Source organism: Pseudophryne corroboree, chromosome 4 (genome assembly GCF_028390025.1).
Source record: "Pseudophryne corroboree isolate aPseCor3 chromosome 4, aPseCor3.hap2, whole genome shotgun sequence".
NCBI lineage: Eukaryota > Metazoa > Chordata > Amphibia > Anura > Myobatrachidae > Pseudophryne > Pseudophryne corroboree.
Genome location: NC_086447.1, coordinates 11,342,414 through 11,486,592, shown reverse-complemented (window position 1 = coordinate 11,486,592; position 144,179 = coordinate 11,342,414). Strand labels below are relative to the sequence as shown.

Sequence of the window (144,179 nt, the reverse complement as noted above, 5' to 3'; positions counted from 1 at the left end):
TAAAGCACCTGGGATGTCTCCTGGGTGTAACACATCTCCAGCACTCAGACATGTCTGCAGTAACCGGCTCCTTCCTGCTGCTCGTCCTGTGCTGTGTCGGCACCTCAGCAAATGAGGATGCCCCAGTTACAGAACCAGCTAAGACTACGTTACGTCCTGGTAAGTAACACAACTGCCTGAGTTACACAATACCGACATGAAATCTATACACTGACGCAACAATAGGTGACTGAAACCTGTAGTCATAATATCCCTGGTGATTAAGCACCCCAGGTTGCAGGGCAGAAGGCAACTGTGGTGGTCTGTTGCTGGGGAAAGTGAGCCAGTGGGGACCCAGGACAGAGTAGGTCCAGAGGGACAGAGATGGATATAAGCAGGTCCCCAGCATGAGAAGGAGAGCCCAGGGAATGGGAAAGTGTCCGGAGGAGCCACAGTAATGTAGCAACCAGAGCAAAAACGCACTTACCCAAGCCAGCTGGAGTAAGTGAGGAAGCGTCGCTGGGAGGCTAGGAGACCAGAGTGATCAGCGCCGGGCGGACTGCGGCTGGAGGAGCCTGGAAAGACCCCAAAGGACCGGAGCAACTGTGGGTGTTCGCCTACTGCCCAAGTTCCAGAGAGTCCCAACGCTGTTGACGGAGTGAGCCCATGGACGTTACCACAAGTGGAGCTGTCCGAGCTGGTGCCTGCGTGCTGAATTTACTGGAACTCCGTGTGCAGGAGTACTGGCGGCGGCTGTTCGATAAGAGAGTGAAAGCCGATGACTGCAGAGCGCCATCATCAGTGGAGAATAGGACTAATTTGGGTGGCAAGTGCGCAGGCATCATAGAGATCAACCCTGGCTGTGAAGACCTCTCTTAAGGACCCCCACCTGGCGGCTGCTGAGAGGGACTGTGTGGATCGCCGCCATGGCGGGAGGGCGGCGCAGAGAAGAGTACCACTGTGACCAGTGGCACGGACCGGAGCCTGCGGCAAGGAGTGAAGACCCCGGACAGCGACTGGCTGGAGGGAGCATCAAGGAGCCCAGAGTAGCAGTGCTGACCTGATGGAATGGACTCCCGGACATCTTGCCATCTGAACAGAGGCGCAGGCCAGTGCGGTGCTCAGCATCCCGGGCAGCACGGAAGATCGGAGGTGGCAGAAGCGCCGCAGTGTGTAGGCGAGAGCCAGCTACAACCCTTCCGCTGCCAAATTCTCCATTGGGGGCCATTGTATAAAGGGGGTAGGCTCCCCTTATTACCCAGTACACACATAGAAATGTAAAAGGGAGTAGGCTCCCCTCATTACTGCTGTGCACTGCAAGTTTAGATAATTTAGGGGGTAGGCTTCCCAAAGTTACTGGTGCCCCTGCATACTGATAGCAGGATAAGTTTAAAAAGGGGTAGGTCACCCTTAAGTTACTGGTGCCCCAGAATTTTTTATTTTTTTTTAGTAAAGAGGGGGTAGGCTGTGTTTTATTATTAAGAAGGCTGCACTGGGTCAATTCCCGTTTTGGGGAAAGAAAGAGGAAAGTTAGTTTTAGGTCCCTGTCCCCAGGGATAGATGCTGAAAGGGGTGCTCTCTCTGCCTGCTGTATCTGAAAGGTGTCCTCTCTGTCTGTGGTATCTGAAAGGGGTGCTCTCTCTGTCTGCTGTATCTGAAAGGGGTGATCTCTCTGTGGTATCTGAAAGGGGTGCTCTCTCTGTCTGCTGTATTTGAAAGGGGTGCTCTCTATGTCTGCTGTATCTGAAGGTGCTCTCTATGTCTGCTGTATCTGAAAGGGTGCTCTCTCTGTCTGCTGTATTTAAAAAGGGGTGCTCTCTGTCTGCTGTATCTGAAAGGGGTGCTCTCTCTGTCTGCTCTATGTGAAAGGGGTGCTCTATCTGTCTGCTGTATCTGAAAGGGGCGCTCTCTCTGTCTGCTGTATCTGAAAGGGGTGCTCTCTCTGTCTGCTGAATCTGAAAGGGGTGATCTCTCTGTCTGCTGTATCTGAAAGGGGTGCTTTCTCTGCTGTATTTGAAAGGGGTGCTCTCTCTTTCTGCTGTATCTGAAAGGAGAGCTATCTCTGTCTGCTGTATATGAAAGGGGTGTTCTCTCTGTCTGCTGTATCTGAAAGGAGAGCTCTCTCTGTCTGCTGTATCTGAAAGGGGTGTTCTCTCTGTCTGCTGATCTCAAAGAGGAACTCTCTCTGTCTTCTGTATCTGAAAAAGGGGTGCTCTCTTTGTCTTCTGTATCTGAAAAAGAGGTGTTCTCCCTGCCTGCTGTGTCTGAAAGGGGTGATCTGTCCATCCATCCAGGGATTCTGCCCCATTGTGGAATTAAAAAATTAAAAGCTTAAAAAAAAAAAGCTACAAATTAAAAATTATAAAAAATATATATTTGTGTGTGTTGGTGCTGTACCCCAGTGTACTATACAAATTTTTATTTTAGTACTGTTACACTGCTGGTCAAACTGCAGTATATTTTTTCCTACTCATAAATGCATTGTGTGACGCTGCCGGTGATGTGAACCGCAGTGTGTAATTACTATATATATTCCTGACTCATTTGTGAGATGCTGTTGGTGCAGTCAACCACAGTGTAATTATTATATATATTTCTGACTAATTTGTGCAACACTGTTGGTGCAGTCAACCACAGTGTGTAATTAATATATATATATATATATATATAAAATATATTTCTGACTCCTTTGTGTGACTCATTTCGGTGAAGAATACCGCAGTTTGTAATTATTATATATTTCTGACTTATTTGTGCAATGCTGTCGGTGAAGTCAACCACAGTGTATAATTATATATATATATATATATATATATCTGACTCATTTGTGCGACACTGTTGGTGCAGTTAACCACAGTGTGTAATTAATATATATATATATATATATATATATATATATATTTCTGACTCGTTTGTGTGACTCTTTTCGGTTAAGTATACAGCAGTGTGTAATTATTATATATATTTCTGACTCATATGTGCGACACTGTAACCGCTGGTGTGGGATATAAAAAATACTTCTTCATATTTCTGACTCATTTGTGCAACACTGTTGGTGAGTCAACTGCAGTGTGTAATATATATATTTCTGACTCATTTGTGCAACGCTGTCGGTGAAGTCAACTGCAGTGTATAATTATATATATTTCTGACTCATTTGTACGACACTGTAACTGCCAGTGTGTGATATAAAAAATGCTTCTTCATTTTTCTGACTCATTTGTTCAACACTGTCGGTGAGTCAACAACAGTGTGTAATTATTATTTATATGTCTGACTCATTTGTGCAACTCTGTCGGTGAAGTCAACCATTGTGTATACTTATTATATATATTTATGACTTATGTGTGCGACACTGTAATTGCCGATGTGTTATATAAAAAATACTTCTACATATTTCTGACTCATTTGTACAATTCTGTTGGTGAAGTCAACCGTAGTGTGTAATTATTATATATATATTTCTGACTCATTTGTGCAATGCTATCAGTGCAGTCAATGGCAGTGTGTAATTATTATAATTATTTCTGACTCATTTGTGTGATACTGTTACCGTACCCCACTTTGTGTTGATAGAAATAGAGGACAAACAATTGAAAGATTAGGAACCACTTCCTACTACTAGTGCTAAAGCTGCTGCCACTAGTCATGACATTGACAATGCAAGTCCGTCAACGACATCTGCTAAGGTCAATGCCCAATGGCGTAGAGGGCATGTAAATCAAAGAAGCAATATTTTACGGTGATAAATAAAATATATAAAGTAAAGTTAGCTGACAAGAAATGTAAAATTGGTAATATATCATTCACTACACTAAGTGGCAAGGAAAGGCTAAGGCCTTGGCCTGTGTTTATGACTGGTGGTTCTGCGTCTAATAGTTATCATGTAAGTCCTCCTCCATGTAAAAGAGTTAAAAAAATTTTTACTTGTTAAGGCACAGGAACCAACTGTGTGTTCCAAAATATCACCAATCCCCTGTCAGGAATCGACTTACCAGGCTGACATCCGTCCGCCGCTGCGGACTCCGTCCTGGCTCCCTGCGGTCACCTGTCACCTATGCCCCTGCCATGGGGCATCATCTGGATCCTGGGGGTACTGCTGGTACAGCAGGCGTGTAGCGTGCCGCGTCCCCGCTGGGCCGCGGCGTGGGCGCCGCCATGACAGTCTGCAATAACCTGTATGCTGCGGCCAATCCGGTGCGTGGCCGCACCCACCTTTCCTGCTCTCATCCAATCCCTGCGTACCATGGGGTATATAGGAGGCTATAGTTACAGCTCACAGGCATCCTGGACTTTGTGTCTATCTGCGACCTACACGAAAGGATCGGTTCCTGTCTCTCCTGAGTTCCTGGTTCTCTGCTAAAGAACGTTATACTCCTGGTCACTCTGCTATCTTCCGTGGAACTTCAAGGCTCAGCAATACCTGCAACCTGCATAGGGCTTCACACTAATCACTACCTTGTGTGCTTCAGCCTGCAGTTGAAGACTAACTCCAGGTGCGTTCATTCCTCCACCTGTGACACAGCTTGCTGCTGCCAGTGCCCATCACCTGCACTGTGAGTAAGTCTCCTGCTTATGCTCAGGTTTGCCATTTCATCACTGCCTTAGTTTCCTGTTTTAACCCTGCACTGGTTTCCAAGCCAGAACCATTCCATATGACATTTGTTCTTCTGATTTATATTCCTGGATATTATTTCTCAATTTCACTTACCATTCATTTGCCATAGACTTTCAGTTCCATTACTGAGTGATTGACTTTTTTCCACCTGTTATTATTATTTCTGCTGCAATAACTGTTATAACATCTGCCTAATAAAAATACCATTGCGCTCATGCGCAGGAACGTTATTCAACCTCCTCGTTTCCTTCCTTCCACCTCCACTGACCCACTAGCGCCCCCTCCGGGGACACAGACCAAACACAATCTGACAGTAAGTCCAGGATCGATGGACTCGGATGGTGGACGGAGTGTGGGGTCAGAGGCCTTGCAAGATCTGGTCTCCCGTCTGGATGGTCAAGAGGTTGCGCAGCAGCAGATGCTTCACTTTCTACAAGGGATGTCCTCCCGATTGGATACACTGCAGCAATCCCTGCCCAGTGTACTTTCACCTACTGTTCCAGTTACTCCAGCACCTGCCAGTGCTATGAATTCTTCTACGTCGGCTGCATCATCTCCAGTGTCACGCCTGCACCTGCCCGTGCCGAGCAAATATGATGGCAGTCCTAAACTATGCCGTGGCTTTCTCAATCAGTGTGAAATACAATTTGAGTTATTGCCACATAACTTTCCTACACCAAGGTCCAAGGTTGCCTACATTATTTCCTTGCTCTCTGGTTCCGCTCTGAGTTGGGTGTCTCCTCTGTGGGAACGTGCCGACCCTCTGATCAACAACTACTCAGACTTCGTGTCAACCTTTAGACGAATCTTTGACGAACCTGGTCGTGCTACATCAGCTTCAGCAGACCTGATCCAACTACGTCAAGGTAACCGAAGCATGGGACAATATGTCATCCAGTTCCAGACGTTGGCTGCAGAGGTCCAGTGGAACAACCAAGCTCTGGTAGCAGCCTTCTGGCACGGACTCTCGGAGCGGATCAAGGACGAACTGACAACCCGTGACATTCCTGTTCAACTGCCTGATTTGATCTCCCTATGTATTAAGCTGGACTCTCGCATCCGCGAACGCAATAATGAACGCGCTCGGAGTGAGTCTCGCAGACCAGGATTCATACTTCCTGTACAGCTCCAGTCTCCCTCTTCTGACGAGCCTATGCAGACTAATAGGTCCCGCCTATCTCCTGAAGAGCGGGCAAGAAGAATACGGGAGAGGCTCTGCCTGTACTGTGCTGCTGCGGGCCATCAAATTAACTCCTGCACGATGCGTTCGGGAAACGCCAGATCCTGACTTGTAAGGGAGGAGTCAAGTTAGGATCTCTCAGTCAAGCTCCTTCTCAACAAGACCTCATTCTTCCAGTGACGCTAGAAACTTCCGTTGGGCTCCAGTCTGCATCAGCATTAGTGGACTGTGGTGCTGCAGGAAATTTTATTACCCAGGCTGCTGTAAATAAATTTCGTCTGTCTACCTGTGAACTTTCCTGTCCTGTATACATTACTGCTGTGGATGGTAGTAGAATCTCTAAGGGGAACATTTCACATCAAACTACCCCAGTGGTTCTGGGAGTTGGATTTCTTCACTCAGAACTGATCAAGTTCCTGGTCATCCCTCAGGCTACCCAGGAGATTGTCTTGGGCATGCCTTGGCTCCAGCTACATAACCCACAGTTCAACTGGACAACGTTGCAGCTTACCTCTTGGGGTTCACAGTGTCACCAAACCTGCCTAGCCCAAGTGTGTCCCTTTAAATCAACCGAAGTAAAGTCACAGCTAGATCTTCCAGCAGTTTATCAAGACTTCGCAGACGTCTTCTGTGAAAAGGCTGCTGATATTCTGCCGCCCCATAGGGAATGGGATTGTCCCATCGATCTCCTTCCTGGCAAGAAGCCACCTAGGGGGCGCACCTACCCTTTGTCTGTTCCTGAAACAGAGGCGATGAGTAACTATATCAGAGAGAATCTCCAGAAAGGATTCATCCGTCCATCATCATCACCCGCTGGCGCAGGTTTCTTCTTTGTCAAAAAGAAGGATGGAGGACTGCGTCCATGCATTGACTATCGGGGTCTCAATGACATTACCATCAAGAATAGTTATCCTTTGCCACTCATTACCGAACTTTTTGATAGAGTTAAGGGGGCCCGCATCTTCACCAAGTTAGATCTCCGCGGTGCCTATAATCTCATCAGAATCCGGAGTGGTGACGAGTGGAAAACAGCTTTCAACACTCGAGATGGCCATTATGAATACCTGGTAATGCCATTTGGGTTGAGTAATGCTCCAGCGGTATTCCAACACTTTGTGAATGAAATTTTTCGAGATATGCTGTATAAATACCTCGTTGTCTACTTAGATGATATTCTTATCTTTTCTCAAGACCTTCCATCTCATCGCCTACAAGTCTGTGAAGTTCTCCGACGTCTTCGTGAGAACCGTCTCTATGGGAAACTATCTAAATGCACCTTTGAAGTTCCCTCTATACCCTTCCTGGGTTATATAATCTCCGGATCGGATCTTCAGATGGACCCGACGAAATTGGAAGCCATTGCCAACTGGTCCATTCCAACTTCCCTCAAAGCTATCCAGCGGTTCCTGGGTTTCGCTAACTACTATAGAAAATTTATTCGAGGATTCTCCACTCTCATCGCTCCAATTACCAACCTGACTCGGAAAGGGGCAGATCATTCCAACTGGTCAGAAGAAGCCTTGGCAGCCTTCCGGAAAATCAAGCTAGCCTTTATGTCTGCTCCAGTGCTGTCTCAGCCAGATGTCGACAGACCATTCGAGTTGGAGGTAGACGCCTCTACAGTTGGGGTTGGTGCTGTTCTCTCCCAGAAGGGATCTGATGGGAAAGTCCACCCGTGTGGATTCTATTCTCGCAAGTTTCTTCCTGCAGAAGCTAACTACTCCGTGGGAGATCAAGAGTTACTGGCAATCAAGCTGGCTCTCGAGGAATGGAGATATCTCCTAGAAGGGGCCAAACATCCGTTTAACATCTTCACGGATCATAAGAACTTGCTTTACTTAAAAGCAGCCCAGTGCCTTAACCCTCGCCAGTCCAGGTGGGCTATGTTTTTCTCACGTTTTAATTTCAAGCTTCATTTCCGCCCAGGTTCACAGAATGTGAAAGCCGATGCATTATCCCGATCCATGGAATCTGAAGAAGGAACATCTGACTCTGTGCCACATTCCATCCTGAGTCCCGTGGTTTTCGCTGCCTCTCAAGTCTCCCCAGCTCCTCCTCCTGGTAAGACTTTTGTTTCCTCAGAGCTCCGTCCCAAGTTGCTATCTTGGGCCCATCAGTCCAAATTCACTGGTCATCCTGGTGTCCTGAAGACATTCAAGTTCCTTTCCGCATCATATTGGTGGCCAAAGATGAAAATGGACATCCAAGATTTCGTGGCATCCTGTCCTAAGTGTGTGCAGCACAAGACTCCTCGTCAGTCGCCAGCAGGTCAGTTACAACCCTTGTCTGTCCCTAGTCGTCCTTGGTCTCATCTGTCCATGGATTTTATCACTGACCTTCCATCTTCTCAGGGACATAATACCATTTGGGTTGTAGTGGACAGATTCACCAAGATGGCTCATTTCGTTCCTCTCCAGGGTCTCCCTTCTGCCCCAAAACTTGCCCAAATCTTCATACAGGAGATTTTCCGCTTACATGGTTTACCCTCTGAAATAATATCTGATCGGGGGGTACAGTTTGTAGCGAGGTTTTGGAGGGCCCTCTGTTCTGCCATGCAGGTAAAATTAAAGTTCTCGTCATCATACCATCCTCAGACGAATGGGCAGACAGAGAGAGTCAATCAAGAACTTGAGACTTTCCTAAGGTTATATGTGTCATCTTCCCAGGATGATTGGTTTAATCTGCTCCCGTGGGCCGAGTTTGCCCATAACTTCCGATATCATACTGCCACTGACACGACACCATTCTTTGCAGTTTATGGGCAACATCCCCGTGTACCTGAATTCCAAGAGCTCCCTCACATGGATGTTCCGGCTGCCACTTCTGCCCTAACTCAGTTTTCAGTCATTTGGAAGAAGATTCACGTTTCCCTCAAAAAAGCCTCCAGTCGATATAAGATCTTTGCCGACCGCAAGAGACGTGCGGTTCCCCATTTGAAACCTGGGGATCGAGTTTGGTTATCCACCCGCAACCTTCGTCTCAGGGTTCCTTCCATGAAGTTTGCACCACGCTTCATTGGTCCTTACCCTATTGAGAGTGTCATCAACCCAGTGGCTTACAAGTTAAAATTACCATCTTCACTTCGTATACCTAACGCCTTTCACATTTCTCTCCTCAGACCTCTAGTTCTAAACCGCTTTCAGAATACTCTTCCAGCAGGTCCCAAGATCCGAACTCAGCGGGGCGTGGAATTTGAGATCAACAAGATTCTGGACTCCCGTTGCCGGTATGGACGTCTCCAGTACCTGGTCGATTGGTGCGGTTATGGCCCAGAGGAGAGAAGCTGGGTGAATTCATCTGATGTCCATGCTCCTAGGTTGGTCCGTGTTTTCCACAGCACTCATCCCTCCAAACCACGTGGGTGTTCGGTGTCCACCCCTAAAGGAGGGGGTACTGTCAGGAATCGACTTACCAGGCTGACATCCGTCCGCCGCTGCGGACTCCGTCCTGGCTCCCTGCGGTCACCTGTCACCTATGCCCCTGCCATGGGGCATCATCTGGATCCTGGGGGTACTGCTGGTACAGCAGGCGTGTAGCGTGCCGCGTCCCCGCTGGGCCGCGGCGTGGGCGCCGCCATGACAGTCTGCAATAACCTGTATGCTGCGGCCAATCCGGTGCGTGGCCGCACCCACCTTTCCTGCTCTCATCCAATCCCTGCGTACCATGGGGTATATAGGAGGCTATAGTTACAGCTCACAGGCATCCTGGACTTTGTGTCTATCTGCGACCTACACGAAAGGATCGGTTCCTGTCTCTCCTGAGTTCCTGGTTCTCTGCTAAAGAACGTTATACTCCTGGTCACTCTGCTATCTTCCGTGGAACTTCAAGGCTCAGCAATACCTGCAACCTGCATAGGGCTTCACACTAATCACTACCTTGTGTGCTTCAGCCTGCAGTTGAAGACTAACTCCAGGTGCGTTCATTCCTCCACCTGTGACACAGCTTGCTGCTGCCAGTGCCCATCACCTGCACTGTGAGTAAGTCTCCTGCTTATGCTCAGGTTTGCCATTTCATCACTGCCTTAGTTTCCTGTTTTAACCCTGCACTGGTTTCCAAGCCAGAACCATTCCATATGACATTTGTTCTTCTGATTTATATTCCTGGATATTATTTCTCAATTTCACTTACCATTCATTTGCCATAGACTTTCAGTTCCATTACTGAGTGATTGACTTTTTTCCACCTGTTATTATTATTTCTGCTGCAATAACTGTTATAACATCTGCCTAATAAAAATACCATTGCGCTCATGCGCAGGAACGTTATTCAACCTCCTCGTTTCCTTCCTTCCACCTCCACTGACCCACTAGCGCCCCCTCCGGGGACACAGACCAAACACAATCTGACATCCCCAAGGATAGTCCAAGTGTGTACGCGGTTGCGATTGTTGCAATGTTTAAGCCTGACCTTTCCAATACTGTATGGGAAGAGGAGGCTCCTTCCATTATTTGCATGCCCCCTGAAATTGTTGGGAGGAGCAGCACCAGTCAACGTGCTGACATTGAGATTGAGGATGTCACTGTAGAAGTACACCAGGATAAGGAGGATATTGGTGTAGCTGGCGCTGAGGAGGAAGTTGACAATGAGGATTCTGATGGTGATGTGGTTTGTTTAAGCAAGGCTACAGTGGAGACAGTAGTTGCCCATGATATTTTTTCATACCATTGTAACATGCCCATTGTCATGCCTGGTCAAACGACAAAAAAATCCACCTTATCTTTGTGGATTTATTTCTCCCCACTCCTGTATCATAACTGTGTAGCCCTCTGTAGCCTTTGTAAAGCAGTTATAAGTAGAGGTAGGGACCGTAACCACCTAGGAACCTCCTTCCTGTTATGCCACTTGCAGCGTATACATCACAAGTTGTTGAAACATTCAGAAACTTTGGATAAGAACGTAAACAGTCCAGCGACACCTAGCTCCCTTTTCTCTGTATGATCCAAGCACCTGCAATCTCCACCACCAACACCCTCATTGTCAATTTCCTCCTCATATCAGGATCGGAAGTAGTCCCGTATTCAATTCCTCCAGACGATCCTTGAGTGATATGCCTACTACTGCTGCTGCTGCTGTTGGGAGTCGATCGTCATCCCAGAAGGGGACCAAGGAGAATAGTTGTAGTTTAGCAAATCAAGTGACTGTTCGACAATCCTTTGCAACAAAGATGAACTATGACAGCAGTCACCCAGTTGCAAAGTGGATTACTGAGGCCATAATAACTGTACTGGTGTTAGACGTGCATCCAGAATCTGCCACTAGTGCAGTGGGATTTATACAGTTGAATGATGTACTGGGTCCCCGGTACCAAATCCCATCTAGATTCCCCTTCACTAGACAAGCAATTCCCAACCTGTAGAAGGAAAATAAAAAATAGTATTATTAGTGTCCTCAGAAATGTCGTTGTACCCACTTAACAACGGATATGTGGACAAGTGGAACAGGGCAAAGTAAAGATTCTATAACTGTGACAGCCCACTGAGTAGACGTATTGCCTTCCGCAGCACCAACAACAGTGGCAGCACCAGAAGCTTCTCACAAATGCCAACTCATTCAGAGGCATCACCGGTGTAAGTAAGAGGCACACCACTGAGAACCTCTTAGAAAAACTCAGGGAATTCATTGCACTATAGCTTACTTCACTTGTGGACTCTCCTGGGGATTTGTTATATCTGAAAATGCCACCAATATTGTGTTGCATTACATCTGGGCCAATTCCATCACATCCCATGTTTTTCTCACACAATTAATTTGGTGGTGTAGATTTTTTTTTTAAACTGACAGGGGCATGCAGCAGATGCTGTCGGTGGCCCAAAAAAATTGTGGACATTTTCGACATTCAGCAAATGCATCTGAAGCAAGAGGTAGTTATGAGGTGGATTTCTACCCTTTATATGCTTCAGAGGATGGAGGAGCAGCAAAAGGCCATTCAAGCCTATACATCCACCTGTGACATAGGGAAAGGAGGGGGAATGCACCTGAGTCAAGAGCAGCGGAGAATAATTTCTATGTTGTGCAGGGTTCTTAAATCCTTCAACTTTTCCATATGTGAAGTTAGTTCGGACACTGCTAGCTTGAGTCAGGTCATTCCCCTTCAGGCTTTTACAAAATGGGCTGTAGAAAGTGAAGGAGGAGCTGAAACAAAGCGATTCCGATAAATGTGTCGGACTTGTAGATAAAGCCCTTCATTTGCTTTACAAGGATTTAAGGGTCGTCAATATTTTGAAATCCGATCACTATATTTTTTGGTCAACGTACTTGAGCCTAGGTTTACGTCATATGTTGTGTCATTCTTTCCAATGGGCACAAATCTGCAGAGATGTAAAATGTCAGCTCATGCGGAACGTGACACGGCAACTTCTTCTACTTCATTTTCTCTGGCAACTGCAAGGAAAAAACTTGAAAATTTTCAAAAGAGACCCGCTGGCGGTGATGCAGATCAGTCAGGAACAAGTTTTGACATCTGGTCAAGACTGAAGGAGCTGCCTACAATTACTGACATGTCTACTGTGACTGCATATGATGCTGTCACCATTGAAAGAATGGTTGAGGATTATTTCAGTGATAGCATCCAAATAGGCACGTCAGACAGTCCATTTCAATACTGGCAGCAAGAAGAGGTGATTTGGAGGCTTTTGCACAAACGGGCTTTGTTTTACTTAAGTTGCCCCCACTCCAGTGTATACTCATAAAGAGTGTTTAGTGCAGTCAGTAACCTTGTCAGCGATCGGCGTAGGAGGTTACTTCCCCAAAATGTGTTAAAGATGATGTTCATCAAAATGAATTATAAATTCCTCTAGGAAGACTTTTACCAGCAATTGCCTCCAAAATGTAGAGCGAGACCTGTGATCATGAATTCCAGCTGGGACGAATTAACAGTTTGTGAAGAGGAGGATGTACACACTGAAAGGGGTAAGGAATTGGATGCTGATGAAGACATCATTCCTATTTAAAGTACTAAAGCCAGTTTGTGCACTGCCCATTGCCAGCTTGTTTTGTGGGGGTCCAAACAAACCAATCATTTCAGCCACAAGTGACAGTCCCTGTCGCTGAAGTGATTGGTTTGTTAAACTTTGCATGTCCTTTTTTATATATACACAACATAAGGGTGGGTGGGAGAGCCCAAGGACAATTCCATCTTGCACCTTATTTCTTTGCATTATATGCTCTTTGGAGCATTTTTTGGGCATAGTTTGTAAAACTGACATCCTGTCTGCCACTGCAGTGCCACTCCTAGATGTGTTTCTGCCACCCACTTCTGTTGCTTAGCTTAGTCATCCAGCCACCTCAGTGCAACATTTTGGTCTAAACTGTCATGCTTGGCGAAGATTAGGGTTCTGACAAACGAGCTTTGGCTGGGAGGACAGCCCAAGCTCGGTTATCAGCCCAAGCTCGGCTGTGTAGGAAGTAGACGAGGTGGTTGAATCTAGTTCTTCCTCATGAGGTGGAGGCCTAGAAGGTGTAGAGTTGGCTGGTGAGCAGAAGAAAGAGTCAGGACTCTGCAGGAGGTCAACGGTATCTTTAATGAAGAAACAACTGTACACCGATACTTGAGGAATTGAAAGACTTGGGAAAAGAACTGGAGTCAATGATTAAACGATTTGAGGAATTGAGCTGAAGATCACCGGTATTTGAGGAACTGAAAAACTTTGGTTTATGATTGGTAGACGAGGCTGAAGGAGGCTGGGATTTGAAGAACTTAAAGACTGTGGCATGTGACTGGTAGACAAGGTTGAAGGAGACTGGTTTGGAAAAACTGAAAGACTGTGGCTTGAGCTTGGAGAGCAAGGATGAAGAACTCAGATTCTGAAGAAATGAAGACTGTGGTTTGGGTTAGCGAGACACCCGCAAGAACCACCGTTTAGCACTCTAAGCCCCTTAATAACCAGGAGCTCGTGAGGGCCTCTACGAGTGGTGAAGTGTTAAGTGACAGTACTACAGCAGTGATAGGTCACGGACTGATGATAGCAACCGAAACCGGGGAACCAAGAGCAGCCTGGGAGCACAGAGCTGGAGCACCTTTCACAGGAAAGTAACTTGAAGCACTGGCACTCTAACTTGAGCCAGCCCCCTTTTATAAGGGAAGACTGCACCAGATTGGCTGGAAGCAGAGAATGAATACAATTTGCAGATATCTGGTCTCCAACATGGCCGCCCCCAGCACTGGGGACATTCTCAGCTGCAGCACTTTAGCTAACCCAGCTCCATCCCGGACTTCCTGAAACAGGGTCACCACCAGAGGGCTCTGATGCAGCCTGGCTCACCAGAAACCGGGCCCCGACCTCTGCAAGCCGCACATGCACCCAAGGACACGCTGCAAGCAACTCCCCGCCATCGCAACTGCGCCAACCATTGGGATGGCAACCCCGGGAGACCGCATTGGAGGTAAGGCTCCAGAAACTGACAGTACCCCCCTTTTTTAGGGTGGACTCCGGACACCCTCTGGCTTTCTCAGGGTTTTTGGCGTGAAAGGCCCGGACCAATCTTGGGACATGAACGTCCTCTGACGAAACCCAGGATCTTTCCTCTGTTCCATATCCCTTCCAGTCAATAAGATTTTGGATGAGTCCATATCTTCTATGGCAGTCAGGATCTTGTGAACCACAAATTCTTCTCCTTGAGCAGCTAGAACCTTGGGAGGCATAGGAAGTGCAGCCCGAAAATGATTGAATATGAGAGGCTTCAGTAAGGATATGTGGAATGCATTAGGGATCTTCAAATAAGGAGGCAACGTGACCTTGTATGATACTGGATTCAATACTCTTTCTATAGGACATGGTCCAATGAATCTGGGGGGAAATCTCTCAGTCTGGCCATCCAATTGGGGATGGTATGCGGAAGAAAAATTCAACTTTAACCCAAGGGCCAAGCACAATGCTTTCCAAAATTTAGCCATGATCTGAAGCCCTCGATCGGAAACAATCTCTTGTGGAAGACCATGTAACCAGAAGATGTCTGATATGAACAGTTTCTACAGCTGTGACACAGATGATAACCCTGAGAGTGGAACAAAGTGAGCCATTTTGAATATCCGATCCACAATGACTCAAATGGTGTTTTGTCCTCTAGAGACTGGCAAATCTGTTATAAAGTCCATGGAGATGTGTCCCCAAGGTTTCTGCGGGACCAGTAGGGGATGAAGAAGACCAAGTAGCGATCCTTTAGGGCTCTTATGTTGAGCGCACTTTGGACAGGCAGCTATAAATTCCAAAACATCTGTCTTCAGATGAGGCCACCAGTAGGAGCATTGAATGAATTTAAGAGTCTTAAGGCTACCTGCATGTCCCATACAAGGTGAGGTATGAGCCCACGTGAGCAGTCTTTTTCAAAGTTCTGGTGCAACAAAGGTTCTTCCTGAAGGAGGAAGTGGAGCAGTATGGGTTGCAGTGAAAGAGGCAGGCTCCAGGATGAATTGTCTGTCTGGAAGATCTGTGGACTCATCCGAATTTAATGAACGAGAAAGTGCATCTGCCTTCTGATTCAGGGAACCCAGACGGTAACTGAGCTTGTAAAAAAAACGGGAGAAGAAGAGTGCCCTCCTGGCTTGCGTTGATTTAGACATCAGGCGGTCTGAAGATATAAAAGATTTTTGTGGTCTGTTGTTACAGAGATTGGGTGCATAGCTCTTTCCAGCAAATACCTCCACTCCTCAAAGGCAAGTTTTAATGCCTGCAATTCTTGATCCTCAATAGCATAGTATTGTTCTGCCGGAGAGAATCTTCGGGAAAAATAAGCACAGGGATAAGCTTTCTGGTCCTCGAAGCACTGGGATAAGACGGCTCCCACTCCTACTGAAGAAGCATCCACCTCCACCTGAAAGGGACAACTAAGATCAGGTTGTCGAAGGATAGGAGCAGACATGAAGGCCTCTTTAAGAAACTAAAAAGCTTTTAGTGCCTCAGGTGAACAAGCTGCAGGGTTAGCCCATTTTCTCGTTAGTGCAGTAATAGGAGCAATGATGGAAGAGTAATCTTTAATGAACTTCCTATAGATATTGGCAAAGCCCACAAAATGCTGGATTTCCTTCAGAGTGACAGTAAGGGTCCAATCCCTGATTGCCTGGACTTTGGCAGGATCCATCTGTAATTCCCTTCCGAAGATGATATAACCTAAAAAGGAGATGGAGGTAACCTCAAATGTGCACTTCTCCAGTTTACAAGAGTCGATTCTCTCTTAGACATCTCAAGACGTCTTTGACCTGTTCTTGATGGACATTCAGATCGTCGCAGCAGCAGCAACCACTGGGATGGCAACCCCTGGGAGACCGCACCAGAGGTAAGGCTCCAGATACTGACAAAACTGGATGAAGACAATATTGTGAGGTGTTCAGAATTGACTGGAAATGAGTAGAAATTAATGTTATTGAGGTTTGTATTACTGCAGGAACAAAAACACCCCTAAATTCTGTGATTTTAGCTCTCCCTAGTGTGGAATGAAGGAACACCTTGTGGAGTACCATGCCGGGGTGTGGCAATGCCTATGGCCGAGAGTGGAGAAAAACTGGGCTTAGTATCCACCGTCCTTCTAAGAGGTTGAAATAGGACCCCTTGCGTGGAGTGGAGAACGGCCTGGTGTAGTATCTTCTCTCATACTGGGGGTTGACCCTGGCATAGAGTGGGTACAAAGCTTGGTCTGGCTGGAGGTCGGGAGCAGCCTGAAGCCCAAGGTGTTCTATGCCCCTGGAACTGGAAGGGACCGGGGTGCCTGAAATAAACTGGGGATTCAGACCACCTTTGCACTAGGGTACTTTAGCACAGAGCACTTCTACCCTTCTGTCTGCACCTATTCCTTTGCCCTGGCCTTTTTACTTTTCACCCGGCCTTCTGGCTGGAGCCTTATTTATTTATTTATTTATTTTTAACGTGTGTATACTCTTACACATGCACTTACACTGCACCTTTTTGTGAGTCATGTTTTTGTTTCAGGGTTTAGGTGAGACCCTTATGGGCCACCCTCTCCACTAGTTGCTGAGGCCCTCTCCTTTTGGGGAGGGCTAAAGGCTGTTTTGACCCCCAGGGGAAGCTTTGGCAAACCCTGGAGATACTCGAGGGTCCCTCTGCGCTTCGGAAAGGAGGGAGCCACAGACCCTTTTTCTCCTCAGTAGGCCTTCTCGCTCTGAGGGGTTGGGGAATAACAGGGCCCTTCTCCTTTTGGAGAGGGTCCAAGGTCCTATGCCCCCAGCACGTTTTGCACAAGACACTGGGGGATGAATACACGCACCTCGGGCTTCAAGTAAAAAAAAAAGTTACTACTCGTGTATAGTATCTCCTATATAATAGCCCAGATCTGTGACTTTGTGATTCATTTGCTAACGCTGGGTATAGTATAGGGTATAATACTAGAATACCTCTCACATACAGTGTCAGGTATAATAATAAGTTACTACTGGCGTATAATATAGGGTATAATACTAGAATGCCTCTCACATACAGAGGTAGAATATATTACTAGAATACCTCTCACATACAGGTATGATAACGATTCACCTCTCACATTATAGTGTCAGGTGTCTGGCATATATATAAATATGCTATTTCAATAGACTCTTGTATAATTATGTTCCTAGCGAATGGAATTTTAACTCATTAGTATCTGTAATACAAACAGAAGAACAAGGAAATGTATTCCCCTCACAGCGCTTGCAGTCAATTGCTCAATTCCACTCCCAGGTGTACACCAACACCTGTGATCTGATACTAACAAAATGGTGGAAAAACACAAAGAAAAGGAAGCCAGTGTGGTTTGCAAAAGAAGTAGCAAATATTGTGAGAGCAAAAAAGATGGCTTTTAGGAAATATAAGCAGACACAAAATAATGAAGACAAAAAGATATATCTTGTTAGACAGAAGGAGACAAAGAAGGTAATCAGATGTGCAAAGGCACAAGCTGTGGAGAAAATGGCCCAGTCAGTGGGCAAAGGAGGCAAAACTTTTTTTAGGTATATAAGCGAAAAGAGAAAAACAAAAGGCGGAATTATAAAACTAAAGACGGACACTGGGAGTCTTGTTGAACGAGACAATTTAATAGCAGATCATTTTAATGATTATTTTTGCTCAGTATTTACTACTGAAAGATAGGGGAAGGGGCCACAGTTAAGTTGCAGGGATATTCAGGAAAATGAAACAAGTACATTTACAGAGGAGAAGGTCCTAACAGAACTCTCAAAGCTGAAAGTGGACAAATCTATGGGGCCAGATGGGATACATCCAAGGATACTAAAAGAACTTAAAGAGGTGCTGGTAGCACCATTGACAGAATTATTCAACCAGTCATTAGCTACAGGAGAAATTCCAGGGGACTGGAAAAGAGCAAACGTAGTCCCACTGCACAAAAGTGGAAGCAAGGAAGAGGCAAACAACTACAGACCAGTGAGTCTTACATCAGTAGTAGGGAAATTGATGGAAACACTCTTAAAAGAAAGAGTTGTAGATTATCTCAAATCCGGCAAATTACTGGATCCCAAACAGCATAGATTCACTGGGGGGAGATCATGTCAAACAAATCTTATTGACTTTTTTGATTGTGTGACTAAAGTGATGGATAATGGTGGAGCCATGGATATAGCTTATCTAGACTTTAGTAAGGCTTTTGACACAGTTCCACATCGCAGACTGCTAAATAAACTTGAAAGTTTGGGATTGGATATTAGGATTATTGAATGGATAAGATCTTGGTTGAAGGATAGAAAACAGAGAGTTGTGGTAAATGGAGTGCATTCACAGGAGGGAAATGTTACCAGTGGAGTACCCCAGGGATCTGTACTTGGACCAGTGCTTTTTAATATCTTTATTGGTGACATTGCAAATGGCATTAAAGGGAAAGTATGCCTTTTTGCAGATGACACAAAGGTATGCAACAGGGTAGACACACCAGGTGGGGTAAAACAAATGATTGAGGATCTAGGTAGACTAGAGGAATGGTCAAGAGTCTGGCAATTACAGTTTAATGCCAAAAAATGCAAAATCATACACTTGGGTCTCAAAAATCCTAAAGCTAAATACAGTATTAATGGCACTATACTGGAAACTACTGAGGAGGAAAGGGATCTAGGAGTCACTATTTCAGATGACTTAAAAGCAGGTAAGCAATGTAACAAGGCAATGAGGAAGGCTAGTCAGATGCTTGGCTGCATTGGGAGAGGAATCAGCAGCAGAAAGAAAGAAGTAGTAATGCCACTGTATAGGTCATTGGTACGGCCTCATCTAGAATACTGTATTCAGTTCTGGAGGCCATATCTTCAAAAGGATATTAATACATTAGAGACTGTACAAAGGAGGGCAACTAAAATGGTGCATGGCCTACATCACAAAACATACCCAGAAAGACTAAGAAATCTCAATATGTATAGTTTGGAGAGGAGAAGGGAAAGGGGGGACATGATAGAAACTTTCAAATATATGAAGGGTTTTAACAAAGTCCAGGAGGGAAAAATTCGCCAAATGAAGAGAAGCAATAGGACATGAGGACATGCACTGAGACTGGAGGGGGGGAGGTTCAGGGGAAATTTGTGGAAAAATTATTTCACAGAAAGGGTAGTGGACAAGTGGAATAGCCTCCCATCAGAGGTGGTAGAGGCTAAGACAGTAGAGCAATTTAAACATGCATGGGATAGACATAAGGATATCCTTACAAAGAAATAAGGATCAAATAAGGTTAGTGATAAAAAATAACATAAAAAATAAAATAAAAAATAAGGGGCAGACTAGATGGGCCAAGTGGTTCTTATCTGCCAACAAATTCTATGCGGATGGAGGGGAATGTACAGCACTGAAAGCCACTCAGTATAGAAATGATCTGCAGTGTATCACATACATTAATTAATCCTATATGTGTCCAATACAATAAATGTGACCAGCCATCAAACAATTCTAAATTAAAAAATATAGCAATGATTCAAGAGTACAATAAAAATGTGTTTTCCCTTTTATATTATCTGTAGATTATATATAGGAAAAAGTTCATATAAACTTCATGTCCAGTATGTTGTTAGTAGTTTCTAATCAACCAAGACCGTCCTTGCTGTGTCCCCTATTGTAATGACACTCACTTTAAGTAAACCGATACCGTTCACCAAAAGGTATCTTTGTGCTGTGCAGTCACGTCCGGCACCGTGTGGTCAGGGCCGGTTCAGAGTCATGTTGCGCCCTGGGCAGCAATAGGGGGCATGGCTTCATACAGGGGGCGTGGTCATTTATGCCCCCTGTGCAGTAGTAGCGCCGCTGTAATGATGTGCAGTGCGCGATGATGTCATCGCGCACCGCACAGCAAAGGTCCTCTCCGCGAAGGAAAACTAGACGCTACGCGTCTAGTTCCCTTCGTGGAGTGGACCTTTGCTGTGCGGTGCGCGATAATGTCAACGCGCACCGCACATCATTACAGTTAAGGTCCTCTCCAGGAAGGGAAACTAGACGTGTAGGGTCTAGTTTCCCTTCACAGCAGGCAGCCCACGAAGGGAAACTAGACGTGGAAACTGAACAGAAGTAGATAAAAAGCAATCCCATCAGGGAATTTATTCACAAGAAGTTAAAAAATGACACAGGACGCATATCCGCTCCCTAGTTGAGGCTGCGCTTCACTGCTGAGACACCCGGAATGTCTCAGTCCGCTGCAATGGCAAACAGCCTCAGACGTGCGGATGGGCGACGGCTCTCTCCTGGGTCAGCTCACGCGATACTACAGCATCAACGCGTTTCGGGGGTCCGCCCCCTTTTTCAAGATCTGCTGTAGTGGGCTCCAAACCTCCTTTATATACTCTCAGGAATGTTCTGATAGGGTGTTTCAGATTCAATCATTGTTGGCAGCTGATTCCAATGTCATTCACACATCCATTCTCAGTATATACAGATATGTAACACTTACATTCACCAACTGCAATTCCCAATAGGTCCCGCAGTGATAACAATTAATACATAGAAACACATAAGTTAAAATATACTGTATAATACACAATATACAGTATATAAAAATAGTGTTCCCTTTTATACATCAAAGGATAATATTCCCATTCACTTTATATAAAAATTGCATGCATTAACATTCCACTCTATTCACATTCATACTATTCCTCCAAAAATGGGACCCACGAACATAAAGAGAGAAAGAAAAAAAGATGATATTAAGAAACATTGTTATAAAAACCTCTTGGTCTCAAATTCTGTATTCAAGCCATCTGGTAACAGCGTTTTTGTGTCAAAAATAGTTTGCATTTCCAATTTGGCTAATCTGATGGATCTATCATTAGTCCTCCAATTGCATTTGACTGTTTTAATCCCTGCAAACAATTTGATAAGGCTTGGATCACAATTATGTGCGTTTTTAAAATGTAGAGATACATTGTGGTTTTCATAACCACGTCTGATGTTTCTAATGTGTTCCGTCAATCTATCATTTAATTGACGCGTAGTGCGTCCAATATATTGTTTATTGCACCGACATTCCAGTAAATAAACTACATATTTGCTATTGCATGTAATACAGCTATTCATTTTCTCCTTTCTATTGTTGCTATTAGATACTACTTCTAAAGGCTAGCTTTGGGAGTTTCTATGGCACTATTTACTAAAAGATCTTTCAAATTGTTGGCTCTTCTATATATGAAGCGGGGAAATTCAGAGATATGTCCTTTTAAACTGGGATCTGCCTGCAAAATCCCCCAATGTTTTTTTTATAATACCTTCCATATCTTTATGTTGGTTAGTGTACTTAGTGATGAACGGTTCCTCATCTTTCCTCTCATCGCCCCTTCTTCTTGTATTCCTTAGAATGGCATCTCTATCCATTCCTCTACATTTATCAATAATTATATTCAGTGGTGCCTCTTTATAACCTTTATTAATAAAATGTTTCATATCAACAGCCTGTTGATCAAATACATTGGCGTCTGTACAATGACGACGCAGCCTTTGAAATTGGCTGTTAGGGATGCTTGACAGCCAATTAGCGTGATGATTACTATTTATATCTATATAGGAATTACAGTCCGTCGGCTTACTGTAATTCCTAGTGCAGACGCGGTTTTCTTCTATATAGAGGGCAGTGGCGGTTCTTGCCACGGGCAAACGTTACTTTTGCCCGGGGCGCCGCCTTCCGGAGGGCGCCGGCGCCGTCCGGAGGGAGCCGCACCAGGGCAAGATCCGCCACTGTGCCCCCCGCAGTGCCCTGCTGGGCTCCCCCCGCTTCGAAGGGAACTAGACGCGTAGCGTCTAGTTTCCTTTCATTGAGAGGACCTTAGTTGTGCGGTGCGCGATGACGTCATCGCGCACCGCACAGTAAAGGTCCTCTCCATGAAGGGAAACTAGACACTACGGTCTAGTTTCCTTTCGTCTAGAGGACCTTTGCTGTGCGATGCACGATGATGTCATCGCGCACCGCACAGCATAGTGGCACAGACACTAGGGGTCATAATTGACCTCTAGTGTCTATGCTGTTCTATGGTAGAGACGTAATAACGTCTCTCCCATAGATCGAAGAGAAGAGAGGAGAGGAGAAGAGCGGCGCCGCGGGCGGAGGGGGTCTGGATCAGGAACGGGGATGGTAAGTATACTTTTTATTTATTTTTATTTTTTCTTTCAGCGTGTTGACCACGCCCCCAGTATGTTCCATTGTGCGGCTGCTATATAGAGCAGGTGTACAGGGCATCAATTTATTATGTATACACTGTAACAGATTAATAATGTGTCCGGCAGTGACTCCACCATCTTAGTAAACACACTAACGGTCTGTGCTAATAGAAGTTGGAATCTGCTGTGCTATCCATGTGTCAGACACTGCGTGTCAAGTAGTGTCTCCGCCGTGTATAATAATTATACAGACGGTCTCTGGGCTGATGAAGTTCTATAATGGAGACATATGTGACCTGTCTACGACTGGTGTAATGATGGCATTGTTGTCCCCTTATTCTGGGTCTAATTATGCAATTACCTCCACCTCTGCAGCCTAGTCCTCACCTCCACCCTGCAGCCTAGTCCTCACCTCCACCCTGCCGCCTAGTCCTCACCTCCACCCTGCAGCCTAGTCCTCACCTCCACCCTGCCGCCTAGCCCTGACCTCCCACCACCCTGCAGCCTAGTCCTCACCTCCACCCTGCCGCCTAGCCCTAACCTCCCACCACCCTGCAGCCTAGTCCTCACCTCCACCCTGCCGCCTAGCCCTAACATCCCACCACCCTGCAGCCTAGTCCTCACCTCCACCCTGCAGCCTAGTCCTCACCTCCACCCTGCCGCCTAGCCCTAACCTCCCACCAACCTGCTGCCTAGTCCTCACCTCCCACCACCCTGCAGCCTAGTCCTCACCTCCACCCTGCAGCCTAGTCCTCACCTCCACCCTGCAGCCTAGTCCTAACCTCCATCCTGCAGACTAGTCCTAACCACCACCCTGCAGCCTAGTCCTCACCTCCACCCTACAGCCTCGTCCTCACCTCCACCCTGCAGCCTAGTCCTAACCTCCACCCTGCAGACTAGTCCTAACCACCACCCTGCAGACTAGTCCTAACCTCCACCCTCACCTCCACCCTGCAGACCAGTCCTAACCACCACCCTGCAGCCTAGTCCTAACCTCCACCCAGCAGCCTAGCCCTCACCTCCACACTGCAGTCTAGTCCTCACCTCCACCCTGCCGCCTAGTCCTCACCTCCACCCTGCAGCCTAGTCCTCACCTCCACCCTGCAGACTAGTCCTAACCTCCACCCAGCAGCCTAGTCCTAACCTCCACCCTCCAGCCTAGTCCTAACCACCACCCTGCAGCCTAACCCTAACCTCCCTCCCCCTGCAGCCTAGTACTAACCTCTACCTCTGCAGCCTAGCCCTCACCTCCACCCTGCAGCCTAGCCCTAACCTCCCTCCCCCTGCAGTCTAGCCCTAACCTCCACCCTGCAGCCTAGCCCTAACCTCCACCCTCCAGCCTAGTCCTAACCACCACCCTACAGCCTAATCCTAACCTCCCTCCCCCTGCAGCCTAGTCCTCACCTCCACCCTGCAGCCTAGCCCTAACCTCCCTCCCCCTGCAGCCTAACCCTAACCTCCACCCTGCAGCCTAGCCCTAACCTCCACCTTCCAGCCTAGTCCTAACCACCACCCTGCAGCCTAACCCTAACCTCCCTCTCCCTGCAGCCTAGTACTAACCTCCACCCTGCAGCCTAGCCCTAACCTCCACCCTGCAGCCAAGCCCTAACCTCCACCTTGCAGCCTAGCCCTAACCTCCACCTTGCTGCCTAACCCAAACCTACACCCTGCATCCTAGCCCTAACTTTCCTCCTCCTGCAGCCTAGCCCTAACCTCCACCCTGCAGCCTAGCCCTAACCTCCACCCTGCAGCCTAACCGTAACCTCCCTGCCCTTGCAGCCTAGTACTAACCTCCACCCTGCAGCCTAGTCCTATCCTCTACCCTGCAGCCTAGCCATAACCCCCCCTGTAGACTAGCCCTAACCTCCACCCTGCAGTCTAGTTCTAATCTCCACCCTGCAGCCTAGCCCTAACCTCCCTCCCCCTGCAGCCTAGCCCTAACCTCCACCCTGCAGCCTAGCCCTAACCTCCACCTTCCAGCCTAGTCCTAACCACCACCCTGCAGCCTAACCCTAACCTCCCTCTCCCTGCAGCCTAGTACTAACCTCCACCCTGCAGCCTATCCTTAACCTCCACCCTGCAGCCAAGCCCTAACCTCCACCTTGCAGCCTAGCCCTAACATCCACCTTGCCGCCTAGCTCAAACCTACACCCTGCATCCTAGCCCTAACTTTCCTCCCCCTGCAGCCTAGCCCTAACCTCCACTCTGCAGCCTAGCCCTAAACTCCACCCTGCAGCCTAACCCTAACCTCCCACCACCCTGCAGCCTAGTCCTCACCTCCACCCTGCAGCCTAGTCCTCACCTCCACCCTGCAGCCTAGTCCTAACCTCCACCCTGCAGACTAGTCCTAACCACCACCCTGCAGCCTAGTCCTCACCTCCACCCTGCAGCCTAGTCCTCACCTCCACCCTGCAGCCTAGTCCTAACCTCCACCCTGCAGACTAGTCCTAACCACCACCCTGCAGCCTAGTCCTCACCTCCACCCTGCAGCCTAGTCCTCACCTCCACACTGCAGCCTAGTCCTAACCTCCACCCTGCAGACTAGTCCTAACCACCACCCTGCAGCCTAGTCCTAACCTCCACCCTGCAGCCTAACCCTAACCTCCCTCTCCCTGCAGCCTAGTACTAACGTCCACCCTGCAGCCTAGCCCTAACCTCCACCCTGCAGCCAAGCCCTAACCTCCACCTTGCAGCCTAGCCCTAACCTCCACCTTGCCGCCTAGCCCAAACCTACACCCTGCATCCTAGCCCTAACTTTCCTCCCCCTGCAGCCTAGCCCTAACCTCCACCCTGCAGCCTAGTCCTCACCTCCACCCTGCAGCCTCGTCCTCACCTCCACCCTGCAGCCTAGTCCTAACCTCCACCCTGCAGACTAGTCCTAACCACCACCCTGCAGACTAGTCCTAACCTCCACCCTGCAGCCTAGCCCTCACCTCCACCCTGCAGCCCAGTCCTAACCACCACCCTGCAGCCTAGTCCTAACCTCCACCCAGCAGCCTAGCCCTCACCTCCACCCTGCAGTCTAGTCCTCACCTCCACCCTGCCGCCTAGTCCTCACCTCCACCCTGCAGCCTAGTCCTCACCTCCACCCTGCAGACTAGTCCTAACCTCCACCCAGCAGCCTAGTCCTAACCTCCACCCTCCAGCCTAGTCCTAACCACCACCCTGCAGCCTAACCCTAACCTCCCTCCCCCTGCAGCCTAGTACTAACCTCTACCTCTGCAGCCTAGCCCTCACCTCCACCCTGCAGCCTAGCCCTAACCTCCCTCCCCCTGCAGTCTAGCCCTAACCTCCACCCTGCAGCCTAGCCCTAACCTCCACCCTCCAGCCTAGTCCTAACCACCACCCTACAGCCTAACCCTAACCTCCCTCCCCCTGCAGCCTAGTCCTCACCTCCACCCTGCAGCCTAGCCCTAACCTCCCTCCCCCTGCAGCCTAACCCTAACCTCCACCCTGTAGCCTAGCCCTAATCTCCACCTTCCAGCCTAGCCCTAACCACCACCCTGAAGCCTAACCCTAACCTCCCTCTCCCTGCAGCCTAGTACTAACCTCCACCCTGCAGCCTAGCCCTAACCTCCACCTTCCAGCCTAGTCCTAACCACCACCCTGCAGCCTAACCCTAACCTCCCTCTCCCTGCAGCCTAGTACTAACGTCCACCCTGCAGCCTAGCCCTAACCTCCACCCTGCAGCCAAGCCCTAACCTCCACCTTGCAGCCTAGCCCTAACCTCCACCTTGCCGCCTAGCCCAAACCTACACCTCCATTACCCCAATCTGGGTCTAGGATTAACCAGCAAGGAGCCACATGATAATGGCTCCTTACTACAATATGTCTAAGCTAAGAGCTACCTACCTTGGAGCAACCCCATAATGCTCCCTGTGGCATGTCAGGGCCTGCCCCTCCTCCTAATGCAGAAACCTCTCTGCCGCTCACAACAAACACATATATTGGTAGATGCTCAATTAGCTTAGTGATATCATTCAGGTGCTCGAAAAGGGAGGGGTATTTCTAAGCAAGAAAAAAAGCCATTTGTTTCCCCCAGAACCCTGAATCATAACCGTAACTAGATATAAATTCCACATGATAACAGAATTCAGAGATCTTCGTTATCTTCGAATTTATATCTAGTTGCGGTTATGATTCAGGGTGCTGGGGGAAACAAATGGCTTTTTTTCTTGCTTAGAAATACCCCTCCCTTTCGAGCACCTGAATGATATCACTAAGCTAATTGAGCATCTACCAATATATGTGTTTGTTGTGAGAGGCAGAGAGGTTTCTGCATTAGGAGGGAGGTGCAGGCCCTGACATGCCACAGGGAGCATTATGGGGTTGCTCCAAGGTAGGTAGCTCTTAGCTTAGACATATTGTAGTAAGGAGCCATTATCATGTGGCGCCTTGCTGGTTAATCCTAGACCCAGATTGGGGTAATGGAGGTGTGAGGTGTGGTGCCTCTGGACTGGCTGAGCTGGATGGCCTTAGTGTGGCATACCTTTACATTCTATTAACACTTTTCACTTATTAATTTCTTAACACTATTTCTCTATTTTAATTGCATTTCATTTTGTATCACTTTCTCTATAGCTTCGGCTTCCTAAATACTAATTTATTAACACTATAGTTTTTTCACTGGTATGCTACGCTGTGCTTTCTGGCTTATGCTGGTGTTTTGGGGTGCCACACCATGCACCTAAATATAGCGCTAGGGACCCCAAATATACAGAGACGCCTTGAAGCGGCTTTGGGGCTTATTCACACATTTGCGCAAATATGTGTAACGAAGATCTCTGAATTCTGTTATCATGTGGAATTTATATCTAGTTACGGTTATGATTCAGGGTGCTGGGGGAAACAAATGGCTTTTTTCTTTCTTAGAAATACCCCTCCCTTTCGAGCACCTGAATGATATCACTAAGCTAATTGAGCATCTACCAATATATGTGTTTGTTGTGAGAGGCAGAGAGGTTTTTGCATTAGGAGGAGGTGCAGGCCCTGACATGCCACAGGGAGCATTATGGGGTTGCTCCAAGGTAGGTAGCACTTAGCTTAGTCATATTGTAGTAAGGAGCCATTATCATGTGGCTCCTTGCTGGTTAATCCTAGACCCAGATTGGGGTAATGGAGGTGTGAGGTCTGGTGCCTCTGGACTGGCTGAGCTGGATGGCCTTAGTGTGGCATACCTTTACATTCTATTAACACTTTTCACTTATTAATTTCTTAACACTATTTCTCTATTTTAATTGCATTTCATTTTGTATCACTTTCTCTATAGCTTCGGCTTCCTAAATACTAATTTATTAACACTATAGTTTTTTCACTGGTATGCTACGCTGTGCTTTCTGGCTTATGCTGGTGTTTTGGGGTGCCACACCATGCACCTAGATATAGCGCTAGGGACCCCAAATATACAGAGACGCCTTGATGTGGCTTTGGGGCTTATTCACACATTTGCGCAAATATGTGTAACGAAGATCTCTGAATTCTGTTATCATGTGGAATTTATATCTAGTTACGGTTATGATTCAGGGTTCTGGGGGAAACAATTGCTTTTTTTCTTGCTCAGAAATACCCCTCCCTTTCGAGCACCTGAATGATATCACTAAGCTAATTGAGCATCTACCAATATATGTGTTTGTTGTGAGCGGCAGAGAGGTTTCTGCATTAGGAGGAGGTGCAGGCCCTGACATGCCACAGGGAGCATTATGGGGTTGCTCCAAGGTAGGTAGCTCTTAGCTTAGACATATTGTAGTAAGGAGCCATTATCATGTGGCTCCTTGCTGGTTAATCCTAGACCCAGATTGGGGTAATGGAGGTGTGAGGTCTGGTGCCTCTGGACTGGCTGAGCTGGATGGCCTTAGTGTGGCATACCTTTACATTCTATTAACACTTTTCACTTATTAATTTCTTAACACTATTTCTCTATTTTAATTGCATTTAATTTTGTATCACTTTCTCTATAGCTTCGGCTTCCTAAATACTAATTTATTAACACTATAGTTTTTTCACTGGTATGCTACGCTGTGCTTTCTGGCTTATGCTGGTGTTTTGGGGTGCCACACCATGCACCTAGATATAGCGCTAGGGACCCCAAACATACAGAGACGCCTTGATGCGGCTTTGGGGCTTATTCACACATTTGCGCAAATATGTGTAATGAAGATCTCTGAATTCTGTTATCATGTGGAATTTATATCTAGTTACGGTTATGATTCAGGGTGCTGGGGGAAACAAATGGCTTTTTAGTACTAACCTCCACCCTGCAGCCTAGTCCTAATCTCCACCCTGCAGCCTAGCCCTAACCTCCGCCTGTAGCCTAACCCTAACCTCCCTCCCCCAGCAGCCTAGTCCTAACCTCGTCTTTGCAGCCTAGCCCTAACCTCATCCTTGCAGCCTAGCCCAAACCTCCCTCCCCCTGCAACCTAACCCTAACCTCCACCCTGCAGCATAGTCCTAATCTCCACCTGCAGCCTATACTTAACCTCCACCCCGCATCCTAGCCCTAACCGCCCCCACAGCCAAATCCTAATCACCCTCCCCCAGCAGCGTAACTCTAACCACCATCCTCCAGCCTAGCCCTAATCTTCACCAAGTAGCCTAGCCCTAAACTCCACCCCACAGACTAGCCCTAACCTCCACCCCACAGCCTAGGCCTAACTGCCCCCACAGCCAAACCCTAACCACTCTCCCCCAGCAGCCTAACCCTAACCTCCCACCTCTGTAGCCAAATCTAACCTTCTTCCCCCTGCAGTGTATTGCTAACTTACAGCCTGCAGCCTTACCCTAACCTCCCTCCCCTGCAGCCAAACCCAACCTCCCTCCCCCTGCAGCTCAGTCCTAACCTCAACCCGCAGCCTAGCCCTAACCTCCCCCCTGCAGTCTAACCCTAATCTCCCTGCCCTGCAGCCTAGCACTAGCATCCCCCTGCAGCCTTGCCCTAACCTCCCCCTGCAGCCTAGCCCTAACCTCCCCCCACAGCCTAGCCCTAACCTCCTACCCTGCAGTCAAATCTACCTTCTCTACTGCAGCCTAGCCATAACCTCCACCCTGCAGCCTAGCCCTAACCTCCACCACGCAGCCTAGCCCTAGCCGCTGTCCACAGACAAACCCTAACCTCTCTCCCCCAGCAGCCTAACCCTATCTGACATCCCACAGCCTAGCCCTAAGCTCCACCTTGCAGCCTAGCTCTAACCTCCACCTTGCACACCACCTCTCCCCGGCAACCTAACCCTAACCTCAATCCCGAAGCCTAACCCTGACCTTTATTCCGCAGCCTAGCTCTAACCTCCATCAGCAACCTAAACCAGCACCTGAGGGCTCACCCTACTGTCAACGTTCTAGCATTGTCAACATTTCACATTTTGACATTATGAGAATGTTAACATGTTACCCATCAACAATTTAACACTGTTGATTTCATAACTGTTGACCTTTTGATTACAACGCATTTGAAAAAAAAAGTAACCGATTGACTAGTGAAACTATTACTGATAACCAGATAATGAGACGTCTTTACTTTTATCTATCCAGAAATAAAAACAGGAGAGTGTAAGGTGAACATATTCCTCATGTTACATATATGTACAAAGAACAATAAAAATTCTCCGAAGTGTGGAAGTGACTGGGACTGTGATGATAACCAGAAGTGCTGCTACCACGACTGCCGTAAGCAATGCCTGGATCCTGCTGGTAAGTGGAGCGCAGCGTCCAGGTAACACACAGATAGACAGGAGGAGGAGCGGGGGAATCACTGATAATGACACATTATAATAACACACGCGATGCACATTACAGCATGGAGCCTGTGTGTAAGTGGAGCGCAGCGTCCAGGTAACACACAGATAGACAGGAGGAGGAGCGGGGGAATCACTGATAATGACACATTATAATAACACACGCGATGCACATTACAGCATGGAGCCTGTGTGTAAGTGGACCGCAGCGTCCGGGTAACACACAGATAGACAGGAGGATGAGCGGGGGAATCACTGATAATGACACATAATAATAACACACACACACAATGCACATTACAGCATGGAGCCTGTGTGTAAGTGGAGCGCAGCGTCCGGGTAACACACAGATAGACAGGAGGATGAGCGGGGGAATCACTGATAATACCACATAATAATAACACACGCGATGCACATTACAGCATGGAGCCTGTGTGTAAGTGGACCGCAGCGTCCGGGTAACACACAGATAGACAGGAGGATGAGCGGGGGAATCACTGATAATGACACATAATAATAACACACACACACGATGCACATTACAGCATGGAGCCTGTGTGTAAGTGGAGCACAGCGTCCGGGTAACACACAGATAGACAGGAGGATGAGCGGAGGAATCACTGATAATGACACGTAATAATAACATACACACGATGCACATTACAGCATGGAGCCTGTGTGTAAGTGGAGCGCAGCATCCGGGTAACACACAGATAGACAGGAGGATGAGCGGGGAATCACTGATAATGTAACATAATAATAACACACACATGATGCACATTACAGCATGGAGCCTGTGTGTAAGTGGAGCGCAGCATCCGGGTCACACACAGATAGACAGGAGGATGAGTGGGGGTGCCACTGATAATACCACATAATAATAACACACACATGATGCACATTACAGCATGGAGTCTGTGTGAAAGTGGAGCGTAGCGTCCGGTTAACACACAGATAGACAGGAGGATGAGCGGGGGAATCACTGATAATGACACATAATAATAACACACACATGATGCACATTACAGCATGGAGCCTGTGTGTAAGTGGAGCGCAGCGTCCGGGAAACACAGAGATAGACAGGAGGATGAGCGGGGGAATCACTGATAATGACACATAATAATAACATACACACGATGCACATTACAGCATGGAGCCTGTGTGAAAGTGGAGCGTAGCGTCCGGTTAACACACAGATAGACAGGAGGATGAGCGGGGAATCACTGATAATGACACATAATAATAACACACACATGATGCACATTACAGCATGGAGCCTGTGTGTAAGTGTAGCGCAGCGTTCGGGTAACACACAGATAGACAGGAGGATGAGCGGGGGAATCACTGATAATACCACATAATAATAACACACACATGATGCACATTACAGCATGGAGTCTGTGTGAAAGTGGAGCGTAGCGTCCGGTTAACACACAGATAGACAGGAGGATGAGCGGGGGAATCACTGATAATGACACATAATAATAACACACACATGATGCACATTACAGCATGGAGCCTGTGTGTAAGTGGAGCGCAGCATCCGGGTCACACACAGATAGACAGGAGGATGAGTGGGGGTGCCACTGATAATACCACATAATAATAACACACACATGATGCACATTACAGCATGGAGTCTGTGTGAAAGTGGAGCGTAGCGTCCGGTTAACACACAGATAGACAGGAGGATGAGCGGGGGAATCACTGATAATGACACATAATAATAACACACACATGATGCACATTACAGCATGGAGCCTGTGTGTAAGTGGAGCGCAGCGTCCGGGTAACACAGAGATAGACAGGAGGATGAGCGGGGGAATCACTGATAATGACACATAATAATAACATACACACGATGCACATTACAGCATGGAGCCTGTGTGAAAGTGGAGCGTAGCGTCCGGTTAACACACAGATAGACAGGAGGATGAGCGGGGAATCACTGATAATGACACATAATAATAACACACACATGATGCACATTACAGCATGGAGCCTGTGTGTAAGTGTAGCGCAGCGTTCGGGTAACACACAGATAGACAGGAGGATGAGCGGGGGAATCACTGATAATACCACATAATAATAACACACACATGATGCACATTACAGCATGGAGTCTGTGTGAAAGTGGAGCGTAGCGTCCGGTTAACACACAGATAGACAGGAGGATGAGCGGGGGAATCACTGATAATGACACATAATAATAACACACACATGATGCACATTACAGCATGGAGCCTGTGTGTAAGTGGAGCGCAGCGTCCGGGTAACACAGAGATAGACAGGAGGATGAGCGGGGGAATCACTGATAATGACACATAATAATAACATACACACGATGCACATTACAGCATGGAGCCTGTGTGAAAGTGGAGCGTAGCGTCCGGTTAACACACAGATAGACAGGAGGATGAGCGGGTGTATCACTAATAATACCACACACACACAATGCACATTACAGCATGGAGCCTGTGTGTAAGTGGAGTACAGCGTCCGGGTAACACACAGATAGACAGGAGAATGAGCGGGGGAATCACTGATAATGACACATAATAATAACACACACACGATGCACATTACAGCATGGAGCCTGTGTATAAGTGGAGCGCAGCATCCGGGTAACACACAGATAGACAGGAGGATGAGCAGGGGAATCACTGATAATGACACATAATAATAACACACACACAATGCACATTACAGCATGGAGCCTGTGTGTAAGTGGAGCGCAGCGTCCGGGTAACACATAGATAGACAGGAGGATGAGCGGGGGAATCACTGAAAATGACACATAATAATAACACAAACACGATGCACATTACAGCATGGAGCCTGTGTGTATGTGGAGCGCAGCATCCGGGTAACACACAGATAGACAGGAGGATGAGCTGGGGAATCACTGATAATGACACATAATAATAACACACACATGATGCACATTACAGCATGGAGCCTGTGTGTAAGTGGAGCGCAGCGTCCGGGTAACACACAGATAGACAGGAGGATGAGCGGGGGAATCCCCAGTAATGACACATAATAACACACACACGATACACATTACAGCATGGAGGCTGTGTGTAAGTGGAGCGTAGCGTCCAGGTAACACACAGATAGACAGGAGGATGAGCGGGGAATCACTGATAATGACACATAATAATAACACACACATGATGCACATTACAGCATGGAGCCTGTGTGTAAGTGGAGCGCAGCATCCGGGTAACACACAGATAGACAGGAGGATGAGCGGGGGAATCACTGATAATACCACATAATAATACACATGATGCACATTACAGCATGGAGCCTGTGTGTAAGTGGAGCGCAGCGTTCGGGTAACACACAGATAGACAGGAGGATGAGCGGAGGAATCACTGATAATGACACATAAAAATAACACACATGATTCACATTACAGCATGGAGCCTGTGTGTAAGTGGAGCGCAGCGTCTGGGTAACACACAGATAGACAGGAGGATGAGCGGGGGGGAATCACTGATAATTACACATAATAATTACACACACATGATGCACATTACAGCATGGAGCCTGTGTGTAAGTGGAGCACAGCGTCCTGGTAACACACAGATAGACAGGAGGATGGGGCGGGGGAATCACTGAAAATGACACATAATAATAACACACACACAATGCACATTACAGCATGGAGCCTGTGTGTAAGTGGAGCACAGCGTACGGGTAACACACAGATAGACAGGAGGATGAGAGGGGGTAATCACTGATAATACCACATAATAATAACACACACACAATACACATTACAGCATGGAGCCTGTGTGTAAGTGGAGCGCAGCGTCCTGGTAACACACAGATAGACAGGAGGATGAGCGGGGAAATCACTGAAAATGCCACATAATAATAACACACACACAAGGCACATTACAGCATGGAGCCTGTGTGTAAGTGGAGCACAGCGTACGGGTAACACACAGATAGACAGGAGGATGAGAGGGGGTAATCACTGATAATACCACATAATAATAACACACACACAATGCACATTACATCATGGAGCCTGTGTGTATGTGGAGCGCAGCGTCCGGGTAATACACAGATGGACAGGAGGATGAGCGGGGGAATCACTGATAATGATACATAATAATAACACACACACAATGCAGATTACAGCATGGAGCCTGTGTGTAAGTGGAGCGCAGCATCCGGGTAACACACAGATAGACAGGAGGATGAGCGGGGGAATCACTGAAAATGCCACATAATAATGTGTAACAGGATGCACATTACAGCATGGAGCCTGTGTGTAAGTGGAGCGCAGTGTCCGGTTAACACACAGATAGACAGGAGGATGAGCGGGGAAATCATTGATAATGACACATAATAATAACACACACATGATGCACATTACATCATGGAGCCTGTGTGTAAGTGGAGCGCAGCGTCCCGGTAACACACAGATAGACAGGAGGATGAGTGGGGGAAATCACTGAAAATGCCACTTAATAATAACACACATATGATGCACATTACAGCATGGAGCCTGTGTGTAAGTGGAGCGCAGCGTCCGGGTAACACACAGATAGACAGGAGGATGAGCGGGTAAATCACTGATAATGACACATAATAATAACACACACACGATGCACATTACAGCATGGAGCCTATGTGTAAGTGGAGCGCAGCGTCCGGGTAACAAACTGATAGACAGGAGGATGAATTTGGGAATCACTGATAATGACACATAATAATAACACACACAAGATGCACATTACAGCATGGAGCCTGTGTGTAAGTGGAGCGCAGCGTCCGGGTAACACACAGATAGACATGAGAGTGAGCGGGAGAATCACTGATAATACCACATAATAATAACACACACACGATGCACATTACAGCATGGAGCCTGTGTGTATGTGGAGCGCAGCGTCCGGGTAACACACAGATAGACAGGAAGATGAGCGAAGGCATCACTGATAATGACACATAATAATAACACACACATGATGCACATTACAGCATGGAGCCTGTGTGTAAGTGGAGCGCAGCGTCCGGGTAACACACAGATAGACATGAGAATGAGCGGGAGAATCACTGATAATACCACATAATAATAACACACACACGATGCACATTACAGCATGGAGCCTGTGTGTAAGTGGAGCGCAGCGTCCGGGTAACACAGACAGGAGGATGAGCGGGGGAATCACTGATAATGACACATAATAATAACACACACACAATGCACATTACAGAATGGAGCCTGTGTGTAAGTGGAGCGCAGCATCCGGGTAACACACAGACAGACAGGAGGATGAGCGGGGGAATCACTGAAAATGCCACATAATAATGTGTAACAGGATGCACATTACAGCATGGAGCCTGTGTGTAAGTGGAGCGCAGCATCCGGGTAACACACAGACAGACAGGAGGATGAGCGGGGGAATCACTGAAAATGCCACATAATAATGTGTAACAGGATGCACATTACAGCATGGAGCCTGTGTGTAAGTGGAGCGCAGTGTCCGGTTAACACACAGATAGACAGGAGGATGAGCGGGGAAATCATTGCTAATGACACATAATAATAACACACACATGATGCACATTACATCATGGAGCCTGTGTGTAAGTGGAGCTCAGCGTCCCGGTAACACACAGATAGACAGGAGTATGAGTGGGGGAAATCACTGAAAATGCCACTTAATAATAACACACATATGATGCACATTACAGCATGGAGCCTGTGTGTAAGTGGAGCGCAGCGTCCGGGTAACACACAGATAGACAGGAGGATGAGCGGGTAAATCACTGATAATGACACATAATAATAACACACACACGATGCACATTACAGCATGGAGCCTATGTGTAAGTGGAGCGCAGCGTCTGGGTAACAAACAGATAGACAGGAGGATGAATTTGGGAATCACTGATAATGACACATAATAATAACACACACAAGATGCACATTACAGCATGGAGCCTGTGTGTAAGTGGAGCGCAGCGTCCGGGTAACACACAGATAGACATGAGAATGAGCGGGAGAATCACTGATAATGACACATAATAATAACACACACATGATGCACATTACAGCATGGAACCTGTGTTTAAGTGGAGGGCAGCGTCCGGGTAACACACAGATAGACAGGAGGATGAGCTGGGAATCACTGATAATGACACATAATAATAACACACACAATGCACATTACAGTATGGAGCCTGTGTGTAAGTGGAGCGCAGCGTCCGTGTAACACACAGATAGACCGGAGAATGAGCGGGGAATCAATGATTATGACACATAATAACACACATGATGCACATTACAGCATGGAGCCTGTGTGTAAGTGGAGCACAGCGTCCGGGTAACACACAGATAGACAGGAGGATGAGCGGGGGAATCACTGATAATGACACATAATAATAACACACACACACAATGCACATTACAGCATGGAGCCTGTGTGTAAGTGGAGCGCAGCATCCGGGTAACACACAGATAGACAGGAGAATGAGCGGGGGAATCACTGATAATGTCACATAATAATAACACACACAAAATGCACATTACAGCATGGAGCCTGTGTGTAAGTGGAGCGCAGCGTCCGGGTAACACACAGATAGACAGGAGAATGAGCGGGGAGATCACTGACAATGACACATAATAATAACACACACAATGCACATTAGAGCATGGAGCCTGTGTGTAAGTGAAGCGCAGCGTCCGGGTAACACACAGATAGACAGGAGGATGAGCGAAGGAATCACTGATAATGTCACATAATAATAACACACACACGATTCACATTACAGCATGGAGCCTGTGTGTAAGTGGAGCGCAGCGTCCCGGTAACACACAGGTAGACAGGAGGATGAGCGAAGGAATCACTGATAATGACACATAATAATAACACACACGATGCACATTACAGCATGGAGCCTGTGTGTAAGTGGAGCGCAGCGTCCGGGTAATACACAGATAGACAGGAGGATGAGCGGGGAAATCACTGAAAATGCCACATAATAATAACACACACAAAGCACATTACAGCATGGAGCCTGTGTGTATGTGGAGCGCAGCGTCCGGGTAACACACAGAAAGGAGGATGAGCGAAGGCATCACTGATAATGACACATAATAATAACACACATGATGTACATTACAGCATGAAGGCTGTGTGTAAGTGGAGCGCAGCGTTCGGGTAACACACAGGTAGACAGGAGGATGAGCGAAGGAATCACTGATAATGACACATAATAATAACACACACGATGCACATTACAGCATGGAGCCTGTGTGTAAGTGGAGCGCAGCGTCCGGGTAATACACAGATAGACAGGAGGATGAGCGGGGAAATCACTGAAAATGCCACATAATAATAACACACACAAAGCACATTACAGCATGGAGCCTGTGTGTATGTGGAGCGCAGCGTCCGGGTAACACACAGAAAGGAGGATGAGCGAAGGCATCACTGATAATGACACATAATAATAACACACATGATGCACATTACAGCATGAAGGCTGTGTGTAAGTGGAGCGCAGCGTTCGGGTAACACACAGGTAGACAGGAGGATGAGCGAAGGAATCACTGATATTGACACATAATAATAACACACACGATGCACATTACAGCATGGAGCCTGTGTGTAAGTGGAGCGCAGCGTCCGGGTAATACACAGATAGACAGGAGGATAAGCGGGGAAATCACTGAAAATGCCACATAATAATAACACACACAATGCACATTACAGCATGGAGCCTGTGTATAAGTGGAGCACAGCGTTCTGGTAACACACAGATAGACAGGAGGATGAGCGGGGGGATCACTGACAATGACACATAATAATAACACACACACAATGCACATTACAGCATGGAGCCTGTGTGTAAGTGGAGTGCAGCATCCGGGTCACACATAGATAGACAGGAGGATGAGCTAAGGCATCACTGATAAGGACACATAATAATAACAACACACACATGATGCACATTACAGCATGGAGCCTGTGTGTAAGTGGAGCGCAGCGTCCGGGTAACACACAGATAGACAGGAGGATGAGCGGGGGAATCACTGATAATGACACATAATAATAACACACACACGATGCACATTACAGCATGGAGCCTGTGTGTATGTGGAGCGCAGCGTCCGGGTAACACACAGAAAGGAGGATGAGCGAAGGCATCACTGATAATGACACATAATAATAACACACATGATGCACATTACAGCATGGAGCCTGTGTGTAAGTGGAGCACAGCGTCCGGGTAACACACAGATAGACAGGAGGATGAGCGGGGGAATCACTGATAATGACACATAATAATAACACACATGATGCACATTACAGCATGGAGCCTGTGTGTAAGTGGAGCGCAGCGTCCGGGTAACACACAGATAGACAGGAGGATGAGTTGGGGAATCACTGATAATGACACATAATAATAACACACACAATGCACATTACAGCATGGAGCCTGTGTGTAAGTGGAGCGCAGCGTCCGGGTAACACACAGATAGACAGGAGGATGAGCGGGGGAATCACTGATAATGACACATAATAATAACACACATGATGCACATTACAGCATGGAGCCTGTGTGTAAGTGGAGCGCAGCGTCCGGGTAACACACAGATAGACAGGAGGATGAGCGGAGGAATCACTGATAATGACACATAATAATAACACACACACAATGCACATTAGAGCATGGAGCCTGTGTGTAAGTGGAGCGCAGCATCCGGGTAACACACCGATAGACAGGAGGATGAGCGGAGGAATCACTGATAATGACACATAATAATAACACACACATGATACACATTACAGCATGGAGGCTGTGTGTAAGTGGAGCGTAGCGTCCGGGTAACAAACAGATAGACAGGAGGATGAATTTGGGAATCTCTGATAATGACACATAATAATAACACACACATGATGCACATTACAGCATGGAGCCTGTGTGTAAGTGGAGCGCAGCGTCCGGGTAACACACAGATAGACAGGAGGATGAGCGGGGGAATCCCCAGTAATGACACATAATAACACACACACGATACACATTACAGCATGGAGGCTGTGTGTAAGTGGAGCGTAGCGTCCAGGTAACACACAGATAGACAGGAGGATGAGCGGGGAATCACTGATAATGACACATAATAATAACACACACATGATGCACATTACAGCATGGAGCCTGTGTGTAAGTGGAGCGCAGCATCCGGGTAACACACAGATAGACAGGAGGATGAGCGGGGGAATCACTGATAATACCACATAATAATACACATGATGCACATTACAGCATGGAGCCTGTGTGTAAGTGGAGCGCAGCGTTCGGGTAACACACAGATAGACAGGAGGATGAGCGGAGGAATCACTGATAATGACACATAAAAATAACACACATGATTCACATTACAGCATGGAGCCTGTGTGTAAGTGGAGCGCAGCGTCTGGGTAACACACAGATAGACAGGAGGATGAGCGGGGGGGAATCACTGATAATTACACATAATAATTACACACACATGATGCACATTACAGCATGGAGCCTGTGTGTAAGTGGAGCACAGCGTCCTGGTAACACACAGATAGACAGGAGGATGGGGCGGGGGAATCACTGAAAATGACACATAATAATAACACACACACAATGCACATTACAGCATGGAGCCTGTGTGTAAGTGGAGCACAGCGTACGGGTAACACACAGATAGACAGGAGGATGAGAGGGGGTAATCACTGATAACACCACATAATAATAACACACACACAATACACATTACAGCATGGAGCCTGTGTGTAAGTGGAGCGCAGCGTCCTGGTAACACACAGATAGACAGGAGGATGAGCGGGGAAATCACTGAAAATGCCACATAATAATAACACACACACAAGGCACATTACAGCATGGAGCCTGTGTGTAAGTGGAGCACAGCGTACGGGTAACACACAGATAGACAGGAGGATGAGAGGGGGTAATCACTGATAATACCACATAATAATAACACACACACAATGCACGTTACATCATGGAGCCTGTGTGTATGTGGAGCGCAGCGTCCGGGTAATACACAGATGGACAGGAGGATGAGCGGGGGAATCACTGATAATGATACATAATAATAACACACACACAATGCAGATTACAGCATGGAGCCTGTGTGTAAGTGGAGCGCAGCATCCGGGTAACACACAGATAGACAGGAGGATGAGCGGGGGAATCACTGAAAATGCCACATAATAATGTGTAACAGGATGCACATTACAGCATGGAGCCTGTGTGTAAGTGGAGCGCAGTGTCCGGTTAACACACAGATAGACAGGAGGATGAGCAGGGAAATCATTGATAATGACACATAATAATAACACACACATGATGCACATTACATCATGGAGCCTGTGTGTAAGTGGAGCGCAGCGTCCCGGTAACACACAGATAGACAGGAGGATGAGCGGGTAAATCACTGATAATGACACATAATAATAACACACACACGATGCACATTACAGCATGGAGCCTATGTGTAAGTGGAGCGCAGCGTCCGGGTAACACACAGATAGACAGGAGGATGAGCGGGTAAATCACTGATAATGACACATAATAATAACACACACACGATGCACATTACAGCATGGAGCCTATGTGTAAGTGGAGCGCAGCGTCCGGGTAACACACAGATAGACAGGAGGATGAGCGGGGAAATCACTGAAAATCCCACTTAATAATAACACACATATGATGCACATTACAGCATGGAGCCTGTGTGTAAGTGGAGCGCAGCGTCCGGGTAACACACAGATAGACAGGAGGATGAGCGGGTAAATCACTGATAATGACACATAATAATAACACACACACGATGCACATTACAGCATGGAGCCTATGTGTAAGTGGAGCGCAGCGTCCGGGTAACAAACTGATAGACAGGAGGATGAATTTGGGAATCACTGATAATGACACATAATAACAACACACACAAGATGCACATTACAGCATGGAGCCTGTGTGTAAGTGGAGCGCAGCGTCCGGGTAACACACAGATAGACATGAGAGTGAGCGGGAGAATCACTGATAATACCACATAATAATAACACACACACGATGCACATTACAGCATGGAGCCTGTGTGTATGTGGAGCGCAGCGTCCGGGTAACACACAGATAGACAGGAAGATGAGCAAAGGCATCACTGATAATGACACATAATAATAACACACACATGATGCACATTACAGCATGGAGCCTGTGTGTAAGTGGAGCGCAGCGTCCGGGTAACACACAGATAGACATGAGAATGAGCGGGAGAATCACTGATAATACCACATAATAATAACACACACACGATGCACATTACAGCATGGAGCCTGTGTGTAAGTGGAGCGCAGCGTCCGGGTAACACAGACAGGAGGATGAGCGGGGGAATCACTGATAATGACACATAATAATAACACACACACAATGCACATTACAGAATGGAGCCTGTGTATAAGTGGAGAGCAGCGTCCTGGTAGCACACAGATGGACAGGAGGATGAGCGGGGGAATCACTGATAATGATACATAATAATAACACACACACAATGCAGATTACAGCATGGAGCCTGTGTGTAAGTGGAGCGCAGCATCCGGGTAACACACAGACAGACAGGAGGATGAGCGGGGGAATCACTGAAAATGCCACATAATAATGTGTAACAGGATGCACATTACAGCATGGAGCCTGTGTGTAAGTGGAGCGCAGCATCCGGGTAACACACAGACAGACAGGAGGATGAGCGGGGGAATCACTGAAAATGCCACATAATAATGTGTAACAGGATGCACATTACAGCATGGAGCCTGTGTGTAAGTGGAGCGCAGTGTCCGGTTAACACACAGATAGACAGGAGGATGAGCGGGGAAATCATTGCTAATGACACATAATAATAACACACACATGATGCACATTACATCATGGAGCCTGTGTGTAAGTGGAGCTCAGCGTCCCGGTAACACACAGATAGACAGGAGGATGAGTGGGGGAAATCACTGAAAATGCCACTTAATAATAACACACATATGATGCACATTACAGCATGGAGCCTGTGTGTAAGTGGAGCGCAGCGTCCGGGTAACACACAGATAGACAGGAGGATGAGCGGGTAAATCACTGATAATGACACATAATAATAACACACACACGATGCACATTACAGCATGGAGCCTATGTGTAAGTGGAGCGCAGCGTCCGGGTAACAAACAGATAGACAGGAGGATGAATTTGGGAATCACTGATAATGACACATAATAATAACACACACAAGATGCACATTACAGCATGGAGCCTGTGTGTAAGTGGAGCGCAGCGTCCGGGTAACACACAGATAGACATGAGAATGAGCGGGAGAATCACTGATAATGACACATAATAATAACACACACATGATGCACATTACAGCATGGAACCTGTGTTTAAGTGGAGGGCAGCGTCCGGGTAACACACAGATAGACAGGAGGATGAGCTGGGAATCACTGATAATGACACATAATAATAACACACACAATGCACATTACAGTATGGAGCCTGTGTGTAAGTGGAGCGCAGCGTCCGTGTAACACACAGATAGACCGGAGAATGAGCGGGGAATCAATGATTATGACACATAATAACACACATGATGCACATTACAGCATGGAGCCTGTGTGTAAGTGGAGCACAGCGTCCGGGTAATACACAGATAGACAGGAGGATGAGCGGGGGAATCACTGATAATGACACATAATAATAACACACACACACAATGCACATTACAGCATGGAGCCTGTGTGTAAGAGGAGCGCAGCATCCGGGTAACACACAGATAGACAGGAGAATGAGCGGGGGAATCACTGATAATGTCACATAATAATAACACACACAAAATGCACATTACAGCATGGAGCCTGTGTGTAAGTGGAGCGCAGCGTCCGGGTAACACACAGATAGACAGGAGAATGAGCGGGGAGATCACTGACAATGACACATAATAATAACACACACAATGCACATTAGAGCATGGAGCCTGTGTGTAAGTGAAGCGCAGCGTCCGGGTAACACACAGATAGACAGGAGGATGAGCGAAGGAATCACTGATAATGTCACATAATAATAACACACACACGATTCACATTACAGCATGGAGCCTGTGTGTAAGTGGAGCGCAGCGTCCCGGTAACACACAGGTAGACAGGAGGATGAGCGAAGGAATCACTGATAATGACACATAATAATAACACACACGATGCACATTACAGCATGGAGCCTGTGTGTAAGTGGAGCGCAGCGTCCGGGTAATACACAGATAGACAGGAGGATGAGCGGGGAAATCACTGAAAATGCCACATAATAATAACACACACAAAGCACATTACAGCATGGAGCCTGTGTGTATGTGGAGCGCAGCGTCCGGGTAACACACAGAAAGGAGGATGAGCGAAGGCATCACTGATAATGACACATAATAATAACACACATGATGCACATTACAGCATGAAGGCTGTGTGTAAGTGGAGCGCAGCGTTCGGGTAACACACAGGTAGACAGGAGGATGAGCGAAGGAATCACTGATATTGACACATAATAATAACACACACGATGCACATTACAGCATGGAGCCTGTGTGTAAGTGGAGCGCAGCGTCCGGGTAATACACAGATAGACAGGAGGATAAGCGGGGAAATCACTGAAAATGCCACATAATAATAACACACACAATGCACATTACAGCATGGAGCCTGTGTATAAGTGGAGCACAGCGTTCTGGTAACACACAGATAGACAGGAGGATGAGCGGGGGGATCACTGACAATGACACATAATAATAACACACACACAATGCACATTACAGCATGGAGCCTGTGTGTAAGTGGAGTGCAGCATCCGGGTCACACATAGATAGACAGGAGGATGAGCTAAGGCATCACTGATAAGGACACATAATAATAACAACACACACATGATGCACATTACAGCATGGAGCCTGTGTGTAAGTGGAGCGCAGCGTCCGGGTAACACACAGATAGACAGGAGGATGAGCGGGGGAATCACTGATAATGACACATAATAATAACACACACACGATGCACATTACAGCATGGAGCCTGTGTGTATGTGGAGCGCAGCGTCCGGGTAACACACAGAAAGGAGGATGAGCGAAGGCATCACTGATAATGACACATAATAATAACACACATGATGCACATTACAGCATGAAGGCTGTGTGTAAGTTGAGCGCAGCGTTCGGGTAACACACAGATAGACAGGAGGATGAGTTGGGGAATCACTGATAATGACACATAATAATAACAACACACACAATGCACATTACAGCATGGAGCCTGTGTGTAAGTGGAGCGCAGCGTCCGGGTAACACACAGATAGACAGGAGGATGAGCGGGGGAATCACTGATAATGACACATAATAATAACACACATGATGCACATTACAGCATGGAGCCTGTGTGTAAGTGGAGCGCAGCGTCCGGGTAACACACAGATAGACAGGAGGATGAGCGGAGGAATCACTGATAATGACACATAATAATAACACACACACAATGCACATTAGAGCATGGAGCCTGTGTGTAAGTGGAGCGCAGCATCCGGGTAACACACCGATAGACAGGAGGATGAGCGGAGGAATCACTGATAATGACACATAATAATAACACACACATGATACACATTACAGCATGGAGGCTGTGTGTAAGTGGAGCGTAGCGTCCGGGTAACAAACAGATAGACAGGAGGATGAATTTGGGAATCTCTGATAATGACACATAATAATAACACACACATGATGCACATTACAGCATGGAGCCTGTGTGTAAGTGGAGCGCAGCGTCCGGGTAACACAGACAGGAGGATGAGCGGGGAATCACTGATAATGACACATAATTATAACACACAAGATACACATTACAGCATGGAGCCTGTGTGTAATTGGAGTGCAGCGTCCGGGAAACACACAGATAGACAGGAGGATGAGCGGGGGAATCACTGATAATGCCACATAATAATAACACACACACGGTGCACATTACAGCATGGAGCCTGTGTGTAAGTGGAGCGCAGTGTCCGGGAAACACACAGATAGACAGGAGGATGAGCGGGGGAATCACTGATAAAGACACATAATAATAACACACACACAATGCACATTACAGCATGGAGCCTGTGTGTAAGTGGAGCGCAGCGTCCGGGTAACATACAGATAGACAGGAGAATGAGCGGGAGAATCACTGATAATGACACATAATAATAACACACACATGATGCACATTACAGCATGGTACCTGTGTTTAAGTGGAGGGCAGCGTCCGGGTAACACACAGATAGACAGGAGGATGAGCGGGGAATCACTGATAATGACACATAATAATAACACACACAATGCACATTACAGTATGGAGCCTGTGTGTAAGTGGAGCGCAGCGTCCGGGTAACACACAGATAGACAGGAGAATGAGCGGGGAATCAATGATTATGACACATAATAACACACATGATGCACATTACAGCATGGAGCCTGTGTGTAAGTGGAGCGCAGCGTCCGGGTAACACACAGATAGACAGGAGAATGAGCGGGGGAATCACTGATAATGTCACATAATAATAACACACACAAAATGCACATTACAGCATGGAGCCTGTGTGTAAGTGGAGCGCAGCGTCCGGGTAACACACAGATAGACAGGAGAATGAGCGGGGAGATCACTGACAATGACACATAATAATAACACACACACGATGCACATTACAGCATGGAGCCTGTGTGTATGTGGAGCGCAGCGTCCGGGTAACACACAGAAAGGAGGATGAGCGAAGGCATCACTGATAATGACACATAATAATAACACACATGATGCACATTACAGCATGAAGGCTGTGTGTAAGTGGAGCGCAGCGTTCGGGTAACACACAGATAGACAGGAGGATGAGTTGGGAAATCACTGATAATGACACATAATAATAACACACACACAATGTACATTACAGCATGTAGCCTGTGTGTAAGTGGAGCGCAGCGTCCGGGTAACACACAGATAGACAGGAGGATGAGCGGGGGAATCACTGATAATGACACATAATAATAACACACATGATGCACATTACAGCATGGAGCCTGTGTGTAAGTGGAGCGCAGCGTCCGGGTGACACACAGATAGACAGGAGGATGAGCGGAGGAAACACTGATAATGACACATAATAATAACACACACACAATGCACATTAGAGCATGGAGCCTGTGTATTAGTGGAGCACAGCGTTCTGGTAACACAGATAGACAGGAGGATGAGCGGGGGGATCACTGACAATGACACATAATAATAACACACACACAATGCACATTACAGCATGGAGCCTGTGTATTAGTGGAGCACAGCGTTCTGGTAACACAGATAGACAGGAGGATGAGCGGGGGGATCACTGACAATGACACATAATAATAACACACACACAATGCACATTACAGCATGGAGCCTGTGTGTAAGTGGAGCGCAGCGTCCGGGTAACACACAGATAGACAGGAGGATGAGCGAAGGAATCACTGATAATGACACATAATAATAACACACACAATGCACATCACAGCATTGAGCCTGTGTGTAAGTGGAGCGCAGCATCTGGGTAACAAACAGATAGACAGGAGGATGAGTTGGGGAATCACTGATAATGACACATAATAATAACACACACACAATGCACATTACAGCATGGAGCCTGTGTGTATGTGGAACGCAGTGTCCGGGTAACACACAGATAGACAGGAGGATGAGCGAAGGCATCACTGATAATGACACATAATAATAACACACACACGATGCACATTACAGCATGGAGCCTGTGTGTATGTGGAGCGCAGCGTCCGGGTAACACACAGACAGGAGGATGAGCGAAGGCATCACTGATAATGACACATAATAATAACACACACATGATGTATATTACAGCATGGAGCCTGTGTGTAAGTGGAGCGCAGCGTTCGAGTAACACACAGATAGACAGGAGGATGAGTTGGGGAATCACTGATAATGACACATAATAATAACACACACACAATGCACATTACAGCATGGAGCCTGTGTGTAAGTGGAGCGCAGCGTCCGGGTAACACACAGATAGACAGGAGGATGAGTTGGGGAATCACTGATAATGACACATAATAATAACACACACAATGCACATTACAGCATGGAGCCTGTGTGTAAGTGGAGCGCAGCGTCCGGGTAATACACAGATAGACAGGAGGATGAGCGGGGGGATCACTGACAATGACACATAATAATAACACACACACAATGCACATTACAGCATGGAGCCTGTGTGTAAGTGGAGCGCAGCGTACGGGGAACAAACAGATAGACAGGAGGATGAGCAAAGGAATCACTGATAATGACACATAATAATAACAACACACATGATGCACATTACATCATGGAGCCTGTGTGTAAGTGGAGCGCAGCGTCCCGGTAACACACAGATAGACAGGAGGATGAGTGGGGGAAATCACTGAAAATGCCACTTAATAATAACACACATATGATGCACATTACAGCATGGAGCCTGTGTGTAAGTGGAGCGCAGCGTCCGGGTAACACACAGATAGACAGGAGGATGAGCGGGTAAATCACTGATAATGACACATAATAATAACACACACACGATGCACATTACAGCATGGAGCCTATGTGTAAGTGGAGCGCAGCGTCCGGGTAACAAACAGATAGACAGGAGGATGAATTTGGGAATCACTGATAATGACACATAATAATAACACACACAAGATGCACATTACAGCATGGAGCCTTTGTGTAAGTGGAGCGCAGCGTCCGGGTAACACACAGATAGACATGAGAATGAGCGGGAGAATCACTGATAATGACACATAATAATAACACACACATGATGCACATTACAGCATGGAACCTGTGTTTAAGTGGAGGGCAGCGTCCGGGTAACACACAGATAGACAGGAGGATGAGCTGGGAATCACTGATAATGACACATAATAATAACACACACAATGCACATTACAGTATGGAGCCTGTGTGTAAGTGGAGCGCAGCGTCCGTGTAACACACAGATAGACCGGAGAATGAGCGGGGAATCAATGATTATGACACATAATAACACACATGATGCACATTACAGCATGGAGCCTGTGTGTAAGTGGAGCACAGCGTCCGGGTAACACACAGATAGACAGGAGGATGAGCGGGGGAATCACTGATAATGACACATAATAATAACACACACACACAATGCACATTACAGCATGGAGCCTGTGTGTAAGTGGAGCGCAGCATCCGGGTAACACACAGATAGACAGGAGAATGAGCGGGGGAATCACTGATAATGTCACATAATAATAACACACACAAAATGCACATTACAGCATGGAGCCTGTGTGTAAGTGGAGCGCAGCGTCCGGGTAACACACAGATAGACAGGAGGATGAGCGGGGGAATCACTGATAATGACACATAATAATAACACACACACACAATGCACATTACAGCATGGAGCCTGTGTGTAAGTGGAGCGCAGCATCCGGGTAACACACAGATAGACAGGAGAATGAGCGGGGGAATCTCTGATAATGACACATAATAATAACACACACATGATGCACATTACAGCATGGAGCCTGTGTGTAAGTGGAGCGCAGCGTCCGGGTAACACAGACAGGTGGATGAGCGGGGAATCACTGATAATGACACATAATTATAACACACAAGATACACATTACAGCATGGAGCCTGTGTGTAATTGGAGTGCAGCGTCCGGGAAACACACAGATAGACAGGAGGATGAGCGGGGGAATCACTGATAATGCCACATAATAATAACACACACACGGTGCACATTACAGCATGGAGCCTGTGTGTAAGTGGAGCGCAGTGTCCGGGTAACACACAGATAGACAGGAGGATGAGCGGGGGAATCACTGATAAAGACACATAATAATAATAACACACACACAATGCACATTACAGCATGGAGCCTGTGTGTAAGTGGAGCGCAGCGTCCGGGTAACACAGACAGGAGGATGAGCGGGGAATCACTGATAATGACACATAATTATAACACACAAGATACACATTACAGCATGGAGCCTGTGTGTAATTGGAGTGCAGCGTCCGGGAAACACACAGATAGACAGGAGGATGAGCGGGGGAATCACTGATAATGCCACATAATAATAACACACACACGGTGCACATTACAGCATGGAGCCTGTGTGTAAGTGGAGCGCAGCGTCCGGGTAACATACAGATAGACAGGAGAATGAGCGGGAGAATCACTGATAATGACACATAATAATAACACACACATGATGCACATTACAGCATGGAGCTTGTGTGTAAGTGGAGCGCAGCATCCGGGTCACACATAGATAGACAGGAGGATGAGCTAAGGCATCACTGATAAGGACACATAATAATAACACACACATGATGCACATTACAGCATGGAGCCTGTGTGTAAGTGGAGCGCAGCGTCCGGGTAACACACAGATAGACAGGAGGATGAGCGGGGGAATCACTGATAATGACACATAATAATAACACACACACGATGCACATTACAGCATGGAGCCTGTGTGTATGTGGAGCGCAGCGTCCGGGTAACACACAGAAAGGAGGATGAGCGAAGGCATCACTGATAATGGCACATAATAATAACACACATGATGCACATTACAGCATGAAGGCTGTGTGTAAGTGGAGCGCAGCGTTCGGGTAACACACAGATAGACAGGAGGATGAGTTGGGAAATCACTGATAATGACACATAATAATAACACACACACAATGCACATTACAGCATGTAGCCTGTGTGTAAGTGGAGCGCAGCGCCCGGGTAACACACAGATAGACAGGAGGATGAGCGGGGGAATCACTGATAATGACACATAATAATAACACACATGATGCACATTACAGCATGGAGCCTGTGTGTAAGTGGAGCGCAGCGTCCGGGTGACACACAGATAGACAGGAGGATGAGCGGAGGAAACACTGATAATGACACATAATAATAACACACACACAATGCACATTAGAGCATGGAGCATGTGTATTAGTGGAGCACAGCGTTCTGGTAACACAGATAGACAGGAGGATGAGCGGGGGGATCACTGACAATGACACATAATAATAACACACACACAATGCACATTACAGCATGGAGCCTGTGTGTAAGTGGAGCGCAGCGTCCGGGTAACACACAGATAGACAGGAGGATGAGCGAAGGAATCACTGATAATGACACATAATAATAACACACACAATGCACATCACAGCATGGAGCCTGTGTGTAAGTGGAGCGCAGCATCCGGGTAACACACAGATAGACAGGAGGATGAGTTGGGGAATCACTGATAATGACACATAATAATAACACACACACAATGCACATTACAGCATGGAGCCTGTGTGTATGTGGAACGCAGTGTCCGGGTAACACACAGATAGACAGGAGGATGAGCGAAGGCATCACTGATAATGACACATATTAATAACACACACACGATGCACATTACAGCATGGAGCCTGTGTGTATGTGGAGCGCAGCGTCCGGGTAACACACAGACAGGAGGATGAGCGAAAGCATCACTGATAATGACACATAATAATAACACACACATGATGTATATTACAGCATGGAGCCTGTGTGTAAGTGGAGCGCAGCGTTCGAGTAACACACAGATAGACAGGAGGATGAGTTGGGGAATCACTGATAATGACACATAATAATAACACACACACAATGCACATGACAGCATGGAGCCTGTGTGTAAGTGGAGCGCAGCGTCCGGGTAACACACAGATAGACAGGAGGATGAGTTGGGGAATCACTGATAATGACACATAATAATAACACACACAATGCACATTACAGCATGGAGCCTGTGTGTAAGTGGAGCGCAGCGTCCGGGTAATACACAGATAGACAGGAGGATGAGCGGGGGGATCACTGACAATGACACATAATAATAACACACACACAATGCACATTACAGCATGGAGCCTGTGTGTAAGTGGAGCGCAGCGTACGGGGAACAAACAGATAGACAGGAGGATGAGCAAAGGAATCACTGATAATGACACATAATAATAACAACACACATGAATCACATTACAGCATGGATCCTGTGTGTAAGTGGAGCGCAGCGTCCGGGTAACACACAGATAGACAGGAGGATGAGCGGAGGAATCACTGATAATGACACATAATAGTAACACACACACAATGCACATTAGAGCATGGAGCCTGTGTGTAAGTGGAGCGCAGCATCCGGGTAACACAAAGATAGACAGGAGGATGAGCGGGGGAATCACTGATAATGACACATAATAATAACACACCCATGATGCACATTACAGCATGGAGCCTGTGTGTAAGTGGAGCGCAGTGTCCGGGTAACACACAGATAGACAGGAGGATGAGCGGGGGAATCACTGATAATGACACATAATAATAACACACCCATGATGCACATTACAGCATGGAGCCTGTGTGTAAGTGGAGCGCAGTGTCCTGGAAACACACAGATAGACAGGAGGATGAGCGGGGGAATCACTGATAATGAACCATAGTAATAACACACCCATGATGCACATTACAGCATGGAGCCTGTGTGTAAGTGGAGCGCAGCATCCAGGTAACACACAGATAGACAGGAGGATGAGCGGGGGAATCACTGATAATGACACATAATAATAATACACACATGATGCACATTACAGCATGGAGCCTGTGTGTAAGTGGAGTGCAGCGTCCGGGTAACACACAGATAGACAGGAGGATGAGCGGGGGAATCACTGATAATGATACATAATAATAACACACCCATGATGCACATTACAGCATGGAGCCTGTGTGTAAGTGGAGCGCAGTGTCCGGGTAACACACAGATAGACAGGAGGATGAGCGGGGAATCACTGATAATGACACATAATAATAACACACACATGATGCACATTACAGCATGGAGCCTGTGTGTAAGTGGAACGCAGCGTCCGGGTAACACACAGATAGACAGGAGGATGAGCGGGGGAATCACTGATAATTACACATAATAATTACACACACATGATGCACATTACAGCATGGAGCCTGTGTGTAAGTGGAGCGCAGCGTCCGGGTAACACACAGATAGACAGGAGGATGAGCGGGGGAATCACTGATAATTACACATAATAATTACACACACATGATGCACATTACAGCATCGAGCCTGTGTGTAAGTGGAGCGCAGCGTCCGGGTCACACACAGATAGACAGGAGGATGAGAGGGGGAATCACTGATAATGACACATAATAATAACACACACATGATGCACATTACAGCATGGATGGAGAGGATTTTGTGACACTTGTTACATTAATAATATACCAATGTTTCTTCTCCATTTATCCAATGAGTAAACTAGACTATTGCTCGGCCTCATAGACCGGGTAGTCCTGGCTCTCTATTAGAGATGAGCGGGTTCGGTTCCTCAAGATCCAAACCCCCCCGAACTTCACCTATTTTTTCACATTTCGGAGGCAGCCTCGGATTTTACCACCTTGCTCGGTTAACACGAACGCGCCCGAACGTCATCATCAAAGATCCCACTATCGTATTGTCGCGAGATTCATAATGCAAATAAAGAGCCGCGCGTCGCCGCCATTTTCACTTGTGCATTGGAGATGATAGGGAGAGGACGTGGCTGCGTTCTCTCAGTTTCTGTGCTCAGTGTACTGCAAATATCTGTGCTCAGTGTGCTGCAAATATCTGTGCTCAGTGTGCTGCAAATATCTGTGCTCAGTGTGCTGCAAATATCTGTGCTCAGTGTGCTGCAAATATCTGTGCTCAGTGTGCTGCAAATATCTACGTTCTCTGCCTGAAAACGCTTCATATCTGTGCTGCATTGTAGTTGTGCGCAGTATATAGTAGGAGGACAGTGCAGAATTTTGCTGACCACCAGTATATATATATATATATATATATATACACACACACTGCTCCAAAAAATAAAGGTAACACTAAAATAACTCATCCTATATCTGAATGAATGAAATATTCTTATTAAATACTTTGTTCTTTACATAGTTCAATGTGCTAACAACAAAATCACACAAAAATGATCAATGGAAATCAAATTTATTAACCCATGGAGGTCTGGATTTGGAGTCACCCTCAAAGTGGAATAACACACTAGAGGCTATTCCAACTTTGATGTAATGTCCTTAAAACCAGTCAAAATGAGGCTCAGTAGTGTGTGTGGCCTCCACGTACCTGTATGACCTCCCTACAATGCCTGGGCATGCTCCTGATGAGGTGGCGAATGGTCTCCTGAGGGATCTCCTCCCAGACCTGGACTAAAGCATCCTCCAACTCCTGGACAGTCTGTGGTGCAACGTGGCTTTGGTGGATGGAGCGAGACATGATATCCCAGATGTGCTCAATTGGATTCATGTCTGGGGAATGGGCGGGCCATTCCATAGCATCAATGCCTTCATCTTGCAGGAACTGCTGACACACTCCAGCCACATGAGGTCTAGCATTGTCTTGCATTAGGAGGAACCCAGGGCCAACCGCACCAGCATATGGTCTCACAAGGGGTCTGAGGATCTAATCTCGGTACCTCTGGCGAGCACATGGAGGGCTGTGCGCCCCCTAAAAGAAATGCCACCCCACACCATTACTGACCCACTGCCAAACCGGTCATGCTGGAGGATTTTGCAGGCAGCAGAACGTTCTCCTTGGCGTCTCCAGACTCTATCACATCTGTCACATGTGCTCAGTGAGAACCTGTTTCATCTGTGAAGAGCACAGGGCGCCAGTGGCGAATTTGCCAATCTTGGTGTTATCTGGCAAATGCCAAACGTCCTGCACGGTGTTGGGTTGTAAGCACAACCCCCACCTGTGGCCGTCAGGCCCTCATACCACCCTCATGGAGTCTGTTTCTGATCGTTTGAGTAGACACATGCGCATTTGTGGCTTGCTGGAGGACATTTTGCAGGGCTCTGGCAGTGCTCCTGCTGTTCCTCCTTGCACAAAGGCGGAGGTAGCGGTCCTGCTGCTGGGTTGTTACCCTCCTATGGCCTCCTCCACGTCTCCTGATGCACTGGCCTGTCTCCTGGTAGCACCTCCATGCTCTGGACACTACGCTGACAGACACAGCAAACCTTCCTGCCACAGCTCTCATTGATGTGCCATCCTGGATGAGCTGCACTACCTGAGCCACTTGTGTGGGTTGTAGGGAGGTCATACAGGCACGTGGAGGCCACACACACTACTGAGACTCATTTTGACTTGTTTTAAGGACATTACATCAAAGTTGGATCAGCCTGTAGTGTGTTTTTCCACTTTAATATTGAGGGTGACTCCAAATCCAGACCTCCATGGGTTAATAAATTTGATTTCCATTGATAATTTTTGTGTGATTTTGTTGTCAGCACATTCAACTATGTAAAGAACAAAGTATTTAATAAGAATATTTCATTCATTCAGATCTAGGATGTGTTATTTTAGTGTTCCCTTTATTTTTTGAGCTGTGTATATATTTTTCTTTGCATCATGTGCTGTTTGGGGAGTGTTTTTTGGAAGGGCCATCCTGTCTGACACTGCAGTGCCACTCCTAGATGGGCCAGGTGTTTGTGCCACCCACTTGGGTCGCTTAGCTTAGCTTAGCCATCCAGCGACCTCGGTGCTAATTTTAGGACTAAAAATAATATTGTGAGGTGTTCAGAATAGCCTGGAAATGAGTGAAAATTATGGTTATTGAGGTTAATAATACTATAGGATCAAAATTATCCCCAAACCTCCTACACCAATTGCTGACAAGGTGAGCGGCGGCACTAAACACTCTTTCGGAGTACACACTTGTGGGAGGGCAACTTAGGTAGAATAAAGTCAGTTTGTGCAAGGGCCTCCAAATTGCCTCTTTTTCCTGCCAGTATACGTATGGACTGTCTGACGTGCCTACTTGGATGCTGTCACTCATATAATCCTCCACCATTCTTTCAATGGTGACAGAATCATATGCAGTGACAGTAGACGACATGTCAGTAAACGTTGGCAGGTCCTTCAGTCCGGACCATATGTCATCATTCGCTCCTGACTGCCCTGCATCACCCAGTGGCGGATTTAGCGGGGGGCGATTAGGGCGAACGCCCCCCCTAGATATATCGCCACCGGGAGGGAGGCTGGGTCCCGCCGCGGTATTGGGAACTAGTGAAGAGCGGTGCAGCGTGGCGGAGGACGAGGAGAGAGAGAGCGTCCTGACGCGCGTACAGGGAGGAGGGGGCGTGGTCAGAACAGAAGCTGCTGTACACGCGTGAGGACGCTCTCTCTCTCCTCATCCCCCGCCGCTCTGCACCGCTCTCCACCAGTTCCCAATAAAGCGGCGGGACCCGGCCTCCAGTGTGTGCCATCTATATGAGTAGGTGTCTCGTGTGTGTGTGTGTGTATGTATGTATGTATGGATGTGTGTGTGTGTGTGTGTGTGTGTGTGTGGTGGTGGGGGAAGGGTGTCCTCTGTGTCCCATTTCTCCCCCCTCTTCTCCCTGCATTATGTCCCTGCATTATTTTTCCTAATTCTGCGTGCTATAATGTAAATTTTGGCTCATACAGTGTGCTATAATGTGAATTTCGGCTCATTCTGCGTGCTATAATGTGAATTTCGGCTCATTCAGCGTGCTATAATGTGAATTTTGGCTCATTCTGCTTGCTATAATGTGAATTTCGGCTCATACAGTGTGCTACAATGTAAATGTCGGCTCATTCAGTGTGTTACAATGTGAATGTCGGCTCATTCAGTGTGCTACAATGTGAATGTCGGCTCATTCAGTGTGCTACAATGTGAATGTCGGCTCATTCAGTGTGCTACAATGTGAATTTCGGCTCATTCATTGTGCTACAATGTGAATTTCGGCTCATTCAGTGTGCTACAGTGTGAATTTCGGCTCATTCAGTGTGCTACAAGGTGAGTTTCGGCTCATTCAATGTGCTACAATGTGAATGTCGGCTCATTCAGTGTGCTACAATGTGAGTTTCGGCTCATTCAGTGTGCTACGATGTGAATTTCGGCACATTCAGTGTGCTACAATGTGAATTTCGGCTTATTCAGTGTGCTATGATGTGAATGTCGGCTCATTCAGTGTGCTACTATGTGAATTTCGGCTCATTCAGTGTGCTATAATGTGAATTTCGGCTCATTCATTGTGCTACAATGTGAATTTCGGCTCAGTCAGTGTGCTATAATGTGAATTTCGGCTCATTCAGTGTGCTACAAGGTGAATTTCGTCTCATTCAGTGTTCTTTAATGTGAATTTCGGCTCATTCATTGTGCTACAATGTGAATTTCGGCTCATTCAGTGTGCTACAATGTGAATTTCGGCTCATTCAGTGTGCTACAATGTGAATGTCGGCTCATTCAGTGTGCTATAATGTGAATGTCGGCTCATTCAGTGTGCTACGATGTGAATTTCGGCTCATTCAGTGTGCTACGATGTGAATGTCGGCTCATTCAGTGTGCTACAATGTGAGTTTCGGCTCATTCAGTGTGCTACGATATGAATTTCGGCTCATTCAGTGTGCTACAATGTGAATTTCGGCTTATTCAGTGTGCTATGATGTGAATGTCGGCTCATTCAGTGTGCTACAATGTGAATGTCGGCTCATTCAGTGTGCTATAATGTGAATGTCGGCTCATTCAGTGTGCTACGATGTGAATTTTGGCTCATTCAGTGTGCTACGATGTGAATGTCGGCTCATTCAGTGTGCTACGATGTGAATGTCGGCTCATTCAGTGTGCTACAATGTGAGTTTCGGCTCATTCAGTGTGCTACGATGTGAATTTCGGCTCATTCAGTGTGCTACATTGTGAATTTCGGCTTATTCAGTGTGCTATGATGTGAATGTCGGCTCATTCAGTGTGCTACAATGTGAATGTCGGCTCATTCAGTGTGCTATAATGTGAATGTCGGCTCATTCAGTGTGCTACGATGTGAATTTTGGCTCATTCAGTGTGCTACGATGTGAATGTCGGCTCATTCAGTGTGCTACGATGTGAATGTCGGCTCATTCAGTGTGCTACAATGTGAGTTTCGGCTCATTCAGTGTGCTACGATGTGAATTTCGGCTCATTCAGTGTGCTACAATGTGAATTTCGGCTTATTCAGTGTGCTATGATGTGAATGTCGGCTCATTCAGTGTGCTACTATGTGAATTTCGGCTCATTCAGTGTGCTATAATGTGAATTTCGGCTCACTCAGTGTGCTATAATGTGAATTTCGGCTCATTCAGTGTGCTATGATGTGAATTTCGACTCATTCAGTGTGCTATGATGTGAATTTCGGCTCATTCAGTGTGCTATAATGTGAATTTCGGCTCATTCACTGTGCTATAATGTGAATTTCGGCTCATTCAGTGTGCTATAATGTGAATTACGGCTCATTCAGTGTGCTATAATGTGAATTTCGGCTCATTCAGTGTGCTATAATGTGAATTACAGCTCATTCAGTGTGCTATAATGTGAATGTCGGCTCATTCAGTGTGCTACATGGTGAATTTCAGCTCATACAATGTGCTATAATGTGTGCTGTTGAAACAGTATTTGTCGGCAGATAAGAACCACTTGGCCCATCTAGTCTGCCCCTTTTTTTTTTTACATTATTTTTATCTCTAACCTTATGTGATCCTTATTTCTTTGTAAGAATATCCTTATGTCTATCCCATGCATATTTAAATTGCCCTACTGTCTTAGCCTCTACCACCTGATGGAAGGAATGGTGATTCTCCAGTCTGTATCACCAGTGCGCAGGGTTCTCTCCACTAACTGCCAACATTTTATTAGTAATGGCAACAATAGGAAATTTTAGAAGCAAACGGGAAGGGTATTACTAAGTGGGAGGGGCTATGATTAGGGGAGGAGTTATAATTCTTAAACCGCCCCCCCCTAAAAGTTAAGTCTAGATCCGCCACTGGCATCTTCGTCAGACGGGTGGTTTTGAAATGTTATCCTTTTCTTGGCAGCTCCAGTGGTGGTAGAAAATTAAGAAGGAGCTGTTGGCGGGTCACATTTTGCTTGACTTGACAATTGTCTCACCAGCAGGTCTTTGAACCCCTGCAGACTTGTGTCTGCCGGAAAAAGAGATACAACGTAGGCTTTACACCTAGGATCGAGCACGGTGGCCAAAATGTAGTGCTCTGATTTCAACGGATTGACCACCCGTGAATCCTGGTTAAGCGAATGAAGGGCTCCATCCACAAGTCCCACATGCCTAGCGGAATCGCTCTGTCTTAGCTCCTCCTTCAATGCCTCCAGCTTCTTCTGCAAAAGCCTGATGAGGGGAATGACCTGACTTAGGCTGGCAGTGTCTGAACTGACTTCACGTGTGGCAAGTTCAAAAGGTTGCAGAACCTTGCACAACATGGTAATCATTTTCCACTGCGCTTGAGTCAGTAGCATTCCCCTCATTTGCCTATATTGTAGGCAGATGTATAGTCTTGAATGGCCTTTTGCTGCTCCTCCATCCTCTGAATCATATAGAGGGTTGAATTCCACCTCGTTACCTACCACCTCTTGCTTCAGCTGATGGCAGGGCATGTTCATGAGTGTTTGCTGGCGCTCCATTCTTCAGCACGTGGTGGCTGAATGCCGAAAGTGGCCTGCAATTTTTTGTGCCACCAACAGCATCTCTTGCACGCCCCTGTCGCTTTTTTAAATATTCTGCACCACCATATTCAATGTATGTGCAAAACATGGGACGTGCTGGAATTTGCCCAGATGTAATGCACGCACAATATTGGTGGCGTTGTCCGATATCACAAATCCCCAGGAGAGTCCAATTGGGGTAAACCAGTCTGCGATGATGTTCCTGAGTTTCCTTAAGAGGTTATCAGCTGTGTACCTCTTATGGAAAGCGGTGATACAAAGCGTAGCCTGCCTAGGAACGAGTTGGCGTTTGCGAGCTGCTGCTACTGGTGCCACCGCTGTTCATGCTGCTGGAGGCAATATATCTGCCCAGTGGGCTGTCACAGTCATATAGTCCTTAGTTTGCCCTGCTCCACTTGTCCACATGTCCGTGGTTAAGTGAACAGTGGGTACAACTGCATTTTTTAGGACACTGAGGACACTTTTTCTGACTTCTGTGTACGTTCTCGGTATCGCCTGCCTAGAGAAGTGGAACCTAGATGGAATTTGGTACTGGGGACACACTACCTCAAGCAATTCACTTAGTCCCTGTGAACTAACGGTGGATACCGAATGCACGTCTAACACCAACATAGTTGTCAAGGCCTGAGTAATCCACTTTGCAAAAGGATGACTGCTGTGATATTTCATCTTCCTCGCAAAGGACTGTTGGACAGTAAATTGCTTACTGGTACAAGTGGTCTTCCGACTTCCCCACTGGTATGATGATCTACTCCCAGCAGCAACAACAGCAGCGCCAGCAGAAGTAGGCGTTACACTCAAGGATCCATTGGAGGAATCCTAGTTAGTAGAGAACTCATCAGACTTGCCAGTGACATGGCCTGCAGGACTTTTAGCGTTCCTGTCTAAGGAGGAAATTGACACTGAGGGATTTGGTGGTGTGGTTTGCAGGAGCTTGGGTACAAGAGGAAGAAGGTATTTTGTTGTCAGTGGACTGCTTCCGCTATCACCCAAAGTTTTTGAACTTGTCACTGACTTATGATGAATGCGCTGCAGGTGACGTATAAGGGAGGATGTTCCGAGGTGGTTAACGTCCTTACCCCTACTTATTACAGCTTGACAAAGGCAACACACGGCTTGACACCAGTTGTCCGCATTTCTGTTAAAATAATTCCACACCGAAGAGGTAAAGTTTTTTTGTATTTTGACCAGGCATGTCAATGGCCATATTCATCCCATGGACAACAGGAGTCTCCCCGGGTGCCTGACTTAAACAAACCACCTCACCATCAGAATCCTCCTCGTCAATTTCCTCCTCAGTGCCAGCAACACACATATACACATCCTGGTGTACTTCAACACTGACATCTTCAATCTGACTATCAGAAACTGGACTGCGGGTGCTCCTTCCAGCACTTGCAGGGGGCGTGCAAATGGTGGAAGGAGCCACCTCTTCCCGTCCAGTGTTGGGAAGGTCAGGCATCGCAACCGACACAATTGGACTCTCCTTGGGGATTTGTGATTTAGAAGAACGCACAGTTCTTTGCTGTGCTTTTGCCAGCTTAACTCTTTTCATTTTTCAAGCGGGAGGATGAGTGATTCCATCCTCATGTGAAGCTGAACCACTAGTCATGAGGAACATAAGAGAGGGCCTTAGCCGTTCCTTGCCACTCCATGTCGTAAATGGCATTTTGGCAAGTTTACGCTTCTCCTCAGACAATTTTAATTTAGATTTTTGTGTCATTTTTCTGAACCTTTGCTTTTTGGATGTTACATGCTCTCTACTATGACATTGGGCATCAGCCTTGGCAGATGACGTTGATGGCATTTCATCATCTCAGTCATGACTAGTGGTAGCTGTAACGGATGCAGCTGCAGCTGGCTCATGAGGAGTACTTTTTGCCAGCCTGTTTCTGGATTCAGTGCGTTAGTGTAAAGAGACAGGACAGAACTTGGTTATCACCTATACAGCATGCTGCCTGGATTCACAATAGAACTGGACATCACATATTATTGTGAAACATTATCCCCCTGTTATATGTGTTTGTGCTTATCAGGGAATAATATGTCTAGCCTGATATTTTGTACAGAATGCATATGAAGATGTATATATATATGAATGTATTGGTTGTTGTATTATAGTTTGTAAAATAATGTGTGTGTCCCCTCCCCCCCATGTGACTGCTTTGATAACCTGTTTGTTTGCTGTTGGAGATACAGCCAGTCTCAGATGTCAGTCCATGCACCCCCCTCATTCTTCCCCAGACAATGGATTCCAGGCCACACAATCAGATTAATTAAGGTTCATTTAATTAACATTTATTGTGTGCTAGAGGACATGCCTGGGCATGTTGAAGTAGGTCTGTCTGAGGGTGTTCTGTGGTCAGCCCCTTTAATGTAACCCACCCAATACAGAGCCAGAAGGTGTCGCCTTATGGTAGGACATAGAAAGGTTTGAGGATAACAGAGGCTTTTGAAACAGAGGGTGCATGGAAGTTCCTGGCCTGAGAGGAGTGATGTGTTTGGCTTCTGAAAGCTACTGGTAAGATAGTGCTGCCAGTGTGCTGAGGCCTAGAAGCATTGTTGGAATCCACTGGTTTCAAGAGACTACTGGACGTGCACCGAGGGTGAGATCTACACAGAAGGACAGAGAGAGTGGATGTACCTCTGTAGTGGAGACACTGACTAGGCATTGCGGTGCCGTCAGTGGCAAAGGGCACTGTGTGAGCTGGTATCCCAGACTTGGGGACTCAGAACCACTGCTGGCATGTGACATCAGGAGACTGTAATTCTAAACTACTGTGGGGACTTAGTAAGTAAGATACCATCCTGGCATGTAATAGTTACTGTTTTGTGTACTGCGTGTGTATTTTTACAATAAAGGGCATTTGCCACTTTACTAAACTGTTTACCTGAGTGATCTGAGAATCCGTATCCTCACAATTGGTAGCAAGCAGTGGGGTCACTCAGTCCCAGTTTACCCTGGGTTAGGTTGCGAGAGGTGTCAGCGGAAGGCACCTAAGAGCCTTGTAAACAGTTTGGCACACAGTAGCCAGGTATCTTGCTGAAAAGTTGTTAGTACGTTTGGAAAGTCAGCAGCATGGAGGCAGAAACAGAAATGTATATAAACCTCAACAAGAGATTCCTGCATATGGTCTGTCGAGCACGAGGTATTAAGGTGACCGCAACAGATGGAAAGGAATCCCTAATTGTGAAATTGCTGAAATGGGATCAAGAACACCCTTGTGATGAGGAGGACTCTGAGGAGTCAGATGAGGAGGAACAAGTGACGGAGTGGTTGAGACCTACAGCCGGGACATTCGATGCCAGTAACCGCAGGGAGAGCGGAGGATCGGAGGTGGTATCCCGAGGGTTAGTACAACCCCGTCTGAAAGCCCTTGGAGAGGGGAAGGTTGGAGAAAAGTTTGAAAAGACACCGGAGGTATTACACGCCCGTCTAGAAGCACTGGGAGATGGCGCGACACCCGAGGATCGGATGCGGGTAATAAAGGAGGTGCTGGAATTACCAGACAACAGTCCTACAGTGCGGACTCTTGCACCAGCAGCCACCGTTCTACAGACTGCCCTGTCCCATCAGGATGTGCCCCTGAGAAGTTGTCAGCGACGCAACCTGGCGCCTGAAGTTTCATACAGAGGAGATTTGCCAAACCAGCGACTGGGTCAGAGGATGGAGAGCTCGAGCAGTCGGCTGATGGAATCCACTCTAAGGTGGCATGAACAGACCAGGGAGCAAGGTGTGTTGGATCACTCCAGGAGGCAGTTATCCCCAGAAAGGCGTACATGGAGTCTGGACCATACTGTGCGGGTAAGTGCAGTGAATGCTACCCTGTGCTATTCTATGCAAGAAATATCCGAGGAACAGCTGAGTTATAGCATTCCTTTACAAAGTACTAACCAGTCAGCTAAGGTGCCTGTGGTGGGAGGGCTCGATACCCCACACACAGAGGACAAGACACAGAGTGAGGATCTGCTTGATATAACTACAGACCAAGCAGAGGTGCTGCTACCCAGCTTTCCCTTTTCAGAGGTGGAAAATGAAGAAATGGTGAATGAATGCCAGTTCCAAGAAGATGTTGGTGTCAAGGGCACCAAGGAGCTGATAAGGGCCGAGGACTCACTGCTGCAGGTGAGGTCTAGTCTGCCAGTGGCACCTGAACCAGCTGCCCAGTTTACTATGCTAGTGGAGGCCCAGAAATTATCAATTGAGGGCGTAGAAGACATTTCAGACCCAAGGGAGGGGGTAGAGGCTTTTGAGGGGGGAGAACATGGAGAAGAATTACAGATACTCACTGCTCCCCTGCAGCCAAATTCATCCCAGTGGTTAAGTACAGAAGAAGGGCCCCAGCCACTGACTATCCCTGCCAGGTTTCCTGATGCAAGGCTGGTGATGCAGATTGTGCTACCCTGTGATACCTCAGAAGTAGAGGGAGTAACGTCACTCAAAATGGGGGAGGGGGAGGCAAACCACTGTCCAGATGCACCAGAGGTGATGGAGGTGGACTTCCCAGGGAATATAGCGTTGGGGAGGGAGAGTGAGGACCCCAGAGACCAGATCTTGTTGATGCAGATTACTCTCCCCTCTGATGCACCAAAGATAAAGGGAGTATTGTCACCCAAAAAGGAGGGTGGCGAGGGAAGCACCTCTGATGATAGGGGTTACCCACCACCAATCAGGCTGTTTAAACACAGTGCCTGGGATACTGGAGGGGGTCTTAAAAACTGTGAACTGCTGAGCCCAGACCCTCCACCGCCAGATGGAAATGTAAGCCCACACTTGTTTGACCCAGGCGGTCCAGATGTGATGTCTGCCCATCCCAAATGGGTTACTCTTGTCACTGAATCGCAGCGGCTGGAAAAAGTAGGGGAGGTATGTAACGGATGCAGCTGCAGCTGGCTCTTGAGGAGTACTTTTTGCCAGCCTGTTTCTGGATTCAGTGCGTTAGTGTAAAGAGACAGGACAGAACTTGGTTATCACCTATACAGCATGCTGCCTGGATTCACAATAGAACTGGACATCACATATTATTGTGAAACATTATCCCCCTGTTATATGTGTTTGTGCTTATCAGGGAATAATATGTCTAGCCTGATATTTTGTACAGAATGCATATGAAGATGTATATATATATGAATGTATTGGTTGTTGTATTATAGTTTGTAAAATAATGTGTGTGTCCCCTCCCCCCCATGTGACTGCTTTGATAACCTGTTTGTTTGCTGTTGGAGATACAGCCAGTCTCAGATGTCAGTCCATGCACCCCCCTCATTCTTCCCCAGACAATGGATTCCAGGCCACACAATCAGATTAATTAAGGTTCATTTAATTAACATTTATTGTGTGCTAGAGGACATGCCTGGGCATGTTGAAGTAGGTCTGTCTGAGGGTGTTCTGTGGTAAGCCCCTTTAATGTAACCCACCCAATACAGAGCCAGAAGGTGTCGCCTTATGGTAGGACATAGAAAGGTTTGAGGATAACAGAGGCTTTTGAAACAGAGGGTGCATGGAAGTTCCTGGCCTGAGAGGAGTGATGAGTTTGACTTCTGAAAGCTACTGGTAAGATAGTGCTGCCAGTGTGCTGAGGCCTAGAAGCATTGTTGGAATCCACTGGTTTCAAGAGACTACTGGACGTGCACCGAGGGTGAGATCTACACAGAAGGACAGAGAGAGTGGATGTACCTCTGGAGTGGAGACACTGACTAGGCATTGCGGTACCGTCAGTGGCAAAGGGCACTGTGTGAGCTGGTATCCCAGACTTGGGGACTCAGAACCACTGCTGGCATGTGACATCAGGAGACTGTAATTCTAAACTACTGTGGGGACTTAGTAAGTAAGATACCATCCTGGCATGTAATAGTTACTGTTTTGTGTACTGCGTGTGTATTTTTACAATAAAGGGCATTTGCCACTTTACTAAACTGTTTACCTGAGTGATCTGAGAATCCGTATCCTCACAGTAGCATCTTCAGCACTAGGTGGAAGTGGATCTTGATCTTTCCCTATTTTACCCTCAAAATTTTTGTTCTCCATTTTTTAATGTGTGGAATTATATGCCAGTAATATATCTGGAATTAGACGGCAGTAATGTCTGGAATTAGATACCACTAGATAGATACCAGACACCACTGTGACTGGAATGATGATGACCTATGCACAGTGACATGACACCACCACAGCACCCTACAGCAGCAAGATGCAGCACAAGGCACTGGACTAGTATTAGTAATGTAGTATTACTGAGCACAACAAGACACTGAGCACTGATGATACTGAGCACTGATGATACTGAACACTGATGATACTGAGGACTTATACTGGGCACTGATGATACTGAGCACTGATGATACTGAGCTCTGATGATACTGAGCACTGATAATACCGAGCACTGATACTGAGCACTGGTGACACTGAGCACTGATGACACTAAGCACTGATGATACTGAACACTGATGATACTGAGCACTGATACTGAGCACTGATGATACTGAGCACTGATACTGAGCACTGATGACACTGAGCACTGATGATACTGAGGACTGATGCTGGGCACTGATGATAATGATCACTGATTATACTGAGCACTGATGATACTGAGCACTGATGATACAGAGCGCTGATGATACAGAGCGCTGATGATACAGAGCATTGATGATACAGAGCGCTGATTATACAGAGCGCTGATGATATTGAGCACTGATGATACTGAGCGCTGATGACATCGAGCACTGATGATACTGAGCACTGATGACACTGAGCACTGATGATACTGAGCACTGATTATACTGAGAGCTAATGATACTGAGCAGTGATGATACTGAGCACTGATGATACTGAGGACTTATACTGTGCACTGATGACACTGATCACTGATGATACTGAGGACTGATGCTGGGCACTGATGATAATTATCACTGATTATACTGAGCACTGATGATACTGAGCACTGATGATACTGAGCACTGATACTGTGCACTGATGACACTGATCACTGATGATACTGAGAACTGATGCTGGGCACTGATGATAATTATCACTGATGATACTGAGCACTGATGATACTGAGCACTGATGATACAGAGCGCTGATGATACAGAGCACTGATTATACAGAGCGCTGATTATATTGAGCACTGATGATACTGAGCGCTGATGACATTGAGCACGGATGATTCTGAGCACTGATGATACAGAGCACTGATGATACAGAGCACTGATGATACTGAGCACTGATGATACTGAGCACTGATTATACTGAGCGCTAATGATACTGAGCAGTGATGATACTGAGCACTGATGATACTGAGGACTTATACTGGGCACTGATGATACTGAGCACTGATGATACTGAGCACTGATACTGAGCACTGATGACACTGAGCACTGATGATACTGAGGACTGATGCTGGGCACTGATGATAATGAGCACTGATTATACTGAGCACTGATGATACTGAGCACTGATGATACTGAGGACTGATGCTGGGCACTGATGATAATGAGCACTGATTATACTGAGCGCTGATGATACAGAGCACTGATGATACAGAGCGCTGATTATACAGAGCGCTGATGATATTGTGCACTGATGATACTGAGCGCTGATGGCATTGAGCACTGATGATACTGAGCACTGATGATAATGAGCACTGATGATAATGAGCACTGATGATACTGAGCACTGATTATACTGAGCGCTAATTATACTGAGCACTGATGATACTGAGCACTGATGATACTGAGGACTTATACTGGGCACTGATGATACTGAGCACTGATGATACTGAGAACTGATACTGAGCACTGATGACACTGAGCACTGATGATACTGAGGAATGATGCTGGGCACTGATGATAATGAGCACTGATGATACTGAGCACTGATGATACTGAGCGCTGATGATACAGAGCACTGATGATACTGGGCACTGATGATACTGAGCACTGAGGATACTGAGCACTGATACTGAGCACTGATGACACTGAGCACTGATGATACTGAGGACTGATGATACTGAGCACAGATGATAATGAGCACTGATGATACTGAGCACTGATTATACTGAGCGCTAATGATACTGAGCACTGATGATACTGATGCTGGGCACTGATGATAATGATCACTGATTATACTGAGCACTGATGATACTGAGCACTGATGATACTGAGCGCTGATGATACTGGGCACTGATGATACTGAGCGCTGATGATACAGAGCGCTGATTATACAGAGCGCTGATGATATTGAGCACTGATGATACTGAGCACTGATGATACTGAGCACTGATACTGAGCACTGATGATACTGAGGACTGATGCTGGGCACTGATGATAATGATCACTGATTATACTGAGCACTGATGATACTGAGCACTGATGATACAGAGCACTGATGATACTGAGCACTGATGATACTGAGCACTGATGATACTGAGCACAGATGATAATGAGCTCTGATTATACTGAGCGCTAATGATACTGAGCACTGATGATACTGAGGACTGATGCTGGGCACTGATGATAATGATCACTGATTATACTGAGCACTGATGATGCTGAGCACTGATGATACAGAGCACTGATGATACTGGGCACTGATGATACTGAGCACTGAGGATACTGAGCACTGATACTGAGCACTGATAACACTGAGCACTGATGATACTGAGGACTGATGATACTGAGCACAGATGATAATGAGCACTGATGATACTGAGCACTGATTATACTGAGCGCTAATGATACTGAGCACTGATGATACTGAGGACTGATGCTGGGCACTGATGATAATGATCACTGATGATACTGAGCACTGATGATACTGAGCACTGATGATACAGAGCACTGATGATACTGGGCACTGATGATACTGAGCACTGATGATACTGAGCACTGATGATACTGAGCACTGATACTGAGCACTGATGACACTGAGCACTGATGATACTGAGGACTGATGCTGGGCACTGATGATAATGAGCACTGATGATAATGAGCACTGATTGTACTGAACACTGATGATACAGAGCACTGATGATACTGAGCACTGATGATACAGAGCACTGATGGTACAGAGCACTGATGATACAGAGCGCTGATGATACTGAGCGCTGATGATACTGAGCGCTGATGATACTGAGCACTGATGATACTGAGCACTGATGATACTGAGCACTGATGATACAGAGCACTGATGATACTGAGCGCTGATGATACTGAGCGCTGATTATACTGAGCGCTGATTATACTGAGCGCTGATGATACTGAGCACTGATGATACAGAGCACTGATGATACTGAGCACTGACACTGAGCAGTGATGATACTGAGCACTGATACTGGGCACTGATACTGGGCACTGATGATACTGAGCACTGATGATAATGAGCACTGATGATAATGAGCACTGCTGATACTGGGCACTGATTATACTGAGCACTGATGATACTGAACACTGATTATACTGAGCACTGATGATACTGAGCACTGATGATACTGAGCACTGACACTGAGCAGTGATGATACTGAGCACTGATACTGGGCACTGATGATACTGGGCACTGATGATACTGAGCACTGATGATAATGAGCACTGATGATAATGAGCACTGATGATACTGGGCACTGATTATACTGAGCACTGATGATACTGAGCACTGATGATACTGGGCACTGATGATACTGGGCACTGATGATACTGAGCACTGATGATACTGAGCACTGATTATACTGAGCGCTGATGATACTGAGCACTGATGATACAGAGCACTGATGATACTGAGCACTGACACTGAGCAGTGATGATACTGAGCACTGATACTGGGCACTGATACTGGGCACTGATACTGGGCACTGATGATACTGAGCACTGATGATAATGAGCACTGATGATAATGAGCACTGATTATACTGAGCACTGATGATACTGAGCACTGATGATACTGAGCACTGATGATACTGAGCACTGACACTGAGCAGTGATGATACTGAGCACAGATACTGGGCACTGATTATACTGAGCACTGATACTGAGCACTGATGATACTACCGAGTACTGACACTTAGCAGCACAATGCAGCAGAAGACACCGTACTAGTATTACTGAGAAGCACAAAATCACTCTGGAATTGTCACCCCCCAGATACCACTGTGACTGGAATGATGATGAATGATGCACAGTCACAGGACACTACTACCACAGCACCCTACAGCAGCAAGATGCAGCACAAGAGAGACACTGTACTAGTATTACTGGCCAGCAATAAGCACTGATACTGAGCACTGATACTGAGCACTGATATTGATATTTGCCACAGAGGACGTGGCTACGTTCTCTCTCTGTACCCTCTACAATGCCCAAGTGAAAGTAATGGTGATGCGCGGCTCTTTATATGGAATCCGAATCCTGCAACAATCTGACAGCGGGATGATGACGTTTTGCCTCATTTGGGTTTTCTGAGTCAGGCGGGAACAACCGAGCCTGCCTCGGACCCGTGTAAACCACGTGGAGTTTGGGGGGGGGGTTTGGTTCTCGGAGAACCGAAGCCGCTCATCTCTACTTACACCGGCTCTGTGCCGGCCAGAGGCCTGTATGAGGAACAGTCTTATGGATCGGTCTTTAGTCATAGCTTACACCAGTGACCGGCAGCCTGAGTCGGGCGACCTCCCTGGTGGCCCTATATCTTTCTACAGGGCGGCACATTACTCTTAGTCTCAGCATAATGTTAAATGAATGCATTTAATAAAAGAAATACACACTGACCTGTACTAATGTATCATCAGGCCTCTTAAACAAGTGTTACAAGCTATAACAAATGTATATGGCAGCAAAGTAGGAAGGAGTTAGGGGCTACAAGTGGAACAAGTTCCTATCTGCTCCTTTCAGTTATGGGGCAGTTGTCTGAGTTTAGAAATACATGAAGTTAGGAAATTTTTAAAAGAACAATTAAACCAACAGTTGAACAAATATTTAAAAACATTGGAAATCAGGTAATTTCACCATTTAACTTACATTTTCCTTATGCACTTACCTAATTAGCTATACTTTTATCTTTAAAAACCCCATGTACCACAAACTGTTTTTCCTAATAGCACTTCATGGTATCCTCTATAAAGTGACATCGTCCTTCACTATTCCTGTTATTCATTTCTCCGTACACATTGCTGCCTCATTAACCCACTCCCCTATTATTAACACTCATGAGCCTTTAACCTATCCATGTACACTAACTGTCACATCCTCAACCTGTCACCATAACAAACTATCACACACCTCCCCCAACTATACCTATCTCTCTCTTCTTCTGCTTCTACTAGCTGGTGACATATCCCCAAATCCAGGTCCCATCCACATACCACGCTCACATTCAGCTGATTCACAATGGAATTTAAATCCAACAAACCTTATCTCCCATCTACCTCCAAGTCACTAAAATGTGCTTTATGGAATGCACGCTCTGTTTGCAACAAATTGCCACCTATTCATGACCTTTTCATAGCAAAAAAAATCTATATGCTAGCTATAACAGAAACATGGCTCACACAATCAGACACTGCCTCCCCTGCAGCACTGTCACATGGTGGCCTCCACTTCACACACCCCCAGGCCTGGTATACTTTAAAGGAGGTGGGGTTGGAATATTACTGTCCAAATCTTACACACACACACACCATTTTACCACCTGTTCCCTCACTCGCATTTACATAATTTGAAGCACACTCTATTAGGATTTTCACCCCTTTCTCTCTGCATGTTGCAGCTATCTATCGCCCACATGGGGAGCCCTAAATGTTTCTGGAAGATTTTTCTGCTTGGCTCCCTTACTTTCTATCCTCTGACACCTCCACCATCATTATGGGCGATTTCAATATCTCTATTGACAGTCCTCAATCTCCATATGCCTCTAAACTACTCTCGCTAACCTCCTCTCTTGGCCTCTCCCAATGGACTGACTCCCCTACTCATCAGGAGGGCCACTGCTTTGATCTTGTATTCACTAGACTTTGCTCTGTTTCTGAACTCACTAACACTCCATTTCCTCTCTCAGATCACAACCTTATCAACTGCATGGTCTCCTCCATTACTTCAAATGCCCCTGAAGTCTACCAAGCTGCATCTAACACTCAGAAATATTAATGCTATTCATTTTTAACAGTTATCTACCTCACTGCAACCACTGCTCTCAGCAATTTCTACATTCACCTCTCCTGAGACTGCTGTATCACACCTTAACCAAACTCTAGAAACAGCATTTGAAATGGCTCCAGCTACCCATTACACGTACACTTAGATGTCAACTGTGGCACTCTAAATACACTAGACACCTACAAAAACTCTCACGTAAAGTGGAACACCAGTGGTGTAAATCTCGTATTTCAAGTGACTTTCACATATAAGCCCATGTACCACTCTTATCGTAATGCTCTGGACACTGGCAAACAAACATATTTTCAATCTCTCATCTCTGCTCAAGCCTCTAACTCAGTGTTTTTCAACCACTGTGCCGTGGCACACTAGTGTGCCCTGAGCAGTCTCCAGGTGTGCCACCATAGAAGCACAGACAGGCCCGTCAGTGTGTTGCCGCTACTGAGGCCCTGGAACAATCAATGCCGGTGGATTTCGTGGTTGCAGAGATAGTTCTAATTATGGGCCCGGGCAGTGTTGGCTCTTTTGACTTTCTCAGATGTGGCTCAGGCGTTACCTATGGAGAAGCTGCGACATGACATCCTAGGACACGGAACTGTACCATGCACCGCCATTATATGTGAGTGTGCCTTGGCAATATTTAAATATTTTTCAGTGTGCCGCGAGTTGTAAAAGGTTGAAAATCTCTGCTCTAACCCCAAGCGACTTTTTAATATATTTAAATCACTTCTTGTCCCTCCCTCACCCAATCAACCAGCCACTGTCAGTGCGCAAGATATTGCTTCCTATTTCAAGGACAAGATTGATAAGATCCGAAATGAGTTAGTATGCTCTTCCACAGCAAGTGACCTGCTCAGTTCTCTACCTGAACCCTCTAACACAGTGGTTCCCAAACTGTGTGCCGTGGCACCCTGGGGTGCCGCGGGACACTTGCAGGGGTGCCTCGGGTTGGTGGACCAGGAACAATTCAAAAATTTTATTATCCATGTAATAGGAAAAACTAGTACTTGTGGCTGTCAGTCATAAAATATGTGTACAAACAGAAGCAAATCTTGTCCGTCACCACATAACTGAACCCAAGTATGACATATAAACATAATTTACTTAATTTCATATTTTTTATAAATTTCCCAATTAGAAACTTTTGGCCTAGGGGTGCCGTGATTAAAATTCTGATACTCTAGGGCACCGTGATTCAAAAAAGTTTGGGAACCACTGCTCTAACACCTTCTCTTCATTTACCTACTCTATTACCTCTCCCCTTAACTCTATACCCTCACAAATTAGTAAAGCTCTGTCTACTGTGCTCATCCCAACCTTAACAAAAATCTGTAATCTCTCTCCTTCTTTACTTGTATCTTTCCTTCCCTGTACAAGCATTCCGCCATTACTCCCATTCTAAAAAAAACAAAACTCTGACCCTAACTCTCTCTCAAACCATCTCTCTGCTCCCATGCCCCTCCAAGCTACTTGAGAGACTTGCCTACACTCGCCTCACACACTTTCTTAACTCACACAGCCTACTGGACCAACTTCAGTCAGGATTTCGTGTCCAACACTCCACAGAGACAGCACTGACTAACGTAGTGAATGATTTGGTCACTGCTAAATCTAAAGGTCATTACTCTATACTTATTCTCCTTGATCTCTCTGCTGCTTTTAACACTGATGACCATTCTCTTCTCATACAAACACTACAATCCCTAGGTATTCAGGACACGGCCCTTTCTTGGTTCTCATCCTACCTATCTAATCGCTCCTTCAGTGTTTGTTTCTCTGATTCCACCTCTCCTTCGCTACCTCTCTCAGGTGGAGTACCGCAAGGTTCAGTCTTATGTCCTCTGCTTTTCTCTATCTATACCATAGGTGCCGATTCCGTGGGTGCTCGTGGGTCCAAGCACCCATGGACAATTAGGAGCACCCACGTAACCACTGCCCCAGTACAGGTACTGCTAGCTAGCCACCACAGACCCCACAGCTCCCACAGTGAATTCAATTTCAGACACGCTGGGGGCTGCAAAAGCGCTTCCGTACATTGCAATGTAAAAAAAAAACAACCAAAAATGGCTGCCACCAAGGCAGAGACAGACGCTAGAGGTCACATTTGACCTCTAGAGTCTGTCTCCCCGGCGGCGTTTATTTTAAGAGTTTTTTGTACACTGCACTGTACGGAAGCGCTTCGGCAGCCCCCAGCACATCTCAATCAACTGCAGGGCCTGCTGCGGCAGCGGTGGCCAGGGCCGGATTATGGTCTGTGGGGGCCCCATCAATAAATGTTTCAAAGTTATTATAAAATGTTTTATATATATATAAGTTATATATAAGTTATACCCCCACCTTCCCCCTTTAAACTGTCCTGAGGTTATTGCTGGAGAGCGGGGGGAGTTGTGGGAGTGCACTGGCAACGCAAATGAAACCACTAGCAACACACTGGAGACCCCTGACAATGTGCTTGAAACCTCTGACAATGGTGATAGAGTCTGTTACCTACCTTTCAACATTAGCTATGTACTAATACCGGTTAGCCGTAGTGGCCGCTAAACCACGTGCACGTGCTACGCACTTCATACGCTATTTGCGTAGGAAGACCTCACATGTGGTATGCAAGTAACGTACACACGCTACGCTGGGTGTATGGAATACACACAGCGAGCGTACACACGGACAGTAACCTCTATAACTTTAAACACAGAATATGTTCACACTGTAAACCTTAGTATTGAGATACTGCAATGATATACCACTGGTTAACCTGGATATATAAGCAAGCTGTTTGAGTAATTGAGATACACAGAAACCCTTTGTACTAGCTAGAAAAACAGAGACACCCTGCTGAGGTTCCAACACCTTTACTAACGAGATTTAGCTATGTAAAAAAGGAAAAATACAGTTACAAGTTTATACACTACAGCTCTAACATGAAACACCTAAACAGGATAACTGGACATAAATATACAATAGCGTCTTAATCCTAAACAATAACAGTGGGAGAGAGAGAATGGCACATACAGAGATTAAGTTGGTCACAGAGAAAACTTACACACTGGGGAATGATCGCTGCGCAGCCCTGGATACCAGCTCCCTGGTTAGTCAATGATGAAAACCTTTTGTGGGGAGTAGACTGAGCTGCTCCAGGCTGGCTTGTTCTTATATACACAACATACAGTACACTACAAAGGGCCCCACCATCTCATTGTTCATTGGACACAGGAATCTGTCTTCACATTACAACAAAAGGTCATAGGTTGGTTCGAACAGGTGGGCTGTGACTATTTCAGACTGCTCAGGTGGGAGGGAATCTCAGGATTCCCACCACATGTGTAATTAAACTGCAAATACAGTAAATGTCCATAAACTTCTTTTAAACATAACTATACGCTTGAGCGACCGATCTCTTCCTAACCAACCCCGGGATGTTTCTAATAAAATACTCTTCGGTTAGGTACCAGACACCACTGTTCAACCTTTGTCAGACCCTTCGTATCATGCAAAGAGGAATTCCTTTGTTCATGAACCAGTTACACGAAACATACTTACAGTTATTATTAAAGGGACCATAACTTATAAAATACACTATTTGGATTAACTATGTAACGATCGAGTCGCCCGCCAGACGCACACAAACTCTACCGTAAATGCGCATTCCACGCGCCAATGTGCACGGCCGTAGAAGCTCCCTTACCCAACTGCGAATATGCGCACGCACGGAAGAGAATGTGCACGTGCAGTGGGCAAGCACATGGGGTTAATACAAGGCATCATAGGTCGCTATATTTTTCGACTTTGACAGTGGGCAGGCAATTTCAAGCAATTAGAAGCCTTACTGTGTGGCATCATTTGTAAGGGGCATTATTGTGTTTGGGGCATAAAATGGTGTCAGGGTCATAACTGTGAGTGACATAATATGTAATTAACGTTATAGTGTGTGGCATAACGAATAATTGGTGTTATGGTGTGTAGCATAACGTGTAATAGACATTACGGTGTGTGGCATATTGCGGAATGGGCATTATGGTTGTTGCAGAATGTATAATGGGCATTACGGTGTGTGGCATAATGTGTAATGGACATCAGTCACTGCAGCGGCCGCCAGTTCATTCCCACTGCCGCCTCCCTCCAAGCATCCACCAGCAACGACATAAATCAGCACCTATGATCTATACCTCATCTCTTGGGAAACTAATCAGCTCTTTCGGATTTCAGCACCATCTATACGCAGATGATACTCAGATCTACCTATCCTCCCTAGATTTATCACCATCTGTATTAGCCCGTGTCACTGAATGCCTCTCTGCTGTTTCATCTTGGATGACATCTCGCCACCTCAATTAATAATTCCAAAACAGAATTAATTATATTTCCATCGGCCAATAGTAGTTACCAACCTGATATCTCTATCACTGTTGATAACTCGGCAATCACCCCTACCCCACAAGCTCGCTGCCTAGGTGTCACCCTGACTCTGATCTGTCATTTATCCCCACATTCATTCTGTCTCACAGTCATGTTACCTACATCTAAGAAACATATCCAAAATATCTTACACAAGACACAGCTAACACTCTAATCCACGCTCTCATTATCTCCCGCTTTGATTATTGTAATAGTCTCCTGACCGGTCTTCCCAAACATAGACTCTCACCACTACAATCCATTTTGACTGCAACTGCGAGGCTAATCTTCCTCGCTAGACGTTCTTTGTCTGCAGATCTGCTCTGTCAGTCCCTCCATTGGTTACCGGTATTCTACCGTATTCAATATATAATACTTTTGCTGACATACAAGGCCATTAACCAAACTGCACCATCATATATCTCCTGACTCATCTCAAAATATCTCCCTACCCGACCTTTCCGCTCTGCACAAGATCTATGTCTCTCATCCACATGTATTACTTGTTCACAATCAAAATTACAGGACTTTATCCGGGCTTCACCCACTCTGTGGAATGCCCTCCCACGCACAATAAGACTCACCTCTAGTCTCCAAACCTTTAAACGTTCCCTGAAAACTCAGCTCTTCAGAGAAGCCTACCACATTCCAGACCCACCAACATAACCTTCAATGCTTCCCTATCCAGTTACATCCTCTCTGTACAGTCCACATAACATCACATATCTTGTCTTTCTTTGTAGGGTGATCATATCATACAACCCATTAAGAACCCAGCAATCTGGTGACCATTATGCATCTATCCTTGTGTATCCATGCCTATTATTGAGTGTAAGCTTGTGAGCAGGGCCCTCCTACCTCTATGTCTGTCTGTTTAAACCCAGTTTTTGTTCTATAACTGTTGTTCTAATTGTAAAGTGCTACAGAATATGCTGCGCTATATAAGAAACTGTTAATAATCATAATAATAATATCTACTATTACCTGTCACTCTGTTATGTATGTGATGCTGCAGTGAAGTCACAGACAAATCATTTGTTTCAAGGTAAGCGGGACTCTGCCCAGTTCCAGATGAACAATGTGAGACCCTTTTCCTTGTGGACAGTGCACCACAGACAGCGAGTGTGACGGCACCAAGAAATGTTTTACCCCATATTGGACACCGACATGCACGGAGCCCCTGTAAGTGATTACTGGCCTCTACTCCTATACTGCGCTATTTCCAGGGTGGGCGATACAAGGCTTATTATCACCATTTATAGAATTGCTGCTTGGATTTTTCTATGAAGGAAATGAAAGAGGTTTATATGGAACCGTTGTGTCCTTCCTCAATGTGGATGTCATAGTAATTACTGATTACCCTTTTACACCTAGCTTTTGTCCCGGGTTATTGCCGGGTCTACCCAGGTCACAGCTTGATGTAAAAGGGTCCATGAAAAATAACCCAGGCTGAGTGACCAGGGAATATGATCCGGGAAGCTACCAGTGTTGGACACAGGTAATAATGCAGTGTAAACAGCTGGACCCGGGTTACGCCATTATAACAGGGGGAGTGCTACCTAGCCACCCTAATAAGCCACCATGGAGCAATGCTTTCCACCAAGCTGCAACTCAGTTGTTGGAAGGATCAAGAAAGTTATGAGGCAGAGTAGGGATAGGGCCGACTCTTCCATTAGGCAGCTGCCCAGTGCTCCGGGATCTGGGTGGGAGGGGGGGGGGGGGTGAGAGGCAATGGGTCAGCCTATCACAAAGTTAAGGATGTCTCTGCAAAAAACAACTTTGTACTTAATGTAAGTGGTGGGTGCAGAACTTATAAGTCACACTTTCATCTGAAGGGCTGGTAAGTGGGAATTGGTGGTGGATGGGGACAGTAGGCCTATGGTGCTGGTAAAACTTGCACCGACCCGTGGTAGGGATCACAGACCGGAAAGAGGAAGGTGGGCGCTCTTCCAGGCAGTGTATAGCTTCCACCTGATGTGCTACAGTAGCTAACCCTATCACTCTACACAGTGACATAAGCAAACCGTCCTCCTATTACCCACTATCCCCTGCAGCAACCCTGGCTGCTTATATATCCTCACATGTAGGTATGTGGCAACTTTATACTTTGTTCTACATAAGAAACGTGTATAAATATAATATATCTCTATGTCAGTGACTCCCAGCTCCTCTCCTCACACCAATAACAGCTCACGTACTACAGATCCCATCACTATCACCAGTGATGTCATCACCACCTCCTGAGGAGCTTATCAAATGTGCCAGTCAGTAACTAGCACACCCTTTATGGGCCTAGGAGATGTGGAAAACATGCACTGTTTTCCCCTTTTTCATCGCCTGAATTATCCCAGGATTTCTGGCGGTGTAAAAGGATCCTTCTCCAAAACCCCAGGTCCATTTTTCTGGGAATCCATGCCAGCTGCGCTCAGGGTTGGACACGGGTAAGACCCGGGGTAGGAGGCGGGGTAAATGGGTAAGCCGGTCATCCAACTCGGTCCCTATTTACAGCATGGCAGACCTCCTGAACACAGTGTCCGGGGGGGCGGTCAGGAGGCTGGGGATCACGGCTAGTATTACCACCTCATCCCTATCATTCTGGACACATATTAATTACACAGGTTCTGCGGCTGATTAAAACCAGGTAAAATGGAGTCTTGAAGTCAGCCAGCCACAGAACCTGTGTAATTGATATGTGTCCGGAATTGAAGGGATGAGGTGGTAACCATAGCCACGGCGCACGCTGTCTATGCAGTACGCAGCTCTGGATCGGGTGCCCGGCAGGGCCAGAAGCTGGGGGCAGCCCAGAAGCTTCCAGATTGTGAGCTTGCCCCTAGCGTGACACAATGGAGTCCTGATCTGCCAGGTTTCACGGTGCTTGGAGATGACGTCATCTCAAAGCGCCGTGTGCAGTGTGAACGGTGCCGATGCGGTGTATTCCTGGCACTACGGTGTAAAAGGGAGAGTCCAGGGGTCTGACCCGCATTGGAACCGTGTTCCAAATCCTGTGTCAGACCCAGGATTTTGGTGTAAAAGTGGAATTGGTGTGTCTCAGGGACTAACGCTGAAAGGCAATGTTCTGTCAGACATTCCCAACCTCAGTCCTCAAGGCACACTAACAGGGCAGGATTTAGTGATATCCAGGCTTCAGCACAGATAGTTACATCAAAATAACGTAGGTAATAATTAAGTCACCTGTGGTCAAGCATGGATATCACTAAAACAGTTAGTGTTCCTTGAGGACTGATATTGGGAATGCCTGGTCTACATGATTACATGATAAACATATACACCATACACCAGTGCCGGATTTAGGGGGGGGGGCTCAGGGGGTAAGTACCCCAGGCTTCACTCTCTAATGGGGCCCTCATTGATCGGTGCTGCTATGTAGGGATGATTCTACTTTTCTTCTACATGCTTCACCACCAACAGCAGACTCCCAGCAGCAGCGGAGCCTGGCGAAAAGTGGAATCATCCCAATGCCTTGCCTGCACCTATGTCTACAGCCGCGGTGGGATGCGGCGCTGCATGCTCCACCTGCTACTTGTCCAGCGCCAGAGACTACGTGAAGATGCCGGCGTGTATATATACACACACACATACATACACCCACATACATGTATATACACACATATACAGACTTGGAGTGCAACCTATCATCTTTATGCATTCATAGGAATACCAACCCTAGGAGGGCACCGTGAGTGCGAGACACATGGAGCTGGTTTTACATATATATATATATATATATATATATATATATATCCTGCAAATGTGTAGATGGGCACAGCCAAAGGTGTGGTGCTGATGTAAAGGAGAGGCCCCCTACCTAAAGTGCCACAGCTTTCCTGAAGACTTAATCCGGCCCTGCCACACACACACACACACACACACACACACACACACACACACACACACACATACTTGTTTTTGTGACCTCATCGGGACCCATGTCTGGAACATCCCTCACGGGGACACCATTTTCCTTACCCCGGGAAGGGCCCAGCCTGGAGCGTGTGCTAGGGGACAGTGGGTGCGGGCGTGCGCGGCCTGGGAGGGGACCATGGGGACATAACATATGGATCAATTTATGTGTGACACCCTCCCCCCAGGTGGCCACTGGGTGCAAGGGCACCCACATTTTATTATGTATTGATTTATTTATTCATTTATTTATTTGTGTATGTATGCATGTGTTTGTTTACTTATTTTTTATTTATTTATTTAGTTCATGCTCTTATTATCGCAGTTATTCGGTTCTATAGGTAGCATTTAACTAAAAGCCAGTTCCGAGCCTTCAGTGCTTGGGTTTCAGCCCTTAGGTACGTATCACAATCCTTCTTGCCTAGAACCATGCAGGAGTGGAGGAACCACATCATGTGTCTTTCAATTGCTCTGACTTCCCCTGGGGTCCATGGTTTCCTCTTAGCACCTCTGCTGTCACCTATGTGGGAGAGAAAAGGTCGGACACCCTACAAAGCCATCACCAGCCAAGGCCACCCTTCACCAACCCCCCACCGGTATGGAAGGTTGAACCCACGTTTAGGAGTTGCTCCCTCCACTGCCACACTGTTTGCTTCTTTCTCGGTGTGCACCACTGTCACCATACTGACTTGCCTCTCTGGCTCATCCCCAGAGTCATAACTTGCCACCTGGATTGGTTCTGGACATAGAGATAGACAGTAAACCCCATCTCACATCAGCCAACTTACAGTGTCAGTCCTTGGAGCCACCCATTACCATCTGGATCGATGGAGATCTCCTTCAGACTGCGCCCCCTGTATTCAGCCATTCTCTCTTGCTCCAGGGCCATGAAGAGCTTGCTTAACTTGGTCAGCTGCAGGGTACCTTCTGGAAGACAGTAATACTGCCGGTGAACCCAAATGTCACGCCCAAGGAAATCAGCTAGCTGCTCCTTTTCGGTGTCGCTTAGGTTGAGGACCCTGGAAAGGGTGGCCACATGCTTCTGGAGGCGGGTGGAGGACAGTGCTTCGGTATGCTTGGCCCCACACTCCCGGGCATAGAGAAGAATGCAGTCAGATCCCCTGAAGTGTGATAAGGTGGCTGGCCTGGCAAACATGTAGAAATTGTCAGGGGTAACACCACACTCTGCCCTCTTCTCGGTCAGGAGCTCCATGGCTTTTTGCATGCATGGTGATAACAGGACGGGAACCTTCCTGCCTCTTTTCCCAGGTATCTCAATATAAGTGAAGTGGTGACATAGAGCCTTCTCCATCTCCGAGAGGGGCTGGGCCACATCTCACTGCAAATCTGCTATGTGCTGTGATTCAAATGAGGCTAGCCACAGCTTGGAAACCTCACCTTCCCTCCTGCGGCTGAAGAGGGTAAGCTGCGTGAGGGTGACCTTGGCCAGCATTGACCACTGCTTTGCAGAAGGGTGGGCAGATAACCCGTCAATGTACTCCGGCTGCCAGTCAAGGAGGTACAGGTTCAATCGCTTCACATCGTCAGTGAAGGGTAGGAGGAGTGGGGCATTCCATTTTATCTCTCACAGGATCTTCAGGGCAGCAGTTGAGATGAGCTCGCTCCACCTCGCCTCGTACAGTTTCCTGAAGCTCCTTGCGCGCTCCACTGTCAGAGCACTGCCCTCCATCAGTGTCTGGCACTCAACCACAGTGGAAATCTTTTGCAAGTTGTGACCCACCTTCAGGGCCAGCGAGGGGACCTTTTAGGTGTTGGTCTTGTCATCGTAGCCAGCCAAGCTCCTGACGGCATGCACCACATGGAAGAAGTTGGGTGGGCGAATGAAATCTTCCATGCTCCATAATGGAGTGCTCTTCATTGCATGTAGCAGGAGCCGACCCACCTCTTGGAGCTTTTGGAGGATGTACTCATGCTTGCCGACATCAGAACCCAGTCGGTTGTAGAGGTGCTGCACCAAACTGCATGATGCAGCTGTCCCCCTTGATCATAGGTACCAAATCATTGTAAATAATTTGGCTCAACAACTTCCACAGGACGGTGCCAACACCTGGTGGAATGGGTGTGGCGTAAGTGCACAGGGACTGGATCCGAGTTTTAATGGGTTTGGGGTGGCCACCCCTTTTTCGAAGAGGGCACCTCTTCACATGTCACCACAGGTGCCTGGAGAACAGACCTTGGTAGTGTGTGCAGTGCATGAAATCTTGGGGAGCTGCTGCTTTGACCGGATGCTTGCAAAGGTAGTAGGACACCACTGCCTTCGTGGAGAACACTGATATTATGTGCAAAGTTCCCCCGGTGGCGAATAAGGTCCATCTCCACTGACCTTTCCCTGGAGTTCTTGTCAAAGATCAGTGCCCTTGCTACCACAGCAGTGGATGGCTTCCACGCTCCTCACATTTTTGGAGTATGGCCTCTCACACCATAGGAAGAAGTTTTTCTTATTGTTATATGTTCTGGAACCATCCCATTTTTGGGTAAGACCCTGGACTGACACGCAATAATGTGCCCATCGGTTCAGGCCACTCAGCGTGGTGCCCGGGCGCCAGTGCACATCGAACAGCCCCCACATAAAGGAGGACAGCACCCACTCGATCAAAGTTTTTTTCCTCACCCAACAACCCGTTCAATGGGAAACCAGTGCAAGCCATCCTGGGGGATAGTTTGGGTAAGTAACGATTTAAAAAGGTCACCTCAGGTCTCCCAGCCCAGATCCCCACCGGTCAAGGTAAGGGTAAGCTGTCCTCCCCAAAGGAACCCCACTGCCCCCAACCAACCACATCCCGATCTACACCTGACAGGTTTCATCTTGTTCCGGGGGATGAAAGGGTGTAAATGGTTCATCTCACGAATGGCTGTGCCACTCTCCAGGATACTGACGGCGACACATTGGTAGTCCCGGGCCCACTCAGTGTGCAACTTTCACCGGCTCCCTCCAAAGGGGCCTCCCACTCTACCTTATTCTCCTGGATGGACTCCAGCCAGCCTTGCTCAGAGCCAGCGCTTCTCTCTCAAGCCATACGAGACTCGCCTTTCTCACACGCTTTCTCTCTCACTCTACCTCTGCCCTGTCTGGCTCTTCTCTCTGCAGAGCCCTGCAGCTGAACCTTTCCATGTGGCCACCTCGCAGTGGCGGCACAAGTAGCCCTCTCCAGGGACTCATGAGGAGCGGCCATTGACAGACCGCATCCTTGGGTCATGGTGGCGGTCTTTCAGATCCCAGGAAATCGTGTTCTCCACCAGTGTCCAAGGGTGAGCTTTGCTAGGGAATGGGGACACTTCCCCGGCACCCCTGGTGTTGTCAGGCACCTGCTGGGCTGACAGGCAGAGCAGTCCATACTGGCTGGAGTCAGAAACAGGGCCCACCCAGCTCCGGAGTACTGGGCTGACACTTAGGGACTAGAAACCCTTACAGTGGAGGGTTTCCAGGCACGCCTTGGGCAGAAAAAGGGCCAGGTTCGCCTGGAGATGGCCGGGACCCATAGGTTCCGGCCAAGTGAGCAGCCCACCCTGCCGGGGTACAGGTAGCCACATCAATCGGGTTGCAGGACAAAGAAAAGAGGACCTTCTATTGAGTACCTATTTTTTCGTGGCTGGACACTGGTCTCAGCCTGTGAATCTCTCACGGGGGTTCTCTCGGACGTAGCAGGACAGGTGATGCATCACTTTTGCAGTACACTCTCTGTCTTTTTCTCAGGCTCTTGGAACCACTCCCGGCCTGAGGGTTTGCCCATACACACTCATCGGCATGAATCCCACAAATTGCAGTACCCAGTTCAGCCCGCCAGAAGGCGCTGTATTAGAGGAGAGGGAGACGGGCCAAACCCTCTCCACAGGCTCCACACGACGCCCGGAGGAGCACCCTCCCGGCCTCAGAGGGAAGGATGGAGGAAAAGGAGACTGGAAGTCCCAGAGGGAATGTGCTCCTGGAGGAGACCCCTCTCCTGGCCTCAGAGGGGAGGTCGGAGGAATGGGAGACAGGAATTCCCGGAGGGACTGCGCTTCCTCCATCTGCCACCGAGGGCGCTGCGGCAGGGTAGAGGGATCCGGGCCAAACTCACTCCACGGGCTCCTCGTGACACCCAGAGGATCCCCTTCCCAGCCTCGGAGCCCTGCCTGGGTTGCCTCTGAAAGGGAAAACCACTCTCTATTGTTCAGCCTGTATCCAGGAAGGTCCGGATTAAGCCTTGGGGTGCCCGGGGCACTTAAGACAAGGATTCCCTGGTGGAAGGCGGGGGAGCATTGGCATTTCTTTAATGGATGCAGTGTGTGCAGTGCACATGGGCCCCTGAGTCCTGGGGGGCCCACACGGCACACACTGCACCCATTTCTCCTATACTTACCTTTTCTAGATTGTGCATAGCCCCCAACATGACCCATTCCAGGAGGGATAAAATGCTGTTTACCTGGACTTCCTTCTTTATATATGATTGGTGTCAGCTGTGTTGAACTATTTCATAGATATGAAAGGTTTTTCAACACAGGTGATAGCAATCATAACTTAAATCAGAGCCGTAACTATGTGTGTGCCAGGTGTGCCTGGCACACAGCGCAGTTGCCCTGAGGGCGCAATGGCCAGCGGCTTGTAATGAGTCAGACTGACTCATTACAAGCCACCTCTGCTGTGTGTGACATGCTGAAGAAGCCGGAGGTAGGGGAGGAGAGCAGCAGCGGCGGAGGCAGCAGAGGAGGAGGAGGGAGGGGGACTGGAGCCGCAGCAGTGCTATGTAATTATATGGGTAGTAGCGCCATTGCAGCAGTCCCCTCTCCCGCACATTGGCTGCCCGGTGCTGCTGTGAATGCTGGGATGCACTTCCCTCATCCCAGCAGCACCGGGCAGCCGATGCGGAAGGAGAGGGGACTGCTGCAGCGGCGCCTCTACCAATTACATAGTGCTGCTGCGGCTCCAGTCCCCCTCCCTCCTCCTCCTTCTCCCCTGCCCAGGATCTGCCAGCACCGAGGAGTCCGACTGCCATCGGGGAGAGATGGTAAGTATCTATCTGTATGTCTGCCTGTCTCTCTCTCTGTCTATCTCTCTATCTATTCTGTCTGCCGTAATGTGTAAAAAGGAGACCGTTGCCTGCCGTAATTTGTAAAAAGGGGGACTGGCTGCCGTAATGTGGAAAAAGAGGGACGCTGTCTGCCATAATGTGGAAAAAGGGCACGCTGTCTGACATAATGTGTAAAAAGGGGGACGCTGTCTGCCATAATGTGTAAAAAGGGGACGCTGTCTGCCAAAAGTGTGAAAAGGGGACGCTGTCTGCCGTAATATGTGAAAAGGGGACGCTGTGTGCCGTAACTTGTGAAAAGGGGACGCTGTCTGCCGTAATGTGTAATAAGGGAACGCTGTCTGCCGTAATGTGTAAAAGGGGGACGCTGTCTGCCATAATGTGTAAAAAGGGGGACTGGATGCCGTAATGTGTAAAAAGGGGGACGCTGTTTGCCGTAATGTGTAAAAAGGGGACGCTGTCTGCCGTAATGTGTAAAAAGGGGGACGCTGTCTGCCGTAATGTGTAAAAGGGGGACGCTGTCTGCCATAATGTGTAAAAAGGGGGACTGGATGCCGTAATGTGTAAAAAGGGGTCGCTGTCTGCCGTAATGTGTAAAAAGGGGGACGCTGTCTGCCGTAATGTGTAAAAAGGGGACGCTGTCTGCCGTAATGTGTAAAAAGGGGGATGCTGTCTGCCGTAATGTGTAAAAAAGGGACGCTGTCTGCTGTAATGTGTAAAAAGGTCTCTACCTGGTGTAGTGGCGCTACTGTGCAGCGTAATTTGAATAATGGAGACTACTGTGCACCGTAGTATGAATTGGTATTATTTTGTGGCCACGCCCCTTCCCAATGAAGCCACACCCCTACATCATTTTCACGTGCCTACAACGCGCACTGCCCCTATCTTGAATAGGTGGGGAGGCACCAATGCCGTTTCTTGCACACATCGCTAGAATGCCTAGTTACAGTACTGCATAATATAACATGTTATCCCTCCTGGACTGAGTCATGTTAGGATGTATGGATTGTGTATATTAAAGTTAATCCAATGGGGTATATTAGATTTAAAGTAATAGTTGAATAATGCCAGGTTACATAGGACACCCAGGCGTGGAGGAGGAGAAGATGGGATCCCTGTGTCACTTACAGCTCTCTCCACCCTCCTACCTCTCCTCTGGTCACAAAGCTCAATTGGTAGCTCATAAAACCTGATACTCTGCCTGCAATGCATACTGCCCTCCTCACATTCTGGCTGTCTGGTTCTGCTGCTGTGTGAGAGGGAGAGCTAGCGATGTCATTGTGCTCTTTCTGGGGGGCCCCTAACAAAGGGGGGCCCGGGGTAATGTATGCCCTGCGACCCCCCCTTAATCTGGCTATGGGGATAGGGTCATTCCGAGTTGATCGCTCGCTGTTTTTAGCAGCCGTGCAAACGCATAGTCGCCGCCCACGGGGGAATGTATTTTCATTTTCCAAGTGTGCGAACGCCTGTGCAGCCGAGCTCTGCAAAAACATTTTGTTCAGTTTCTGAGTTGCCCAGAACTTTCTCAGCCGCTGCGATCACTTCAGCCTGTCTGGGCCCGGAATTAACGCTAGACACCCGCCCTGCAAACGCTTGGACACGCCTGCGTTTTTCCAACCACTCCCAGAAAACGGTCACTTGATACCCACAAACGCCGTCTTCCTGTCACTCTCCTTACGATCGGCTGTGTGAATGGATTCTTTGTTAAATCCATCACTCAGCAACGATCCGCTGTGTACCCGTACGATGCGCCTGCGCATTGTGGTGCATACGCATGTGCAGTAGTGACCTGATCACTGCGCTGCGAAAAACGTCAGCGTGTGATCAGGTCGGAATGACCCACCCAGTCTCTGAGCTTCAAGGCGTTTATGTCACAGATCCTTACCTGCAGTTCCAGCCTCTCAGATACATCGCCATCCCCTGAGGAACAGACCGAGGGGTTCTTTTGAGTGTATCAGATCGGGTGGAGCGCGCGTCATTCTAGCAGGCCATGCTCATATTTTACACTAGCTCCTGGAAGCGTGTCCAGGCACTAGGAATACTCGTCCACAGGGGGAGTTCCAGGATGGGAAATTCAACACTTGGAACTGCAGTGGGCCCCCGAAATTATTGTAAGGCGCCCCGTGTCCCAGAAATTACTAGGAGGCGCCCTGTCTGCTGCTCCTGCAGGGGGAAGAGGGAGGGTGCACGTGTGGTGCCCCCGGTGGCCGCCGGATGGAACTGCAGCAGGCCCCCAAAATCATTGGAAGGCGCATTGAGCCCCCAAAATGATGGGAAGTTGCCCTGTCTGCTACTCCTGCAGGGGGCAGAGGAAGGGGGCACATGCGGTGCACCCCGGTGACCATCAGGCGGAACTGCAGCGTGCCCCCGAAATTATTGGAAGGTGCCCTGTCTGCTGCTCCTGCAGGGGGGAGCGGGCATGCATGGTGCCCCTGGTTGCCACCTAGCAGAACTGCAGCAGGCACCCAAAATTATTGGAAGGTGCCCCGGGACCCCAAAATTATGGGGAGGCATCTTGTCTGATGCTCCTGCCCCCGGTGGCCACCCGATGGAACTGCAGTGGGACCCTAAAATATATAAATCTATATTTTTTAGGGGACCAGTCAGTTACTTTAACACACAATCTGCATTGCACGCACATACACACAATATGATCTGGTAAATGTGATTCTCAAGGACATGCCCGATTTTGATTCTGGGTAGTTGTGACATGCCCTTACTATCACCTCCTGGGGTCTGACTTCATTTCAGGTCACCACCATGTTGAAAGTCCCACCAGTGTTGGTGTGCTGTCCGGTCTGTGTCCCCATAAGGATAGGAATATGAGTGCGCACACACACACACACACACACACACACACACCAGTTATATATTCTCTTGTTTTCTTTTTACACAGGAAGCCTAAAGGAGAGAATAATTCCAGTGTTACCAGTAGCCAATAGGGTCCCAGATGTCACATGACCCTGCGGTCCCGGGCGCTCTGTACCTGCAGATTGGGGGCACCGGGCACAGATTATGGATGATAAATGTACATTGTGTCACAGTAACGGCTCATTGTATTGTGAGTGTTGTCCAATCTAAATGTAATAAAATGAGTTCCAGTCATCAGCATCTCAGTCATTGTTACTTTTTAGGTTTGTTTTATTGCATTGTGGAACTAAAGGGTCAAAGGGAAACCCCCCTTAATAATAATGACCCATATTGCAGAGTGCTGCAGTGGAAGGGGATAAGGTGGGCACAGCGGAATAAGGGGAGCCCACCTTCTTAATCAATTAGTACTGCGGGCACTGGCATAGGGGAGCCTACCCCCTTGTGAATATAACAAGGGCCGGGGTGTAGAAATAAAGGGGAGCCTACCCCCTTTTCCTTAACTTAACCCCAACCCCAATGGCAGAGTAGTGCAGCGGAAGGGATGCAGGGACAGAGTATGGCAGAGGAATGGCAACAAGGGTTTCACCACCTGCTGCAGCTCTTCTGCCACCTCCGACCCGACTCCTCGTCTTTGACTCAGAGGCAAGTGCAGTGTGACTCAGAGGCAAATGCAGTGTGACTCAGAGGCAAATGCAGTGTCACTCAGATGCATGTGCCCTATGACTCAGATGCATTCGCAGTGGGACTCAGATGCAAGTGCAGTGTGATTTAGATGCATGCTCAGTGTGACTCAGATGCATGTGACCTATGACTCAGATGCATGTGCAGTGTGACTCAGAAGAAAGGGCAGTGTGACTCAGATGCATGTGCAGTGTGACTCAGATGCATGCTCAGGCCCATTATGTTGATGTAGGATGAATCTATGAGCAGCTAGGCATAGTCCAGTGGGTACAGCATGGCGCTACACGGTGTTGTGGTAGAACTTTTGGTTTTGGGTGTCAGATCTACAGAAAGAACCTCAGACATAACACTTACTCCGGATGGTCTGCACAAGGCGCTCTGCCTTCTTGTTATGGGACTGGTAACGGGGACTTATTTACTAAGTGGTGGTGGCTTGTAACAGCTGCCACTTGCCGCCATGTTTAACCCCAAAATGTAAAAGGTTAATGCTTTCAATAGCAAAATCCTGTTTAAGTTGTTATTGTAAACAAGCTGGGAAGCTGCAGCTTTTATCACCTGCTGCTTAGTACATAACCCATCACACTGAGGATCCCTCCTCTCACCTACTCGTGTGATCTATCGCTCCGTAAGACCATCACTCATACTTTATGAGTCCATTGCTACAGAGCCGCTGTAAGTTCTCCTCCTGTTACCGGGGAATGGTGATTTATGTGTATTAGATGAAACAACTGAAATGTGGGATGTATTTATAACTGACCTCATTAATTCTTCCGCAAGGTAAACACAAACAGGAGTAGTAACTTCAAACCGATGTGATTCAATAAGAAGTTAAGGAACATATGTGCAGCACGGATGGAGTAATGGTCAGTAGAAAAAAAAGGTGAGAGGATAGATTAAAGGCGATAACACAATCATAAAATTGGATATACGTCACATGTTCTGTTGTCCCTTCGGGTAATCACTGTCTCAAATGTCTCATAATATCCAGATGTCAAACATGAAAAAAAGAGATAATACAATCTATGGGTAATATTGCTTGAAACACTGATAAAAACAGCCTATGAGTGTCCAGAAAAGGAGGCCTAAAGTGCCAGAACCCAATTTGATAGTAGATAAGGATAGTATCTCACCACTCCTCTGCAGGTATTTTTGGACGTACCAAAACTCACATCAAGATAAGTAGGGACAGGTATATAAAGGTATCTTTTAATACTGTATCCACCATATTATAAGGCAAGAAAGGAGCTTTTTCAATAAACGTACCCCACTCACTTTTGGAGGGGGATTATTCCCACGTATAAAGGTATCTTTCAAGTCAGGATAACATCCACGATAATCCAAAACGTTTTTATTAAAAGTTCATAAAAAACAGCAATAAGATGTTTTTCTATGTAGTTTCCACTTTCTGGTTTGTACAAAAACATGCAGGTCAGAAGTAATGGACAAAAAATGTCATAATCCGTTTTTTTGCCAGTACGGTCATGTTAAACATACTCCAAAAGGGTATTCCATAGAGAAAACAAGATGAACAAAAGTGATGGAAAAATCACTACCTGGTTTCACCAACGACATTTCGACCTCCCTGGTCTTTTTCAAGGTGCATGTCCAGGTAGTGATAACAAGGGTATTTATGCCCCCAAACAGGAAATGGTAATTATCACATGGTATGCTGGGTAACGGAATTTTTTTTAAATTACAGATGATAATAAAGTACACATTCACACATTACAATTACATACTCCTGTAATGCTCAAAAGAAATTGTCTTTTATGATCCTAAATGAAGAAAGTTAAAAGTTAAACTAGGAACCGCAATGACGAACGCCATGCGTTCCGTCTTGCGTTCCACCTGACCGGAAGTGGAGCCGCGTGCATTCCACGCTGCGTTCCACTTACCGGAAGTACGTCTGACGGCACTTCCGTCCGGCGGTGTTTATAGTGAGGGGAAAATAAATCTCTTCAAACATCAATAATAAGAAGAAAAAGGTCTAAAATAGCGGTACATTCTGCTCCTAATTTAGTTATTCAACAATTAACTTGAAGAAACTTTTAGTATGAATGAAATATCTGTCCAGCACATTTATTGTTAGATCATAAAAATGTATCTCTCTATTGATGTTTAAACTAAATTTAGCCCATGATTCTATATCATTAATTAAATGGAACAAGGATTGTATGTGAACTGAGTAAAAATATTGATTCATTACTATAAGCTTCATATTAAATGAACCATTTGAGCTCAAAATCGGAATTCAAACCAAGGGGAATGAGTGTATTTAATTTAAACATCCAATTCATTTCTGCCTTGGCCAAATTTCCTTCCGTATCTCTATCTCTCCAATTTGACCTCACTTGTTGAATTCCCAGAAAGAAAGCAATTTTTGATGTAGAGCATTTATGTATTTTTAAAAAGTGCTCTGATAAAGTGTGTGTTGTTACACCTTTTTTAATATTACGTAGGTGCTCTGCTACACGTGTTTTTAATGGTCTTCCTGTCCGTACTACATATAATAGACCACATTCACATTTGATCAAATAAATGACATTCGTTGTATGGCACGTTATAAAATCGTGGATTTTATATTCGATGTTATTCACTGTGAAGGAGGTGGTCTTGGATGTTTCAGATGGTACGGTTCTACAGGGTAGGCAAGTTCCGCATCTGTGAAAACCTTTAGTACGTATAGGATTAAATTAATCGAAGGGCAGGGCACTTCAGTTCTAACTAGATGGTTTTTTAAATGATTACTCCTTCTATAGATGAACCTCGGTTTTTCTGGTATTATCTCCTTCAGGATCGGATCTCTTAGTAAGAGATGCCAATGGTTTTTGATGATACTTTCTTGTTTTTTTATAATCCGCTCCAAAACCTGATATAAAGGCCCATTCAGCGGTACTGTTGGTCGTCTCCGATTTATCATGAGTTTTATACAATAAATGTTTACGTTCTATTTTGGATACTTCCAATTCTGCCTTCTCCACCGTGTCTTTCTTATATCCTTTAGATACAAATTTTCTTTTCATGATTTCTTTTTGTTCTTCATAATTTTGATGTTCGCTGCAGTTTCTTTTAAGCCTAAGAAACTGCCCCTTTGGGATTCCCTTCAACCAAAGTGGGTGATGTTGACTTGTGAAGGGAATTAGACCATTACAGTCAGTGGGTTTACTGTAACCTTTAGTGTGTATTGAATTCTCCTTAATGTAAATTGTAAGATCTACGAAGTTAATCTGTTCTTGACTGATAGTGAAGGTGAGTTTGATATTCAACTCATTTGAGTTTAAATTGGTACAGAATGTATCCAAATCATGACGGTCTCCCTTCCATATAAAGATTATATCGTCGATATGCCGGTACCAAGTCACCAAGCTCGCGCCGGCCCATGTGTTGTTCCAAACTGCACTCGCTTCCCACCATGACATGAAGAGGTTTGCATAGCTCGGCGCGAACTTGGTGCCCATGGCTGTACCTACTTTCTGGAGGAAGTAATCCCCATTGAAGAAAGAATAGTTATTATCCAGAATAAATTGGATACTCTCCAAAATAAATTCAATCTTATCTGGAATCATATTTGATCTCTCTAAATGCCATTTTACAGCCCTCAAACCATCTTGGTGGCTGATAATTGTATAAAGGGACGTGACGTCGGCTTTTATCATAAACGACCCACTTTCCCATTTTATTTTTTCTAGTTTCTGGATAGTATCCGTGGTATCCTTTAGATGTGATTTGCCTTCTATTACTAAAGGTTGGAGGTAATGATCAATCATTTCTGATAGGTTGGTGGTCAAAGTCCCTGATCCTGAAATTATCGGACGTCCGGGTGTTTTTTCAGGGTCCTTGTGGACTTTTGGAAGCGTATAAATAGTAGGTGTTTTTGGGTGTTCGATGTTTAAAAAACCATACTCTATTTTAGTTAGAATGCCTTTCTCTAGGTACTTGGTGATATGTTTGACATAATTATTTTTAATCCTGATCGATGGATCGGATTTTAACTTTTGATAAGTACCATTGGTGTTAAGCTGTGATGTTATTTCCCTAATATAATCTTCCTTATCCTGTATTGTAATTCCCCCACCTTTATCACAAGGTTTAATTATGATATTGGTGTCATCTTTCAATGATTTGATGGCCATTATTTCTTTCCTAGTTATATTTTGGGGACGATTGTGTTTCTTATTTCTAATGGATTTCATCTTATGTACATCTTCTAAGACCGATTTTGTGAAGCTTTCAACCATACAACCTTTTACATGGGAAGGAAAGAAGGTTGATTTTTTCTTAAAGGGGGTTAATTCCTCAGGCTCTTCTTTATTCGTCTCTGGTTTATTCATGGAAAATAATTTTTTGAGAGTCAACTTTCTTTAAAATTTGTGTATGTCTATGTGGGCATTGAAAGAATTAGTTTCTGATGTTGGAGCTAATTTGAGTCCCTTCTGTAGAATTTTTTCCTCATCCTCAGTGAGGGTTCTAGAACTTAAGTTGAATATTTTCACTGAATCATTATTCATGGTCTGATCAATGGAGGTGGGTGTATTTTTCTTACTGATGTTATTCTTTTTCCTCCTTTTCTTTTGTCCACCCCTCTTTCCCCTTTTCTTAGGGGTCAATACCTTATGTTCCTTGGATAGTCTTGTTGTCCTAAAAAAGATCCTCTACCTTCTCTATAAGTATTAAAAGGTTCGAATCCATTGTAGGTAATGGAGTAATGGTCAGCATTACTGCCTCACAGCACTGAGGTCATGGGTTACATTCCCACCATGGCCCTAACTGTGTGGAGTTTGTATATTCTCCCTGTACTTGCGTGGGTTTCCTCCCACAATCCAAATATACACTGGCAGGTGAACTGGCTCCCAACAAGTTAACCCTAGCATGAATGTTACATAGTCAGAGAGGTTGAAAAGAGGCAAAATGCTCATCGGGTTCAATCTGCATTAATCTGTTCATATTATACTGTGCATGCTGAAGTAATGGTTTAGAACTGATTTACAGCAATGATTCCAACCACTCCCAGATATTAATGTCACTATGTTAAATGCTATAGCCCTGGACACTTTTTCCAGTGTCAAATCCGTTTTTAAATGCATTTACAGAGTCTGCCATTATCACCTTCTCCGGCAGGAAGTTCCAAATCCTTATTCCCCTCACTGTGAAGAACCCTTTCCTATGTTGTGTACGGAATTTCCTCTCCTCTAGCCTCAGCGAGTGCCCACGCATCCTGTACAGAGTTCTATTAATGAACAAATCCCCTCCTAGCTCCTTGTAATGTCCCTTTACATATTTGATGATATTAATAATGTCTCCTCTTAGTCTCCTCTTTTCTAGTGTATACATATATAACCTAGTAAGCCTCTCCTCATATTCCAGTGTCTCTAACCCTTTAATCAATTTAGTAGCTCGCCTTTGAACTCTCTCTCGTTCCTCAATATCTTATTTATAATATGGTGCCCAAAATGTAACACACTATTCCTGGTGCGGACGTACCAATGATTTGTACAATGGCAGGATTACATCCTCGTCCCTGGTCTCAATGTCCCGTTTAATGCACCTAAGCATCTTACTTGTTTCATTGCTGCAGTTTGACATTGTGTACTGTTACTAAGCCTATTATCTATGAGCACCCCAAAATCTTTTTCCACCATAGTTGCCCCTAGATTTTCTCCATCTAGAGTGTAGGATGCAAGTGTGATTTTTGTCCCAAAATGCATAACTTTGCATTTTTCTATGTTGAACCTCATTTTCCATTTAGACACCCAGAATTCCAGTTGAACTAAGTCATTCTGTAGAGACTCCACATCGGTTTCTGAGTTAATTACCTTACACAGTTTAGTGTCGTCTGCAAAGCACAGTGCCAATTGTCTGGAAAGCACAGTGCCAATTGTCTGGAAAGCACAGTGCCAATTGTCTGAAAAGCACAGTGCCAATTGTCTGGAAAGCTCAGTATCAATTGTCTGGAAAGCACAGTGCCAATTGTCATCTGCAAAGATTGACACTGTGCTTTCCAGGCCTATTCCTAGATCATTAATAAATATAATAAACAGCAGTGGGCCAAGTACGGACCCTTGTGTTATTCCGCTGACTACTGGTGCCCAGCTGGAGAACATCTCATTGACCACTTATCGCTGTACTCTGTTCTCCAGCCAGTTACCTATCCATGTACAAATAGTATTTTCAAGGCTTGTGTGTACTAGTGATGTGCACCGGACATTTTTCGGGGTTTTGTGTTTTGGTTTTGGGTTCGGTTCTGCCGCCGTGTTTTGGGTTCGAATGCATTTTGGCAAAACCTCACCGAATTTTTTTTGTTGGATTCGGGTGTGTTTTGGATTCGGGTGTTTTTTTCAAAAAACCCTAAAAAACAGCTTAAATCATAGAATTTGGGGGTCATTTTGATCCCATAGTATTATTAACCTTAATAACCATAATTTACACTAATTTTCAGTCTATTCTGAACACCTCACACCTCACAATATTATTTTTAGTCCTAAAATTTGCACCGAGGTCGCTGGATGGCAAAGCTAAGCGACCCTAGTGGCCGACACAAACACCTGGCCCATCTAGGAGTGGCACTGCAGTGTCAGGCAGGATGGCCTTTCCAAAAAATACTCCCCAAACAACACATGACGCAAAGAAGAAAAAAAAGAGGTGCAATGAGGTCGCTGGATGGCTAAGCTAAGCGACCCTAGTGGCCGACACAAACACCTGGCCCATCTAGGAGTGGCACTGCAGTGTCACGCAGGATGGCCCTTCCAAAAAATACTCCCCAAACAGCACATGACGCAAAGAAAAATGAAAGAAAAAAGAGGTGCAAGATGGAATTGTCCTTGGGCCCTCCCACCCACACTTATGTTGTATAAACAGGACATGCACACTTTAACCAACCCATCATTTCAGCGACAGGGTCTGCCACACGACTGTGACTGAAATGACTGGTTGGTTTGGGCCCCCACCAAAAAAGAAGCAATCAATCTCTCCTTGCACAAACTGGCTCTACAGAGTCATCACCCCTTTCACTGTGTACATCCCCCTCCTCACAGATTATTAATTCGTCCCCACTGGAATCCACCATCTCAGATCCCCGTGTACTTTCTGGAGGCAATTGCTGCTGGTGAATGTCTCCATGGAGGAATTGATTATAATTAATTTTAATGAACATCATCTTCTCCACATTTTCTGGAAGTAACCTCGTACGCCGATTGCTGACAAGGTGAGCTGCGGCACTAAACACTCTTTCAGAGTACACACTGGAGGGAGGGCAACTTAGGTAGAATAAAGCCAGTTTGTGCAAGGGCCTCCAAATTGCCTCTTTTTCCTGCCAGTATATGTACGGACTGTCTGACGTGCCTACTTGGATGCGGTCACTCATGTAATCCTCCACCATTCTTTCAATGGTGAGAGAATCATATGCAGTGACAGTAGACGACATGTCAGTAATCGTTGGCAGGTCCTTCAGTCCGGACCAGATGTCAGCATCAGCAGTCGCTCCAGACTGCCCTGCATCACAGCCAGCGGGTGGGCTCGGAATTCGTAGCCTTTTCCTCGCACCCCCAGTTGCGGGAGAATGTGAAGGAGGAGATGTTGACAGGTTGCGTTCCGCTTGACTTGACAATTTTCTCACCAGCAGTTCTTTGAACCCCTGCAGACTTGTGTCTGCTGGAAAGAGAGATCCAACGTAGGTTTTAAATCTAGGATCGAGCTCGGTGGCCAAAATGTAGTGCTCTGATTTCAACAGATTGACCACACGTGAATCCTGGTTAAGCGAATGAAGGGCTCCATCCACAAGTCCCACATGCCTAGTGGAATCGCTCTGTTTTAGCTCCTCCTTCAATGCCTCCAGCTTCTTCTGCAAAAGCCTGATGAGGGGAATGACCTGACTCAGGCTTGCAGTGTCTGAACTGACTTCATGTGTGGCAAGTTCAAAGGGCAGCAGAACCTTGCACAACGTAGAAATCATTCTCCACTGCGCTTGAGACAGGTGCATTCCACCTCCTTTGCCTATATCATGGGCAGATGTATAGGCTTTAATGGCCTTTTGCTGCTCCTCCATCCTCTGAAGCATATAGAGGGTTGAATTCCACCTCGTTACCACCTCTTACTTCAGATGATGGCAGGGCAGGTTCAGGTTTTTTTGGTGGTGCTCCAGTCTTCTGTACGTGGTGCCTGCACGCCGAAAGTGGCCCGCAATTCTTCTGGCCACCGACAGCATCTCTTGCACGCCCCTGTCATATTTTAAATAATTCTGCACAACCAAATTCAAGGTATGTGCAAAACATGGGATGTGCTGGAATTTGCCCAGATGTAATGCACGCACAATATTGCTGGCGTTGTCCGATGCCACAAATCCACAGGAGAGTCCATTTGGGGTAAGCCATTCTGCGATGATCTTCCTCAGTTGCCGTAAGAGGTTTTCAGCTGTGTGCGTATTCTGGAAAGTGGTGATACAAAGCGTAGCCTGCCTAGGAAAGAGTTGGCGTTTGCGAGATGCTGCTACTGGTGCCGCCGCTGCTGTTCTTGCAGCGGGAGGCAATACATCTACCCAGTGGGCTGTCACAGTCATGTAGTCCTGAGTCTGCCCTGCTCCACTTGTCCACATGTCCATGGTTAAGTGGACATTGGGTACAACTGCATTTTTTAGGACACTGGTGAATCTTTTTCTGACGTCCGTGTACATTCTTGGTATCGCCTGCCTAGAGAAGTGGAACCTAGATGGTATTTGGTAACGGGGGCACAGTACCTCAATCAAGTCTATAGTTGACTCTGAATTAACAATGGATACCGGAACCACGTTTCTCACCACCCAGGCTGCCAAGGAATCAGTTATCCGCTTTGCAGCAGGATGACTGCTGTGATATTTCATCTTCTACGCAAAGGACTGTTGGATAATCAATTGCTTACTGGAAGTAGTACAAGTGGTCTTCCGACTTCCCCTCTGGGATGACAATCAACTCCCAGCAGTAACAACAGCAGCGCCAGCAGCAGTAGGCGTTACACGCAAGGATGCATCGGAGGAATTCCAGGCAGGAGAGGACTCATCAGACTTGCCATTGACATGGCCTGCAGGACTATTGGCTTTCCTGGGTAAGGAGGAAATTGACACTGAGGGAGTTGGTGGTGTGGTTTGCAGGAGCTTGGTTACAAGAGGAAGGGATTTAGTGGTCAGTGGACTGCTTCCGCTGTCACCCAAAGTTTTTGAACGTTTCACTGACTTATGATGAATGCGCTGCAGGTGACGTATAAGGGAGGATGTTCTGAGGTTGTTAACGTCCTTACCCCTACTTATTACAGCTTGACAAAGGCAACACACGGCTTGACACCTGTTGTCCGCAATTGTGTTGAAATAATTCCACACCGAAGAGCTGTTTTTTTTGTATTTTGACCAGGCATGTCAATGGCCATATTCGTCCCACGGGCAATAGGTGTCTCCCCGGGTGCCTGACTTAAACAAACCACCTCACCATCAGAATCCTCCTTGTCAATTTCCTCCCCAGCGCCAGCAACACCCATATCCTCATCCTGGTGTACTTCAACAGTGACATCTTCAATTTGACTATCAGGAACTGGACCGCGGGTGCTCCTTCCAGCACTTGCAGGGGGCGTGCAAATGGTGGAAGGCGCAAACTCTTCCCGTCCAGTGTTGGGAAGGTCAGGCATCGCAACCGACACAATTGGACTCTCCTTGGGGATTTGTGATTTCGAAGAACGCACAGTTCTTGCTGTGCTTTTGCCAGCTTAAGTCTTTTCTTTTTTCTAGCGAGAGGATGAGTGCTTCCATCCTCATTTGAAGCAGAACCACTAGCCATGAATATAAGCCAGGGCCTCAGCCATTCCTTGCCACTCCGTGTCGTAAATGGCATATTGTCAAGTTACTCTTCTCCTCAGACGTTTTTCATTTTGATTTTTGGGTCATTTTACTGATCTTTTGTGTTTTGGATTTTACATGCTCTCTACTATGACATTGGACATCGGCATTGGCAGACGACGTTGATGGCATTTCATCATCTCGGCCATGACTAGTGGCAGCAGCTTCAGCACGAGGTGGAAGTGGATCTTGATCTTTCCCTATTTTTTTAACCCCTACATTTTTGTTCTCCATATTTTAGTGTGTGGAATTATATGCCAGTATCAATAGCAATGGCCTACTACTATATATACTGCGCACAAGTAAAATGCACCACAGGTATAGAATGTAGATGGATAGTATACTTAATGGATGACAAGTGACGACACAGAGGTAGGTACAGCAGTGGCCTACCGTCAGTGGCGTAACTAGAAGTTTTTCTCCCCCAAGCCAAAAAATTATTCGGCGTCCCCCTCCCTATCCCCCATCCCCCATAATTGGCACTATGAAAGGGACAAACATGCGCGCGCCGCCAAGAAGGGTGAGTGGCTTCATTGGAATGGGCGTGGCTTTGCATAAAGGGGCGTGGTATTACAGGAAAAGACTTCCTTATACCCCAGTTTTGCAACCTGCATGCCCAGACGTTAGCCACCACTGGAAATAAAAATAATCCTGATTCATGCCCCTTACATTATTTGTCATTTTTCCTCCTTATAGTAATGCCCAGTATATATTATGCCACATACTGCAATGGCCCTTAGACATTATTCTACGCACAATAATTCACATGACACATTATTCCACACACCGTAATGCCCTCGACACATTATGCCACACACCGTAATGCCTGTCACACATTATGCCACACACCGTAATGCCTGTGACACATGACGACAGGAATCGCAATGCCCGTTATACATTGTGCTACACACTGCAATGCCCCTGATAGATTATAGCACATACAATGCCTGTGACACATTATGACACACATTGCAATGACCCTGAGACATTATACCACATACCACAATGCCCGTGATATGGTATACAACACACCGTAATGCCTGATACATTATGACACACACCGCAATGTCCGTGATACATTATGCCACACACTGCAATGACCCTGAGACATTATACCACATATAACAATGCCCGTGATATAGTATACCATACACCGTAATGCCTGTGACACATTATGACACACACCGCAATGTCCGTGATACATTATGCCACACACCGTAATGCCCATTACACATTAAGTCCTACAGTAAGGCTTCTAATTACTTTTTAATTACCTTCTCGTTGCCAGGGGTTTCATGCTCTTGGTTCCATGCACGGTGCCAGGGGTTTCATGCTCAGGGTGTCATGCTCGTTGCCAGGTGTTTCATGCACTGGGTGTCATGCTCGTTGCCAGGTGTTTCATGCACTGGGTGTCATGCTCGTTGCTAGGGGGTAGTGCTTGTTGCTAGGACTGTGCTCCCAGTGCCACATATGTCCCCAGTGCCACATATTCCCCCACGGTGCCAGGTACTCACATGCCCCCAGTGCCAAATATAGAACCCCCCCCCCACAGTGCCACATATGACCCCAGTGCCAGATATTCCCCCACATTGCCAGGTGCTCATGTGCCCCCAGTGCCAAATATAGCCCCACCCCCATGTGCCAGGAACACATGCAGTGCCATATATCCCCCTCAGTACCCCTGCAGTGCCTTATATGCCCCCTCAGTGCCATACATGCCCCCACACTTCCCCCCAGTGCCATATATACCCCCTCAGTGCCCCCTCCATGCCATATATGCCCCCTCAGTGCCCCCTGTGCCATACATGCCCCCTCAGTGCCATATATGCCCCCTCAGTGCCCCTGTGCTATACATGCCCCCTCAGTGCCATATATGCCCCCTCAGTGCCTCCTGTGCCATACATGCCCCCTCAGTGCCATATATGCCCCCTGTGCCATACATGCCCCCTCTGCCATACTTGCCCCCTCAGTGCCATATATGCCCCCTGTGCCATACATGCCCCCTCTGCCGTACATGCCCCCTCAGTGCCATATATGCCCCCTCTGTGTCCCCTGTGCTATACATGCCCCCTCAGTGCCATATATGCCCCCTGTGCCATATATGCCCCCTCTGCCATACATGCCCCCTCAGTGCCATATATGCCCCCTCAGTGTCCCCTGTGCCATACATGCCCCCTCAGTGCCATATATGCCCCATCAGTGTCCCCTGTGCCATACATGCCCCCTCAGTGCCATACTGTATATGCCCCCTCAGTGTGTCCCCCCCTCCCCCGCTGCTGTGAAGGAGGGACAAGGAGGGCACAGCGCGCGCCTCTCTAATGTCCCTCCTGCGTCTCCGTCTCTCTGGTCTAATAAAGGAAGTGCCGGTTCGTGAGCCAATCAGAGCTCACGAACGGCACTTCCTTTATTAGACCAGATGGATGGAGACGCAGGTTGGACACTAGAGAGGCGCGCGTTACAGCAGGGAGGGAGAGGAGACAGCAGATTGACATGCGGACGCTCGTCCGCATGTCAATCTGCTCTAAATCAGTGGTGGCGCCCCCGCAGCCCCTCGCCCTCAAGCCACCACGGGGGCAGTAGTTACGCCACTGCCTACCGTACTGCTATATATAGTATACTGGTGGTCACTGTCAGCAAAACTCTGCACTGTACTCCTGCTATAACTGCTCCCCAGTCCCCACAATTAAGCAGTGTGAGCACTCAGCACAGATATATCATGCAGCACACTGAGCACAGATATGGTATGGAGCGTTTTTTTCAGGCAGAGAAAGGATAAAAAACTGGTGGTCACTTATCAGCAAAACTCTGCACTATAATCCTAACAGCTGCTCCCCAATCCTCCCCACAATAAAGCAATAAAAAACAAACAAGAATCAACTGTTTTCTACAATAAACGGAGAGGACACCAGCCACGTCCTCTCCCTATCATCTCCAATGCACGAGTGAAAATGGCGGCGACACGCTGCTGCTTATATAGAATCCGAATCTCGCGAGAATCCGACAGCGGGATGACGACGTTCGGGCGCGCTCGGGTTAGCCGAGCCATACGGGAGAATCTGAGTATGGATCGGACCCGTGTAAAAAGGGTAATGTTCGGGGGGTGTTCGGTTTCTCCGAAACCGAACCCGCTCATCACTAATATATATATATATATATATATTTATTTTGTAAATATATAATGCTGACAATTAGATCCCTATGGCTGGTGAGGGACTCTGAGTGACATTGTCAGCTCCTGATAGGATGTTTTGGTGCCAGTGGAGAACTGGTGGGTCAGTCCTGGTCAGCAACAGCCTGGCCCTGGAAAGTCTCCGCCAGATGATTGTGCCCAGGGTCACAGGGCAGAAGGAGCAGTGGGTGGTCTGTTGCAAAGGGGCTGGAGAAGTAGAGGAGGTCCCAAATTTATGAGAGAGCCGAGTGGGGGGGGGGGGATATGTTTCCTGGGAAGGAGTAGCGCCATGGCCGTGCAGAGAGCTGCTCACCTCACAGGAGATCGGAGCATCAGGAAGTGAGAAGCCATACTAGGAGAGTCACAGAGGCTGAGGACCCTGCTCACCTGCTGCTTGCTGGAATGGAGGCGAGCAGCCTTCCCCTAAGTCAGTCCCCGGGAGGAAAAGGCATCATCGGGGGCCATCTTTCTGGTTATATACTGTGAATGCAATTTCTTCTTAATGTAATGCTAAAGTTTCATTGTCAGCTGATTGGCGCTGCCACTTACTACAAAGCCATACTGTGCTGCTATACGTTACATCGATCGCTGGATGGAACCGTCAGTTGTGTAACACTTATCCTGCAAGGGCAAAACCTGGTTGTGTTATTTCACAAAACTGAAAATGTCAGTGTGTTTATTCTCCTTATTGGCTTCCCTCAATCATATGATGTTTGTTCTGCCTACGGGCGTTTTTATACGGGTTGGAATAATAAAGCCAGTTGCTCTATGTATAGAAACATATTATGGAAGGTTCCCACCTTTCCCAAGTAACCCTGCTGCTGCCCCATGCTAGGCCCAAAGCACAAACTTCACCACTAGTCTTGTATTATGGGAAAGTTGAAGCCATTTGCAATGTGTTGTGGAAAGAGTCTGTGAAATAACACCACAGCCTTTCATGCAGAACCTGAAAGCACAACTGTACGGTCAAGCACTTGCACGTGGAAGCTTGAAGGTGGTCACAGCCTACATGTAGCCTGTATCAAAGCTAGAGATGAGCGGGTGCGGTTCTCCGAGAACTAAATCCCCCTGGACTTCACGCTCTGAGCCCGGTTTCGAGCCTGGCTCAGATTTTCCCGCCTGACTCGGAAACCAAAACAAGGCAAAACGTCATAGTCCCGGTTTCGGATTCTTGCTGGTTTTGGATTCCATATAAACAGCAGCGTGTCACCGCCATTTTCACTTCAGTCCTGGAGAATGTAGCAAGAAGGTGTGTCCCCTTAGTGTCTGTGCTGGAAAGTGGCGTGGCGACCTGCTCTTTTGTATCATTCCAGTGGTGCTGTATTGTTCTGCATCAATCCAGTGGTGGTGTCTTGTGCTGCATCAGTCCAGTGGTGCTGTATTGTGCTGCATCAGTCCAGTGGTGGTGTATTGTGCTGCATCAGTCCAGTGGTGCTGTATTGTGCTGCATCAGTCCAGTGGTGCTGTATTGTGCTGCATCAGTCCAGTGGTGGTGTATTGTGCTGCATCAGTCCAGTGGTTCTGTATTGTGCTGCATCAGTCCAGTGGTGCTGTATTGTGCTGCATCAGTCCAGTGGTGATGTCTTGTGCTGCATCAGTCCAGTGGTGATGTCTTGTGCTGCATCAGTCCAGTGGTGATGTCTTGTGCTGCATCAGTCCAGTGGTAGTGTCTTGTGCTGCATCAGTCAAGTGGTGCTGTATTGTGCTGCATCAGTCCAGTGGTGCTGTATTGTGCTGCATCAGTCCAGTGGTGATGTCTTGTGCTGCATCAGTCCAGTGGTGCTGTATTGTGCTGCATCAGTCCAGTGGTGATGTCTTGTGCTGCATCAGTCCAGTGGTGATGTCTTGTGCTGCATCAGTCCAGTGGTGGTGTCTTGTGCTGCATCAGTCCAGTGGTGGTATCTTGTGCTGCATCAGTCCAGTGGTGATGTCTTGTGCTGCATCAGTCCAGTGGTGGTGTCTTGTGCTGCATCAGTCCAGTGGTGGTGTCCTGTGCTGCATCAGTCCAGTGGTGGTGTCTTGTGCTGTAAATTATTTACTCCAAATAAACGGGTTATTAATATTTAATCCAAGTAATTTTACAGGGTTTGCCCTGTGAGGTGTAGTGGTATGCTCTCCTGTGCCGCATATTAGATAAGCTGAAGGCTGCATAAGCCTGAGGCCATATAAGAGATCCACTTTTTGTGATTGGTTGTTTAAATGACTAAGCAGTTGCTAGGCAGATCAGTTTTCCCTGTTGGTTTTCCTATTGGATTAGGAGGTTGTTCATCAAGCTTGATAGGAGGGTCTTAGGGTAGTATATAGGTGGGGGCCATTTTCCTAGACTTCCTCTTGCCATTTTCATTGCATGGCCCAGGAAGGATAAGTATATCTGACTTATTCGTGTTATTCATTGCTTCCCATTGTTTCTTCATTGCTTTCATATACCCCTCCTTTTGTCCCTCTTTGTGCTGGTTATCTGCCCTGTGGGTGCCAAGATATTTGCTGTAGTATTTTTTATTTATTTTTTTCTTTCCCCTTCACATGCCGCGTCCCAGGCGTTCTGCTCCCCCCCCCCCCCGCCGCCTTGTGGAGGCTGAGGGCACCCCCCGCTCACGTTCCCCTAGTGCTGGGCCCCGGAGACTTTTTCCCAATGCTGCTGACAGGCGGCGGGGGCGGGCTGTGACGGCCCGCTGCCCGGCCAGCCGGAGGCAGGCGTCCAGCGGGCGCTCTGCACGTGGCGCCGGGCCGCGGTCGCCGGCGTCCTCAGCAGCACAGTCTACGGCGCCGGCTACGTCACGCAGCGCGCTGATCAGCGCCGGGCCTCTCCTGCCTTCCCCGCCGGCGGCTCTCGGCGGCAGCTCGGGCGCCCACGTTGCTCCGGGCGGCCGCGTCCGGGCTCCAGGCGGGGAGGGGGGGGCCGGTGCGCAGGTGGGGGATATGAGACAGGGTCAGCGGGGAGACGTCCTCGCTGTCCCTAGTACAGTGCAGGACCCATTGATACCCTTGTCGGGCGTGGGGCTTATGGCGCCCATGTATTTAATTGGGGATGGGGGGCTGTCTGACCCCGGTGTGGTTGGGGCCGGGGACGTGGCAGTGCCTGCCGCTGCGCCCGCCTTGGCTTCAGCGACGGGGCAAGAATTCACGGAGGTGACTCCGGCATCGGGGGCCTGCTTCATGGGCCCCGGGTTGTCAGTCGCTCCGCCGCCCGAGGCTTCATCCCCATTCGTCGGGTTTCAAACCCCGCCCCCGTATTGCCGATGGCATGGCAGTTGGCGTCGACACAGGCGTCCATCGCGGCGTCTTTCTAGGCATCCGGCCCTGCTCCTTATTTCGCAGCTCAGCAAAGTTTCACAGGGAGCCAGTCCTTCCCCGGGGGGTTTCCGTGGCCGCTGGCGCCGGCGTTCTCCTTAGCTGCCAGCATGCCCTCCATGGGCCTCACTGTGGCGTCCGGTCCACAATTTTCCCCGCACATGGCCGTCGCGGGCGCCGGCGTACAGACCACTTGGTCGGTCGGCGGCCCCCGAGTCACGGTGCCACCCCCTGCCTTTGCGGGCTTGCAATCGGGGCAGGCATTGGTCGGGGGGAATCAGGTAGCGCGGGGTTGGCCGCCATTCCCGACACACCCTCATTTCCTTCCGATGTCCTCCGGATGGGCGGGTGCGGACGGCTACACGCCGCATACGGCGTGGCGGCCTTCTTACCCCGTGGGTTTCGGTGCCGGGGGCGGGGCCGCCTTCGCGCAATCAGTCGGGTACTCCTCGGTTGGGGGTCCTCCCCTGCAGCTCCCCGCCGGCACTTCGCCGCGGAGCGGCTGGGCGGGGCCTCCTCCTCCGCAGGTTCAACCCATGGTTAATGATGTTTTAGTCTCCTCTGCGCCTGTTGTCCCCTCTGTTTCTCCCTCACAGGTTCCGACCAGTTCAGGGGCTACGCCCGGCGGGAGGCGAGGGTCGCGGACGACCGCAACGTCGACGGGGGAGGTGCGGCCATCAGCGGAGGCGGGTGCAGCGGACGACGCGGTTCCGGGTCCTTCTAACACCGGTGAGCTAACCCTTCCTTTGCACATTACAACCTGTAGTTCCTCATCTTCTAGCAGCGTTTCATCCGGCTCTCCGCGGCGCCCGCGTAAGTTAGCTAGACTCATTGCGCGGCGAATGGCAAAGGAGGCGCATAAGGTGGTCCCTCCTGACCCCCCCCGTTATGGGGAGACGGTACATTGCGCCAACACTGCAGTTACACGGGGGGTTCGCAAGCGCATGCGGGAAAAAATACGGAAGGGGAAGTATGTAGACATATTCACCATTACGGAGGAAATGCGACAAGGTTTTGACGCAGCCAAGAAGCCGGGTGGTATTGGGGAAAATGCGTTTCGCAATTTTCACCAGTGGTTGCTTGGCTTTTTGGTTTTCACGGCTTGCTACACGGAATCGCAGCCCTCGGAGTATGCCAACTTAGTTAAATATTTGTTTTTGGTACACGACATGTACTTAAAATCCAAGGGTTCCGCTTGGCGGGATTACGACAAGAAGTTCCGTCGTAATCAGGATGGCAACCCCATCCTGCCCGCGGGTTTTAAGGATGTAGAGGTGTGGTTAGAGGTCACGCAGCAGGTCAAACCCACCCCGGACGTCACGGCCAAGAAGCCCGGGGCGGCCGGGGCGGCGAGTTCCCGCGTGACAGGGAAAGGCAAGGGCTTTGCCTACAACGACGGCAAGTGCGTCAAAGGAGCGAGTTGTCGTTTTCGCCACTCATGCAAGTTGTGCGGAGCAGGTCACCCGGCCAAGGATTGCACCTCGGCGACAGGCGGTAAGCCCGCCGCTTCCGCCGAGGCCGGGGGAATTGGCAAGTAAGGCTTTCTCCCCGATTCTAGTTCCCGAGTTGCAGCGCTGGCTTAGCTTGTACCCCGATGAGGCAGCGGCATCGTTTCTCTTGGAGGGCTTTCGGCACGGTTTTCGTTTGCCCATTTCGGATTCGGTGCATGTGGTGGCGCGCCAGAATTTGAGATCGGCTCGCGAATTCCCGCAGGAGGTCCGGCGGAAAGTGGACGGGGAGATTGGCCTGGGGCGCATGGCCGGGCCCTACGCCTTTCCCCCGCTGCCCTCCTTGTGCATTTCCCCAGTAGGGTTGGTGCCCAAGAAGGCCGCGGGCAAGTTTCGTTTGATACAGCACTTGTCGCACCCCCAGGGATTGTCGGTCAACGACGCCATTCCGGAGGCCAAGTGCAGGGTACGTTATCAGTCTTTTGATGACGCGCTGCGCTTAGTGCGGGTTTGTGGTCCGGGGGGTCTGTTGGCAAAATTGGACGTGGAGTCGGCCTTTCGCCTACTCCCGTTGCACCCAGATTCCCTGCGGTTTCTGGGTTTCAAACTAGGGAGCGAATTTTACGTGGATCGGTGTCTCCCCATGGGTTGCTCTGTCTCCTGCGCCTACTTTGAGTGCTTTAGCACATTTTTGCACTGGTGCGTCCAGACCTCCTCCGGCCAAACAGGGGTGGCTCACTACCTGGACGACTTTCTTTTTGTGGGGCCCGGGGACAGTTCGGTCTGTGGGGACATTCTGTCGGTGGCCAGGTCGTTATTCTGCGCTTTAGGGGTGCCTGTCGCGCAAGATAAGTGGGAGGGCCCTTGCACTTGTCTTAGCTATTTAGGTATCGAAATTGACACGGTGGGGGGTTGCTGTCGCTTGCCCGAGGATAAGGTGCGGAAGCTGTTGGGTTTAATTACTGACTGTTTAGGCAAACGCAGGGTTCGGCTTAAGCAGGTGCAGTCCTTGCTTGGTTCTCTCAATTTTGCGTGCCGGATTATCCCCATGGGTAGGATTTTCTGTCGCAAACTTGAGCGGGCCACGGCGGGGACGGTACAGCAGAACCACTCCGTGTACCTTTCCCGCGAGATCAGAGATGATTTGCGGATTTGGGTCTCTTTCCTGGTGTCCTTCAACAGGGAAGTTTTGTGGCCAGCTCCTTGTTGTTCCAGTAAGCAGCTGCAGTTGTTCACGGATGCCTCAGGCAGTCGAGGGTTTGGCGCGTTCTTCACTGGCGCATGGTGCGCTGCGGCTTGGCCGGCCTCTTGGGTAACTCGCGGGTTTACCAAGAACCTTCTTTTGCTGGAATTGTTCCCGATCATAGTGGCGCTTGAGTTATGGGCCGGCCGGTTCGCAAATAGGGACATTTTGTTTCTTTGCGACAACTTGGGGGTGGTACATGCGATTAATAATCAGCGTTCCTCATCTCCGCAGGCGCTGCGATTGCTAAGGCATTTAGTGTTGGTTTGCTTGCAGCGCAATATTAATTTCAGGGCTCGCCACGTCCCTGGAGTTGACAATGGAATTGCGAATGCATTGTCCCGGTTCCAGTTTGACAAATTCAGGACGTTGGTTCCGGGAGCGGAGGCAGAGGGGTTACAGTGCCCACCTTCTGTCTGGCAGATGGTCGAATCGGGTTAACAGCTTTAGCCAGGTGTGCTCTGGCTCCCTCTACTCTGCGAGCGTATGATGCAGCCTGGCGGGATTGGTCGGTCTTTCAGAGTAGGTACGGGGTAGCAGGTGAGTCCTCGGCCGACGCCCTGTTGACCTTTGTTTGGGAACATTACCAAAACGGTAGGTCAAAAGCGGCCATGGCTACTGCCCTTGGGGGCATTTCTTTTCACTCGCGGCTCCACGGGGTGACGGACCCCACGGGGTCGTTTGTCCTGTCCAGAGCGCTGAAGGGTTGGGCTAGGTTGCGACCGGCGCCTGCGGACTCACGTAGGCCCATAACATTGCAGCTTCTAGCAGAGTTGCTGCGTGTGCTGCCTCGGATTGCGTCCTCGGAATTTGAGGTGGCATTGTTTAGTTGTGCGTATGCCCTGGCCTTTTTCGGGGCTTTCCGGGTGAGCGAGTTGGTGGCAGGCAGCAAGGCGTCCCGGGAATCAGGTTTGCTTTACGAGAATGTGCGCTTGCAGGAGGGCCTGTTGCTCTGTAGAATTGTGCGATCCAAGACAGATCAAACAGGTCGGGGTCGCTGGTTGTCCTTGGAGGCTCAGGAGGAACCGGGCGTGTGCCCGCTGCGGTTGACGCAAGAGTATGTGCGGTTGAGGCCTCCGGGGGGCAACCATTTGCTGGTGCACGCGCAGGTTGACCCTCTGACAAAGTTTCAGTTTGCGTCTGTGTTCAAGAAATGTTTAACGGCGTTGGGCTTGCAGGAGGCGGACTTCGGAACCCATTCCTTTCGGATTGGGGCGGCTACCCATGCGGCGGCTGCAGGTTCATCACCTGCGGCTATTCGGGAGTTGGGCCGCTGGAAGTCTGCCTCCTATAGGTCCTATGTCCGTTTAGATAAGTTATAAGTGCGCCTGTTGCGCTAACCCAAAAACGTGTTTACTCGTCGGTTTTTGAACGCTAACCGTTCAGGAATCGAGGGTGTGAAGTGAATTTTTTTAAATTTTTCCTCCGAGGGGGCCTAATTTCAATTGGCTGTTCTCTCAAGGTCCACGGGAGGTTTTTTGATTTTTCTCCATCACTTGGGTTTAATTTTGTTACGTTGTGTTTTTGTATGGATTGTGTTCATAAGCTGATGTTAGGATATTTTCTTTTGCAGCTATCATCAATTTTGGAGACCAAATATGGATGGTTGGTCATTCCTATATTTTTTGGGCGGCAAAGCATCCCATGGCATCTAGGGCGACTGAGATTTTTGGGTCCAGGCAATTGAGATGGTTAGGTGTGAGAGGTATGTTATGGGGTGATCTGTTGCGTGTCCTTTTTTCTCGGGAGCGCCGCTGGGGTCGCCCCAGTTGTATCATCATTCATTTGGGTGGTAATGATCTGGGCCGAGTTAAAGGCATAGACTTGATTTTGTCGGTAAAGGCTGATTTGGTGGCGATCCGTTGTCACTGGCCGGGGGTCTGCATTGTTTGGTCGGAAATGGTGCCCCGTTTCCATTGGCGTGGTGCGGTGCGTTTCTCGGCGCTGGAGAAAGCACGCAAAAAGGTGAATTCGACGGTGTCTCTTTTTGTCAAGGCCATAGGCGGAGTGGCAATCAAGCATCCTCTTCTGGTGCTAAGGAACAGGCAGTTCTACAGGGACGATGGGGTTCACCTTTCTCCGGAAGGAGTGCAGTGTTTTCTGGAGGATATTTTTGGTCTTTTTCGGTAGAGATAGTTAGTTTCTTAGTTGGTTAATGTTGTGGTTGCGGATGGCGGTGGCGGTTTGGTAAACCTTTGTGGCGGGAAGTCGCTACCAACCAGCTGTCACACAGGCATAAGTGGTCATTGTGGGGCTCCCTCTTTAGAAGGACGGCAGGTGTGTCCTTTTCTTGCGGTTGGACATTTAGACGTTCCCCTGCGGGTACCGAACGTTTGCCAGAGAAAGAGGGGTAAGGCCAGCACAATGCGGGTTATGCGGGAAGGAGGCGGGGTAGGTGTACTCCCCTCCTTGGTTTGGTGGTTTCCATCTAGGTGACTGGTGCTGGTGTTTGGCAGCGACTGTCTGTTTGCCATCCTCCAAACTAAATTTAAATCTATTCAAAATCAATTCTAATTCGATCACAATTATAGTTTAAAGAGTTGGTCAGCGATCAATAAACTTCGTCTGACCTTTAACTCCAGCTACGGTGTCCGTGTCTTTATTTCAGTGTGTGGTGTTGTTTAATTTAGTGATAAGCTAGCTTAAAGAAAAGGTTTATGTAATCACAATAAAGTTATGAGCGCCTTAGATAAGCTGAAGGCTGCATAAGCCTGAGGCCATATAAGCGATCCACTTTTTGTGATTGGTTGTTTAAATGACTAAGCAGTTGCTAGGCAGATCAGTTTTCCCTGTTGGTTTTCCTATTGGATTAGGAGGTTGTTCATCAAGCTTGATAGGAGGGTCTTAGGGTAGTATATAGGTGGGGGCCATTTTCCTAGACTTCCTCTTGCCATTTTCATTGCATGCCCGCCCGCCCTCCCGGATTTCGACTACGGTTTTTCGTTCTTGCAGTTGGCTATTGAAAGCCAGATTGGCGGGAAGTCGCTACCAACCAGCTGTCACACAGGCATAAGTGGTCATTGTGGGGCTCCCTCTTTAGAAGGACGGCAGGTGTGTCCTTTTCTTGCGGTTGGACATTTAGACGTTCCCCTGCGGGAACCGAACGTTTGCCAGAGAAAGAGGGGTAAGGCCAGCACAATGCGGGTTATGCGGGAAGGAGGCGGGGTAGGTGTACTCCCCTCCTTGGTTTGGTGGTTTCCATCTAGGTGACTGGTGCTGGTGTTTGGCAGCGACTTTCTGTTTGCCATCCTCCAAACTAAATTTAAATCTATTCAAAATCAATTCTAATTCGATCACAATTATAGTTTAAAGAGTTGGTCAGCGATCAATAAACTTCGTCTGACCTTTAACTCCAGCTACGGTGTCCGTGTCTTTATTTCAGTGTGTGGTGTGGTTTAATTTAGTGATAAGCTAGCTTAAAGAAAAGGTTTATGTAATCACAATAAAGTTATGAGCGCCTTATTATAACTCCAAATAAAAGGGTTATTATCCAAATAATTTTTACAGGCTTTGCCATGTGAGTGTGGTTTAGGGGTACATTCTCCGGTTCCGCATATTGTTATATAACTCGAGAGAAATAATTGAATACAAAAATTTGGAGGATAAATCTGCGATCCTGTCTACCATTGCAGTGCCACTCCTAGATGGGCCAGGTGTTTGTGTCGGCCACTTGTGTCGCTTATCTTAGTCATCCAGCGACCTCGGTGCAAATTTTAGGAATAAAATAATATTGTGAGGTGTGAGGTGTTCAGAATAGACTGGAAATGAGTGGAAATGATGGTTATTGGGGTTAATAATACCTTGGGATCAAAATGACCCCCAAATTCTATGATATAAGCTGTTTTTAGGGTTTTTTGTAAAAAAAAATCGAATCCAAAACTAGAGATGAGCGGGTTCGGTTCCTCTGAATCCGAACCCGCCCGAACTTCATGTTTTTTTACACGGGTCCGAGCTACTCGGATCTTCCCGCCTTGCTCGGTTAACCCGAGCGCGCCCGAACGTCATCATCACGCTGTCGGATTCTCGCGAGGCTCGGATTCTATCGCGAGACTCGGATTCTATATAAGGAGCCGCGCGTCGCCGCCATTTTCACACGTGCATTGAGATTGATAGGGAGAGGACGTGGCTGGCGTCCTCTCCGTTTAGAAATAGATAGGAGAGTGAGAGTGAGACACTTCATTTACTGGAGCTTAGGAGGAGTACTCAGAGAGTGCAGAATTTTGCTGATAGTAGTTAGTTATACTAGTGACTGACCAGTGACCACCAGTGCAGTTTTATTATTATTTAATATAATCCGTTCTCTGCCTGAAAAAAAACGATACACAGTGACTCAGTCACATACCATATCTGTGCTCAGCCCAGTGTGCTGCATCATCTCTATGTATAATATCTGACTGTGCTCACACAGCTTAATTGTGGGGGAGACTGGGGAGCAGTTATAGGTTATAGCAGGAGCCAGGAGTACATATTAAACAGTGCACACTTTTGCTGCCAGAGTGCCACTGCCAGTGTGACTGACCAGTGACCTGACCACACTGACCACCAGTATATTGTGATTGTCTGCCTGAAAAAGTTAAACACTCGTCGTGTGACTTGTGTGGTGTTTTTTTATTCTATAAAAAACTCATTCTGCTGACAGACAGTGTCCAGCAGGTCCGTCATTATATAATATATACCTGTCCGGCTGCAGTAGTGATATATATATATTTTTTATATCATTATTTATCATCCAGTCTATACTAGCAGCAGACACAGTACGGTAGTTCACGGCTTTAGCTACCTCTGTGTCGGCACTCGGCAGTCCATCCATAATTGTATACCACCTACCCGTGGTTTTTTTTTTTTTTCTTTCTTCTTTATACATACTACATCTCATTATCATCCAGTCTATATTAGCAGCAGACACAGTACAGTACGGTAGTCCACGGCTGTAGCTATCTCTGTGTCGGCACTCGGCAGTCCATCCATAATTGTATACCACCTACCCGTGTTTTTTTTTTTTTTCTTCTTGATACATACTACATCTCATTATCATCCAGTCTATATTAGCAGCAGACACAGTACGGTAGTCCACGGCTGTAGCTACCTCTGTGTCGGCACTCGGCAGTCCATCCATAATTGTATACCACCTACCCGTGGTTTTTTTTTTCTTTCTTCTTTGTACATACTACATCTCATTATCATCCAGTCTATATAGCAGCAGACACAGTACGGTAGTCCACGGCTGTAGCTACCTCTGTGTCGGCACTCGGCAGTCCATCCATAATTGTATACTAGTATCCATCCATCTCCATTGTTTACCTGAGGTGCCTTTTAGTTGTGCCTATTAAAATATGGAGAACAAAAATGTTGAGGTTCCAAAATTAGGGAAAGATCAAGATCCACTTCCACCTCGTGCTGAAGCTGCTGCCACTAGTCATGGCCGAGACGATGAAATGCCAGCAACGTCGTCTGCCAAGGCCGATGCCCAATGTCATAGTACAGAGCATGTCAAATCCAAAACACCAAATATCAGTAAAAAAAGGACTCCAAAACCTAAAATAAAATTGTCGGAGGAGAAGCGTAAACTTGCCAATATGCCATTTACCACACGGAGTGGCAAGGAACGGCTGAGGCCCTGGCCTATGTTCATGGCTAGTGGTTCAGCTTCACATGAGGATGGAAGCACTCAGCCTCTCGCTAGAAAAATGAAAAGACTCAAGCTGGCAAAAGCAGTAGCACCGCAAAGAACTGTGCGTTCTTCGAAATCCCAAATCCACAAGGAGAGTCCAATTGTGTCGGTTGCGATGCCTGACCTTCCCAACACTGGACGTGAAGAGCATGCGCCTTCCACCATTTGCACGCCCCCTGCAAGTGCTGGAAGGAGCACCCGCAGTCCAGTTCCTGATAGTCAGATTGAAGATGTCAGTGTTGAAGTACACCAGGATGAGGAGGATATGGGTGTTGCTGGCGCTGGGGAGGAAATTGACCAGGAGGATTCTGATGGTGAGGTGGTTTGTTTAAGTCAGGCACCCGGGGAGACACCTGTTGTCCGTGGGAGGAATATGGCCACTGACATGCCTGGTGAAAATACAAAAAAAATCAGCTCTTCGGTGTGGAAGTATTTCAACAGAAATGCGGACAACAGGTGTCAAGCCGTGTGTTGCCTTTGTCAAGCTGTAATAAGTAGGGGTAAGGACGTTAACCACCTCGGAACATCCTCCCTTATACGTCACCTGCAGCGCATTCATAATAAGTCAGTGACAAGTTCAAAAACTTTGGGCGACAGCGGAAGCAGTCCACTGACCAGTAAATCCCTTCCTCTTGTAACCAAGCTCACGCAAACCACCCCACCAACTCCCTCAGTGTCAATTTCCTCCTTCCCCAGGAATGCCAATAGTCCTGCAGGCCATGTCACTGGCAATTCTGATGATTCCTCTCCTGCCTGGGATTCCTCCGATGCATCCTTGCGTGTAACGCCTACTGCTGCTGGCGCTGCAGTTGTTGCTGCTGGGAGTCGATGGTCATCCCTGAGGGGAAGTCGTAAGCCCACTTGTACTACTTCCAGTAAGCAATTGACTGTCCAACAGTCCTTTGCGAGGAAGATGAAATATCACAGCAGTCATCCTGCTGCAAAGCGGATAACTGAGGCATTGACAACTATGTTGGTGTTAGACGTGCGTCCGGTATCCGCCGTTAGTTCACAGGGAACTAGACAATTTATTGAGGCAGTGTGCCCCCGTTACCAAATACCATCTAGGTTCCACTTCTCTAGGCAGGCGATACCGAGAATGTACACGGACGTCAGAAAAAGACTCACCAGTGTCCTAAAAAATGCAGTTGTACCCAATGTCCACTTAACCACGGACATGTGGACAAGTGGAGCAGGGCAGGGTCAGGACTATATGACTGTGACAGCCCACTGGGTAGATGTATGGACTCCCGCCGCAAGAACAGCAGCGGCGGCACCAGTAGCAGCATCTCGCAAACGCCAACTCTTTCCTAGGCAGGCTACGCTTTGTATCACCGCTTTCCAGAATACGCACACAGCTGAAAACCTCTTACGGCAACTGAGAAAAATCATCGCGGAATGGCTTACCCCAATTGGACTCTCCTGTGGATTTGTGGCATCGGACAACGCCAGCAATATTGTGTGTGCATTAAATATGGGCAAATTCCAGCACGTCCCATGTTTTGCACATACCTTGAATTTGGTGGTGCAGAATTTTTTAAAAAACGACAGGGGCATGCAAGAGATGCTGTCGGTGGCCAGAAGAATTGCGGGACACTTTCGGCGTACAGGCACCACGTACAGAAGACTGGAGCACCACCAAAAACTACTGAACCTGCCCTGCCATCATCTGAAGCAAGAAGTGGTAACGAGGTGGAATTCAACCCTCTATATGCTTCAGAGGTTGGAGGAGCAGCAAAAGGCCATTCAAGCCAATACAATTGAGCACGATATAGGAGGTGGAATGCACCTGTCCCAAGCGCAGTGGAGAATGATTTCAACGTTGTGCAAGGTTCTGATGCCCTTTGAACTTGCCACACGTGAAGTCAGTTCAGACACTGCCAGCCTGAGTCAGGTCATTCCCCTCATCAGGCTTTTGCAGAAGAAGCTGGAGACATTGAAGGAGGAGCTAACACGGAGCGATTCCGCTAGGCATGTGGGACTTGTGGATGGAGCCCTTAATTCGCTTAACAAGGATTCACGGGTGGTCAATCTGTTGAAATCAGAGCACTACATTTTGGCCACCGTGCTCGATCCTAGATTTAAAGCCTACCTTGGATCTCTCTCTCCGGCAGACACAAGTCTGCTGGGGTTGAAAGACCTGCTGGTGAGAAAATTGTCAAGTCAAGCGGAACGCGACCTGTCAACATCTCCTCCTTCACATTCTCCCGCAACTGGGGGTGCGAGGAAAAGGCTCAGAATTCCGAGCCCACCCGCTGGCGGTGATGCAGGGCAGTCTGGAGCGACTGCTGATGCTGACATCTGGTCCGGACTGAAGGACCTGACAACGATTACGGACATGTCGTCTACTGTCACTGCATATGATTCTCTCAACATTGAAAGAATGGTGGAGGATTATATGAGTGACCGCATCCAAGTAGGCACGTCACACAGTCCGTACTTATACTGGCAGGAAAAAGAGGCAATTTGGAGGCCCTTGCACAAACTGGCTTTATTCTACCTAAGTTGCCCTCCCACAAGTGTGTACTCCGAAAGAGTGTTTAGTGCCGCCGCTCACCTTGTCAGCAATCGGCGTACGAGGTTACATCCAGAAAATGTGGAGAAGATGATGTTCATTAAAATGAATTATAATCAATTCCTCCGCGGAGACATTGACCAGCAGCAATTGCCTCCACAAAGTACACAGGGAGCTGAGATGGTGGATTCCAGTGGGTACGAATTGATAATCTGTGAGGAGGGGGATGTTCACTGTGATATATCGGAGGATGATGATGAGGTGGACATCTTGCCTCTGTAGAGCCAGTTTGTGCAAGGAGAGATTAATTGCTTCTTTTTTGGTGGGGGTCCAAACCAACCCGTCATATCAGTCACAGTCGTGTGGCAGACCCTGTCACTGAAATGATGGGTTGGTTAAAGTGTGCATGTCCTGTTTATACAACATAAGGGTGGGTGGGAGGGCCCAAGGACAATTCCATCTTGCACCTCTTTTTTCTTTAATTTTTCTTTGCGTCATGTGCTGTTTGGGGAGTGTTTTTTGGAAGGGCCATCCTGCGTGACACTGCAGTGCCACTCCTAGATGGGCCCGGTGTTTGTGTCGGCCACTAGGGTCGCTTATCTTACTCACACAGCTACCTCATTGCGCCTCTTTTTTTCTTTGCGTCATGTGCTGTTTGGGGAGTGTTTTTTGGAAGGGCCATCCTGCGTGACACTGCAGTGCCACTCATAGATGGGCCCGGTGTTTGTGTCGGCCACTAGGGTCGCTTATCTTACTCACACAGCTACCTCATTGCGCCTCTTTTTTTCTTTGCGTCATGTGCTGTTTGGGGAGGGTTTTTTGGAAGGTACATCCTGCGTGACACTGCAGTGCCACTCCTAGATGGGCCCGGTGTTTGTGTCGGCCACTAGGGTCGCTTATCTTACTCACACAGCTACCTCATTGCGCCTCTTTTTTTCTTTGCGTCATGTGCTGTTTGGGGAGTGTTTTTTGGAAGGGCCATCCTGCGTGACACTGCAATGCCACTCCTAGATGGGCCCGGTGTTTGTGTCGGCCACTAGGGTCGCTTATCTTACTCACACAGCTACCTCATTGCGCCTCTTTTTTTCTTTGCGTCATGTGCTGTTTGGGGAGGGTTTTTTGGAAGGGACATCCTGCGTGACACTGCAGTGCCACTCCTAGATGGGCCAGGTGTTTGTGTCGGCCACTAGGGTCGCTTAGCTTAGTCATCCAGCGACCTCGGTGCAAATTTTAGGACTAAAAATAATATTGTGAGGTGTGAGGTATTCAGAATAGACTGAAAATGAGTGGAAATTATGGTTTTTGAGGTTAATAATACTTTGGGATCAAAATGACCCCCAAATTCTATGATTTAAGCTGTTTTTTTAGGTTTTTTGGAAAAAAACACCCGAATCCAAAACACACCCGAATCCGACAAAAAAAATTCGGTTAGGTTTTGCCAAAACGCAGTCGAACCCAAAACACGGCCGCGGAACCGAACCCAAAACCAAAACACAAAACCCGAAAAATTTCCGGCGCTCATCTCTATCCAAAACACACCCGAATCCGACAAAAAATGTTCAGCCAGTTTTTGCTAAAACGCGTCCAAATCCAAAACACGGCCGCGGAACCGAATCCAAAACCAAAACACAAAACCCGAAAAATGTCCGGTGCACATCTCTATATATAACACATGTAACTGTGACAGGGAAGGTGGCCCCTCTCAGCTCTGGCCCCATAGCAGCTGCACTGCCTGCACCTATGGTAGCTACACCCTGTATATAACACATGTAACTGTGACAGGGAAGGTGGCTACTCTCAGCTCTGGCCCCATAGCAGCTGCACTCCCTGCACCTATGGTAGCTACACCCTGAATATAACACATGTAACTGTGACAGGGAAGGTGGCTCCTCTCAGCTCTGTCCCCATAGCAGCTGCACTCCCTGCACCTATGGTAGCTACACCCTGTATATAACACATGTAACTGTGACAGGGAAGGTGGCCCCTCTCAGCTCTGGCCCCATAGCAGCTGCACTCCCTGCACCTATGGTAGCTACACCCTGTATATAACACATGTAACTGTGACAGGGAAGGTGGCTCCTCTCAGCTCTGGCCCCATAGCAGCTGCACTCCCTGCACCTATAGTAGCTACACCCTGTACATAACACATGTAACTGTGACAGGGAAGGTGGCCCCTCTCAGCTCTGGCCCCATAGCAGCTGCAATCCCTACACCTATGGTAGCTACACCCTGTATATAACACATGTAACTGTGACAGGGAAGGTGGCTCCTCTCAGCTCTGGCCCCATAGCAGCTGCACTCCCTGCACCTATGGTAGCTACACCCTGTACATAACACATGTAACTGTGACAGGGAAGGTGGCCCCTCTCAGCTCTGGGCCCATAGCAGCTGCACTCCCTGCACCTATGGTAGCTACACCCTGTATATAACACATGTAACTGTGACAGGGAAGGTGGCCCCTCTCAGCTCTGTCCCCATAGCAGCTGCACTCCCTGCATCTATGGTAGCTACACCCTGTATATAACACATGTAACTGTGACAGGGACGGTGGCCCCTCTCAGCTCTGGGCCCCATAGCAGCTGCACTCCCTGCACCTATGGTAGCTACACCCTGTATATAACACATGTAACTGTGACAGGAAAGGTGGCCCCTCTGAGCTCTGGCCCCATAGCAGCTGCACTCCCGGCACCTATGGTAACTACACCCTGTATATAACACATGTATCTGTGACAGGGAAGGTGGCCCCTCTCAGCTCTGTCCCCATAGCAGCTGCACTCCCTGCATCTATGGTAGCTACACCCTGTATATAACACATGTAACTGTGACAGGGACGGTGGCCCCTCTCAGCTCTGTCCCCATAGCAGCTGCACTCCCTGCACCTATGGTAGCTACACCCCTGTGTATAACACATGTAACTGTGACAGGGAAGGTGGCCCCTCTCAGCTCTGGGCCCATAGCAGCTGCACTCCCTGCACCTATGGTAGCTACACCCTGTATATAACACATGTAACTGTGACAGGGAAGGTGGCTCCTCTCAGCTCTGGGCCCCATAGCAGCTGCACTCCCTGCACCTATGGTAGCTACACCCTGTATATAACACATGTATCTGTGACAGGGAAGGTGGCCCCTCTCAGCTATGTCCCCATAGCAGCTGCACTCCCTGCACCTATGGTAGCTACACCCTGTATATAACATGTAACTGTGACAGGGAAGGTGGCCCCTCTCAGCTCTGTCCCCATAGCAGCTGCACTCCCTGCACCTATGGTAGCTACACCCTGTATATAACACATGTAACTGTGACAGGGAAGGTGGCCCCTCTCAGCTCTGGCCCCATAGCAGCTGCACTCCCTGCACCTATGGTAGCTACACCCTGTATATAACACATGTAACTGTGACAGGGAAGGTGGCCCCTCTCAGCTCTGGCCCCATAGCAGCTGCACTCCCTGCACCTATGGTAGCTACACCCCAGTATATAACACATGTAACTGTGACAGGGAAGGTGGCTCCTCTCAGCTCTGGCCCCATAGCAGCTGCACTCCCTGCACCTATGGTAGCTACACCCCAGTATATAACACATGTAACTGTGACAGGGAAGGTGGCTCCTCTCAGCTCTGGCCCCATAGCAGCTGCACTCCCTGCACCTATGGTAGCTACATCCTGTATATAACACATGTAACTGTGACAGGGAAGCTGGCCCCTCTCAGCACTGGGCCCCATAGCAGCTGCACTCCCTGCACCTATGGTAGCTACACCCTGTATATACCACATGTAACTGTGACAGGGAAGGTGGCCCCTCTCAGCTCTGGGCCCCATAGCAGCTGCACTCCCTGCACCTATGGTAGCTACACCCTGTATATACCACATGTAACTGTGACAGGGAAGGTGGGCTCTCTCAGCTCTGGCCCCATAGCAGCTGCACTCCCTGCACCTATGGTAGCTACTCCCTGTATATAACACATGTAACTGTGACAGGGAAGGTGGCTCCTCTCAGCTCTGGCCCCATAGCAGCTGCACTCCCTGCATCTATGGTAGCTACACCCTGTATATAACACATGTAACTGTGACAGGGAAGGTGGCCCCTCTCAGCTCTGGCCCCATAGCAGCTGCACTCCCTGCACCTATGGTAGCTACACCCTGTATATAACACATGTAACTGTGACAGGGAAGGTGGCCCCTCTCAGCTCTGGCCCCATAGCAGCTGTACTCCCTGCACCTATGGTAGTTACACCCTGTATATAACACATGTAACTGTGACAGGGAAGGTGGCCTCTCTCAGCCCTGGCCCCATAGCAGCTGCACTCCCTGCACCTATGGTAGCTACACCCTGTATATAACACATGTAACAGTGACAGGGAAGGTGGCCCCTCTCAGCTCTGGCCCCATAGCAGCTGCACTCCCTGCACCTATGGTAGCTACACCCTGTATATAACACATGTAACTGTGACAGGGAAGGTGGCTTCTCTCAGCTCTGGCACCATAGCAGCTGCACTCCCTGCACCTATGGTAGCTACACCCTGTATATAACACATGTAACTGTGACAGGGAAGGTGGCCCCTCTCAGCTCTGGCCCCATAGCAGCTGTACTCCCTGCACCTATGGTAGTTACACCCTGTATATAACACATGTAACTGTGACAGGGAAGGTGGCCTCTCTCAGCCCTGGCCCCATAGCAGCTGCACTCCCTGCACCTATGGTAGCTACACCCTGTATATAACACAATGTAACTGTGACAGGGAAGGTGGCCTCTCTCAGCTCTGGCCCCATAGCAGCTGCACTCCCTGCACCTATGGTAGCTACACCCTGTATATAACACATGTAACTGTGACAGGGAAGGTGGCCCCTCTCAGCTCTGGCCCCATAGCAGCTGCACTCCCTGCACCTATGGTGGCTACACCCTGTATATAATAGAGATGAGCGCCTGAAATTTTTCGGGTTTTGTGTTTTGGTTTTGGGTTCTGTTCCGCGGCCGTGTTTTGGGTTCGACCGCGTTTTGGCAAAACCTCACCGAATTTTTTTTGTCGGATTCGGGTGTGTTTTGGATTCGGGTGTTTTTTTCAAAAAACCCTAAAAAACAGCTTAAATCATAGAATTTGGGGGTCATTTTGATCCCATATTATTATTAACCTCAAAAACCATAATTTCCACTCATTTTCAGTCTATTCTGAATACCTCACACCTCACAATATTATTTTTAGTCCTAAAATTTGCACCAAGGTCGCTGGATGACTAAGCTAAGCGACACTAGTGGCCGACACAAACACCTGGCCCATCTAGGAGTGGCACTGCAGTGTCACGCAGGATGTCCCTTCCAAAAAACCCTCCCCAATCAGCACATGACGCAAAGAAAAAAAGAGGCGCAATGAGGTAGCTGACTGTGTGAGTAAGATAAGCGACCCTAGTGGCCGACACAAACACCGGGCCCATTTAGGAGTGGCACTGCAGTGTCACGCAGGATGTCCCTTCCAAAAAACCCTCCCCAATCAGCACATGACGCAAAGAAAAAAAGAGGCGCAATGAGGTAGCTGACTGTGTGAGTAAGATTAGCGACCCTAGTGGCCGACACAAACACCGGGCCCATTTAGGAGTGGCACTGCAGTGTCACGCAGGATGTCCCTTCCAAAAAACCCTCCCCAATCAGCACATGACGCAAAGAAAAAAAGAGGCGCAATGAGGTAGCTGACTGTGTGAGTAAGATTAGCGACCCTAGTGGCCGACACAAACACCGGGCCCATTTAGGAGTGGCACTGCAGTGTCACGCAGGATGTCCCTTCCAAAAAACCCTCCCCAATCAACACATGACGCAAAGAAAAAAAGAGGCGCAATGAGGTAGCTGACTGTGTGAGTAAGATTAGCGACCCTAGTGGCCGACACAAACACCGGGCCCATTTAGGAGTGGCACTGCAGTGTCACGCAGGATGTCCCTTCCAAAAAACCCTCCCCAATCAGCACATGACGCAAAGAAAAAAAGAGGCGCAATGAGGTAGCTGACTGTGTGAGTAAGATTAGCGACCCTAGTGGCCGACACAAACACCGGGCCCATTTAGGAGTGGCACTGCAGTGTCACGCAGGATGTCCCTTCCAAAAAACCCTCCCCAATCAACACATGACGCAAAGAAAAAAAGAGGCGCAATGAGGTAGCTGACTGTGTGAGTAAGATTAGCGACCCTAGTGGCCGACACAAACACCGGGCCCATTTAGGAGTGGCACTGCAGTGTCACGCAGGATGTCCCTTCCAAAAAACCCTCCCCAATCAGCACATGACGCAAAGAAAAAAAGAGGCGCAATGAGGTAGCTGACTGTGTGAGTAAGATTAGCGACCCTAGTGGCCGACACAAACACCGGGCCCATTTAGGAGTGGCACTGCAGTGTCACGCAGGATGTCCCTTCCAAAAAACCCTCCCCAATCAGCACATGACGCAAAGAAAAAAAGAGGCGCAATGAGGTAGCTGACTGTGTGAGTAAGATTAGCGACCCTAGTGGCCGACACAAACACCGGGCCCATTTAGGAGTGGCACTGCAGTGTCACGCAGGATGTCCCTTCCAAAAAACCCTCCCAAAACAGCACATGACGCAAAGAAAAATAAAAGAAAAAAGAGGTGCAAGATGGAATTGTCCTTGGGCCCTCCCACCCACCCTTATGTTGTATAAACAAAACAGGACATGCACACTTTAACCAACCCATCATTTCAGTGACAGGGTCTGCCACACGACTGTGACTGATATGACGGGTTGGTTTGGACCCCCCCCAAAAAAGAAGCAATTAATCTCTCCTTGCACAAACTGGCTCTACAGAGGCAAGATGTCCACCTCATCATCACCCTCCGATATATCACCGTGTACATCCCCCTCCTCACAGATTATCAATTCGTCCCCACTGGAATCCACCATCTCAGCTCCCTGTGTACTTTGTGGAGGCAATTGCTGCTGGTCAATGTCTCCGCGGAGGAATTGATTATAATTCATTTTAATGAACATCATCTTCTCCACATTTTCTGGATGTAACCTCGTACGCCGATTGCTGACAAGGTGAGCGGCGGCACTAAACACTCTTTCGGAGTACACACTTGTGGGAGGGCAACTTAGGTAGAATAAAGCCAGTTTGTGCAATGGCCTCCAAATTGCCTCTTTTTCCTGCCAGTATAAGTATGGACTGTGTGACGTGCCTACTTGGATGCGGTCACTCATATAATCCTCCACCATTCTTTCAATGGTGAGAGAATCATATGCAGTGACAGTAGACGACATGTCCGTAATCGTTGTCAGGTCCTTCAGTCCGGACCAGATGTCAGCATCAGCAGTCGCTCCAGACTGCCCTGCATCACCGCCAGCGGGTCGGCTCGGAATTCTGAGCCTTTTCCTCGCACCCCCAGTTGCGGGAGAATGTGAAGGAGGAGATGTTGACAGGTCGCGTTCCGCTTGACTTGACAATTTTCTCACCAGCAGGTCTTTCAACCCCAGCAGACTTGTGTCTGCCGGAAAGAGAGATCCAAGGTAGGCTTTAAATCTAGGATCGAGCACGGTGGCCAAAATGTAGTGCTCTGATTTCAACAGATTGACCACCCGTGAATCCTTGTTAAGCGAATTAAGGGCTCCATCCACAAGTCCCACATGCCTAGCGGAATCGCTCCGTGTTAGCTCCTCCTTCAATGTCTCCAGCTTCTTCTGCAAAAGCCTGATGAGGGGAATGACCTGACTCAGGCTGGCAGTGTCTGAACTGACTTCACGTGTGGCAAGTTCAAAGGGCATCAGAACCTTGCACAACGTTGAAATCATTCTCCACTGCGCTTGAGACAAGTGCATTCCACCTCCTATATCGTGCTCAATTGTATAGGCTTGAATGGCCTTTTGCTGCTCCTCCAACCTCTGAAGCATATAGAGGGTTGAATTCCACCTCGTTACCACTTCTTGCTTCAGATGATGGCAGGGCAGGTTCAGTAGTTTTTGGTGGTGCTCCAGTCTTCTGTACGTGGTGCCTGTACGCCGAAAGTGTCCCGCAATTCTTCTGGCCACCGACAGCATCTCTTGCACGCCCCTGTCGTTTTTTAAATAATTCTGCACCACCAAATTCAAGGTATGTGCAAAACATGGGACGTGCTGGAATTTGCCCATATTTAATGCACACACAATATTGCTGGCGTTGTCCGATGCCACAAATCCACAGGAGAGTCCAATTGGGGTAAGCCATTCCGCGATGATCTTCCTCAGTTGCCGTAAGAGGTTTTCAGCTGTGTGCGTATTCTGGAAACCGGTGATACAAAGCGTAGCCTGCCTAGGAAAGAGTTGGCGTTTGCGAGATGCTGCTACTGGTGCCGCCGCTGCTGTTCTTGCGGCGGGAGTCCATACATCTACCCAGTGGGCTGTCACAGTCATATAGTCCTGACCCTGCCCTGCTCCACTTGTCCACATGTCCGTGGTTAAGTGGACATTGGGTACAGCTGCATTTTTTAGGACACTGGTGACTCTTTTTCTGAGGTCTGTGTAAATTTTCGGTATCGCCTGCCTAGAGAAATGGAACCTAGATGGTATTTGGTACCGGGGACACAGTACCTCCAACAAGTCTCTAGTTGGCTCTGCAGTAATGATGGATACCGGAACCACGGTTCTCACCACCCAGGATGCCAAGGCCTCAGTTATCCGCTTTGCAGTAGGATGACTGCTGTGATATTTCATCTTCCTCGCAAAGGACTGTTGGACAGTCAATTGCTTGGTGGAAGTAGTAAAAGTGGTCTTACGACTTCCCCTCTGGGATGACCATCGACTCCCAGCAGCAACAACAGCAGCGCCAGCAGCAGTAGGCGTTACACGCAAGGATGCATCGGAGGAATCCCAGGCAGGAGAGGAATCGTCAGAATTGCCAGTGACATGGCCTGCAGGACTATTGGCATTCCTGGGGAAGGAGGAAATTGAAACTGAGGGAGTTGGTGGGGTGGTTTGCGTGAGCTTGGTTACAAGAGGAAGGGATTTACTGGTCAGTGGACTGCTTCCGCTGTCACCCAAAGTTTTTGAACTTGTCACTGTCTTATTATGAATGCGCTGCAGGTGACGTATAAGGGAGGATGTTCCGAGGTGGTTAACGTCCTTACCCCTACTTATTACAGCTTGACAAAGGGAACACACGGCTTGACACCTGTTGTCCGCATTTCTGTTGAAATACCTCCACACCGAAGAGCTGATTTTTTTGGTATTTTCACCTGGCATGTCAACGGCCATATTCCTCCCACCGACAACAGGTGTCTCCCCGGGTGCCTGACTTAAACAAACCACCTCACCATCAGAATCCTCCTGGTCAATTTCCTCCCCAGCGCCAGCAACACCCATATTATCCTCCTCATCCTGGTGTACTTCAACACTGACATCTTCAATCTGACTATCAGGAACTGGACTGCGGGTGCTCCTTCCAGCACTTGCAGGGGGCGTGCAAATGGTGGAAGGCGCATGCTCTTCACGTCCAGTGTTGGGAAGGTCAGGCATCGCAACCGACACAATTGGACTCTCCTTGTGGATTTGGGATTTCGAAGAATGCACAGTTCTTTGCTGTGCTTTTGCCAGCTTGAGTCTTTTCATTTTTCTAGCGAGAGGCTGAGTGCTTCCATCCTCATGTGAAGCTGAACCACTAGCCATGAACATAGGCCAGGGCCTCAGCCGTTCCTTGCCACTCCGTGTGGTAAATGGCATATTGGCAAGTTTACGCTTCTCCTCCGACAATTTTATTTTAGGTTTTGGAGTCCTTTTTTTACTGATATTTGGTGTTTTGGATTTGACATGCTCTGTACTATGACATTGGGCATCGGCCTTGGCAGACGACGTTGCTGGCATTTCATCGTCTCGGCCATGACTAGTGGCAGCAGCTTCAGCACGAGGTGGAAGTGGATCTTGATCTTTCCCTAATTTTGGAACCTCAACATTTTTGTTCTCCATATTTTAATAGGCACAACTAAAAGGCACCTCAGGTAAACAATGGAGATGGATGGATACTAGTATACAATTATGGACGGACTGCCGAGTGCCGACACAGAGGTAGCCACAGCCGTGAACTACCGTACTGTACTGTGTCTGCTGCTAATATAGACTGGTTGATAAAGAGATGTCGTAGTATGTATGTATGAAGAAGAAAGAAAAAAAAACCACGGTTAGGTGGTATACAATTATGGACGGACTGCCGAGTGCCGACACAGAGGTAGCCACAGCCGTGAACTACCGTACTGTACTGTGTCTGCTGCTAATATAGACTGGTTGATAAAGAGATGTCGTAGTATGTATGTATGAAGAAGAAAGAAAAAAAAACCACGGTTAGGTGGTATACAATTATGGACGGACTGCCGAGTGCCGACACAGAGGTAGCCACAGCCGTGAACTACCGTACTGTACTGTGTCTGCTGCTAATATAGACTGGTTGATAAAGAGATGTCGTAGTATGTATGTATGAAGAAGAAAGAAAAAAAAACCACGGGTAGGTGGTATACAATTATGGACGGACTGCCGAGTGCCGACACAGAGGTAGCCACAGCCGTGAACTACCGTACTGTACTGTGTCTGCTGCTAATATAGACTGGTTGATAAAGAGATGTCGTAGTATGTATGTATGAAGAAGAAAGAAAAAAAAACCACGGTTAGGTGGTATACAATTATGGACGGACTGCCGAGTGCCGACACAGAGGTAGCCACAGCCGTGAACTACCGTACTGTACTGTGTCTGCTGCTAATATAGACTGGTTGATAAAGAGATGTCGTAGTATGTATGTATGAAGAAGAAAGAAAAAAAAACCACGGTTAGGTGGTATACAATTATGGACGGACTGCCGAGTGCCGACACAGAGGTAGCCACAGCCGTGAACTACCGTACTGTACTGTGTCTGCTGCTAATATAGACTGGTTGATAAAGAGATGTCGTAGTATGTATGTATGAAGAAGAAAGAAAAAAAAAACACGGGTAGGTGGTATACAATTATGGATGGACTGCCGAGTGCCGACACAGATGTAGCCACAGCCGTGAACTACCGTACTGTACTGTGTCTGCTGCTAATATAGACTGGTTGATAAAGAGATGTCGTAGTATGTATGTATGAAGAAGAAAGAAAAAAAAACCACGGGTAGGTGGTATACAATTATGGACGGACTGCCGAGTGCCGACACAGAGGTAGCCACAGCCGTGAACTACCGTACTGTACTGTGTCTGCTGCTATGATAGACTGGTTGATAAAGAGATGTCGTAGTATGTATGTATGAAGAAGAAAGAAAAAAAAAACACAGGTAGGTGGTATACAATTATGGACGGACTGCCGAGTGCCGACACAGAGGTAGCCACAGCCGTGAACTACCGTACTGTACTGTGTCTGCTGCTAATATAGACTGGTTGATAAAGAGATGTCGTAGTATGTATGTATGAAGAAGAAAGAAAAAAAAACCACGGTTAGGTGGTATACAATTATGGACGGACTGCCGAGTGCCGACACAGAGGTAGCCACAGCCGTGAACTACCGTACTGTACTGTGTCTGCTGCTAATATAGACTGGTTGATAAAGAGATGTCGTAGTATGTATGTATGAAGAAGAAAGAAAAAAAAACCACGGGTAGGTGGTATACAATTATGGACGGACTGCCGAGTGCCGACACAGAGGTAGCCACAGCCGTGAACTACCGTACTGTACTGTGTCTGCTGCTAATATAGACTGGTTGATAAAGAGATATCGTAATATGTATGTATGAAGAAGAAAGAAAAAAAAACCACGGGTAGGTGGTATACAATTATGGACGGACTGCCGAGTGCCGACACAGAGGTAGCCACAGCCGTGAACTACCGTACTGTACTGTGTCTGCTGCTAATATAGACTGGTTGATAAAGAGATGTCGTAGTATGTATGTATGAAGAAGAAAGAAAAAAAAACCACGGGTAGGTGGTATACAATTATGGACGGACTGCCGAGTGCCGACACAGAGGTAGCCACAGCCGTGAACTACCGTACTGTACTGTGTCTGCTGCTAATATAGACTGGTTGATAAAGAGATGTCGTAGTATGTATGTATGAAGAAGAAAGAAAAAAAAACCACGGGTAGGTGGTATACAATTATGGACGGACTGCCGAGTGCCGACACAGAGGTAGCCACAGCCGTGAACTACCGTACTGTACTGTGTCTGCTGCTAATATAGACTGGTTGATAAAGAGATGTCGTAGTATGTATGTATGAAGAAGAAAGAAAAAAAAACCACGGTTAGGTGGTATACAATTATGGACGGACTGCCGAGTGCCGACACAGAGGTAGCCACAGCCGTGATCTACCGTACTGTACTGTGTCTGCTGCTAATATAGACTGGTTGATAAAGAGATGTCGTAGTATGTATGTATGAAGAAGAAAGAAAACCACGGTTAGGTGGTATACAATTATGGACGGACTGCCGAGTGCCGACACAGAGGTAGCCACAGCCGTGAACTACCGTACTGTACTGTGTCTGCTGCTAATATAGACTGGTTGATAAAGAGATGTAGTAGTATGTATGTATAAAGAAGAAAGAAAAAAAAACCACGGGTAGGTGGTATACAATTATGGATGGACTGCCGAGTGCCGACACAGAGGTAGCTACAGCCGTGAACTACCGTACTGTGTCTGCTGCGACTGGATGATAAATAATGATATAAAAAAAATATATATATCACTACTGCAGCCGGACAGGTATATATATTATATAATGACGGACCTGCTGGACACTGTCTGTCAGCAGAATGAGTTTTTTATAGAATAAAAAAAAAAACACCACACAAGTGAAGTCACACGACGAGTGTTTAACTTTTTCAGGCAATCACAATATAGTATACTATACTACTAACTATACTGGTGGTCAGTGTGGTCAGGTCACTGGTCAGTCACACTGGCAGTGGCACTCCTGCAGCAAAAGTGTGCACTGTTTAATTTTAATATAATATGTACTCCGAGTCCTGGCTCCTGCTATAACCTATAACTGGCACTGCAGTGCTCCCCAGTCTCCCCCACAATTATAAGCTGTGTGAGCTGAGCACAGTCAGATATATAATATATACATAGATGATGCAGCAGACTGGGCTGAGCAGTGCACACAGATATGGTATGTGACTGAGTCACTGTGTGTATCGTTTTTTTCAGGCAGAGAACGGATATATTAAATAAAAAAACTGCACTGTCTGGTGGTCACTGTGGTCAGTCACTAAACTCTGCACTCTCTTCTACAGTATCACAGCCTCAGGTCAATCTCTCTCTCTCTCTCCTAATCTAAATGGAGAGGACGCCAGCCACGTCCTCTCCCTATCAATCTCAATGCACGTGTGAAAATGGCGGCGACGCGCGGCTCCTTATATAGAATCCGAGTCTTGCGAGAATCCGACAGCGTCATGATGACGTTCGGGCGCGCTCGGGTTAACCGAGCAAGGCGGGAGGATCCGAGTCTGCTCGGACCCGTGAAAAAAACCATGACGTTCGGGCGGGTTCGGATTCAGAGAAACCGAACCCGCTCATCTCTAGTATATAACACATGTAACTGTGACAGGGAAGGTGGCCCCTCTCAGCTCTGGCACCATAGCAGCTGCACTCCCTGCACCTATGATAGCTACACCCTGTATATAACACATGTAACTGTGACAGGGAAGGTGGCCCCTCTCAGCTCTGGCCCCATAGCATCTGCACTCCCTACACCTATGGTAGCTACACCCTGTATATAACACATGTACTGTGACAGGGAAGGTGGCTCCTCTCAGCTCTGGTCCCCATAGCAGCTGCACTCCCTGCACCTATGGTAGCTACACCCTGTATATAACACATGTAACTGTGACAGGGAAGGTGACCCCTCTCAGCTCTGGTCCCATAGCAGCTGCACTCCCTGCACCTATGGTAGCTACACCCTGTATATAACACATGTAACTGTGACAGGGAAGGTGGCTCCTCTCAGCTCTGGGCCCCATAGCAGCTGCACTCCCTGCACCTATGGTAGCTACACCCTGTATATAACAAATGTAACTGTGACAGGGAAGGTGGCCCCTCTCAGCTCTGGCCCCATAGCAGCTGCACTCCCTGCACCTATGGTAGCTATACCCTGTATATAACACATGTAACTGTGACAGGGAAGGTGGCCCCTCTGAGCTCTGGCCCCATAGCAGCTGCACTCCCTGCACCTATGGTAGCTACACCCTGTATATAACACATGTAACTGTGACAGGGAAGGTGGCCCCTCTGAGCTCTGGCCCCATAGCAGCTGCACTCCCTGCATCTATGGTAGCTACACCCTGTATATAACACATGTAACTAACTGTGACAGGGAAGGTGGCCCCTCTCAGCTCTGTCCCCATAGCAGCTGCACTCCCTGCACCTATGGTAGCTACACCCTGTATATAACACATGTAACTGTGACAGGGAAGGTGGCCCCTCTCAGCTCTGGCCCCATAGCAGCTGCACTCCCTGCACCTATGGTAGCTACACCCTGTATATAACACATGTAACTGTGACAGGGAAGGTGGCCCCTCTCAGCTCTGGGCCCCATAGCAGCTGCACTCCCTGCACCTATGGTAGCTACACCCTGTATATAACACATGTAACTGTGACAGGGAAGGTGGACCCTCTCAGCTCTGGCCCCATAGCAGCTGCACTCCCTGCACCTATGGTAGCTACACCCTGTATATAACACATGTAACTGTGACAGGGAAGGTGGCCCCTCTCAGTTCTGGACCCCATAGCAGCTGCACTCCCTGCACCTATGGTAGTTACACCCTGTATATAACACATGTAACTGTGACAGGGAAGGTGGCCTCTCTCAGCTCTGGCCCCATAGCAGCTGCACTCCCTGCACCTATGGTGGCTACACCCTGTATATAACACATGTAACTGTGACAGGGAAGGTGGCCCCTCTCAGCTCTGGCCCCATAGCAGCTGCACTCCCTGCACCTATGGTAGCTACACCCTGTATATAACACATGTACTGTGACAGGGAAGGTGGCCCCTCTCAGCTCTGGCCCCATAGCAGCTGCACTCCCTGCACCTATGGTAGCTACACCCTGTATATAACACATGTAACTGTGACAGGGAAGGTGGCCCCTCTCAGCTCTGGCCCCATAGCAGCTTCACTGCCTGCACCTATGGTGGCTACACCCTGTATATAACACATGTAACTGTGACAGGGAAGGTGGCTCCTCTCAGCTCTGGCCCCATAGCAGCTGCACTCCCTGTACCTATGGTAGCTACACCCTGTATATAACACATGTAACTGTGACAGGGAAGGTGGCCCCTCTCAGCTCTGGCCCCATAGCAGCTGCACTCCCTGCACCTATGGTAGCTACACCCTGTATATAACACATGTAACTGTGACAGGGAAGGTGGCCCCTCTCAGCTCTGGGCCCCATAGCAGCTGCACTCCCTGCACCTATGGTAGCTACACCCTGTATATAACACATGTAACTGTGACAGGGAAGGTGGCCCCTCTCAGCTCTGGCCCCATAGCAGCTGCACTCCCTGCACCTATGGTAGCTACACCCTGTATATAACACATGTAACTGTGACAGGGAAGGTGGCCCCTCTCAGTTCTGGACCCCATAGCAGCTGCACTCCCTGCACCTATGGTAGTTACACCCTGTATATAACACATGTAACTGTGACAGGGAAGGTGGCCTCTCTCAGCTCTGGCCCCATAGCAGCTGCACTCCCTGCACCTATGGTGGCTACACCCTGTATATAACACATGTAACTGTGACAGGGAAGGTGGCCCCTCTCAGCTCTGGCCCCATAGCAGCTGCACTCCCTGCACCTATGGTAGCTACACCCTGTATATAACACATGTACTGTGACAGGGAAGGTGGCCCCTCTCAGCTCTGGCCCCATAGCAGCTGCACTCCCTGCACCTATGGTAGCTACACCCTGTATATAACACATGTAACTGTGACAGGGAAGGTGGCCCCTCTCAGCTCTGGCCCCATAGCAGCTTCACTGCCTGCACCTATGGTGGCTACACCCTGTATATAACACATGTAACTGTGACAGGGAAGGTGGCCCCTCTGAGCTCTGGCCCCATAGCAGCTGAACTCCCTGCACCTATGGTAGCTACACCCTGTATATAACACATGTAACTGTGACAGGGAAGGTGGCCCCTCTGAGCTCTGGCCCCATAGCAGCTGCACTCCCTGCACCTATGGTAGCTACACCCTGTATATAACACATGTAACTGTGACAGGGAAGGTGGCCCCTCTCAGCTCTGGCCCCATAGCAGCTGCACTCCCTGCACCTATGGTAGCTACACCCTGTATATAACACATGTAACTGTGACAGGGAAGGTGGCCCCTCTCAGCTCTGTCCCCATAGCAGCTGCACTCCCTGCACCTATGGTAGCTACACCCTGTATATAACACATGTAACGGTGACAGGGAAGGTGGCTCCTCTCAGCTCTGGCCCCATAGCAGCTGCACTCCCTGCACCTATGGTAGCTACACCCTGTATATAACACATGTAACTGTGACAGGGAAGGTGGCCCCTCTCAGCTCTGGCCCCATAGCAGCTGCACTCCCTGCACCTATGGTAGCTACACCCTGTATATAACACATGTAACTGTGACAGGGAAGGTGGCCCCTCTCAGCTCTGTCCCCATAGCAGCTGCACTCCCTGCACCTATGGTAGCTACACCCTGTATATAACACATGTAACGGTGACAGGGAAGGTGGCTCCTCTCAGCTCTGGCCCCATAGCAGCTGCACTCCCTGCACCTATGGTAGCTACACCCTGTATATAACACATGTAACTGTGACAGGGAAGGTGGCCCCTCTCAGCTCTGGCCCCATAGCAGCTGCACTCCCTGCACCTATGGTAGCTACACCCTGTATATAACACATGTAACTGTGACAGGGAAGGTGGCCCCTCTCAGCTCTGGCCCCATAGCAGCTGCACTCCCTGCACCTATGGTAGCTACACCCTGTATATAACACATGTAACTGTGACAGGGAAGGTGGCCTCTCTCAGCTCTGGCCCCATAGCAGCTGCACTCCCTGCACCTATGGTAGCTACACCCTGTATATAACACATGTAACTGTGACAGGGAAGGTGGCCCCTCTCAGCTCTCGCCCCATAGCAGCTGCACTCCCTACACCTATGGTAGCTACACCCCTGTGTATAACACATGTAACTGTGACAGGGAAGGTGGCCCCTCTCAGCTCTGGGCCCCATAGCAGCTGCACTCCCTGCACCTATGGTAGCTACACCCTGTATATAACACATGTAACTGTGACAGGGAAGGTGGCTCCTCTCAGCTCTGTCCCCATTGCAGCTGTATTACCTGCACCTATGGTAGCTACACCCTGTATATAACACAAGTAACTGTGACAGGGAAAGTGGCCCCTCTCAGCTCTGGCCCCATAGCAGCTGCACTGCCTGCACCTATGGTAGCTACACCCTGTATATAACACAAGTAACTGTGACAGGGAAAGTGGCCCCTCTCAGCTCTGGCCCCATAGCAGCTGCACTGCCTGCACCTATGGTAGCTACACCCTGTATATAACACATGTAACTGTGACAGGGAAGGTGGCCCCTCTCAGCTCTGGCCCCATAGCAGCTGCACTCCCTGCACCTATGGTAGCTACACCCTGTATATAACACATGTAACTGTGACAGGGAAGGTGGCCCCTCTCAGATCTGTCCCCATAGCAGCTGCACTGCCTGCACCTATGGTAGCTACACCCTGTATATAACACATGTAACTGTGAAAGGGAAGGTGGCCCCTCTCAGCTCTGGGCCCATAGCAGCTGCACTCCCTGCACCTATGGTAGCTACACCCAGTGCCAGATTAAGGTCCTGATGGGCCGGGAGCTGAAATTTATAAAGGGCCTACTGTGCGCCGCCACAGGGAGTGTGACCAGTATGGTGGGGGTATGACTACTGATATGGAGGGAAGGGGGATCTGTGCCGTGGGGCACAAAAAAAACAACTATGGATTATTAATAAAATAACATTTAAGTTATTGAGGTTAGTAATACTCTAGGAACAAAAAAAAGTCCAAATTATGTGATTTTAGCTTTTTTTGTGTTAATTTTTGGAAAAAATACAAAACCAAAACCAGTCAGGGTGTTTTCAACCTCTAAACCATACATACTGTATACACACATACATACTGTATATATTTATCAAGATTAGAGATGAGCGGGTTCGGTTTCTCTGAATCCGAACCCGCCCGAACGTCATGGTTTTTTTCACGGGTCCGAGCAGACTCGGATCCTCCCGCCTTGCTCGGTTAACCCGAGCGCGCCCGAACGTCATCATGACGCTGTCGGATTCTCGCGAGACTCGGATTCTATATAAGGAGCCGCGCGTCGCCGCCATTTTCACACGTGCATTGAGATTGATAGGGAGAGGACGTGGCTGGCGTCCTCTCCATTTAGATTAGGAGAGAGAGAGAGAGATTGACCTGAGGCTGTGATACTGTAGAAGAGAGTGCAGAGTTTAGTGACTGACCACAGTGACCACCAGACAGTGCAGTTTTTTTATTTAATATATCCGTTCTCTGCCTGAAAAAAACGGTACACACAGTGACTCAGTCACATACCATATCTGTGTGCACTGCTCAGCCCAGTGTGCTGCATCATCTATGTATATATTATATATCTGACTGTGCTCAGCTCACACAGCTTATAATTGTGGGGGAGACTGGGGAGCACTGCAGTGCCAGTTATAGGTTATAGCAGGAGCCAGGAGTACAAGACAGTCACATACCATATCTGTGTGCACTGCTCAGCCCAGTGTGCTGCATCATCTATGTATATATTATATATCTGACTGTGCTCAGCTCACACAGCTTATAATTGTGGGGGAGACTGGGGAGCACTGCAGTGCCAGTTATAGGTTATAGCAGGAGCCAGGACTCGGAGTACATATTATATTAAAATTAAACAGTGCACACTTTTGCTGCAGGAGTGCCACTGCCAGTGTGACTGACCAGTGACCTAGTGACCACACTGACCACCAGTATAGTTAGTAGTATACTATATTGTGATTGCCTGAAAAAGTTAAACACTCGTCGTGTGACTTCACTTGTGTGGTGTTTTTTTTTTATTCTATAAAAAACTCATTCTGCTGACAGACAGTGTCCAGCAGGTCCATCATTATATAATATATATACCTGTCCGGCTGCAGTAGTGATATATATATATTTTTTATATCATTATTTATCATCCAGTCGCAGCAGACACAGTACGGTAGTTCACGGCTGTAGCTACCTCTGTGTCGGCACTCGGCTGTCCACCATAATTGTATACCACCTACCCGTGGTTTTTTTTTCTTTCTTCTTTATACATACATACTACTACATCTCTTTATCAACCAGTCTATATTAGCAGCAGACACAGTACAGTACGGTAGTTCACAGCTGTGGCTACCTCTGTGTCGGCACTCGGCAGTCCGTCCATAATTGTATACCACCTAACCGTGGTTTTTTTTTCTTTCTTCTTCATACATACATACTACGACATCTCTTTATCAACCAGTCTATATTAGCAGCAGACACAGTACAGTACGGTAGTTCACGGCTGTGGCTACCTCTGTGTCGGCACTCGGCAGTCCGTCCATAATTGTATACCACCTAACCGTGTTTTTTTTTTCTTTCTTCTTCATACATACATACTACGACATCTCTTTATCAACCAGTCTATATTAGCAGCAGACACAGTACAGTACGGTAGTTCACGGCTTTGGCTACCTCTGTGTCGGCACTCGGCAGTCCGTCCATAATTGTATACCACCTACCCGTGGTTTTTTTTTCTTTCTTCTTCATACATACATACTACGACATCTCTTTATCAACCAGTCTATATTAGCAGCAGACACAGTACAGTACGGTAGTTCACGGCTGTGGCTACCTCTGTGTCGGCACTCGGCAGTCCGTCCATAATTGTATACCACCTACCCGTGGTTTTTTTTTCTTTCTTCTTCATACATACATACTACGACATCTCTTTATCAACCAGTCTATATTAGCAGCAGACACAGTACAGTACGGTAGTTCACGGCTGTGGCTACCTCTGTGTCGGCACTCGGCAGTCCGTCCATAATTGTATACCACCTACCCGTGGTTTTTTTTTCTTTCTTCTTCATACATACATACTACGACATCTCTTTATCAACCAGTCTATATTAGCAGCAGACACAGTACAGTACGGTAGTTCACGGCTGTGGCTACCTCTGTGTCGGCACTCGGCAGTCCGTCCATAATTGTATACCACCTACCCGTGGTTTTTTTTTCTTTCTTCTTCATACATACATACTACGACATCTCTTTATCAACCAGTCTATATTAGCAGCAGACACAGTACAGTACGGTAGTTCACGGCTGTGGCTACCTCTGTGTCGGCACTCGGCAGTCCGTCCATAATTGTATAGCACCTAACCGTGGTTTTTTTTTCTTTCTTCTTCATACATACATACTACGACATCTCTTTATCAACCAGTCTATATTAGCAGCAGACACAGTACAGTACGGTAGTTCACGGCTGTGGCTACCTCTGTGTCGGCACTCGGCAGTCCGTCCATAATTGTATACCACCTAACCGTGGTTTTTTTTTCTTTCTTCTTCATACATACATACTACGACATCTTTTTATCAACCAGTCTATATTAGCAGCAGACACAGTACAGTACGGTAGTTCACGGCTGTGGCTACCTCTGTGTCGGCACTCGGCAGTCCGTCCATAATTGTATACCACCTACCTGTGGTTTTTTTTTCTTTCTTCTTCATACATACATACTACGACATCTCTTTATCAACCAGTCTATATTAGCAGCAGACACAGTACAGTACGGTAGTTCACGGCTGTGGCTACCTCTGTGTCGGCACTCGGCAGTCCGTCCATAATTGTATACCACCTACCCGTGGTTTTTTTTTCTTTCTTCTTCATACATACATACTACGACATCTCTTTATCAACCAGTCTATATTAGCAGCAGACACAGTACAGTACGGTAGTTCACGGCTGTGGCTACCTCTGTGTCGGCACTCGGCAGTCCGTCCATAATTGTATACCACCTACCCGTGGTTTTTTTTTCTTTCTTCTTCATACATACATACTACGACATCTCTTTATCAACCAGTCTATATTAGCAGCAGACACAGTACAGTACGGTAGTTCACGGCTGTGGCTACCTCTGTGTCGGCACTCGGCAGTCCGTCCATAATTGTATACCACCTACCCGTGGTTTTTTTTTCTTTCTTCTTCATACATACATACTACGACATCTCTTTATCAACCAGTCTATATTAGCAGCAGACACAGTACAGTACGGTAGTTCACGGCTGTGGCTACCTCTGTGTCGGCACTCGGCAGTCCGTCCATAATTGTATACCACCTAACCGTGGTTTTTTTTTCTTTCTTCTTCATACATACATACTACGACATCTCTTTATCAACCAGTCTATATTAGCAGCAGACACAGTACAGTACGGTAGTTCACTGCTGTGGCTACCTCTGTGTCGGCACTCGGCAGTCCGTCCATAATTGTATACCACATACCCGTTGTTTTTTTTTCTTTCTTCTTCATACATACATACTACGACATCTCTTTATCAACCAGTCTATATTAGCAGCAGACACAGTACAGTACGGTAGTTCACGGCTGTGGCTACCTCTGTGTCGGCACTCGGCAGTCCGTCCATAATTGTATACCACCTACCCGTGGTTTTTTTTTCTTTCTTCTTCATACATACATACTACGACATCTCTTTATCAACCAGTCTATATTAGCAGCAGACACAGTACAGTACGGTAGTTCATGGCTGTGGCTACCTCTGTGTCGGCACTCAGCAGTCCGTCCATAATTGTATACCACCTACCCGTGGTTTTTTTTTCTTTCTTCTTCATACATACATACTACGACATCTCTTTATCAACCAGTCTATATTAGCAGCAGACACAGTACAGTACGGTAGTTCACGGCTGTGGCTACCTCTGTGTCGGCACTCGGCAGTCCGTCCATAATTGTATACCACCTACCCGTGGTTTTTTTTTCTTTCTTCTTCATACATACATACTACGACATCTCTTTATCAACCAGTCTATATTAGCAGCAGACACAGTACAGTACGGTAGTTCACGGCTGTGGCTACCTCTGTGTCGGCACTCGGCAGTCCGTCCATAATTGTATACCACCTAACCGTGGTTTTTTTTTCTTTCTTCTTCATACATACATACTACGACATCTCTTTATCAACCAGTCTATATTAGCAGCAGACACAGTACAGTACGGTAGTTCACGGCTGTGGCTACCTCTGTGTCGGCACTCGGCAGTCCGTCCATAATTGTATACCACCTACCCGTGGTTTTTTTTTCTTTCTTCTTCATACATACATACTACGACATCTCTTTATCAACCAGTCTATATTAGCAGCAGACACAGTACAGTACGGTAGTTCACGGCTGTGGCTACCTCTGTGTCGGCACTCGGCAGTCCGTCCATAATTGTATACTAGTATCCATCCATCTCCATTGTTTACCTGAGGTGCCTTTTAGTTGTGCCTATTAAAATATGGAGAACAAAAATGTTGAGGTTCCAAAATTAGGGAAAGATCAAGATCCACTTCCACCTCGTGCTGAAGCTGCTGCCACTAGTCATGGCTGAGACGATGAAATGCCAGCAACGTCGTCTGCCAAGGCCGATGCCCAATGTCATAGTACAGAGCATGTCAAATCCAAAACACCAAATATCAGTAAAAAAAGGACTCCAAAACCTAAAATAAAATTGTCGGAGGAGAAGCGTAAACTTGCCAATATGCCATTTACCACACGGAGTGGCAAGGAACGGCTGAGGCCCTGGCCTATGTTCATGGCTAGTGGTTCAGCTTCACATGAGGATGGAAGCACTCAGCCTCTCGCTAGAAAAATGAAAAGACTCAAGCTGGCAAAAGCACAGCAAAGAACTGTGCATTCTTCGAAATCCCAAATCCACAAGGAGAGTCCAATTGTGTCGGTTGCGATGCCTGACCTTCCCAACACTGGACGTGAAGAGCATGCGCCTTCCACCATTTGCACGCCCCCTGCAAGTGCTGGAAGGAGCACCCGCAGTCCAGTTCCTGATAGTCAGATTGAAGATGTCAGTGTTGAAGTACACCAGGATGAGGAGGATAATATGGGTGTTGCTGGCGCTGGGGAGGAAATTGACCAGGAGGATTCTGATGGTGAGGTGGTTTGTTTAAGTCAGGCACCCGGGGAGACACCTGTTGTCGGTGGGAGGAATATGGCCGTTGACATGCCAGGTGAAAATACCAAAAAAATCAGCTCTTCGGTGTGGAGGTATTTCAACAGAAATGCGGACAACAGGTGTCAAGCCGTGTGTTCCCTTTGTCAAGCTGTAATAAGTAGGGGTAAGGACGTTAACCACCTCGGAACATCCTCCCTTATACGTCACCTGCAGCGCATTCATAATAAGACGGTGACAAGTTCAAAAACTTTGGGTGACAGCGGAAGCAGTCCACTGACCAGTAAATCCCTTCCTCTTGTAACCAAGCTCACGCAAACCACCCCACCAACTCCCTCAGTGTCAATTTCCTCCTTCCCCAGGAATGCCAATAGTCCTGCAGGCCATGTCACTGGCAATTCTGACGATTCCTCTCCTGCCTGGGATTCCTCCGATGCATCCTTGCGTGTAACGCCTACTGCTGCTGGCGCTGCTGTTGTTGCTGCTGGGAGTCGATGGTCATCCCAGAGGGGAAGTCGTAAGACCACTTTTACTACTTCCACCAAGCAATTGACTGTCCAACAGTCCTTTGCGAGGAAGATGAAATATCACAGCAGTCATCCTACTGCAAAGCGGATAACTGAGGCCTTGGCATCCTGGGTGGTGAGAACCGTGGTTCCGGTATCCATCATTACTGCAGAGCCAACTAGAGACTTGTTGGAGGTACTGTGTCCCCGGTACCAAATACCATCTAGGTTCCATTTCTCTAGGCAGGCGATACCGAAAATTTACACAGACCTCAGAAAAAGAGTCACCAGTGTCCTAAAAAATGCAGCTGTACCCAATGTCCACTTAACCACGGACATGTGGACAAGTGGAGCAGGGCAGGGTCAGGACTATATGACTGTGACAGCCCACTGGGTAGATGTATGGACTCCCGCCGCAAGAACAGCAGCGGCGGCACCAGTAGCAGCATCTCGCAAACGCCAACTCTTTCCTAGGCAGGCTACGCTTTGTATCACCGGTTTCCAGAATACGCACACAGCTGAAAACCTCTTACGGCAACTGAGGAAGATCATCGCGGAATGGCTTACCCCAATTGGACTCTCCTGTGGATTTGTGGCATCGGACAACGCCAGCAATATTGTGTGTGCATTAAATATGGGCAAATTCCAGCACGTCCCATGTTTTGCACATACCTTGAATTTGGTGGTGCAGAATTATTTAAAAAACGACAGGGGCGTGCAAGAGATGCTGTCGGTGGCCAGAAGAATTGCGGGACACTTTCGGCGTACAGGCACCACGTACAGAAGACTGGAGCACCACCAAAAACTACTGAACCTGCCCTGCCATCATCTGAAGCAAGAAGTGGTAACGAGGTGGAATTCAACCCTCTATATGCTTCAGAGGTTGGAGGAGCAGCAAAAGGCCATTCAAGCCTATACAATTGAGCACGATAAAGGAGGTGGAATGCACCTGTCTCAAGCGCAGTGGAGAATGATTTCAACGTTGTGCAAGGTTCTGATGCCCTTTGAACTTGCCACACGTGAAGTCAGTTCAGACACTGCCAGCCTGAGTCAGGTCATTCCCCTCATCAGGCTTTTGCAGAAGAAGCTGGAGACATTGAAGGAGGAGCTAACACGGAGCGATTCCGCTAGGCATGTGGGACTTGTGGATGGAGCCCTTAATTCGCTTAACAAGGATTCACGGGTGGTCAATCTGTTGAAATCAGAGCACTACATTTTGGCCACCGTGCTCGATCCTAGATTTAAAGCCTACCTTGGATCACTCTTTCCGGCAGACACAAGTCTGCTGGGGTTGAAAGACCTGCTGGTGAGAAAATTGTCAAGTCAAGCGGAACGCGACCTGTCAACATCTCCTCCTTCACATTCTCCCGCAACTGGGGGTGCGAGGAAAAGGCTCAGAATTCCGAGCCCACCCGCTGGCGGTGATGCAGGGCAGTCTGGAGCGACTGCTGATGCTGACATCTGGTCCGGACTGAAGGACCTGACAACGATTACGGACATGTCGTCTACTGTCACTGCATATGATTCTCTCACCATTGAAAGAATGGTGGAGGATTATATGAGTGACCGCATCCAAGTAGGCACGTCACACAGTCCATACTTATACTGGCAGGAAAAAGAGGCAATTTGGAGGCCATTGCACAAACTGGCTTTATTCTACCTAAGTTGCCCTCCCACAAGTGTGTACTCCGAAAGAGTGTTTAGTGCCGCCGCTCACCTTGTCAGCAATCGGCGTACGAGGTTACATCCAGAAAATGTGGAGAAGATGATGTTCATTAAAATGAATTATAATCAATTCCTCCGCGGAGACATTGACCAGCAGCAATTGCCTCCACAAAGTACACAGGGAGCTGAGATGGTGGATTCCAGTGGGGACGAATTGATAATCTGTGAGGAGGGGGATGTACACGGTGATATATCGGAGGGTGATGATGAAGTGGACATCTTGCCTCTGTAGAGCCAGTTTGTGCAAGGAGAGATTAATTGCTTCTTTTTTGGGGGGGGTCCAAACCAACCCGTCATATCAGTCACAGTCGTGTGGCAGACCCTGTCACTGAAATGATGGGTTGGTTAAAGTGTGCATGTCCTGTTTTGTTTATACAACATAAGGGTGGGTGGGAGGGCCCAAGGACAATTCCATCTTGCACCTCTTTTTTCTTTTATTTTTCTTTGCGTCATGTGCTGTTTGGGGAGGGTTTTTTGGAAGGGACATCCTGCGTGACACTGCAGTGCCACTCCTAAATGGGCCCGGTGTTTGTGTCGGCCACTAGGGTCGCTAATCTTACTCACACAGTCAGCTACCTCATTGCGCCTCTTTTTTTCTTTGCGTCATGTGCTGATTGGGGAGGGTTTTTTGGAAGGGACATCCTGCGTGACACTGCAGTGCCACTCCTAAATGGGCCCGGTGTTTGTGTCGGCCACTAGGGTCGCTAATCTTACTCACACAGTCAGCTACCTCATTGCGCCTCTTTTTTTCTTTGCGTCATGTGCTGATTGGGGAGGGTTTTTTGGAAGGGACATCCTGCGTGACACTGCAGTGCCACTCCTAAATGGGCCCGGTGTTTGTGTCGGCCACTAGGGTCGCTAATCTTACTCACACAGTCAGCTACCTCATTGCGCCTCTTTTTTTCTTTGCGTCATGTGCTGATTGGGGAGGGTTTTTTGGAAGGGACATCCTGCGTGACACTGCAGTGCCACTCCTAAATGGGCCCGGTGTTTGTGTCGGCCACTAGGGTCGCTAATCTTACTCACACAGTCAGCTACCTCATTGCGCCTCTTTTTTTCTTTGCGTCATGTGCTGATTGGGGAGGGTTTTTTGGAAGGGACATCCTGCGTGACACTGCAGTGCCACTCCTAAATGGGCCCGGTGTTTGTGTCGGCCACTAGGGTCGCTAATCTTACTCACACAGTCAGCTACCTCATTGCGCCTCTTTTTTTCTTTGCGTCATGTGCTGATTGGGGAGGGTTTTTTGGAAGGGACATCCTGCGTGACACTGCAGTGCCACTCCTAAATGGGCCCGGTGTTTGTGTCGGCCACTAGGGTCGCTAATCTTACTCACACAGTCAGCTACCTCATTGCGCCTCTTTTTTTCTTTGCGTCATGTGCTGATTGGGGAGGGTTTTTTGGAAGGGACATCCTGCGTGACACTGCAGTGCCACTCCTAAATGGGCCCGGTGTTTGTGTCGGCCACTAGGGTCGCTAATCTTACTCACACAGTCAGCTACCTCATTGCGCCTCTTTTTTTCTTTGCGTCATGTGCTGATTGGGGAGGGTTTTTTGGAAGGGACATCCTGCGTGACACTGCAGTGCCACTCCTAAATGGGCCCGGTGTTTGTGTCGGCCACTAGGGTCGCTTATCTTACTCACACAGTCAGCTACCTCATTGCGCCTCTTTTTTTCTTTGCGTCATGTGCTGATTGGGGAGGGTTTTTTGGAAGGGACATCCTGCGTGACACTGCAGTGCCACTCCTAGATGGGCCAGGTGTTTGTGTCGGCCACTAGTGTCGCTTAGCTTAGTCATCCATCGACCTTGGTGCAAATTTTTGGACTAAAAATAATATTGTGAGGTGTGAGGTATTCAGAATAGACTGAAAATGAGTGGAAATTATGGTTTTTGAGGTTAATAATAATATGGGATCAAAATGACCCCCAAATTCTATGATTTAAGCTGTTTTTTAGGGTTTTTTGAAAAAAACACCCGAATCCAAAACACACCCGAATCCGACAAAAAAAATTCGGTGAGGTTTTGCCAAAACGCGGTCGAACCCAAAACACGGCCGCGGAACCGAACCCAAAACCAAAACACAAAACCCGAAAAATTTCAGGCGCTCATCTCTAATCAAGATATGTCTATTTTTACATCTGCCTCATTGAGATAGTCTGAGTGTTGCCACCATTTCCATATGAGATATATGTACTGTGTATATATATATATATATATATATATATATATATATAAAAAATTATTATTATTTTTTTTTATTATAGTGCCTCAGTCTGCCCTGTTGCACAGCATACCTCATTAATGTATTATTTGGAGGCTAGAGCAGCAGTCAGGCAGCCAGCAGGTGATAGGTCTAACGCCTTAGAAACATAGAATTTTAAGGCAGATAAGAATCACTTGGCCCATCGCATCTGCCCACTGCACTACCATCATATGCTAAACATCTATGGTGGCATTAGATCCACTGGCCGGGACAAATTCAGGATTTGTAAGAAAAGGTTTCTGTGTTTATAATACATATATATATATATATATATATATCTCCAATACGGCAGGCGGCACTCAGAGACTTGTACTTAGCTGTAAGTATGCATAAATAAAATACCCCGTAGGGTGTGCTTTATTGTGACGTTTCGGGGACTTCTTCCCTTCTTCAGACAAAACAATGTGACAAACAGTGACCTTAAATAGGCAGTCACAGTAAAGCACACCCTACGGGGTATTTATGCATACTTACAACTAAGTACAAGGCTCTGAGTGCCACCTGCCGTATTGGATATCCATATTACCGGGGATTGCACCCCAGAGGAGGTCACCGGAGCTGCTTATTGCATGACTGGAGTGCCGGAAAAAAATTGCTCATTTTATATATTTATATATATATATATATATATATATACATACATACACACACACACACACACACACACACACACACACACACACACACACACACACCCCCATCTGTGTCACCCCTGTCTGTCTGCCCCTACCCCTTAGCACATAAGCGCTCACAAGCAGGGCCCTCTTCCCTTATGTGTTTTTCCTTCTCTTACTTAGACTATTTTCTACTCCATAGTCCCTACAACAGCACCTGGCCCTCAGTTTTTGCCGCCCTGATGCTTATTTCAGTGTTATGGTATGTCCCCTGATGGAGAAATGTTTATATACCATGTCCTACATTGTCTTGTTGCCGTTTTCTTGTTTTGCTCGTTTGTTTATGTATCTTGGCCCTCATTCCGAGTTGATCGGTCGCAAGGCGAATTTAGCAGAGTTGCACACGCTAAGCCACCGCCTACTGGGAGTGTATTGCGATTACAAACTTCTTAGCAGTTTCAGAGTAGCTCCACACTTACTGCGGCATCTGCGATCAGTTCAGTGCTTGTCGTTCCTGGTTTGACGTCACAAACACACCCAGCGTTCGCCCAGACACTCCCCCGTTTCTCCGGCCACTCCTGCGTTTTTTCCGGAAACGGTAGCGTTTTCAAACACACGCCCATAAAACGCCGTGTTTCCGCCCAGTAACACCCATTTCCTGTCAATCACACTACGATCGCCTGAGCGATGAAAAAGCCGTGAGTAAAAATACTATCTTCATAGCAAAGTTACTTGGCGCAGTCGCAGTGCGAATATTGCGCATGCGCACTAAGCGAAATTTCACTGCGATGCGATGAAAAATAACGAGCGAACGACTCGGAATGAGGGCCCTTGTTAGGCGCTCCAGAACCCTTGTGGTGCCTTATATATAAACAATAATAGTAATAAATATATATATGTTACAATAATAGGCGGCACTCAGG

The 144,179-nt window shown here is 47.6% G+C and overlaps 1 long non-coding RNA gene across 1 annotated transcript; it reads left to right on the top strand.

Moving 5' to 3' along the window:
- The first annotated feature begins 29,866 nt into the window (after nt 1-29,866).
- LOC134911056 (uncharacterized) lies at nt 29,867-87,323 on the top strand. Its single transcript, XR_010176294.1, has 3 exons — nt 29,867-30,016; nt 76,330-76,466; nt 87,129-87,323. It is a non-coding gene; the product is annotated as an uncharacterized LOC134911056 (long non-coding RNA).
- Nucleotides 87,324-144,179: the final 56,856 nt, after the last annotated feature.